General features: G+C 38.4%; 2 protein-coding genes and 2 long non-coding RNA genes across 4 annotated transcripts; 2 read left to right on the forward strand and 2 right to left on the reverse strand.

The window, feature by feature from the left end:
• Positions 1 to 2,595: 2,595 nt before the first annotated feature.
• On the reverse strand, positions 2,596 to 104,357 carry COL12A1 (collagen type XII alpha 1 chain). The gene is made up of 66 exons (XM_062608211.1): positions 103,930 to 104,357; positions 101,238 to 101,345; positions 93,017 to 93,133; positions 92,120 to 92,263; positions 91,186 to 91,242; positions 90,243 to 90,506; positions 89,965 to 90,129; positions 89,305 to 89,478; positions 88,524 to 88,814; positions 87,721 to 88,323; positions 86,082 to 86,354; positions 83,546 to 83,818; positions 82,329 to 82,601; positions 70,230 to 70,499; positions 68,164 to 68,430; positions 65,951 to 66,143; positions 63,177 to 63,298; positions 60,448 to 60,597; positions 60,242 to 60,361; positions 59,536 to 59,700; positions 59,271 to 59,417; positions 58,497 to 58,636; positions 57,200 to 57,329; positions 56,071 to 56,216; positions 55,664 to 55,793; positions 54,746 to 54,885; positions 53,856 to 53,985; positions 52,295 to 52,434; positions 51,880 to 52,012; positions 51,753 to 51,779; positions 51,322 to 51,464; positions 49,563 to 49,692; positions 48,606 to 48,745; positions 47,395 to 47,524; positions 46,554 to 46,696; positions 45,418 to 45,547; positions 44,334 to 44,476; positions 42,674 to 42,803; positions 42,361 to 42,480; positions 41,573 to 41,719; positions 40,673 to 40,789; positions 40,144 to 40,290; positions 39,587 to 39,661; positions 38,885 to 39,024; positions 37,678 to 37,801; positions 37,345 to 37,488; positions 34,973 to 35,137; positions 33,762 to 33,800; positions 33,530 to 33,668; positions 31,253 to 31,395; positions 30,762 to 30,871; positions 25,511 to 25,660; positions 24,216 to 24,293; positions 23,506 to 23,592; positions 22,602 to 22,655; positions 21,977 to 22,072; positions 19,964 to 20,017; positions 18,432 to 18,485; positions 17,110 to 17,163; positions 15,888 to 15,959; positions 10,329 to 10,364; positions 10,157 to 10,223; positions 8,395 to 8,583; positions 7,216 to 7,284; positions 6,036 to 6,206; positions 2,596 to 3,666 (listed from the first exon to the last, which is right to left on the reverse strand). The coding sequence occupies exons 2-66, from the start codon at positions 101,308 to 101,310 to the stop codon at positions 3,485 to 3,487; spliced, it is 9,369 nt and encodes a 3,122-aa protein (XP_062464195.1). The 5' UTR covers positions 101,311 to 101,345; positions 103,930 to 104,357; the 3' UTR covers positions 2,596 to 3,484.
• Positions 101,031 to 107,158, forward strand: LOC134158372 (uncharacterized). Its single transcript, XR_009962740.1, has 3 exons — positions 101,031 to 101,139; positions 101,469 to 101,600; positions 107,115 to 107,158. It is a non-coding gene; the product is annotated as an uncharacterized LOC134158372 (long non-coding RNA).
• Positions 107,159 to 107,493: 335 nt separating this feature from the next.
• Positions 107,494 to 110,138, forward strand: LOC134158371 (uncharacterized). Its single transcript, XR_009962739.1, has 2 exons — positions 107,494 to 107,613; positions 109,131 to 110,138. It is a non-coding gene; the product is annotated as an uncharacterized LOC134158371 (long non-coding RNA).
• Positions 110,139 to 117,440: 7,302 nt separating this feature from the next.
• On the reverse strand, positions 117,441 to 121,466 carry LOC134158373 (cytochrome c oxidase subunit 7A2, mitochondrial). The gene is made up of 4 exons (XM_062608212.1): positions 121,365 to 121,466; positions 120,059 to 120,148; positions 118,537 to 118,621; positions 117,441 to 117,668 (listed from the first exon to the last, which is right to left on the reverse strand). The coding sequence occupies exons 1-4, from the start codon at positions 121,380 to 121,382 to the stop codon at positions 117,610 to 117,612; spliced, it is 252 nt and encodes an 83-aa protein (XP_062464196.1). The 5' UTR covers positions 121,383 to 121,466; the 3' UTR covers positions 117,441 to 117,609.
• Between the last annotated feature and the right edge of the window lie 430 nt (positions 121,467 to 121,896).

Here is a 121,896-nt window from a genome sequence, read left to right on the forward strand (position 1 = left end):
GTGGAGAAGCCTTTGAGAATATTTCCTTTCATTCACACCTCTTTTTCCAGAGCATGACAGTGGTGGCTCTGCATCTTTTAACTAGCTGGTCAAGGCAAAAGTTTGAGGTCTTCTGCAAAATACGGAAAGAAGTAAAGCCTTTGTTAGAAGCTGTGTTTTCTTGATGGCTGTAAGGTGGCCTGATCTTTTTGGCTCTGAAGACCAGAGATACTACCTTCATGTCAGTATGTTCAATGGGGCAGCTAAAGTAAAATCATACAAAAGGTATTCATTCTTATATTTAAAAGCTGACATGGAAATAATTAGTGTTTTCACAATGCAGTATCTTCCAAAAATGTTTTCCCATTTGTAACTTTAGCCTGAGTTGCAGTTAAAAATATTGACACGTTATTTCACTTCTTAAGGGCAGTGGACAACCTCAAGGTCTATGTGACTCCTTTAATGTGTTTTGCAGGGTGGAATTTATTTTGGAAACTTGCTATTATGAATTATTGCCTTCAAGATATATAGATTGATCAAGTTACCACTAATACACCCTTTTTATTTTTCTTTTTATACAAAAAGGGACCTTCATGGGAATAAAGATCAACTGCTTGCGCTGTTGGTTGAAACTCTTCATGTCTGGCAAAATCAGTCACTGTGCCTTTGTCTTCTTTTACAAGTATCTCTGTGCAGTCAGTGCTATGGCATTGAAAAGACTTGCAAAACCATGCCAGAAATAAAACTGAGACATTCTTACATGCTTTCCTCCACTCTATTTCTGCCTATTATTGCACAAAGATCTCAGCCATGGTGCACTACCACAATATTTAGCCTCCATAAACAGTAACGTTGTCTGGGTGTTTGTGCAGTTTTCCTATCCATACTAACAGGAATGCAAAGAACTTGCTCTCTGAGCAAATATTTGTGGGACGCACAAAGACTGTCTTCATTAAGCTCCTCTCTGCAATGCTCCATCCTAATTTTAAACAAGCAGCAGCCGTTTCCCACCTGCTTGTTCATATGCAGAGTTTTTGCCAAAAGGACAGAAAGCATATACAATTAAAACCGAGCTTTTAAACATTTTCCTTTTTAAAACTGCCAGACTATGTAAACTGATCAGTTGTGCATGAGATATTCAGGAACCCAAACTTGTTTGAATTTGCATTTCTCCAGGATTTGCTCAGCTCAGCTTTGCAATAGCTTTCCCAGAAGTGTCATCAGCACCCACACCTCCTCAAGAGTCATTCCTCTGAGAATTCCTGGAAATGAGTTGTTCTTCCTTGTTGGTCTCCATCAGGAAATACTTGTTTATATGCTGTCCAAACATTTTAAGTATCTATTTACTCAATATTTTGGATGAGCCAGTGAAACTTTTTTTGACTTCTAAATGCACCACCAGAAGAAGCCTCACTGTCAAACATTGCGGCACAGGTGAAGGGAGTGTTAACCAGGCTTCGGGATTATGGGAATACTTTTATGAAACACATTTATCTCATGTTCAGAGATGGTCACGACTCATACAGCAGCATCTCTGTTAAGATTGGTACTAATAAAGAACATACAGAAGGTGAGGCATGGTTGGCAGGCATTGGGTGTATTTGGAGAAGAAGTAGAAAAATAATTTGAAATACATGTTTTAAACAAAATAAAAAGGGAAGCTTTTTTAAGAATATATGGGAATCTGATTAAGCTTGCCTTGGGGACACAATGTCAGAAAAAAACAGGTGGGAGATCAATGCAAAACATCACTTTTATACACAATTCAGAAAAAAACCTTTTTAATCACTTCTCCAAATTTTTAGCAGCATCTTTATTTCTGCCAGACACACACTTTTCTTTCTTGCACATGAAGCTGCAGGACATGTTTTTGATACTTAACTCTCTGCAATTAGAAGAACACATAAAGAATAAATGGCTTTGATTCTCTCTTAAATGTTCCTCAGTTTAGAAATTATTCTCTTACAGTCTAAAAGGCATATGGCTATAATCAGAATCACTCTTTGAAATGCCATTTGTTTGGATTTCATTTCACTGATAACCAGTCAGGCAGCATATGGAGTTGTTGTATAATTTCCATTTTTGCACATTAAAATGTGTCATATAGCTTCCAGTATAGGGTAAAATTCAGTGATCAGGAAGCCAGCTTCCCTTCTGTGACAGATGTCTTGCATAATATTAAGAAACGGCATTCCAGCTTTCACAATGAAGTCAAAAGGCTTTGCTCCAGCTTTTGTGGTGAAAGCCATTTCTACTTCTCTGACAGACCTTGGTTAAGATACTATAGCTCCTCAGGTGGAAAGCCTATTTTTCTGCAACAGCCATCCATCCATCAGAAACAAAAAACCAAGAAAGCAACTGCAGCTCAGAGCCCCTCTTTCATTTCCTTCACCAAATGACTTACAGACTGAGTTTGCTGTCTTATTCATACCTCAGACAGAGGAAGCCTTTAGTGCTTTCATCCACCCACCTCTAGACACCAAGCTTAAGTACCTATTTTAAGACTATTCCCATTCTAGTGGCTCTTGCCACCTGACATTTCCAAGTGATTAAGTAATACTGACAGAATACACACACATCGGTCTCACGTGCCTTTCAAAAAAATGAACAGACATATAAATTTTCAGTAGTTTTATTGAAAAATGCCTCTTTCATTTCAGAAATAAATAATATAAGGCAGTGAAATTCACAATTTGCAGTTAAAATATAAAAGCAGCAATTCTATATCCATAGTCTTGCAAACAATTTCCAACTGCTTTTGATAACTAAGAAACATTGTATTCTGAAAAAAAAAAAAAATCCATACTAAATATACAACATAAACATGCAATTCCATCTCTGCAGGATTGACTGCAATTTGGCATAAATGTTACTGTGTCTACAACAAGGAGATTTCAGGCATTATTAAACTGTATCCAGTTGATACAATGATTTCAGCTACTTAATGTTTGTGGTGTTTAAAGGAGATGTATAAAAAAGTATAACTAAGCATAGAAGAAAATGACAATGATATTGGAAGGAGAGAGAATTTTTTGTGTCTTTCTTTTAACTAGATAATGCGGACCTGTGACCTGACTTAACTGCAAACGTGCATTTGAAAAAGAAAAAGAATGTAGAGCTAAAGCAGACAGTCCTTAGAAAATTTGCAGCAGCTCTGTGGTTATTTTTGTTTTGGTTTTTCTGTTTTCTTTTTTTTATTTATTTGTTTTTACATTATTTTAATGAAAAGGCAGCACTGGGATAACTGAATGCATATATTAACCTGTAGGCAGCCACTATAAGCAGAAGTATTTTACAAGCATTTCCAGAGCGATATGAAGTCTCTAGGTACACACGTTGCTATCCCCACATAAGCAAGATACAAAACAGGGGTGCGTCTGATATGAAAGACCAGAAAGCTATATTGCAAGAGAAATTATGCACTCTCCCTGTGTGTATCTGCAAATGCAAGAATAGCAAAACCAAAAACCACCAACCAAAAAAACCGAAACAAGACACATATCTTTTATGGGTTTGTTTGTGCTTTTCTTGACAATGATCTTTTCCAGCGCATGTGTTCAGGGTATTCTGGTGAGTGCATTTCAACTCCATAGTCCTCATACTCGTCCTCTCTCCTGTCTGACTCCATAGGTACTACAAAGGGTTCACCTTCAGGTTGATAGGGTCCACTTTCAGGCACGTATGGCTCTGGTTGAAAATAGTTGTCCGATTGAACATAATAGTTATCACATGTCTTTGAATCCACAAATACAATGAAGGTTAGTTTGCCTACATAATGTTAGTCCAATCTTATTTCCATATAATAAATATATAAATTAATAGTTCACTGGGGTATTTTTCACTTTTGTTCATTAATAGTTTTTGGCAGTAAAAGGATAAAATTTTAAAAGGTTTTATATTTATAATACACAAAACATTGCAGAAAGAGTCTTAAATTATGCGAGGGACCAATTATTGTAGAACTATGAAAAAAACAAACCACAAAGCAAATCAAATTAAAATATTATTTTACAGCTACTTCAGTAAATACAAGCACTGGACTTTATTTTAAACTGTGTAATTAGTAGAAGACATGAAGCAGGTAAAATGAATAGGTGGGTTTGGCATATACTAATTTTCTCTGAGAATGGGAAAGTAAGTGTAGACATAACTATCACCAGCGGCAATATACAGTACATGTCATTTTCTCGTGCTGTTCCTCGTAACAAACCGAGTTACAGCTGGTGCTTCAGGAACACCAAAAACTACAGCAAAACAGAAGAAAAATAATTATAAAACGTTGGTATTTATAACTGCAGTTACAGAATCCAACAAGATTACATACGAAAAAAAGGCACATGCCCCGATTCTGACATGTTGGTAACAAGCAACAGACAGGTAAATTTCATAAGTTGTCAAAGATGTTATTCCAGCACATAGCAAGCAGCAGCAGGCTTTTATGCAAAAGCATCATGTAGAGTTGTTAACAGATTTTAGTGGATACAGTCCCATACAAATCATTTACAAGCCACAATTAGTTTACTATTTACATAAGTCATTTCTCGTTTCCTAGGTTAAGTCTATCTCTCTTTTAATGGCATTACCTTTGCTGGTTAGTAGTTTTATAAGCCTCCTTCACCACTGAGGCTTTTGATGGTCAGGGTCTTTTTTTAAAAAAGAAAGACTATTTTACTATTGAAATGCAACAGGCTTAATGAATTGACATCACTGTCCTTTATCTCATTCACAAGTTGTGTTAGTAAAAAGTATCTCCCCATTTTATGAGGCCAACATGGTTCAAAAACCATATCCGTGGTGAAATATCCATACGGACTCTTTCTAATAAGCACGTGCGCAAACATCTCAGAAACAGGATTTTCATGTATTCAAACTGTAAGCAGCACTGGCGACTTAGAAAATGTGTTAGCCGAAACCTGAAACAGGTCAAAGATGATGTTAGTCTTTTAAAAAGTCCATCTGATGTGCAAAAACATACTTTCATCCAACTAAATACATAACAGTTAAGTCATAGGCATATATTTATATATGTATACATAGCTGTTCACTAGAAAACACTGATGAATCACAGGTAGGATTTTCTTTCTTTCTTTTATTTAAATAAGAATTTTGTGCGAGATCTGCGCAACCACCTGGCTCTTTAACCAGGAGCACTGAGTCTGCAAGTGTGTACATATATAGATATATTTTTTTTTTACTTTTTTTTCTTTTCATGGGTACATGCACAATATGCTACACCAAAACACATCCAATAGTAGTATTACATACGCAAATTTTGAGATGTTGCAATGCATACGTATTAATTTGTTAACAATACTGTGGTCCTGTAGGATCTGCATGTTAAAATATAGTAGCATCTTACCAGCCAGAAATTGACAGCCACTGTGACCCTTTATTTTGATTCTAGAAGCAGCCTACTGTTTTGAGCTACATCACAAAGGGGAAGGCTGATATTAGTCAGGGCTAATCAGAGACTCCATGGTGCTTAACTTGGTAGAAATTGTAGGACAGTGGTGGTTTTCAGTTGTCTACACTGTATAAATGAATGCATTTTATTTGTGGAAAATTTTTATTTCAGGTATTAATTTTGTATAAATAATCCTGACATTGCTCAGAAAGAGACACATGAAAATTGCCAACCACAGCATTCTTTTTATTTTTCAAGAGAACATGGAGAATTCAACCTTGTTCTGAAGACGATTGGAAGGGGTGGGGATGAAGGGGAAAAAAAGAAGAAGAAAATGGTCACTTAAATCCTATGAGCAACCTTATCAACTACTAACCATCTATGTAAAAAAAAAAAAAAAAGACAAAACAACTAAAATATCTAGTTACCACTTCCTAATTAAAGCAAACCACACATAAAATCAAGTAAATCAAAGTCCAAATGACTGCTTATATACCTGCACATTACAATGAGGCAGGCCTGCTCACTGCAACCATTTCCTTCTGATTCAGTTAAGTCCACGCTAGCAGGACTGCTCCATGTAAAGCAGCTTAATATGAACAGCCACATCTATGAAGGCTATTTAAGGCAAGCGAAGTTGCTCATAACTTACCTGGGAATCCTTGGCCATTGTAAGGGATGCTAGCACATTGGGATGAATCACAATATCCTGGTGGTCCTGGGGGACCTCGAATACCCGCATTTCCAGGACGACCTGGTGGCCCCGGTGGTCCTCGTGATCCTGTGGAGCCTGGTGGACCAGTTCTAGATTCTCCTTGTGGACCTAATTTTAGAATTGAAAGGTTGGGAGGTTGTTCTCTTTAAGAGCCAGCTTGACAAAATAGCTAACATTACTGCCGTCTAGACTACACAGACTAGGTTGTCTTTGGTGAGAAAACACTTGCACTTTGCTGCTATATGGGGGTCAACAGAAAGAAAAACAAAAGAAAACTAGAAATATGACTCATCATTAGTTGCTTCCCTGTGTGTGGCTTATTTAAGGATTTATTCACAGAAACGGATTTAGTAAGGTTTGAGCCAAGTAAGAAACATCAATGAATGCTCTGGTTTATTTCCGGTCTGTGTAAGATACAGAGATCTCAAGGGAAACTACTAGATTAGACGAGCACACTGGATTTCAATTAAAATATAGGAGTACATTAATCCTGCTGCCCTGTGGCCCCAGGATAGATGAGGTAATGTTTTTTTTGGAACCAATCTTATTATGGTTAGCAGAAAAAGTAAAGTAACTGGGGCTACAATTTGCTGCAAGCGTCTTATGAGTCCTGTAACGAAAAACCATTTTAGCCTAGTAAACTGCAAGCAGAAACAAATGATGGAGCCGATTTCTGCCAAGGAATCAGTGAACAATATCGCATGATACAAAGAGCAAAACCAGTGTTCAAATCGGCTGAATCTGCCATCTTGTAACTCTGCATGTGGGAATATTTTGTAGTCAGGGGCAATTTGTAGTTCTGTAATCACATATTAACCTATGAAAAATTGAACTAGAGACTTCAAAAGTATCATCTGATAACATTTATGAAAACATCCATCAAATATTTGGACAATGTACTTTCAGGAAATATATTTTCACACAAGGAAGCATGCCAGATGAATAAATTACATGATAAACACCTATTAGCCACATCCAAAAATCCTTTTTTTTTTCCCAGTAAACTCTAATACATGTCAAAAGCATGTATGTTCACCATGTGTAGTCTGGTTCCCTATGAAGAAATTTTGTCTTTTTCTCCTACTTTTCTGTAATCTGACAAAACAAGAATATTTACCAGGTGGCCCCGGCAAACCTCGTGGTCCTTGAGATCCAGTCCCTCTTTCACCTTTCTCTCCAGGAATTCCTACAGAATAAAAAAAAACCCAAAGACAAACAATTAAGAAAAGCACTTAAAAAAAAAAACAAAACAAACCAAAGGAAGGAAGCCACATCAGCAACTACTTCTTGCTCTCTCACTGGTATTAATATTTAGTTCCCATTACTTAATGCAACAAGGCTGGTCAAACCTTATTTTGTACAGATGTCCAAATGTGCATTTGGGAAAATAATTTGGATTTAAATACATTAACTTAAAAATAAAGTAGGATGCAGATGTAATTTAGTGTGAACAAAGTTTCTCAGACCTAGAAAAGTCTTTGAGATACTTAAAAAAACACAGAACATTATTATTTTAAGCTACAAATAGGAAGGTGTTTTCAAGCTTGCATACTTTTGCTACAAAGGATGCTTTATACTTTCCTAGAAACAATTATGATGAAATAAGTTTAAGAAAGCAGAATTCAGAAATTCATTCTTCCTTGATTTTTTTTTCTAGTCTGTTTTAAAGACTATATTAAAATACATGCTAGATAACACAGCACTGATTTCATGCTACAGTAGAGTAGCTGGAATAAGCAAAGGCCACAACATAGCACAGTCCAGACACTGCATGTCATTGCAGTGATCCAAGGTAGCCACAAAATAGGTATACCCTTATGCCAAAATTCAGTTCGGAGTTGCTTCCCTCCTTCAGAGTGCTGTAAAGAGCCAAGGATGTAGACCTAATTCTTTCAACTCCTACTTTTTCTTCTTTGTAATGACTCATTTTCTCTCTTTGTAATGAGTTCTGAAAAGAGTTGTGTTACTCCAAACAGCCTTTCAAGATGCAGCTGGTTAGTGCCAGAAGAGTTCTTGAGAACATTCACTTTCATAGGATATCCTGCTGAAGCAGCCAAAATGCTATAGCACCTTGTGTTTTATGAAACAAGAGCAAGGGAGAGACAGAGGAAAGTACTGATGTAATTAACCTTGTCCTCCAGAACATCAGTGTCCCTCATGCAATCCAACTGACCTAACAGGCTACTGCTAAGTGTGGGCTTCCACATCTGACATGGTAAATGGATGAGACTGCTCCTCTGGCAGCCTCTGCGCTATGTCCACTGTGAAACATACAGCTGCCTTGGAATCTACCCACCTCTTTCACCGGGTGGTCCTTGGACCCCAGGAGGTCCTGGGAATCCTGGTCTTCCTCCAGGTCCAGGCTCTCCTCTAGTCCCAGCAGCTCCTGGGGGACCAGGTGGTCCTGGTGGCCCTGGCTGATTACGGTTTGAATAATAATCGTTCGGGATTTGATTCAGCATTTGATTGAACCTGCTCATTTGACCTTCAAAAGGAAAGCAAAATGGTTCAATAAGCTCTGTGAAATGAGTGAAAGTTTTTTATCATAATGGGAAGAAGTAACAATTTATCTCTCTTCATTAAACTTTATCCTTGTCCCCATTCATTAAATTAGTGGTGAACTAGTAGAGATGAATTAGGTAGACATAATGTGAATGTCTGATAAGAAGTTACAACACAAATGGAGGACAGAGGGAAGAAAGGAAAGGGACATCTGGAAGCCAGTAACATTAATAAAAAACACTTTTAAAGCAATTAAAGTCACAAAATAAGCATTTGTTTACAATACTCTTGCTCTTAGAGCTCTAATTAAAGGTTCTTTTTACTCTGAAGAACAGAAAGGACTTGTTACACTTGTAAAAGTTAAGGATCACATTTCTATGTACTTTCAGAGCTCTGAAGCTACCACAAACACAGTATAAATTATTCAGGTAAGATACAGCCGCGTACAGTCTATAAGGTTGCTTTTTTAAGCATGTAGGATGTATAGGTTTGTACCTATATACCTTATGCATATAGACAAATTTTATTTCCAAAGAAAGGTGTCTGAATAAAAGCAACAGCATTGTGAAATAATGAAGAAAGAAGCCCTTAATGGGTGGCCTTATCTACCCCATTAGTGTAATATGCCATTACACATTAGTATATCCCTGAAAAGCTGAGCTGAATATGAAAAAAATAAGGCTGAGATGTTCAAAAAGGAGATGGTAAAAGATCTCAGATACGTCCTTATTCATAAGTCTAAAACATGCATGAATGTATTTTTCTCCCTCTGTGCTGACATGTTTTAAATAGCAGCCATAACAGACATATAAAAAGAACATACTGTCCTCCTCCCTGTGCACAAGCACTCTTAATGATCAAAAAAGTTTATCTGTTTACCTGAGTCAGAACTTACCCTTATTATGGAAATAATATTAAGAACAAGTTATGGCCACATTTGTCTCTGTCCTTTTTGGAAGATGTACTGATAGCAAAAGCACTACTTCAGGGACAGAGAAAGACTGTAAAGAATACTTCCATGGGCTGCAGAGCTGCACTGTGTGGCAGCAGAGGACTGGAAATCAATCTGGAGTGCTTATCCAAATAAATATCATTTTTACTTGCTTAGCACATCTGATACTGTGCACAGTATTTACCCAACACTCATGTGTCTTTTCCTGTTAGGAGTGAGTATCCCTTTTCTCTCCGATTCGTTCCTTCTGAAGATAAGACATGTTTAATGAGAAAATGTATGTTGATTTTATACAAAGATGAAGTAATTTTGGACCAGACTGACAAAAGGAAGGTCACCTTCCTTGCACAGAACATTAGACTTTCATGTATATTTCCAAAGATCACAGATTAGTTCAGGATCACACTAGACATCTCGATCTGGCAAAGATTTAGTGCTACATTTTTTTCCACCAAATCATTGGCATCGGAGAGCTATCAGATCACTCAGGCTCTTGTTATGCTCTGTGCCCAGTATCCCTCACCTTACATTTAAAACATTGGTTTCTGTTTTTACAAAGTAGTAAATTACTAGATCAAGAAACAAAGCAAACAACACTGTTTACCATTTATCAGTTGTTCACAAACTTGTCTTGCAACTGCTCGCATCATGTTCTGAGAAGCGATGTCACCCTAAATAATCAAAACCAAAGCGTTTTATTAATAAGCATCTATGCTTCTAAAGATACAGTTTTTAAGTAAATAATCTGAAAAAATCGGACTTTAAAGAAGACTTACCCTGTCACCTTTTTCTCCCTTCATTCCAGGTGCACCCTAAAATAAATACAGTAAAAATAAAGCAACTGAAGGATTATATTATTCCACCCCACCTATAAGTTTGAGACATGCAACTCTAGAACACATTTTGGCTTCTTCAGGAAAACAGACCTAGTCCTCCTTGAACTTCACATTTCAAAGATGCCAAAGCAGGTGCCAGAAAAGACTGGACAAGCAGTGATCTTTTGTGTATGAACAAATACACTGACAGATGCGGAAGAAAAATATCTGAAGGAAATATTCAAACTGGGGCCAAAGGAACTGATGTATTCTGATACTGGAACCACACTAGCAATTTAAAAGTTGAATTTTTAGCATTACATTTCTGTAAATGGTAAATGGTCTTGTATGAGTTATATATGACTGTTTAATTTTAAGTCTTAAGCCAACTTATCATTAAAGAAGGTAAGTTAGGAAGAATAACACATGTCTAGGAAGGGTAGCTGTCTCCTTGAGCCCACAGGAAACAGACCCTGTGTTAAGAGATGGCACATAAGATGGAGACGCCATTAAGTACTTATTCTATTTATAACAACAACTTCTCTGCTAGTTTTCAACCATTTCTAGTCTTATAAAAGTCTCATGGAAGTCTTAGCTTAAGCTGCTTTATAATTATTGACAACTGCCCAGCGCTAACTTTTGTCTAACAGCAATTCACATTTGCCCTTGAATGCTCTAGTGGTTGTGAGTTTTGCAGTTTTCAAGAATACTATCTAAGAAATGAAGCAGAAGGACTGATTCTAATTTTTATATATTTATGCATTTATGGATGGAAAAACATCAGGTATACTGAAAAGATGTTTTTAAATGCTGGAGATAGCTCACACAATCTACTCTGCATAAACAAAACAACCAAACAAAACCAAAATACTATATTTATTGCAAAACTTGCTTAGGAAACCATCACAAATAGCACTTCCAATGCTCTTGAACACTGAGACAAATGCCATGTGTGCTAAATTCCAGGACAGTGCAAACAAAACTTTGGCCATAACTATGGCTCCTGAAGTGGCCAGTGTGAGTTTTACAGGTGACCAGTGGACACAGAGTTGGGACACAGCTGAGTCCTAAAAATCTGTTGTAAATTCACCTGCCAGAAATGTGTTTAAAGAGCCTTGCTATTTAACAAAAAGGGGCTAGCATGAGTTCAAAGGGATTTTCACATGTAGCCTAAATTACTATTTGAACTCTAAGGCATATTTCAGAGGTGAAAGACCAGTACGGTCATCTGCTGTTCTGCATTGCTTTCCACATACTAACACATACATCATAAGTATTACTGCTTTTTTACATGGTGGTATTTCTTTAAGGAGGATTTCTCTTTATCACCATTAACAAAGCAAAGGCTAAGTGTGGGCTGCAGCTGTTTTTCATAACATTCCTACAGTACCCACAATTTATTTCAAAAACACAAGACAACAAATCATTCCACTGAGGTCATAAAAGACATAATTTGAATGCAGTTTCATAGACTCCTATCAAGGTCTGGAGCAAACAAATTCCTGTGGAGTACGTTAGGGTGTGAACCTATGCTGAGCTTCTTTCCAGCACTGTTGCATACCCCATGACATGCTACAGAAAATATGAGGCAGCTCATCCATCCCTAAGTAGTTGGCATACAGTACATTTGCCTCACATGTAACAGATCTTTCATGCAAAATTAATTGTACAGAATCAAATGAAAGATTTAGAATGATGATGCTGTAAGTGTGCCACTGGAATAAATTATGCCACCAAACAATTACTAATATATACACAATATATCCATCAAAATTACAAATATTCTTTCCTTTCTGAGTACATATCTATAATACCTGCTCATTGTATTTTCATTTTTTCTAAGGCTTTCATAGTACAACCTCATGTTGTTTTGACAGGAAGCAAATCATACAGTATGTCTTCTTGTTTACGCTAGGTAAGTGCTAGCATTAGAAATCAGATTTCTGGTCTACTATCCTGGCAATATTCTAATAATTACTTAAAATGCCATGTTCCAATGAATTCACTTGCTAGCACATCCACACAGCAGAACTACAGAGAAAAGAGAAAAAATAAGCAAACTTAAAATGTTCAAATCCTATACAGTGTTTCTAGAAATGATTTTGCTGACTAGCCAAGTTCTTCAGACTGTCTTCAGCCACAAGTGATGTTGGTAAGACAAGAAGGTGCTCTGGTAACAAAAGTACAACATTGTTCAAAAGTATTGCCAACAAAGGTCCCCAAACTACAAGAATGCTAAGGCCATTCGTTAATTATAATATGAAAATAACAATATATGATGTACAGTCAATTTTACAATTAATTGAAATCAAATGAGCCTCATTCTTCAATTTATGACCTTGCAAATATGTATTTAGATTTATGACTCGAAATCTACAGGTTATTCCAATCTAATTTTAAAATTTGAAGATTAGAGGCTGATTATTTTAACAACAAAGTTAATTTTCCACCACCTGAGTATTTTAGAAATATGACTTACAAAAAAAAAATTATGACTGCAACTACTGAATTACTATTTGCATCTTCTTCCCACTTGGTTATAATTCTTCTTAAGTTTCAATTTATTTTCTTTTAATAGACAAAAAAGTGTAACTTAGCCAACTGCTTGCCAGCACTTTGAGAAGCAGCAGCTGTTGCTGACATTCTGTTTTGTTGATATCCTGCAATGAGGGAGTCACTTAAGGTCAGTGTGAGGAAAAGCTAGTTTAAGCTGCATGTGGGATTTTTCTGAGCTGTGGGATGAGGGCTGGGGCTGCAGCAAAGTTCTATGGCTGAAGGAGGACAAAACAAAGGAAGTTTTGCTATTTTTACTTTAAAAGATAATGCACTCAATTGTTTTCCCCAAAAGAATGTATGCTCCCCACAAGAACCACCAGTTCGCTGCTCCCAAAGCAGCGTCTTTTTGAAACTTCATCTAGGATATCTGGATGGATGGATGCAAGATCAGTAAACACATGGTAGCAGAGAATGGAAAATGCTCAAAACCCAAGATAACTACCAACAAATAGCTCCCTTATGTGCTCAGGATTACCCTTTAAAGGTTTTTATGTTGAATTTGGTCCTGGAGACATCAGTCTAATAGCACCTTATACCGAAAACATAAATGCCTTGCACTATGTCCTGGGGATTTTCTCAGTCAACAAAGTCAGACCCTGTTATCACAGAATTTGTTCTAGAAACAAGACAGCTGTACCTTAAGATGACTTAGTCTGTCTACTCATCCATTGCCATTTTCACTCTCACACCTATAAAATAGCAGTACTGGAACTTTTCATCTCCAATAGGTTTGTATTTCCCATTACATTCATTCACAGAAAACATACCCACTTCTTCTTGAGCCAATATCCTCTTCTAGCTTAATGACTTTTTCTTACCCTTGCTGGTTGTTACCCTATGAAATGGGTAAGGACTACTACCAAATTCTCACTCTCTGAACAGACAGAGAGAACAGATATTTTAGCCTCCTCTAGAATAGCCAGTGCTCAATTCTCAATAGATTACTGACTCATTTGTATTCTTACTGTTCCTTTTCCAGTCATTTTGTTATTACACTGAAAAAAAATGACCTAAGTTTCTCTTGGAAGTACTTATAAGCAGATTAAAAAAGTCAAATTTCCTATTTCCATGAAAATTCAGCTAGCAATTCAAGTATCAACTTGTTCTAGTCTAAGTACGCATTGAGGTAGAGGAATGTTTGCAGCCACATTTGTGGTGTGGTTTGCCTCAGTTTAGCACATTAGAGGTATTCAACACATCAGGAAAGAGCTCCAGTTGACTGCAGTCAGTGGGAATGTTTTCACAACACCAAGGCTTGTCATAATTTGCATAACTGTTCATCTTTTGCCTGGGGTGTAACATTCCTTGCTTTGCAGGGGTCCTTTACCTGAAATGTTCTGCAATGTACCAGCAATACAGACTGTTCAGGTAGAGGAAAAAATGATAGGATCTGCTCAAAAATTATTTACTCCTTGTATCTATCAGAGGCAAGCAAAACCTTATTATCTTTCTCCGGGACAGGAAGTTACAGATTCGGGCAGGCCTGAACCATGACACTGCAAGTTGCATTTGGCTATCAGGCTGCACCTTTGGCAATTCTAATGCTGGACACAAAGGAAAGTGTTGAAATTCCGTCCACCGGGAATCTGATAAAACATCTGTGCAAGGTGCAAGCCAGAATTCCTGCTGGGATCTGTTCTAGAAACATAAGAAATGGTAAGCATGATGCACAGTGTCCCATTACAAGAAAGTGCAACACCGGGGGGGGTGGGTAGGGTGGGTAGGGTGGGGAGAATGTATTTCTAACTGAAAGGAACTCTTAAGATTAGAGCATAGGAGAACTTACAACTTACACATGGTGCTTGGCCAGGAGTTGACTGCTTTTGCTTTGCAAAAGCACTGAAACTGGGCTTGTAGCCAAATTTCCTTCTATGCACATTATTTACCTACAGAAGATCTTCACTGCTGAACTGGGTCAGCTATCCACTGTCCCAAGTGGAGGAAAACTTGGATATACCTGGTAGTTGGAAGTTCACTTGTGAACAAATTGCAGAACCTTGTGCACCGGCTATCAAGCATCTGACCTGGCAGGAATATCACATTAGCAATGTATGTCTAAAGTCAGGAAAGCTTCAGTGCTTTCTTAAGACTCTGTGTCCTCTACTGCAAAGAGAAATGGGATTTATAGGCTGGCAAATGCAGACTGAATTCAATGTGTGTATGAGAAAATGACCCAGCTTCCAGGTGCTCCTGGGAACTTCCACTTTGTAACCATCAAGCTGCACAGCCTACTACATATTCTTCCAAATTATCCAGCTGTTGTATACACAATGACATTGAAACAGGATGGAAAATTCTGACTGATTGCCAGACATTAAGTAGAAGTAATGAATGACTTCTCATTTCAATTGGTGTCTCCACTCCTGAGTCAAACATAATTTCTCAGAGATCCTATAAATGAATCAGTTAAAATTTCTCAAGAAACTGTTGGTGGGAGGCAACACCTCCTGTTCTTTCTCCCTATTCAGGATGTACTTTAAAAGTTTGAATTGATCTCACAGAAACCACACCCAAATAATTTTGCAATATCATTGTAAAAGGCACAAAAAAATTGCAAACCAGAAATTATTATGTAATATTATCAAAGGTTGTCCGCCTTCAGCAATGTATCCCTCTGTTACTACACATACACATGCACAAGTATAAAGACTTTCCAGTCATTTTGCTGACCTAGTTCTTTGTGCTCATGCAGTGTAGGAATACATGTCTTGGCACATAATAGTGTACGATTTTTTAGTGGAAACCAGAGACCACAATTTCCAGCCCCAACTATTAAACTCAGCAAAATGGCACACTGTGAAAATAAAATTGTTTGAACAAAACAGGCTTGCGGTCTTAGGTCAGCTCCACTGTATTAACCACTGTCATAAGTGCAAGACAAGTATTTAAAGCAAGAAGAAGTCTCATATTCATCAAAAAAGTGTAATTTTAAATTTGATACTGTTAAGTGTATCATTATCTTACTGGTGTCCCACGATCTCCTGGTTTTCCTGGTTTTCCACTTGGGCCACCAACTCCTGGAACTCCTGGGGCACCCTACAGTGGACAACATGTAAAATGAATTGTGTAAATCCACAACTGCCTAAGTGCTAATAAGAAATATGTTACTGTATTGAGTGTAAAGCAATACTGAAAATGGGTCCTATCAGTCTTGGGTTTTTTTTCTGCTAGGTACACATCAGGCTCAAAAACTTTCCTTCATAAAAAAATGTTTTTTTTTAATGGAAATGTGTCCTTTTACATAACACCATAGATTAACAGGTATTTCTGAATCTAAAAATTCAGAGTTTCTACATGTTTTTGGGATCACTATTACTGACAGATTCCTAATGGAGTACAAAACAGTTTGGCCTTCTAACTTCATCTAGCAGATCTGTGATCCATGTAAAAGTCCACAACAAGAAGTGTATAAAATTCATTCTAGTGATACTAGATAAATATGAACAAATGAAAGACTAGTGTTAGGTTATGTGATGGAAGCTTATCTGAACACCCACAAAGGAGCACAAGAAAGACAGTTGTGGGAGAGCAGGGGGCACAAATATAATATCCTGTCCGAGAGACTCCTGTCTATTATTTATATACACACTAGGTATACTTAATACCTGGTATAAATGTGTGCTCTGTGCATTTGCTTACAAGGAACACATCTTCCACCTTGCTACTGGCTGGACCTGACAACATGGAGCTGCAGCAACTTGCCTATCTCAGGCTATCTCATCCAGCATGAGTTTTTCTCATAACAACCAGCATGTTTTCTAACATGGTCCCACAAAACACAATGAAGTAGCTTTTTAAGAAAAAACTAATCCTCAAATATTCTTGTCAAGAAAAACTTGCATGGATAGGGCTTGGTTTTGTTTTTCTTATGAGAATACAAGTAATAAGCTGATTAGTTTTAGCAAATCTAGCTATGCATTTAAAAATCACGGCTGAAGTACCAGGTTAACTGGTCCTTCCCTTATTTACACTGGAAGAAATCAATTTCAAAACCACTCTTACAAATGTTTGTCAATACATGCTTTATGCAGCTGTTTGCTCACCTTTTACTAAGAGTTTCCCAGATCTATTTAGGATATTGAAAAAAGGATCCATTTCATATTTGACAGAAACTGAATGTTAATGTGGTTCTCTCTCTGATCAGTTCTCTTATTACATAGTGTATCAAAGACAAAATTATATTTACCGCTGGTCCTGGTGGGCCTCTGGGACCTGTAGGACCATCTTTTCCTGTGAAACCCTGTTCAAAAACAAAACCATGGTTAGCAATTTATTTAAGACTGTAGCTCAATTAAAATGGCCTTTAAGATTATGTAACTGCAACACTCATGGTTACTACTAGCACATATTTTCAAACCTATCCATAATGTAATTTATAAAAATAACAATCACAACTAAGGCTGTAGAAGGCTATGGAAGAGAGCTTCAGCCAACTCACGAGATGTTCAGCATCTGTTGACTAACTGAATATAGAATGAGTCTCTCTCAACATTTTTAAGAAACGGAATCATTGCTCTGTCCAGAGAAGATCTCTCATTTTGCTGTTCTCAGATTAGCTGGAAAACCTGAGGTTTCCACTTAAAGGAAGAACAACCTCCCTCTCACATACTTCCCCTGCAAGAAGAGATACTGAGAAATCCAATTTCAATAACCTAACATAGTATACATATATTAACATTGGTGGTCCATGGTCCACTAATGACCCACCAATCCAATGGTATGCTTTTTGGCAAGCAGCTACTACAGGTGGTCTGTTTTCATTCCCAGCTACCAACTGTTATGAGAAGATAACTATAAATGTATATAAGCTCGGCTACTAATTTTGACTGTAAAGGTAAGTCATTGCTTCAGTCATCTCAAAGGTGATATGCCATTGTGAAGACAAAAGAGATTTGCATAGTTGACTTGAAATTAGAAGAAAGGGATTGCAACACCTCCACAGTTAAATACCTGTGTGCCTGCCCTTCATTATGAAGGCATTTCAGAATTCCCCATTCAAAAGAAAGTACTTAGCTCCAGACAGCCAAAAGTTAAGAAGCAAAATTCAAATTCACAGTAAGAATGCCACAGCCAGATTCTTCATAGATATATCTCTGAGAAAAGCAGAATTTCAAAGGGATCCTGTGCAGCAGCAACAGTATGTGGAAGACAGCAAGGCTAAGTACCTCAGCAGAGCTCTGCTCAGTGGACATAGTGCTCTGTGGGAGCAGGCATCTAAGAACCCACTCAGGAGAGTAAGCATTGCAATTCTTATAGTACATATCTGGCTAGCCTATGGCTATCTGGGAAGGTTTTCACTCCTAGATTTTTCCAGTCCTTCCGCTTTTACCTCTCAAACTAGATATTGATAAAAGGTCTCCTTTTGAAAAAGCATCTGAAAATAGATATTGCAAAGAAAGAGGGGTGGGGGAGGGCAATGGACCAAAACAAAGGAAAAAAAAAAATACCCAACAAAAAACACCAAAACCATTACTTGGTCTTTTCAGAGTTAAAATGAGGAAATTTTACCCTTTCTCCTGGAGGTCCCATTGGTCCAGGTGGACCAGGTAAACCTGGGGTTCCCTAGAGGGGAAAAGAATGGTAAACTGCATCCATGACAGAACAAACATCACTGTTATGCTAACCATTCCATTATATATGCACATATTTAAATAGTAATTGCCTTTAGTTAAATGCTTTTTTGCATTTACAAGAACAAAACGAACCTTTAGGAGAAACCATTTATTTCATATACATGATACAAGAGTCTTCACCCTCACTATACTTTTTACTTCCATTTCTTTATTAGCCCATAATTCAACTTCAAAAACAATTTTCAGCACTGTTCACATAAAACAGGCATATCTGCTTTACTGCCTTTACAAGCATGACTTACAGATGCCATCTAATACTTTTACACTTGTCACCTATCAGAATGAATCCAAAGAAAGAAAAATTAGACTCTTCCTTTATTATTCTTCCCTCTCCCCCCTCCCATTGTCCTATTTTTTAACATTCTGCTGCTTTACTGTGCATATTTTAAATTCTCTGTTTCTCTTCCTTCTAGCTTCTGGGTAAAGAATAACCCCTAAAATTAAATAGGTAGGGTACACTAGAGAACACCTAGGGATAATTTCATTCAGCACTGTGTAGGATCAGTACCATTACTGTAGGAACTGGATATTGAACAGTCTTGTATCATGTTGTCATATTCTTCCCCCTTTTCTGTCTAATTTCACCATACACTAAAATGTAGCACTGCTTTCTACAGGACATTACTACTCAGGATTATAAGGACTAATAAAACAGGTAAAGAATATAAGGCCCTTGGTCCACAACTGACCTTATCTAATATATAAAACTAAATCCACAAGACCATGTAAGTATCTCCCATGTAGTATTTCTATCCCCAGTAAAATCAAGGATAAAAATGTAACCAAGGAATATTAGTTACATCACCACATGTGCAGATCAATGACCTTAGATTATCCACATCTGACTGGTTATGAAAAAAAAAAAAATCCTTTTTTTTCCCCTTAAAACATAATCCTAGTTTACAACATAGAAACCTGCAAGTAAGTGATATTTAATATTGCTTTCTTCTTTCAGAAAACATATGATTAATATCCCAAGACAATTTGACTTCCTAAAGTGGAAAGCAATTACACAACATTGCTGAAGAGGGGTTCAGGAAAGGTTCTGCAACCTTTATATTAGGAAGACATTCAAATGCAGGTGATCAGAATTTGAGGGACCTTCCTGGGGAGTTATCGGTGTACTTTTCCTAATCCAAAGGCTTGTCCCTGTACATTCACTACTGCCCAGGTGGATATTTGACTTGATTCAGTACAGCTGTTCTTTCACTCTTGCTGTTTTGAACGGTTTACTATTTCTTACATTTCACATTCCTAAGTGTAAGATAATTGTGTTTCCAAAACTATTGCTTAGGAAGGTATGAGAAGAGTCCACAATTTCTAATGATGTCAAAGACAGCTGTCCAGCAGCCAACCTGCATCAGGAATACTGTGAAACGACATTATCTTGTCTAAGCATCTACTTACCGATCGCCCTGGTAGTCCAGGCTGGCCAGCATCACCTTTCATTCCTTGACGACCCTATAATTTTCATAAATTATTGTTAGAGATTCTACAGTAGATCAGCAGAATAATTAATTTGTGTAATGGACACAAAATATTTCTGCAAGATACTTAAATTAAGGAATCCATAAACCAACTCTGTGTTATGGAATAAATCAAGATACATATACCTCTTAAAAGAAGCAATACTGATCTTCCCGCAAATATTTGCAAATGCATTTGATAAGGAAGTGACGTGTCTTCTCAGTAAGAGAAACTGATATCAATGTCTTCACAGGCAGGAAAGCAGGGAAGGGTTACATGTTTTCTCTCAAACTCCTTTACCTTTCTCAGCTGATGAATAGAGCTGTTTACACTCACCGAAGTTAAAGGCTTGGTATTTTTAAAGTATTGCTATTTTCCTCTAGCTCATGGTCTAAAAAGGCATTACACACTTCCAGGAGAGAAGATGAAAGAGCATATAATGAAGCAATGCACTACCTTTCTCAACTAGCTTGTGTTCCACATACCCTAAAGCCCTGTAGTATAAATGTATGGTCTGAAATCACATGAGCTAAATTTCACAATACGATCTTTATTTTTCACAGTGGCTTGCATGTTGATCCAGAATTAATAATTGTTGACAACACAACAATAATCAAATAATTTGTAAACACAGCCTGCCAATTACAATTGATATGAAAAATGAAATTACATGACTCAAAAGCGGTGCTCTAACTTATTGTAAACTAATGAGAAGTTCCACCAATGTTGCTATTTTCATTCTGTAGAGGTATCAAACTGAATATGACAAACACATGTATTTACTATTGTGTTCTGGCATATATTCTCAGTGCTATTGTCAGGCTAAAGTCAAAACCACAGCACTCCAGCTACTAAGAAGGAGAAAAATGACTGCTACAGCTGAATCCAGTACAGTTGTGTTCTACATGCAAAAGGAATTTGATTGGCCTTTTTTGCTGTTTGGCACCTCTAGGTCATCTTGAAGTTTCTCCTCACAGTATATAACAAAAAAATAAAAAGCATCTGCACTGGTTAACAAAATCTGTCTACTTAGTCCTTACAAAACAGAAGGTGTACCTCATCTCTATCTTGAAGCACATTTTGTTTTCCATTTCCCAAATTACTTTACATACTGAGAAGGTAGCCTGGTTTCAAATGCAAAATGAGACAGCATGCAATCAGACACTAATTCTATTTTTTTTCATAAACTTTATATTTTAACAAAAACTTCATTGAAAAAGTTCCTGATTATATTAAATTCCAAGCTAAACAGGAAACATCAAAATATATTCCTGCTTTTGGGATGATTACTTATTAAAATATGGCAAAAGCAGTCAATACATTCAGAATGTATACAAAGGGTTACCTATGCTATCTGCTATAAAAAACAGAATCTGGGGAAACTTCATCAGTGTTAATAAAGTTGCTCTGGCTTTGAAGGAACATACATGAAATCGGAAGTAGCCTCTCACTAAAACATGCATGGTGTTGCCAAGAAAGCCCCCCAGGAACGAAGGCCTGTTTTGTATGTCTAGATCTAGGCACTCATTGCCTCTCTGAACTTTCAGCTACTGATTGGAGGATCGAATATAAAAGTTAGACATGTAAACCTCTGAGAAAATCTTCAGAGTAATACTGTGTGCTTAATTTTCCGGCACTACAGTTTTATAGTTTTGAATCCTAGAATTTGAAGGACTAGCAACTCTACAGAAAAGTTGTAAGACTGAAAATGGAGTAGCACAATGTACATTAGAATGCTTAGAGTCTGTCCCTTCATGGGCATACCATAAGCACATGTAACAATCAGGATAGAAAACACAATTGTATTGAAAGAGACCTGCTTCATAATACTACTGCATTGTAGGGAAAAATAAATGTTAGGGCAAAGTTGCCACTCTCTTCCAAGACTGCCATTCCCCATGGACAGCTCTGACTCCATGCACATTTCCAGCCACATTTAGAATGGCCACTCACCGGTTCACCTGGGATAGATAGCCCATTGGGGCCCTGTGGACCTGGGGGACCTTGAGGGCCAGGAGGACCCGTCTCACCACGAGGACCAGGAGGCCCCTGCAAGCAGAAAATTAAACCAAGATTTTAAATGACAACCCCTGCTTAGATCTGTAAGTGCAAAATCCTTTGGGTTAGACACTTAAGGTAAATCAGAAGCCTGGAGATACATTTAAAACTTCAGAACAACTGTGGAAACACTTATTCAAGTGGCATATCCTTTCGTAAGCTATTCCCTGATTCATGTTGGCAGTCTCAGGCCAAAACACACCTTCTGGCAGCATTTAATTAGAAGTATAGCTGGCCCCTCTGTACAGAAGAAAGGACAACAATCCTGCAGGGTGTTTATTAACAGCCTGATGCATGCACTGTAGTTTCCTGATGTGCAGTCAGTGCTTTCAAGGCTGCATATATGCATAGACTGTGTATATATAGTCTCAACAGGTAGGCTGCACATAAAAAACATACAGACATATTTCCTAATAAATTTTTAATTTCCATTCTTAGCCCAGCATACAGTTAAACATACAAAGTTTTATGCAGGTAAGCATGTCACAACATTATAGATGCATTCCAGAAAGATACTTACAGATGATCCAGTCAAACCCCTTTCACCTCTGGGACCTTTAGCACCTGGGCCACCCTAAATTGAATATTTGGAAAGAAAAATTATTCTGTTCAGGGAAAGCAAGGGTACATCATACCAGGGTGCATTTTGAATCTTCTTTATCAAACACTTATATGAAAGCCTAAAGTTTTGAAGTACATAAATCACACTACTAAAAGAGTACTAGGACAGAAAATGCATCAGAAACTCAGTTAAACCACACCAGCTTCAACCTTGCCAATTTAGCCCATGAAAAATTATTGTCATTTTTGTATCTGCAGACATAAACTTCTCCAATTTATATTCATCAAAATATCTGGACACCTCTCTAGCAGACTGGCAGACAACTTAACTGGACTTCAGATTCCCCATGCAGCATTTTTGACAAAAATACTTCAAAGTAGAAGTGTTACTGGGCTGGGTATAATTCCTTTATATTCATACTGGTAGGAGGATATCCAACCCACAGATTGCTATCTCTCCACATAAAAAAAAAAAAGAGTAACTGATTTATTTCCCTGACTGAGTAAAGAATCTTTCCTTGGAGTGAAATCCTGATTCTATATTTTAGAAATATTTGCACAGTCCATTATAAATATCTTGTACATGAACTGAAGGACAGCTGACATTGGACCAGATTCTTTCAACCTATCAAACAATGAGTAGCTATTCACAGGGATTACATTGGAAATATGGGAAAAGGATTATTATACAAATAAGTAGAGGTGATAGGAGATGTCCAACTGTGGTTTAAACTAAGATGAAAGGTGAACAGATTACCATGATGTTATGGATGCACTGATCCTTCTGACTGACCTTTGTTTCACAAAACAACTTCGATAAATCTAAAAATGAGAAAATCTGTCCATTGCAAATAGTTACTTACAGCTGGTCCAGGGGGTCCTGGAGGTCCCACACTGTCTTGAGTACAGGTACAAGCATTTGGAAGAGCTGGGCATTTTGCTTCATCTCTCTGAAAATATAATCACAACAGTTACTGTCATTTTAAAGAGAAGTACTAGATGGCAGCATACTTTTCTAAAACAGTAACAGCAAGATTTTCTATTGTGTTTTCAAGTAAAATACACAGCTAAACAGTGGTTTCCAGAAGTTTTTACAGGACCTTCCATATTTTTAGCCAATTTTCTTTGTGAGCTATACATGGCACTAACAACATTGACACAGGTAAAATCTAATACATATGCAGATTCCGTAGTTCTTATATTTATATCCATTAAATAATCATCTTGCAATGACAAAGAATAAACTAGTTACTTTTGAATGTTACTCTAAGAACAGATTAAACAAAAAAAATAATACAACTATTCCATTCATAATACCTAGGATTTTAAATATCATTGGAATACAAAATATAACTGACATTTTTTCATCATTCCTAAGTGATTCAGTTCGAGCACATTATAACATTTCCCTCAGACACAAAACTTTGAAATCTGGTGTTATTCACTGGATGCTCCAACAACTGTTGTTTAGATCTGCTGTCTAAAGTATGAGGTATAATACCAGGGTAATATTAATATTAAATTTGCTATTACTAATGATTTTCTGAATAGCTGCTGGTTCATTTATACTTACCATAGAAGGAAGATCACAACATCTGTCTCTGCTAGTCCAAACCGGACTACATACAATGTCAAAATTCTGGATTTCTAACTGTAAAATAAAGTAGGACTCTTGAAAGATATTAAAGACATTATTTATGAAATCTAGTGGCATTATCATTAAAAATTACTCCAAAACTAGTTTATTTTTATGTAGTTTACATTATTCAGACATTCACTTCTTTTTTTGACACTGCCAAAAAAAAAAAGGTTTAAAATTAAATAATTTTATAAATACATAAAAATTTATAAAATAAACTAAATAAAAAAAATAATAATAACCAAGCTTACATAAGGTTCCAGGAACTTCAAGCACTGATGATTGTTCTTGTTCTGGGCTAAATATGTGACTGAAGAAATATTTTGCAATACTGAATGAATATTACCGATGAACTTATGCATCATCTGAGTTCCTGTGCACTTCAAAATGAAATCTGGCTGAAAAACTTTTGGACTAGCTCTAAGAACTGAAGTTCCTGGGTCATGTATTAATTCAGATTCATTTACGGAACTTTCCATTGAGATTACCAAAGAAAAGTTCTGAAAAAGGCTAAATTTGGGACCTAGGCAGACTGTACAGTAAAAATGTTTGCCTTTCTTTTTTTACCCCAAGAGCTACAATACTGTAGTCTGATACATGCAACCAAACATTTGATGGTGAACACCAAGAGTCTTCTTCTGGTGCTCAGGTTTGCACATATGGGTCAGATTGCAGATTTAAATCTTCTAATATGAAGCTCAGGTGATAGCATTGATAATATAGTTAATCCATTAAGATAATTGATGTGCCCTTCATAGAAGCAGCCACTTTTTCATTATAGGCTTATAGATCATAAAGCCAGTGTGGATTACTCTGATCACTTAGAGTAAGACACACCACAGGTCTTGACAGAAATGAAACCTGTTCATTGAAGAATATCTTTTAGGAAAACAAAACAATATTCATTTAAAGATTTCAAATGATAGAGAATCCACAGTAAATGGTTCCAATGACTAAATGCTCTCCATACCAGAAGAAAAACATTTCTGCTCTTGTTTGAATTTACCTGACTGCAACTTTCAGCTATCAGATTTTTATTCTTGCAATTCTGCTAGAATGAGAAGGTATCAAACCCACACTCCTCAGCTGAGTAGATTGGGTCTTGAAGTACAGACACTTAAAAGCTGTAAGTACAATACCAGTTTCTTAGCAATCCTAAATCTTTAATAACTTTCCTCAGAAAATTTCAAGGGCTTGCATTAATGAATGGATTAATATTTATTGCTCACTGTTGCTGATCTCCGGTCGCCTTTTAGAAGTTTCCCAAGTATTTCATAACCATCATTTGTGATGTTCCCAGCCTCCTTAATTGGTTTTTCCAGTATTTCACTGCAGTCAATATAAATCTTAACATTTGATGAAGTTACAACAATATGGACCTGAAAAGAATTTTAATGTAATATTTAGAAAAGGCACATAGGCATATTTGCTTTAATACTTTAATATAATTTCACTGTTTAGGTAATAGTTTTAAATTTTCTTCCTAGCAATCCTGCTATACTTTCAAATGGTGGAAAAAATTGGACACAAGGAAAGGCTATGACATTTGTAACCTCTTTAAAATTTGTTGAAGGTCAATAAGATGTATACAGAAGTACAGCTAAGAAATAATATTTAATCTAATAGTTGAACTACAGTGATCTATTTCCTTGCTTCAAGATGGCATAAAAGTGAAAAATAAAAAGAATTCTTGAGAGGATATGAATATAAGCTCTTCTTGTCCTTTTCTGATGGCTAAGACCACAAAAGAGGTTTATGAGTCTGTGAGTGCCAGTGGGCTAATAGACTGTCTGTAGTTCAGAGGGTAGATTTAGATCCAAGGATCCAGCGTTCAGTTTCCACAGATGACTCAATCAGAGGCATTAGCTGCATTGAGATACAGAAAGTGAACAGAAAAACCTGCTGAGAAAAAGACAAACTCATGGAAGAAGCAAGAGAGAAATTTCCATGAGAAAATTGGCTACAAAAACTATGACAAAATAAGGAGAAACAGGGAAGAAGAGGAAGAGATTAATTATTGGAAAAAAGGGAAACTTAGAAGGGAGAAAAGAATGACTGTAGTAAAGTGAGAGTATGTTTACCAAGAGAATTAAGTGCTTGGGGAAAACACAGTAAACCTTAAACAGAAGAACAAACAAAACTGAAAAAAAGTTTACTATTCCAAAAATTTATAGTACAGATGGCAAATGTTATGCAAGAATTTCCTACATTTCTATGAAAACAAAACACATTCAGGATTCTCCAAGAAAGAAACAAGGATTGGACATTTTAAAAAGTCTAATATGCAGTTGATGGAATAATATCTTAAGATTTTAGTGGCTTTATATACCTTACATACTGCATATACTTTAGGTACAATATGATAATATTGTACATAATAAGATAATATAACATCTATTTAATTGTTAAAATATCAACACAGTAAGATAAGCAGTAAAGAATCCTTGAAGTATGTATTCATGTTTTAAAGCTTCCGTTATCATACTACATAACCCTTCAGAAACATACTGCTATTTGATGACTGCTTAAAAAACTTGGCATGAAATTAGAGATTCCCTTAAATGTCCTGAGTCAACAAGTGCCTCAACAATCTCCTGAGAATTTGTTCTTTTTTCCGTATTAAATATTTTCCCATGCAGAATTGTCTCCAAGGCATCAGCATAGTTTATCTAACACTCTTTAAACATCATGTGCTTTAGGTAATTGGAATTAAGACTTTTGAAAGTGTCCTCACTTTTGTCATCCAAAATCCAGTTGGCATCACAGTTTAATTCTCAGTGCTGTGTATACAAGTGGGTTTTTAATTAGCATTCCCAACAGTGTTTCTAGACCAAATTAAAAAAAAATGAAAATATAACTGTGTCCAAAGTATAGTTTGGTATTACCTACCAATCTTTCCACAAAATAAAATAAGTACCATGCCAGAACTTTAAATTCATTATCATTTATACATCATATACTCAGTCATTTGATTATATGATTAAATTTTATGGATTAACTAATGCATCAAGCTGTTTAAAGTCATCACATACGCAATTTACTAATTCTGCAAGGTATCTAACATGCAAGTCCTTCTACTGGACTGAACTTAAATAAAGTAAATGACATCTGCATAGCAAAGGTATTTTCATTTGCAGACATAACTTAGGAGACATGAATTTACATCCAGTGCTGAATTAGAACACAATTTGAAAATGTTCAAACAGCAGTGACTGTTGAGCATTACATATCCATCCAAAGAAGAAGCAATCCCAGCAACCAAAAATAAGCAGAGCTTCCCTAAGTCACTGACTCCGCCAGCTAACTGCTGATTTAGCAGCAGCTCTGAATTCCAGCTTGAATCTCATAGTCCAGGTACAAATCCAATAGAAGTAGGCATTTAGTTTTTACTGTAGATAAAACATCTCTGTATTCAATTCTGCTACATTTTTGTTGAAAACAAAATCTTAACAGAAACATTCTCTTCAATTCTGAACACACCAATATAAAGTATCAATTCTGACCATTTTCAGCGCCAGAAGGCACTGAAAGGAGATTTTAAGAAAGAAAACATACTTTAATCTTTCTTGCTGGACCCCTTCTAAGATGAAGTTTTATGGTGTTCTGGTCTACTGCAAAATTAACTACATCAATAAGCTAAGCAAACTATTATCCTATATGTACATCAGCAGACATACACTCATTATCAAATTTCCTGTAACTACTATAAAACTGCAATCTAAAAGGAAGTCTAGCACGGTAAGAATAAGAATGTATAAGTCGCCTGTCTCTCCAAAACATTCGGTTATAAATTTAACGACTGTCTCAGGCAGTCAGGATTTTTCCTAGGGGACTTGCCAGATTCAACAGCTTTCACCATAGCTATGCTACACAAAGTGTTCAAGTATGCCAAAGTAAATTTCCCTGCACAGTTAGGTGTAGTTAACTGTGCTTCACTGAACGAGCCAGTAAGTCATCAAATGAAAACCACAAAAATGCATGATATTTTGGAAAACATATTCACACATTCTAAAGATTTGTCATTTCTTTGAAACTGGATGGTAGGAGAAATTGCAAAAGTACCTCTTGAAATGTGTTAATCTTACTTTCCTTCCTTCACCCAGCTGAACCTACTGCTATCCTTTATTTTAGGAGCTAATCAACATGGCTGATACATAGGGCTTTCCCAGTTGTGAGTTGTGGAATCCCATGGTGGTATCATTAACAACCTGACTCATATAGCACCCAGTAATCATCCCAGAGAGAATCCAGAGTCAGCTCAGTTGCATGGTGAAAAATCCCAAATACAGCTCTTTAAATCAAGGCTACTCCTGTTACTTCAGGTGCTATCAACACCTGAACTTTTGATTCCTTCCTGGGAAGAGAAATTAAAAAAATAAAGAAGGGGAATGACACACTGCACTAAATAAAACATATTTTTGCTTAGGAAATAGTCTCACAAGCAAAAATTCATAGTTCCACAGCTTTAAGATAATTTGCAATTGGCTGCTACTGCTGTATATCATTTGCCATTTTAGGACTGCTTTCTGTTCATATGTATTTAACTACTAAAATAATACAAAATTCTGGATTTTATTTCCCAGCTGTTTTCCACCAGCAAGTGTAATTAAACAGTTATACATAACTGGTAGTATCGCTGGGGTTGCAGGTTGTTCCCCATTTGTTTTGATAAATGAGTAGTTGTTCACTGTAAGCACTGTCAGACAATTGTGCTCAGCTCTATTACATTTAGAGGAACTACAAGAAAAAATATAACTTAATGTCTATGAAATTAGCAGCAGATACTTAAACCAGACTGCTGGCAGTACAGCATATAGAAAGCTTCACACCGGTGACTTGAAGAAGGGAAATCTCAACTCACACTGAAATCTAAAATGAGGCATGCTATATGCTGTTCAGTGTCTTCCTTCTTGGTGATGACTCAGCTTTTATACCAAAACAATATCTACGCTAGAGTTTACTGACAGTTTTTCTCATGCAAATAGATTAATACATTTCCTTAAAATTCAGTTTTTCTACTCAGATATAAAAAAAAATAAAGGGGGGGAGGGGCAAAAAGCCAAATGCCATGGACAAAATAGAAGCTGCTTAAAGCAGGTACAATCCAAACCTACTCATAAGTATCAGTTACAAAGTCAATGACATAAACATTTCTTCATATATGCAAAAACAATTAGCCATTAAATAAATTATAAACAAGAATAATTGCATATAACAAAGTAATTTGGGAAATTATCCTCTGTCAAATTCTGAGGAAACCAATAGCTTTTATAGGAGTGTGTGATTTTTGTAGTCATCTGTGTTCTTAACAGATGAAGTCACACTAGCTGGCACCAGCTATCTTTCTCTGCTTTCAGCCTAGCAGAATCAGGTTGACAATGAGGCCTCTAGTTCCAGGAAGCTGACAGCGACAACCTCTTATCAGCATCCTCAAAGGAATGCTCGTAGTGACCAGTCATGAAGGAGAGAGTATCATAAAGAAAACAAATGTTACACTCTAGCCATATTTAGTCATCAGAAGAAAAGTGAACTAAATAAAAGGGAGATAAATGAAAAGAATGTGCATAAATGAAAATGTGCATTTCAGCTGACCAAAAATGTTGCAACTGCAACTCACTTTATCTTAAATATACATACTTAACACAGCAAGAAAATCTTTTTAAATTTTGTTTTAGATATATATGTAGCCTGAGTCTAACACTTCCTGATAACTAGAGGTAAGGAAGCCTGGCAGGATCAAATTTTTATAATTAGGTGCACAAAATGAGAAAAGCAAACACAAAACTATCACAATTGAAGGCAGATGCAGTAACGTGAGGATTTTACTAGCCATTTTGACAATTCAAAAAACATGAGTTTCATTCTAAATCACAAAGAGATTATACAATATTTTATGGGCTCTTTCCCATGATGGTTGTTTCCCCAGTTAATGTTACTTTGTAATATTTTAGGCCCAGTGAATTTAAGCCAGAAATATACCAATACACATTCATACATACAAAACATCCATATACATGTAATCTGTTTCTTAACCATATGAATCTTTTTCAATGTGTTATTCATCTCCAAAAATTGGTTCCCTGCCTTTATAAGTCAACAGCTATGTACTTTCTGTGGCTGTATTTTCCTCTTCTCTTAATGATTTCAAACTATTACACTACCCTCCAGCCTTTTCTCACCACAGCTTCCTTTCCTATTCTTTCTAGTTTATCTTTTACCCTTCCTCTTTCATGTCTCAGGATTCAGGCTATGATGTCTTGTTCTGGTATATCCCCCCACTTTCACAATCGTGACAAACCTCTTAATTGATTCAAAGAAGAGCTGTAACTTCAGAGATCTTGTTTTGCATGATCTGTAAGTCTCTATGTCAATTTACAGTACTGTATAAAGACCGATCACTGACAGTGCCTTCTGCTTGCTTGTCTTTTAGTTCAAAGAACAGCACTTTACAAAGCAAAATTCATAATTTCAATCCTTTACCTTATGGAAACTTCCATAAAAGATTTTCTTTACTTCATCATTATCAAAAGTTACAGTTTGAACCTCTCCACTTGTATCCTTGTTAAAGAATGACAGGACTTTGCTGGCCGCTGCAATGAATGAAAATTAAATAAATTTCATTTCATATGTACTATTGAAACCATCATCCTAAGATACACTTATAGATAAAATGTAGCATACCATCCAATTGGGTAAACAAGGGTTACAGATGGTCTTAATGACCCACAAGAACATAGACGTATTTTCTTAGGTTTTAGAGGTAATATCAAAGTTGAAAGGTAGCTTAAGTGAATTATTCTCAGTCAAAAATAAAAAACATAATTGATGTAGAAAGTAAAAACAAAAATCTCTTAAAAAAAAAAATACTTTTACCATGTAAGAATGCTTTGGGTTTGGAAATATTTTTGAAGAATGCATGCAAAGTAATGTAAAGTATTAATTCTATATGCAATAAACATAATCATCCTTACGATCGAGCACAACTCCAACTTGTGGTTTGTAATCTCTATCGGTAATCTGCCAAATTGCAAAAGGCTCATTAGGGGATTCAGGCAGAAGACGGAATAACAGAATGATAGTGTACGCCGGTGGCAATCCCTCCGGGTGAATCTCCCTGTTAAGACAATATGAAGATATTTTGCCACATGGAAACATAAGGAAAAGAAGATCTTCATAATCTTCTCTTTTTCAAAGAAAAGACATGAGAGTAACAGGGAAACCACAGGGTTTAATGGAACTGAGCATTTTAACTATTCTCTCAAAAGAGAGAGTACTTTGTGATAAAAACCACCACATTATTTCTTAAAATGAACTCACAGGCTGTCTTTAGCTGGTCCAGGCACCATAGTTATGAAGTCAGAATATGACCAAGAACTCTTGGAGATGTATTCTTGTGGCAAGATTCTGTATAAACTACACATATTTAAAATTCCTTGATGATAAGTAAAGAAAAACCTACTGCTGCATTGCTCTGGCCTGTTTTCGACAGGCAACAGAAAACAGCACGTAACTACTGCTGCCCTTGAGGCACAGGCACAGACACTGTGAAGGAGCTATTTACTGTATTCTCTGCAACTGGTGATGTATTTGGATTCTGCATCAGTGGCATACCTTTAGATTTGTGATGTTCAGACTGTTAGACATTAAAAAAGCAGAAAGCCAAAAGTAAATAGAAACATGCATTAAATGGCCTCCAGCATTTTCTGAAGGGGAAGGGAGGGAATGAATGAAGAGACGGTAAGAAAGGAGGTAGTTTATACTTCTCCTTAACTATTATAATGGAACTAAGAAGGTGATTTGGCCTCATGAACATAAACACAGAAACCTCAAAATGGAGAAAGGAACTTCTCTGTATTTTAGGCAAAGCTTATGTACCCATACAGTTATGGACACTGAAGTAATAACCACATTACTAAGTCAACAACACCACACAGCACAGTGCAAGAATAAAAATATTGAAGTAGATATAACAACACTATTTATAAGTTGAATACCAAGTTATTTCAGATATGGAAACAACTATGCCATCAGGATCAGGATGCTTTTATTACTTTGCTGACTCAGTCTAAAGTGAGTTTTACTTTCTAGCATCTGATGAAACATAAGTGCCCAGAATACTCTGGTAAGCCTACTCCACATCTTACAGCGGATGAAAGACTATGTATCACAACATTCTAAAAAGAAATAAGAAATAAATAGGAAGTCTGACTTTATTGTCATTTTATCATCTTTCTTACCCTGCTAAACTCAAGGTTTAGCTTAATGTAAGAGTTGCAAAAATGGGATTATCTTTACTTCTTTAGGTCATAAAAATCCAGGGCATCAGAGGCCTATCACTCTCACAGCTATAATGGCATGGCAGTGAACTCAGAAAGTCCGCAGGTCCTCCACCTTTACAGTTGTGAGCTGAGAAGGCTGGCAAAAAGAATTTATTTCTTCATATACTTCAGCTCCCTTGTCTGTGATCTGATCTTTACCCAGTCTTGCAGAATTGCAGACTTCAAAAGCTTGTATGAAAAGAAGATTAAATTTTCTCAAATTTTATAGGAATAATGAGCTATCTTTAGGCATCTCCTCTGACTCAGATTGACTTTTTTTTAAACTTACTCAAATAGATGGGAAAGGAACATATGTAAAAAGAAAAGGAGAGAATTACTGCTCCCCTCTTAATAAAACTGTGCTTTTTGGGGTTTTGTGAAAAAAAACGTTGGCAAGAATGACCATATATTTATTACCTCTCCATAATCAAGTTCTAAGACCGCGGGCTCTTGAAAACTCCACTTCCTTAGCCAAATATGGCAACTTGAGGACAAACTACCCAAATGACATCAGTGTGCTACCTACTGCAGCATGGTAGTGCTTCTGCAAAAAGTGGTGCTTATCCCTCCATACTGAAACCATTTCCCTCCAGGAGCACTAAGCTCTTTCTTTGTATGATGGAGGCTGGTGTTCAACTGCCTAAGGTCAAACCATGGATTATACACAACTCAAATGGTTGAGAAGCATAATATCAAAAGAGATCAACAGACAACTGGATTAATAGTGAACAGATCACAATGGAAGAAATAGGTTTGCATTTAATGAGAACAATGATAGATGTTCTTTGGAGTATTTTTCTTGGAGCTCAGAAAAAAAGAACATCAAATAAATGCAACTTCCATAACATTGTACTAATGATGTCTTCTATAAACTCTGTTAATCCTTCCTCAACTGCTTGCCTTAAATTTGAGTCTTTCAAGTTTACCTACCGTATTGGCTGGCTGATAAAGGCATTTTTGTGAAGTCTATATGCTACATAGCTTGGGAAAGAGCCCGATTCCAGTGATACGCCTTGTACAGAAGCAAAATGCTTCTCTGTTAGATTATATGATTCCAGCATCTTGAAACCTTTAAATCCAGAGAGAAAATGAAAAATATAAACACTGTAGAGCTGGAAAAGACACAAATGAACCTACATCAAAATATTAGACAGTTACTTACCAGGTGAAGTGTATCCCTCCAAGTAAATGAGAGGACAAGCTAAAAGACATGGAAAAATATATAATTAAAGACTATAAAACCTAACAGGATATGAACGTATATATACTTCATAAAGTTTTATTACCGAAAAGTCTGTGCTATTATGCATTATCAGCCAACTTTTTTTTTATATTTCTCATACTGTGTTCTGCTCTATGTACTCTTAAAATCCTTACTCGTTACTTTTAATATGATATTTCTACTGTAACAAATTCTATGGAATAAATATTTTAAGATCTAATTCATAAGAAGAAAGGAGCACAATGACACAGTCTTTCCATGAATATTTAAAGCATGAGTCAGGCTGTATAATAGATGTCAGATTCACAAGGAAAAATTTCAGATTTATATGGCTCTTCAGGAACCAGCACTTGAGGCAGTACACAGTTGCACATGACAGGCCTGAGAATTTCTCATTTTTGCCATAGAAGGATTTGACTTGAGTAAACAACTGAGCTTTATTTAGATCATTTTAAAACAGCATCACAAACTATAGCTGCACCTCTTTAGCACCCATAGACTGTGTGTGGGACCCACATTGGTGCCTTCTGTTCCAGAAGGACTGCATCCTGTGGAAGGGACCCACGCTGTAGCTGCTCATGAAGAACTGCAGCCAGCAAGAAGAACTCACATTGGAGAAGTTCATGGAGAACTGTCTCACATGTGAGGGACCTCACACTGGAGCAGAGGAAGGGTGTGAGGAGTTTTCCCCTGAAGAGGGAGAAGGGACAGAAACAACATGTGATGAACTGACTACAACCCCAGTTATCCATCCCCATGTGCTGCTCATGGGAGGAGGAAGGGAAATTGGGAGCAAAGATAAGCCAAGGAAAAAAAAAGAGAGGTGGAGGAAGTTGGTTTTAAGGTTTGATTTTATTTCTCATTACCCTACTCTGATTTGATTAGTAATAAATGAAAAACTAAATTCCCCAAGTCAAGTCTCGTTTGTCCATAACAGTAATTGGTGAAAAATCTCTCCCTGCCATTATCTCTACACATGAGCCTTTCGTTATATTTTTCTCCCCTGTCTAATTGAACAGGTTAGCAACAGGGCGGCTTTGGTGGGCATCTGGCACCCAGCCAGGGTAAGCCCACTGCACAACTGTAGCAGTATATAAGGCTAATAGCAATGTATTAATTTGGGAAAAGGGAAAATAGTGTCTTCTACTCACTTGAGGTAGCTGTCTCACACACAAAGGTGACAAGGTTATCTTGAATCTTTTCAAAGGCATCAAAGTCATCGACAATAAATACATGACGCTCACTGGGCTTGCTGGCAATCTTGGCCAGCTCATTGTAATCTACATCGGCCACACCAACCACAAAGATACTGAAGCCTGTAAAAATAACACTTGTTACTTGAAATGTAGTAAATATACATTTTCATTTTTCAGATCAGTATTTCACAGCCCATCTCTATCACTGATTACTCTGCCTACTCTTTTATCTGGCCTTCATTATGAGCATACATTCTGAAGATCCTTTCACCCTATCTAAGACCAAGAGAGATTAAACTCATTTTTTAATCTTTCTTTCAAAATTTTCTCCTCCTTCTTTCATTGATTTTTATTAGGCATTATCCAATCTCACACAGCCTTGGCTACATAGTCCCCTCACTCTTTCATACAAAATGTACAGTCTTTCAATTCTACAGTTTCTTAAATCTGTCCTGTGTGCAAAATCTCTGTGCAGACTATCAGTTATCCAGTTGTCGGTTTGTTGCCATCTCCTGCATGCTTCTCAGTTTCTTTTTTACTTTTTTAGGGTGGTATTTATCTCACAATTTTTTACTTTCCAAGTTAACAACAAGTCTAAGCTGGTTGTCTAGTTTTCCTCTACAATCAACAGACAGAAACGCGCAAATTCAGAATGCAATTCATCTCACCTCCCTAAGACAGTAACTTCAGGATAGAAGAAGCCATGGTCTGCATATGCCTATCTGTTGCTCTCTTCACTAGACACAAAAAGACTCTACATTATGACCTTAGATTAGACAGTTATTAGATGGCTTAAGTCAAATGATAAGAACTCAGGCCCTAGAATTTAGTCATATCACTAGGTGTACGAGCATAATCTCCTTTGTCAGGGTGATTTTCCTTAAATTAGCATCTTCTTGCCTTCTGCATCAAGTTTTTGTTTCCTGCTAGTTTGTAGCTTTCACAGAATTCTGTCACTGACTCATTTCTTCCTTTCCCTTCTCCCATCTAAGTCTCCATGCAATAATTTGACCTTGCTGCCATACCAGAAAGCAAGGAAGAAAAAAAAAAGAAAACCCTCACTGAACAATTCAGCACTATATAGAACAAAGTCTCCTACAAAATTTCACTGACATTGCACAAACATTGGAAATGCTACTTGGAGGCTGAAAGCAGAATTCACATTTATTGCAAATCAGAAAGCTATCTTTATTTCAATTTTTAAACTTTTAGAAGTATCATAATTATTCCTCTGTATCCAATTCTGGTAAAGCTTTGGCTGAAATACTCTGCCCAGCTTTTGCATTTAAGATGCAAAGAAACCAAAGCGAGTAGAAAGGAGAGCAAAAATGATAAGAGGTTGAGAAAACATGATCAACAGCAGGTTGAAGTAAATGGATTTGTTTAGTCTAGAAAAGAGAAGACAGAAAGAGGAAATTACAACATGCTTCAAATATAGTGGAAAGCGATCGGTTGTTTTCCTGGTTAACCAGGTAAATTAAAAGAAGACAATAGCTTCATTAGCCTGAAGAAACACTCAAGTAAAACGAGGCAAAGCTTTCCAACTATTAGGCTAGTGAAGTACTGAAGCAGATTATTCAGGGAGACTGTAGAGATTTTATGGATAGGGTAGCCAAACATCTTTAGAAAACCTCTAGACAGAGCTGATTCTTTCAGATCATAGAGGCAAAGATGATGACCACTAATAGTTTACATGCCTGTAATTTCTGTAAGGAAGTACATAATTTCCTTACTCAGAGAACAGAACTGGATCAGGCACTGTTATGCAGAACCGATGGGTGTAGGGACAGGAATAGATTATTAGACTCGCATAAGCCACATTCAGCAAAACTGAAGAGGAAGTGCAACGTTTCTCAGTTCAAAAGTCAATGAAGGAGTCAGTTCAGACCCAGCTCCACCAAAAACACATACTTTGAATGGAGATTCACTGGTTTATATCAGGTAAAACATAAAGCTCAAAAAGCCAGGCCCATTACATGAAAAGCAGTAAAATGGAGCACAGTTCAAAATGATCCTGGGGGTCCACACAGCAAGGAGAGAACAAAATAACCAAAATTCACATATATGAAACAATATGCATGAGGAATTACTTGAACGTTTTGGGAAGCCACACCCTTCCCAGAAAGAAGGCTAGAGAAAGAAAAAGTAAGCCTGGCCCAGAGATTTTAAATCCTTTAAGTAGTTTTGCACTTTTCCCAAATACTCAGAATATGTTTCTGAGTCCATAAATTATGAGTAAAGGATTCCCAGATAACTGAAGCACCACTTATAATTTCATTCCTAAACACATAAGGAGCTGAAACAGCCAGGTAGTGTGAATTGCTTACCAGAGTGCTGTATGACCGTTGCTGCTTTCCTCACCTCATCCTGAGACCGACCATCTGTGACAACAACAAGTACCTTGGGAACACCTCTCCTCATGCCACTCTCCCAAGTCAAAACCTTTTCTTTGATAAATGTTAGGGCTTTGCCTGCAAAGCACACAGTGAACAAGGAGTCATCCATATTATCCACAAGAAAGAATTATTATGAAAAGGCAAGAGCCACACGACAAAAACAGAACATAAAAACCTGATTGTTCAGCCATGCAATATTAGGATAAAGAGGCAGTTTCTGAAAATATTTTATGTTAAAGAAATATGATTACCACTCAGAATTACCTGTCCTTGTGTTTCCTCCTCTGTACTGAATATTTTGAAGAGCTCCCAGGGCCTGGGCCTTGTCATCAAATGTATTCAGTTTAAATTCAGATTTTGCCTCATCACTGTACTGCACAAATGAAACCTGAAATGGAACATATCACAGTGCTGTCACATACAGCATGTTCAGACCAACAGCCTCAATTTAAATATTTATTGTGGTACATTAGTAAGCATTAAATAATTGATATTTTTTTCATATATGTATGATTATGCATACACAGACTTATCTACATACACTGATATCATCCCAGCAATATGCACACAACACTTCTTTCTTTCTCTTTCAGAGTATGAAATGTGATGTAATCTTAAATACATACAATTGAATTATTCCTATTATTGTGATGCAGTATATTATTATGATGTCTATTCTCTGCTTCTTAGCAGACATACAATATCTACAAACCCTCTTCCAGGTTTGTTTAGGAGATAAAAAAATAATTCAGCAATAGAATGTCAGTAAAGTTGGATATATACTAAATTGTGTATTCTCTTGCCTTGAATACTGAAATACAATCACTGAACATTTATTCTGAAATTATGTGTTTAGTGGACCCATGTTATCTATCTTTAGGATGGGATGAAGAGACTTCTGCAAATGCCTCTCCTGAACGGCTTCTGCCTACTTAGTGGGGTTCTAGGCAGCTCCGTAAGACAAGGCTTATGGCATGCCAGCTGGACTCTATATATACAAGACTTCTTTCTCGCACTGAGAAATTAAAATGTAACCCTCAACTCAATAGTCAGACTGACCCCAAAAGAGATTTCTATTATGAAACAGAGAAAACCTAGTGTATAACAACTAGGCAGTTTTCTAGTTGTTGATGCCCTATAAAAAAAAATATATATATATGTATAAACTTAACCATACGTGGGCCATACATCAACCCATTTTCTCTGCTTGGAGGATTCACATACACTACAACTTTTGTCTTTCAGAATAGTAACCTCTCAGGATAGACTGGATTCCCTTTGCATTTACAAAATGACCAATACATTTCAGAAATAATTATACATGCATACACATACATGTGTCATACAACAATCTAATACAAATTAAAAATGACAGCATTCTGAAAGAAAGGAAAATCACATGCAACTTTAGTAATTCTGCTCCATCTTCAGTCTCTCTCGAAAATGTACCCAATGAAAATAACAAACCTACCTGGATTCCAGCAGGATTAATCAAGTCAAAGGCTCCTACTGTATTAAAAACAAATTTCACTACTTTGTTGAAGTTATCGTCACCAATACTCCAGGAAGCATCAGTCAAGAATACTATGTCTGCTTTGGCACCTCTGCATACTGAAAGACCAAGAAAAAGAACATTTAAAACACATCAATCATATCACTGTGAAATAAAGCACATTGCTTCAAAATTTGAAAATTCAAGAATGCTAAATATTCAGCAAACTTCTCTTACCATGCAGCCAACGTGGCAGATGGTTAATGCTCAATACAAAAACAGTTATTAAAATTTTTCAAAGAAAAATCCAAGAAGTGAGAAAGAGCTCAAGAATCAAACTTCAATGTTTTAAATTACTTTTTTATTTTTTTCCTGAGCAGCTAACATAAAACACAAATTGTCTTCTGAGGGCAGACAGACTCACAGACTTGCTGCAGAGCTATAGGTTATTATGTATTTTTTCCCTAAATGTATACACTTTGGTGTTCTAAACCAGAAAATGTTGAAGTCTAGTAAAGCTCAAGAGCAAACAGATGGCATTAGGAAACTGCTGTCAGACTTCATTTTCCTAAAATGCTGTGCTAGTGTTAAATCTATTTGAATTTATGAAAAATAGAATTAAACTCTTAAGCAGTGGAGCAACTACATAAAAATAATGAGTAATTCTGCAAACAAACATACCATCCCGAGCTGGAGGAATTGTAGGAGGTGGAGGAGGTGTAGGTGGTGGAGTTGGTGCCTCTGTAGGTTTGAGGACTGAAACAAAACAATTTTTTTATTTCACCTAAATTATTTATTTCAAGGAAAAGCTCTAAATTATGTAATATATTGCAATACATAAAGATTCTAATCTTTTCTCACTAATCTAGCCAATGTATCATTGGCAAAGAAAAGGTTTTTCTATTACAAGAATAATGAGAGTATTGCTATTGTTAAAACAAAGGTACATGATTTCATTGTAACAGGAACACTTTTACATAAGCTGAGTAACACTGTCCTATGATAATGCACCTCCATTTTTCATCCAAGTGCTAGGAAACACTTGGTCTGAAGAAGAGGATAGAATTTTTCTTTCCCCCACAAAGTTCAGTTGACATTACATTGACAGAAACAAGAAAGATAACTTAAAAAAAAGGTATTGAAAGCCATTTAGGAGCTAGACAAGTTCTACAGACGAAACAAATTCTACAGTCAAAACAAGTTCTACAGTCAAAACTGAAGGTTCACAGCATATCTACCTGTATGCTCTCTCATAGAGACTGGAGGCCCCTCGAGGTTAGGGGTCTGAACAAAGATGGTAGCATTGTATTCTGTGTCTGGCAAGAGGCCAGTAAAACAATAGCTCGTTTCTGATCCACGTACTGTGATTTCCTGTCCTCTAGAACCTGTCAAAAAAAGCCCAATGGAAAGAAAGTTAGAAACCACTATTTCCCTTTTAATATGTGCACAAATAAGTGCAAAAATTAGAGACCTCATTAGAGGAGGTGAGAGTGGATGAGACAAGTCTTATTCTTGTCCTGTAATAGCCTTTCTAGACCAACATTGCAGTGTACTTGTGAAACCCAGGTAACCAGCAGATACCTTGTAATGAAAGATAACTTGACAATAAGCAGCACTCCCTCTTTGCAGAGCTTTCACCACTCTAGAAAAACAGGTTAGGTTTAGAGATTTAAGGCTCAAGCAGATGTATCATGGCTTCTGGTGGGTGCTTGTCACCATCTCAAAAATATATGTTTCCGTAAAATGCAAAAAATTAAATGCACTTACCATCAGCTGGGTTTAACTTCAGTCTGTAGGAAGTTGCTGAGCGATGTGGTGACCATCGGATACAGAAAGTATCCCAACCCACTTTGTAACTTGTTAGGTCACTGACATTCAAATATACTGTGAACAGAGAAACAGATAAATTGTTTTCTGGGAAACAGTATGTAATGGATGAAGTACATAGAATGAAATGAAAACTATATTAGCAGTCCTGGTCCAGAACTTGATTTTTTTAAAATACTCACAGAAGGAAAGAGCAGTTCTAGCCAAATCTCTTAATTTTCTGTTATGCCCCAGAGGTCACAGCCTCAAGTCTGATACTTTTCCCATACTCGGTAACAACCCATTTTGTGAGTTTTCATATGGAGTAAGTTGAGTTCTTTATAAAATAAGAAACTTCTAAAAATGAGAATCTGACACATATATATGGCAGTATGAAAAGAATGTATCAAGTCAACAAAACTCAGGATGCTTAATTCATCTTAACTGGAGAATTTTTTAGACGTTTCTTAGCTGAGGACATCAACAAAATCATCTCCTTCTAAAAAGCTGAAGTTTCAGTCACTGGAAATTCCTGTGAGATAAAAGCAGAGTGGCAGAAAGCCTAGACCTGCTTAGCATGGTTAGATTTTGCAGTTCCCTGGAGACAGTTAAAGACTGAGTCCAGCTATTGCTGAATAAAATTTTAGAAAGCAGACTAGAAAATTTTATATCATTGAGTCATTACTTAAGATTTTATTTCCACTGCTATTCCCATGTCTACATCATAGACAAATGACATACTCTCCACAAGATGATATTCAGGCTTTCTAACAACCAACCTTAAAAATCCTCTCTTAATCAACATTATCTAAGAGCAATATATGTATCTAGCATGACGACAACAAAATTATTTTTACTTACATGTAGTGCCTTGATCTGTCAAAGGTATACTCATTCCAGAATCATACTGGGCATAAACGTTCACATCATAAGTAGTACTGGGAGACAGATTATGCAAGGTGTAGGAAGTCACTTCTCCCACAAAAACCTCCATGGGCTCATTTGAACCTTGAATTGAAAGGATGCATTAAGGAAGTACAGAGATAGAGAAAGATTCATGATTAGGTGAACTACAGAACTATCTGCTGTCTTTTACATGTCATTAACTCCTAATCTCATTTTTTTTCTGGAACAAAACATACTCATTTCTTAAATTGTAGCACATTAGACTGTTGCAAACAGAACATACACATAGCTTTACAGGATATTGTGCAATGTTTGTGTTTGATTTAACTTACAAGAAGGTATGCATATTGTACTGTCACATAAAAAAGATTCTGGAGGACTTCAGTACCTAAATTTGCAAATGTCCAATGCTCATCTCACATACACCAGTTCATACACTCAGAAGGACAGGAGATATTAAAAAGGTAAAAACCAAGTCTGGTCAGGAACTTTATCTAGTCACTGCATTATATGTTAAACATACAATTTAATCTCTGCAATTGAACGTATGAAACACTGATAGCTTGTGCTTCATATAGAATACTGATAATAAGACTTAAGCTTCCATCAAAATCAGTAAACAGAGAAAAGAAAGAAGTCCTTTAACACAAACATTTCATGATACGTATGATTTCTATTCAGATCACCCATTAGCTACTCACTATTCTGAAAGTGATATGTTTGGAATGAACAGGCTTTCTTACCCACAGGTTTGTATACAATTTTATAGCCAAGAACAGGAGATGGTGAAGGATCCCAGGAAACTCTGAATCGTGTATACCATTCATCAGTTATATACATATTTTGAGGAGGAAGCAGGCCAACTAAAAAGAAAGAAAACCGTTCTACTTAGACTTGTGACTGCTTTTCAACCTCTACAAGCTTACATTGTAACTCTATCAGGTAATAATCACATCAAAGACATAGTTAACATAATGAAACCTTAATAATGTTGAAGTGCTAAAGGAATATGCGTCTCAAATTAGAAAAAAAATGTACAATATTAAAACTAATTACCAGTTCTGCCACTTCCAGTCAGTTGTCCCCCATCTCCATCTTCATACACAGCCACAACAGTAATTTTATATGGTGTATCTGATTGTAGTGGTTGTAGTATCACATTATTTCTTATTCCAGGAACTGTTGTCTAGAACACAAAAGAAAGAGGTAAACAAACTCACAGTCCTGTAACTGATCAGTAATGACAGCATCTAGAACCAAAAATTTGTTTTGACCCTTGGTTCACTTTTTTTTATGTCTACTGTAGATAATGTCATTCAGGATATTTTAAGGGTTATAGCCTATAAACAAGTATGTGTATTACTTTAAATTATAAAACATTGTGGTTAGCAAAAAAGATAAATCAAATTGACTCTTAAGTCCCGACTGAGATGCTGCAGTTCACCACCAAGATTTCCGTATGTTCCCTCATAGAAAAGAAAAAGTCATGATGATGTGCTTGGAGATAGAAAAGACAGAAAAAAATCCTAAAATGAGGATGGCAGTCAAAAGTCTCCCATCCTGCTATTCATGAGCTTCATTTCTACCTTTTCATTACCCTCATCTCAGGATATAATTTTCTTGGCAGACGCAAGTCAGTCTGAAAAGGAACCTGTAAATATTTTTATATGTAAAAACACACCTATTTATGCTTCCTTCAATCGCCCCAGCTTCTTGGTGCAGCCATGCACTAGTGCTCTCTTCTAATAAAAACACAGGCATAAAAGAAAAAGAGATACTGCTCCATAAAGTGGCCATAAAACACTGAAACTATGGAAAGTAACTCAAGATATCTATCTGAAAGCATGTCCCAGTCAACATTTTCCGTTATTAGTTGATAAAAATTATTGAGACTTGCTGTTTTTATGAAGTGCTGAACATTTTCTGAAAAAAGATGTATGTGTTGAAAAATATGTGTGTCCTGATTAACAGATCCAGCAGGGAGTTTTCAAATGATGATTTTTTAGCATTCCTTATGCAATAATATATAAGCAGTAATAGCATTTTAATAGCACTCCATACTTGTTATATTTTGGCTGGTGGCAGTCAGCAGGAAATCCTCCATTGACCTCTATAGGTTCTGAGTTTGGCTTTGCTATAAACACTCAGAGAATTTTATAAGCTTCAGATTTATTTATGCTATCATTAAGCTGCAGGAAATTAAATACACAATTCATACTGAACCTGACAAAAACAAGTTAGATGCTGAATCAACATTGCCATTGCTTTCTTATCAAGCTCCACCCACTTTCTTCAGTTTATAAAAAGCAGGCTTGTGTTTATTCTGTATCTTAGCACACTGACTTCATAATTAATAGAGTACGAATAGATGGCTATTCACTGTAGCACAATATTTGAACTAAATGTCAGAAAGTAAGTTCTGCTCAGAATCTACTGATTGATGTGTGACTTTCATTTCACATTATTTTACACACAAGTTCATACATATTCTGCAACTTTGTGGAAAAACAAATAAACACCCCCCACCCCCCCCCAAATTGATGAATAAACCAACCAGTGTTTCATACAAAGAGCTTCTCAGCATTGACAACAGTGACCAAATAACCTACAGAGCACACAAAGTGTACCACATGTAGAACGGGTAACATTGTTTTTCTGTAGCCTAAAGAATCAACAGAGAACCTCTTGGTGCTCACTAAAGAATTACAGAACTTACATATTCATCGATAGGGTCTCCCACAGTGGGTGAATAAATAATTCTGTACTGCTGGACTGGCCCATCAGCATGGTCCCATTGAACAGAAAGGCTGTTTGTGGTCTCATCGAACACTCTCACATTCCTTGGACCACTGCGAGGCACTAAAGAAATAGAACATGGAAGGCTGTATGAAGTATGATTCTTCCAGTTCAGTGTCACCCTCAGTGATTTAAATGCTGCCTTGAAACCAAAGCTAAGAGCCCTCCCTGAAACCCCAAATAAACACATACAGGTAAATTTAGTCAACGATAATATAGAAGTGCCTGAGGTTTTGAACAGAAATATGACCTTAACTGGAAGAACTGGAGCAGTATGGAAGGGAGACAATATCTGAGGGATGCACAAACTAAGCATCTACATCATCTACATACATTCTGCTTCTCAGACTCATGCAAACACATATAATTATAGCCTGTCACAAGTTTTAGGTGAATGTGGGGATTTAACAGAAAAAGCACAAAAGTAGCAAAAGAGGGGTGACCTATTATTGCCACAGGCAGCTCATTTACATGTTAGTTCTAGAATGAATTTTAAAGATGCTAAGAGTAAGACAACTAAGATCCAACAAGTTAAATCTTAACAAGGAAGTGCTGGTGTTTAGGCATCTCCAGCAAAAAAACAACATCTGGGGAGGCTAATATATACAATTATCATGTAAGACACAGAAAATGAAGTATATTCTTTTCTGTTGACAGCAAATTCGACCCATCCTAACATGCTTTCTTTTTTTTCTTTTTTAGACAAACTGCTATTTGCCTATAATCACATTTCATGTAACAGATTTTACACTCTTAAACATTCAAATTAAGCTTATTTCACAAGTTAAAATTACATTGACAATTATGCAGGTACAATAGCTGCCAGACATAGCAGAAGATCACTTCCATGGAGGCTTACAATAGCTTCAGCCATAACTCAAATGCATGGATCTCAGAGTTGCACTGAACAGCTCACACTGTTTGTGATTTTAACCAATTTTATAAATTCTTCACATGCACATTTCAACATATACTTCACAAAGCAACTACTGACTGCCTCTTACATGTTCTTCCCTGTGCTTGGCTTGGATTTCCTTCTCCATCTGCATATAGAGCTATAACATTTATTGAGTAAGCAGTGTCAGGAGTCAAGCGCTCCAGCATCACATCGCGAGTGTTGCCTGGTACCACAATCTAAAACAGAAACAAAAAGCATCTATATAAAATAGGCTTCAGTTTATACAATGTCTTGTTAGAATTAGCAGTTAGAATGAAATATAGAAAAATTGGGAACATGACCATGCTGCACATTTTCCAAGAAAAATAATACAGGCTTAAAATAACAAATAATATTGATAAAAATTCAAGAGCAGGTGCAAAAAAAAAAAAACCCCAATAAACCAAAAAAAACCACGAATCCATAAGGAACTCTCATTCTGCAAATGGAGCTTTTATTTTTTACATTTTACATTAAAATGGTTCAGAAAAAAAAACATTCAGGAACAGAAAACAAAAAAGTAAATTCTGTCATGATTTACTGACATAAAAATGACATTTTCTAACAGGTACTAATAGATAGGTTCCCACTTATGTGTGAAGTAATATGCAGTTTCACTTTACAGATGCAAATGATTCATTAAAAATTCTTAGACATCCTTACATAAAAGCATATATACCCATCTGTACATGTACAATATGAGTGTACATTTGGTGTGACTACATTCAAAAACTTAGCTCCAAAACTGCACCTATTTCTACACAAATCCAAGACCTCTTACTTCACATCTGGAAGCCAAATTTTTACCCATATCCACTGCTCACCAAGATCTACTTAAACACTAATGATTTGGGCTAAATAGATGGTTTAGTTGTAAAATCACATAAAATTGGTATCTGGAGTCATAATAAACATTTTCTAATAAATATTTGTTGCTTTCTTCTCTCTTCTTAAGGTAAAAAAAAGGAAAAAAAAAAGTTTTATTTTAACTCATCTTTACCTGGTAGTCTTATTTCTTATTTCTTTTATTTCACCAAATTAAACATTTACAATGGACTAACTTCCTGTAGACAAAGCGTTTTCAGCAGGGACAGTCCTGGGAACACAGTTGGCCTGAGATTATTACTATTATTCTACACTCATTGAAGGAAGCAATATCCTCTGCACACTTTTCAGGATTAACATAAAAAACAAATTACTCACAGATTCTGATGGCCTTGGGCCAGACAGTGGAGTGTAATTAATTCTGTACTGCTGTACTGGACCTGGAGCGGGTTCCCATCGGACATTCATGCTGTTTGGTGTGGGATTGTAAACTTGAATGTTTCTTGGTGTTCCTCTCTCCACTAGATCAAGGATAATTTAAATTAAATTTTAGAGATTTGCTTTCTTTAGTTCGAGTTCCACTTGAATTTACAACAGTGCTCAAAGGAGCAAAAAAAGGGCATCAGCCCAAGATAAACATATTACTTTTGTTACCCCAAAACCTACAGATCTTAGAGTCTTGGTGGTTAGTCTTTACAAACACTCCTGCCAGCCAGTAAAGTACGTATGTTTACAATGCAAATTGAAGGTATGATCATAACACTTTGTAACCCTATTGCTGATCAGGCAGCTATGAAAAGTAGCCATAGACTACACATTTTATGTCATGCTGACTTTAGGAGCAGAAGCTCCCTGAAAAATTTTAAGCACATGGTATGGACATTACTATGGATTAGCACCAGTGTTTTCCATTTGATCACCAGTATTGCTACTGGCACTACAATTAAAATTTTACTATTTCACTAAAACTGTTAAGTTTGCTGCACAAGGTAAGAGCTGAGCTTGCCCAAGATAAATGGACTGAAAGCCTCCACCCAAATAAAAGCATAGAAAGTGGAGTAAGTTACAGAGCTGCAACCATACCCAAGCAGGTAAACAGTTTCTTGAATTTATGTTTTAGCTTTGAGAAAAGAGAATTGATTCAAAATCAATTTCTAATTCTCTGAGCTCCTCACACAAAAAATCCTTACATTTTCTTGAAAGCTATGATTTTACTTACAAGTTCTTCCAGTGTCAGAGACACGTCCACCATCCCCCTCTGGGAAAACTGGAACCACAGTTACAGTGTAAGGTGTGTTGGGTTCAAGAGTCCTCAGAATTACATAGTTTGTGTTTCCTGGTACTGTGGTCTACAAATTTAGAAAGAAAGGTAGAGTCATGATATTACATAAATATGCAAAAAGTTTAGGCTTTTTTGTATCTCACTCTTCCACCACATCTCATTTCTAGACTGAATGTGCTAAAAAATTCACAAACCCTGAAACGTAAAGTGATATGGTTCATGGTATCTTCTGGAATTACCTTTCAAGAAAGTTCTGTCTTGGACTTAACAAAAATGATTGCTAAATTGTATGCTCTCCCATACAATCCCTGAAGAGCTATCTTCACTTTTGGGTCTTGATCCTGTTCTACTAATAACAGAATCTGCAGCGATCTCTTTAATGACTACTATTCAGCAGCTTAGAAGCATTAAAAGGTCACTTTCTAAATAAAAAAATAAGCATTACATAAACACTAAAACTAATGATGAGAAGTAATGAGCAGCTCATGTTACAAAGTAAAACTCCACAGCATTTAAGAATATCATTGGTAGCTCTCTAGATGTTACCAAAAGACTGGTAATTCACGTACTCCTCATTTCACAGGCACATGCAATTGGGCAGACATGGAAAAAAACCACAAGTAGGAAGGAATAATATTTTTACAGTCTGAAGCATGGTTTCACATGTTCAAGATTGTTTTAGCTCCCTAGCAATTAGATAATTTTAGGAGATTAGAATAAAATACCTATGTGGATTTTTCTGCTTTCACATGTATCATCCAGGCTGACTGCCTACAGTTACATGTCATCTGAGCAGTGAAAATAGGTATAAATGAGGTCTGCTAACTTTAAAGCCTTTTGTACACCCTGAAGTCAGCTTTACATTCACATGCATTGCCCTAAGAATAAACAAACAAAGAATTTTGTGTGGTATTAAATCCCTGTGCTAAGAACTAATCACTGAAGGTCTACTATAAAATCAAACATCTGTAATACATATGGGAGTAACTGACTTTCATGAAGGTGCTCTCTCTTTTCTCTGAGGTAGCTATGAATAGAAAAAAAGCCAGTGCCTAATCAACAAGACCCACTTCACCCAGCAGCATTTCTCCACTGACACCATGAGCTGCAAATTATCTGAGACACTGAAATCTACACAAAGTCTTTACCATTTCTTCTGCGCCTCCAGCTGTAGGTCCATAAAACACCTTATACTGGCGAGGACTTCCTTCTGCATGATCCCATCGAATGTTCAGAGTACTAGTGGTTGGGTCATAAATTAGCAAGTTCTTCACAGTAGTGAGAGGTTCTGAAATAGATTAATGAGCTGTCAGAAATGTTGACCCACATGCTTAATAGTTCATGTTAAATATTATTTGTCTTCATTAATCAGAACAAACCACGACACCCGTTCAACAGCATAAGGAATGCTAAATATAATAAGAAAAAATTCTTTTTGAACACTATTTTAGAATTACACAATAAGTTCATTAGGAATGTTTGGTTCCTTCCTCACCAAACACATTGCTATGTCTGACTTTGTTTTGCAGGCTCAAAAGTAAACTAAGTACAAATGAACTAATAAATTTATAGTTAATTAAATAATTAATTAAAAACAGTGAATTGGGTTTATGCCTGAAGTGCCTCTGGTAGCAAATCACTCAGTGCTTTCTATAGCATGATCAAAACAACACTATCAATGTAAAATGGTGGAATCTCAAAGTGCATACTGTAAAGCTTCTGAACTGGAGGTGCTGAAAGGAAAATAGTAAACTTATACTTAGCAACACACATATGAGAGTTACCTGCCTTCAGATGCTTTAAAGATGCTTCCTAAATTGTGGCATAAAACAAACAGATTAAGATGAGAAATAAGTTCCATAGTAGCAGTAGGGTTTCTCTCAGCCCTAAAAGCTCGGTGCCCAGTCTAAGGTGGTTGCCCAGGGTTTCTCTACAGCCAGCAGACTTACAGGTCTTCTTACTTTAGACACTTGAAACCCACCAAAGGACAACTGACAGCTACATATGGGATGAATTCCACCACAATATTTTTTGTCAGCCAATTTGAAAAGTAATAAATCAGTATATTTTCACACCTAATAAGAAAATTCAAAGAAGTTACTTACTGGTTCTGCCTCTTCCTGTCATTCGTCCCCCTTCCCCATCTGCATACATTGATGACACAGTAATAGCATACGGTGTGTCAGGCTGCAGCTTCTGTATCACCACACTGTTCTGCCGCCCTCCAACCACAGTCTGGAGTAAAACAAAATAAAAGAATTATAATCCCTTTTATTCTGCCCCTGTTATGCTTAATATTATAGTGAAGAATGTAAACGATGTGGAGTGGAAAACCCTACAATATATCATATGCTGCATCCTCTTGTGACTGACACTGACAGTAGACATTGAACAATAACAATATTTAGTACTTATTCCTCTTAGCAAGTTTAGACAGTCCAGTGACACAAAGCCAGTATTCTTTAAGACCTCCAACCTTGCATATAACCACAATTATGTATCAACTGCTAGATCTGTGCCAATAAAAGACGTTTCTAAATTCTACCATAAATACTTCAGTGGGGACATTGCTACTGCCTTCCTAGCAACTGCAGTTTAATCATATATCACAGTAACAAAAAAAGCAGACATGGAATTATTCTCATATGACCAATAATTATTTGCAGACTGACATTAAAATGTCATGAACAGAGCACGAGTGTTCTGTGTGCTCTCCTTAAAAAGAGGTGTCTTCTCAACTTCCACTTCTGGACTCTATCCCATTGTGAATAAAGTCTATTAATTCTATTCTTTGCACAAAGTTCAACAGAATTATCATAATTCTTTTTTTACTCCAGTACCAGTAATTCATTACAGATACTAGTTAACCTTACTGCAGTTCCTCATTCTTCTAGTGATTTCTCACTAAACTTACATTTAACTATTCAATTCATTCAACAGTTCAACAACCTCAACTGAAATGTATGCTGCTCAGAAGAGAGTAAAAAGGGATGTGAAACTGATTCTAAAGTAAACATTCCTAGATACACTTCTGAACACGTGTGATCTCCAATTACTGGAACAAGCTAAATGAGTGTGGTTCTCATCTGAGACTGCATCTCTGAGTCATTTGGCAGTAACCATAACAGCCACCCACTGCAGAACGGGGCATTTTTAAGTAGCATACATTTCTGATAAACAGGCTGACTGAATTACTGTTCCCAGGCTGTGTTGTGTAGGCCGCCAATAGTCAACACAGCTCTTGCTGACGACACAAGAAAGCTGGCTGATCATAAAGTACTGGCTCTCCCTATCCTGATCAATCAAAAGACACTAAAAATACCTCAAACACTTCCCTAACTTATGTTTTGCATGGATTCATTTTTGCAACTGCTGCTTCTGGGTGGTTATTCTGTCCCTAGTGTGGTCCACAGTATGTTCCACAGCATGTTCCACAGCAAAATCCCTCTGATAGCACATGAACCACACTATGAAAACAGAAAATTCTGGATTATGGAAGTAGTCATGGTAGTTCATATTGTTGTGATAACTATATATCTCTGACTTCTAGCCTCACGTGCTGTTTGACTTGTTCCTCAACACACTTTAACTTTATTCTAGTCATGTCTATAGATCCTATGATTTTCAGGAAAAAAAGCTGTATCCAAAGTTATTATTCCTCCATAAAAAGCATTCTATATTGGATTTGAAAGTGGAGAAAGAAAAAGATGGGAATATATATCTATTCACTATAAATTTTAATCTTCATCTAAAAGGTGATTAATATGTACACCATTGTACTTTGAAAATAAGTTAATTCTAATGGGTTACTTTGCAGAACTATCTTTTCAGGTTGAGTAACTGAAGCTCTCCAAAATTAGTTACCGACTGTTCAGGGCCATCCCCACTGATAGGCTGGTAAAGGATCCTGTATCTCTGCACTCGACCGCTAGCAGGATCCCACTTCACAGTCAAACTGTGTGAAGTTGCATTATACACCTGAAGGTTTCGTGGGCCACTCTTTGGGGCTGAGAAACACAATAAAGAAAAGAACAAATACGTAATTCAAGCAAAAAGCAGGGACAAACCATTCATACTTTTGACTGCATGAATGTCTCAGCAAGAGCAAAATGTATAAAGTACAAGACAACATCAACTGTAATGTTTATAAAGTAATAAACATGTTGTAACCTAGTGTTTAGTATTTGTCCAAAACCACAATAACATTTATTAAATGATCTCAGCTTTTCAATGTCAACATCCATCACAGTTTAGAGAAAGGTAGTAAAACCGTACCTGGAAATTCAGATTCTTACCTTGTGTGGTGGTAGGCACCAAAGGTACTAGAAAAAAATAGAAAGTGTTTTCAGAATTCTTGTATGTGTACGCCTTCTGATTTAATAACTGTGAATAACAATATGCAGAAACACTTCATTTACTTACATGTTCGTTCACTGCCAATGAGGTCATCACTTTCTGATTCATCAGGATAAATGGCGGTAACTGAGATATCATATAATGTATCAGGATTCAGATTTTCAAAGACCAAACTGTTGTCATCTCCATTTAAAATAGTCTTGTGGAGAAATTAAAATAAATAAATAGATAAATAAATAAATAAAACCAGAACAAACCAAGACAAAAACAGAGAGTGGGATATAACTGGGTAATTTTTTTACACAGTAACATCACTACACATGTCTGTAACTATGTGTTCTGCACTTCCTCACTCAATTTCCATTGAGTTCAACAGGAGGGCTTGCAAGTTATAGGCTATTTATTAAATACATTTCCGATTTTAAAAATACACCTTTTGAGAGACTGTCCACAAAATCTCACAATGACTGACTATTCTTACCTCATGTTTTTCCGATCTTCCATAGGGTCCCCAGGTTATTCTATATAGAGAGACATCTGGAGCTCCATGATCCCAAGTTCCTCTGAAACTATTTGTGGTTATATCTGTGATTCTGAGATTGACAGGTGCTGGCACAGGCTCTATTATGAGAAAAGTATTTCAGAAAATGTAACTACAAAATAAACATAGCTGAACCACAGAAATACTCAGACAAAGAATTTAGAAGATTATGCAGAAGATTTATCTCTCAGTTACCATACTTCTAATGACTACAACAAAATCCTGTAGTATAACTCACCCCATCTACAATAAGCAAATTGTCCTTCATAAATTCATATCACTAGGTCATCACCTGATAAAACATGTAACTCTAGTAACCTCAGTAGAGGATAAATGTTTCATGCCTAGTCACAACAATTGCAGTCCTAGCTCTTACATTTTGGAGTCAGAAGGAGTGATTATAAGCTCACACACACAGAGGTCAAGCTCCTACATGAGTTTTTTCCAGATCTTAAAATTCTTTATATATGCCAACTGAGTCACGATTGGATTATATCCCTTATTTAGAAAGAATTCATAGGGGTTAACTGCAGGTTAAGGAAGCTAAATTTTATAGTCAACAGGAAGAAATGAGTAAATAGGTTTAACCAGAGAATTAAACAAAAAATTAATTTCTTTTTCCTTACACACACATTCACACAAACCCACAGCTATAAAAGAAAGGCTAGCATAAAGGCAAGCAAATAAACCCTCACAAACATTTTTTAACACACTAGGCTACAAAATTAAAAACTGGGTAAAAAAAAAAAAAAAGAAAGAGAAAGAGGGGGAGCATCTGCATGTTTTTTCTCTTTTTTTTCCATACCAGAGTGAGAGGCATTGATAAGGTAACATTGCTCATGTCTGCTCTAGCTCTTCTAGTTAGCTGTCTTCCTAAATCATACTCCTAGATCAGGGTGAGGACTTTCCTGATAACAGCTTTCTCCCTTCAGTCTGTCGCTTCCCTTGTAGGGAGATTGGCTCTTACCATTTATGCAACACCATTTTCTTGCCTGATTTGTTGAGATTACTCAAATGCTGTCTTTATCATTCTATAAAAGTACAGACTGGTTTAGCATTCCATGGCACAAAAAAATCCTTTCAATCACAAGCAAGATCATTTTTCTGTCTAATCCTCCAGCATATGCTCCATCTTCCTACTCACTTTCCTAGATTCCTGCATAGACTTGCTAAACCTTTCCTCTGCCTTCATATTTTCTTACTAATTCTACCCCTACACTCCTCCTTCTGCCTCTAAACGGAAGTAATTTTGCTTCAGTTGCTGGTCTGTCACCTCTTTGCAGACTGCAAGCTCAGTGTTTACTGCAGTAAGATAATGAACTCATTTAAGATTCCCCAGAACAGATATATTGCAAATAATGCTACAGATGCAAGTAAACTATTTGTCAGACAGATTAAATTATAGTTCCACCTAAACTCAGTAATATATTACAAACACACACAACTTAAATAGACTGTAAGGCAAAAAATAACCACAAGAAAAATTAATAGGAAAACTTACGAGTGACAGCTTCTGCGTTTATCGGTAGGGATTCCCCTTCATCATACACAGCAACAACTTTTATATTATACAGTGTTTGGGAGGAAAGGTCAGAGAGAGTAGTGCTGGTTTTCAGTCTGTCAATTTCTACCTAAGAATAAAAACAGCAACTTAAGAATTGTAAATTGCTCTATTTCTTACTCTGCATTGTCAGAAATTCCTGTACTGAAAACCAGAAAAGTATTCTGCAACAATTTTTGGCATTAACCCCTAAATTTGCACCTGAATAATGAGTGCTACCAACCTACTCCCTTGCAAAGCATATTGTCTCAAACACTAGTACAACTTGCTGACCTTTCACTGCTTCATTCTTTTGGAAATGAGGATGCAGACTGCATCTCTAGAAAATTCCCATTCCCTTACAAAAGCACATTTAGTCTTCCAAGAGCTAGCAGTGCAATTATGGAAAGCTTGCAGACACTCAAATACATCTCTAACAATGCTCACACATATTCAGACAGTGGGTGAAAGGGGCTAATATACTTTTATTCCCTAATCCTGTCTTCACACTTGTAAACTGTTCTTGGAGCTCGGCAAGATAACACCTAAGGGTTAAGCAAGTGTTAAGCTCTTGCCAAGAGTAGCGATGCCTATTTATCAAAGCACAGAAAAATCCTCCAGTTTGAGGACTTTTCCTCTCTGGAGGAAGGAAAAGAGGGGAGTACCAAACAAAATCTCTCTCGTACTTATTCAGTTACCAATTTAACCTTTACCTGACTGCAATCATCATGAACTGATATTCTTTATTCTCAATGGTAGCTTCTAATACTAATTTTGCTGTTATCTTAGTAACCTAGTTCCTCAAAATAAAATCATCTTCTAGTACTTTCAAAAATATTCTTGCTATTTACCTCCTTCACATCAGCTTCATCAGCTATTTTGTATCTTAGGATGTACTTTCGAACTTTCCCTGGGGCAGGATCCCAAAGGATATTCATACTGCTGTGAGTAACATCCTGAATTGTCAAGCTTCTGGGTCCAGGTAGAGGTACTGTAAAAATAATTAGCAAGTGAAACTGCTATTCAAGGCAGAGGTATAGGTCTTTCACAGAAGGAAATACATTCTTTTCATGCATTTCACTGAAATGGAGGCAATAACTTTCTGGGAAGTTCAATGCTCTGGTCGCTATATGAGCCCACTGTCCCAGCAATAAGCATAATAGCTATAAACTACGGTAGCTTCACCTTTGTAAATTTTAAGCACAATACTTTGAGACGTATCAGTGATTAAGATCATAACTTTTGGTGACAACAGCCACTTTTTATGTATGGGGTTCAGGGTTCAACATTTTTTAAGAACATACGAATAAACAGACTGCATGCATCTAGCCCAGAACTATGCCTCTTACAGTAGAAAATGTGTAAGGAAAAGTACAAAAATAAACCTTGTTTAAATCAATTTTTCTTGATATGAGATGTTTTCTTACAAATTTGTATACTTAAGAGAATGTCTGAATTTGGGAATAAAGCTTTTAAGGCAATGCAAGCAAAATTGAGACCTTTAAAAACACTATAACCTCAAGATTTGAAAGCCAATTCCTTCAATATGAAAGGAGAAAACTCTTTTGTTCCTCTTTTAATAGTTGGTCTCTTTTCATTGAAATTGACATTAAGAACTTTTGGAAATGTATGAGTATTAGAAAAATGCATGAAACACGGAAAAGATGATCTTCTAAACAAAACAGAATATATAAAAACTGTTGTATGAAATAAAATCAAAAGTAAATGTTGCTGAAGCATTAACAAAGCAAAAATCAAGACGCGCATACATGTCACTTCCTGGGTGGTGAGTGGGTCACTGGTCATATCACCAAACAATACATAAGCTGTTAAAGTGTACTCAGTATTGGGGATGAGATCTACCAGCTGCACCTCATTGACTGATGGTCCAACACGCATCTGCACATGAAAAATAACACACCATGTTTAAAAACTGAAGAAAGCAATGTCAGAAATGCAAGCAATGATTTAACTGCATGGAAATTTTGTTTGTGAGATTCACAGTATATTTACAGTTTCCTGACTGATGTCACTGTATACAATGTCCCAGTAAGTTCACAGTGCTTCAAGAAGTACATGCCAGTCTCTCTTGACTACAATGGTAGATCAAGAAAACCTTCAGTTTTTCTTAGTTTATTTTTGGTAGAGTACAGGAAATAATGACAAATTCTCTCACCTCTTTTTCTGTGGTTGGGACTGTGGCATTCGCAGGTTCATATGTTAACAAATAACCAGTAGCCCCATTGAGAGGTTCCCATCTCACTCGCATGGAAGTTGATCCAATATCATAAACATTCAAGTTTCTAACTGAAGAGATTGGCACTGTCAAATAAAACACATATATTAATTTATTTCCTTCAGCTTTTTCACTTTTCATATTTCACATCAAAGATAGCACCACTGAGAATGTTGCACATGGGTATTAGGGTACTTTGTGGGTAATAGAAAGTGATCTGCAAGTAGTGGTATTTTAAGTGGCGCTTAGTTTAAGAATGAGGTAACAGTCATCATATTTTGAATGTGACACAGGTTTGCTATATACACAGTTAAAACTATCTCACAAGACTACACTGGAACACTTGAATATGAATGCTTTAATACGAAACAACATGGCTGTTTTGGGATCTGTACTTCTAAAAGGGTTTTTGTACTTTTTTCTTGTTTTCTGTATTTCTCAAATTATTACACATAAAAATGCCACAGAATTCATAAAAATCATGTACATACTTTAAGGGTTTATGACAAGCCTAGTACAAAACAATCAAAGAAGTGAAATGAACACCTAACATTTAATATTCTTAGAGGCAGAACAGTCACCCTATGTTGCATTCAGCATAAATATACCTAAATTCATTCATGCAGACAGCTAACAGAAATATGACAAAGGTCTGTCTTGTAGAAAAGATAAAATTCTGTTTAACTGCCTTTTTGTTAATTTTATAAAATTAGAATGATTTTTTTTATAGTATTTTGGCTCCTAGTAGCAGGAATTAATTATCTAGCATAAAAATTAAAGAGTACACCTTTGTATATGGTCAGATTTCATGTCTGCTGCTCTAACCATGTACAGTAGTGCTTTATGAGTCTGGAAAGAAGCTGGGACAAATGTGTTTTATTACACTGCAGTTTCACTTTGCTAAAGTTTTCCAGCCAAGATCTGAACAACCAGTGTAACACAACACAATTTGGTCATTCAAATTAGAAATTTTGTTTCCTCTATGAAGAAAGCTCACAGTTCTACTGGACAGTTCCCCAGATGCCAAACTGGCTGTTAACATGTTATACAAGTTCTATTTTTAACTTACAAGTTGTTTCACTGCCGATCAGAGGTTCACTGCTTTCATCTTCTACCACAGAAAACACGTTAACCACATATTCTGTTTCAGGTTTCAGATCTTTCAGAACTGTCGTGGTTTCCATCCTACTTACATAAAACTACATCAAAGAGAAGCAATGTTAACCACTGTACAACAAATGAACTTGTAATCTTATCTCTAAGATAAAAGAAAAAAAAATTATTTGTGAAACTCTTCAGAAATCATTGGTATGGAACTAAAAATAAGTATGGTCTTAATCTTCTATGTATTTTGGCAGACAAACACTTGTCTCAACAGAGCTGGATATAGCTAACAGCACTCACTGTGCATCCTGCTTTTACACATGGTTCACACTTTTATATTACCCAGCAACATAAATGAAGTGCCAGGGGTACATGTTACATCTTTGGAAAGAAGTTTTAAACCTCCAGGATAATCTAGATGGTTACAGCACATGGCACTAGCAACACTTTGCAGAACATAAAAGCCAGCAAACAAGCTGTGAAGTCATTGTGCAGTGGAATGGCTGTTCTAACCTTAATCAAACCCCAAATCCTGAGATCATAATTTACTAAGACTAAATTCTCCCTGTGTCAAATCTGAGTTAAGATTTAAAAGCCGCATTCAGAGACTGGAAATTCAGAGTTAGGTACACAGAGGCACCTAACTTCAGTCTTCTAAACACTGTTCTGTCTGGTTAAAGTGAGTGATGAGCAGTTCAGATTGCCTGAACCAGGGCTGCTGATTACTGGCTTTCTGCATGGAGAAGTAATGACCACAGGATGAGTTTGACCCTGTGCATTATGCAGTTTGGAGGATATGCTTAGGCACAGATTCCAAGTGCCATCATATAATATTAATCAAAGCACTAGCTTATTGTATCATTCACTGTTTTGGGTTTTTTTTTTACTAACAGAAAATGTACTAAAAGGATGGTAAGCCTACACATGAGTATGCTCAGAAAATTTCTGCTACAGGCTTATTTAAACCATTATATGACAGTTGAATATGAACAGAAAGGAATTGCTAGAAATACCAGTCAACTATTTTTTAAGAAATACAACTTTCTCCTGCATTCACAATTTTAAAACAATCAAAGTAATCTATATGCTCCTACTTTTTGTAATTTTGAGTATCATTTATGAGTCTCGATATTCTTGATCTTGGGAGCCTTCTTTCATTCACTGTTACACTATACACAGCACAAACTTCAGAATGACATTACTGTATTGCGAAGGTCTGAGGTTATCATGGGCAATGTCAGAGATGAACATATAGTACTAACCTGCTGAGGGCTACCTCCAGAGGTAGGGTAATATTCAACTCTGTATCTATCAACACTCTCAGGAGGTGGAGTCCATCTCAGTCTGAAAGAACGAGGTGTCACTTCTGAAATAACTAGGTTAGAGGGAGGTGGCAAATCACCTACAAGTGGAAGTAAATTTCAAAATTATTAATTTATCTTAAATCATCAGGAATAAAAACACTAGACAAAAAATGCTTAGGGAAAAAAATTCTTTAGGTACTTGCTTATGTTTCTGTTTCCTCAGGAATTCTTAAAACAACTGTGTGAAGATAGCTCACATCACACTCAAGACCAAATAAGCTCCCTGTCATTCCTACTCCATCTTCAACACCAGTGTTTCACTGGACAACCATCAGCTAGCATTACCGTTTTTCTATGCTCAGATTTGATTTTGGGCTGTCAGACATTAATACTGCAAAAGAGCAGGGCTGCTGAAATTTTCCTTACTGGAGAAGTATCAAAGAATCTGCAACAATGAGTAAAAAAGTGACACACTGAGCAACATACTTCCTGACTTTGGGAGAAAAGAAGGCACATCAATCCATGTCATGCTGTGTTAGGTATAATACAGTCATTGTTGAAAAGAAAGAAAGAACCCCTGCAGGGTAGTCCAGGTGGTCTGCCTAACTTCCTCACACCAGCAGCTGAAAAAACAGCCCAAGGCTACAGTGTTCCCAGTAAGTAATAAAAAGGAATTTGCAGCGCAAGCACATAAATGGAAAAAGGATGAATTAGACTGAAAAAGCGATGTACCTGGACCTTTCACACTATTACACAGATTCGTGGTTACATCATCAACAATGTTAGCCAGGAAGGAGAAATCTGCAACATTGTAAGCATGGATGTCATCTGGATCCGTTGCAATCTGCTTCAGTTCATTTTCATCTGCATTTTTAATACCTTACAGAGAAGACATGAAAAGAAAACTTGTTATAAATTGTGGCCATGAAGCATAACGCTACGAATGTATTTAGCAGATGGGCAGGAGGGAGCTGGTGCACGCTACCTCTTCACTTACCAATTGCATAAAGTTCCACCCCTTCATCTCTGAGTCTTCTTGAAGGGGTAACTACATCATCTTGTGATTTGCCATCAGTGATGAGAACACCAATTTTGCGAGCTCTGGGCCTTAAACCTGCATCTTGTTTGAAGTTGTTTTTTAAGATGAAATCCAAGGCCATTCCTAGCATGATACAAAGAAGGTAACCATCACTATAAATTATTTCCATATGCTACCCATGGTAAAGGAGAGTATTTCATCCTGGTGATTTCACTCCAACATCATCATTCCACAATTTACTTCCTTCTAGAACCACTTGGAATCTAATTGCAGCCTATCATCTAGATTTACCAGCAACTGATACTATTTCAGCCATATCAGAGTCTCTAATCTCTGACTTTTTATGTATCACCCTCCTATCTGATCTCCTCTAGCCTCCCTTCTAGGACCTCACCTTGTCTTCATTCCAGCCCTGACATGGAACTTAGTTTTCTTGTTCTCATATGCAGAGAGATAACTGGACATCACCCAAGCTGTCCTCCATCACATTTCTCCAGACTTTCACTGAGTTTATATGTCTATGCTATGCCTGTTCTTTTCCAAACATACTGAACTGTAAGGCCATTTCATCATGGACAAATTTGAACTCACTGAACAAAACTGGGGTCATCTATTAGAATTATTTTTATTGGAGCTTAAAGAAAATCCTGGCAGTATGACATACCTGTTAGAGTATTGCCTCCTTTGTACGGTAAGTTGGCTACAGCCTCTAACAAAGCCTGTTTGGTTCGGTAAGCATTGAGATTCCATTCTGTTCTGGGATCTCCACTATACTGTGCAAGACCTGGTAAAAAAAGCCATCATCACTCAGTTATTATGCGGCTGTGCAGCCATTACACCTCATTTTCCCTCCAACATATGAGGACTTACCAATCTGTACTTTGTCAGGACCAATATCAAAAACTTCAACAATACGAGCAATGAAGTTCCTGATAGTTTTAAAATTTGGCCGCCCGATACTCCATGAGCCATCCACCAGCAGCACAATATCAGCTTCTGCTCTGGTTCTACATTCTAAACCTGCCAGGTCAACCAGAAAAATATATGATAAGCTTTCAACCAGAAAAATATATCCTTAGCAAGATAACTTTCTTTTTTCATCCTTTTATATGACATATGTCATGAGTTAGCTTCCAAAGTAGCTCTAGTTTATTCACTGGCACTCTGTCAAGTATGACCTATTTGTGAACATTATTCACACTAGTCACTGGTTCCATGGCAAAAGCTGTATAAATTTCTTCATGTATGTTTCCTTTTATAAATAAGCCTTTGCAAATTGTAAGACCAGTCTTCTCTTTTGTCCTGTCATTATCTGTTTTGGTCTTTAAAGATGGTTGATAACTTGATTTAAGAAGTTTTGTAAAAGATTACTAAAGTGACTACTGCTATGGCAGTGGCCATTATCAAATTATCAAATTTACAGTACTTCAGTCTGTCATGAATAGCTAAACTTTTAACTATGTAATACAGGATTTAATAGCATATATTACAACCACTTTCGAATAAATAACATTTCTGAATTTTCAGGGGAAAAAGACATGGTAATACAAGTGGTATAGAAGTTTGCACATACCAGAAAGAAAGATACACAAATATAAACACAGGTCAAGAGATAAAGAGGGGAAAAGAACAAACATTTATATAAAGCTGCAATGTTCTGAAAAGGTAGGAAGTTGTTCCAGATACCTTCAGTTTACAACTTACAGAATAAAATACACATCATATTGTTTTCATCACAAGGAAAATCACAAAAAAATTATACAAAACAGAAAGACAGAGTAATTTTATCCACAGTCATTTGCAAAAATAAAAAATAAATCCTTGCTCTCTCTCTTTTCCTGTAGATTGTGTTACCAGCTGCAAATTTTCTGGTTTCCTGCCATCAGAGCTTCTGGTCTTTATATGGAAGAAATCCCATTGAGAAAAATCAGCCACACTCATCACAGTTGAAAGATATTGTGATTTCATATATGTTCCACATAATTGATCCAACACTGTAGACTCATGAATATAACTATTCCATGTACCTGGGGGTTAAAAATATGATCCTCTTCTGCATAGAAAATATAGATCTAGTCTTTAGTCAGGACAATAAAATCAGTTGGGAGTACGGTTTAAGTCAAATCATGTTAGTACAAAAACTTGCATGCATAACTTTAATAACACAGTTACACTTAGCTTCATGTACAATATAAAGTTAAACTATTTTGACTTTTATTTTTCTTCCAACTACCATAGTTCCCCACACGGAAAATTCTAGCAAAGGCACCAGACCTAGGGTGATTTTTTTCCTCTATCAATAAATAATGTGCTATTACATTTACAGACCCAGATATAAAATTCATTTTTCACATTAAACATGACTCAAATCCATGCATTAGTAAACCTAATTAGCTTAAAGACTATATCAGTGAAGACAGATATAACAGTTGTCATAATAAAAACTAACAAACCACTCCAGATATAATTATTTTTCTGCCAGACTTGTTACAACTTTACTCTAATGTCACTGATGGCCTGTTATGTAGTTTTTCTCAATTTTACCCTCTTGTTTTAGACAGAAAGAGACAGTAATTAAATAAAAAGTTTCTAAAAATTTTGCGGATAACATTACATGAGGTATTTTTTACACAGTGGAAAAAAGGCATCAGAGAGGTTAAGTGAAAAGAATAGAGGAAACTATCAGAAACTTTTTTATTTAACTCTGAAAGGCCTTTATAGTTAGGTTATGTCTCCACACCAAATTCTCTCTGATGGTTATGCAAACCTTGAAAGGGCAGAAAAGTCTTTATTTCTGCATGTATACTTGGCTATTAAAAAGCAAAGATCTGATTCTTTATGCTTTTCATGAAGGACAACTGAACCCTGAAATTCTCCTTATCCAGTATCAACCAAGAGTATGGTGAACACAACTATTAGTATGCAGAGGTCCATTAACCACTCCAAGAAAGCTGCTATCAGAACTATAACTGGAAGGTTTAGCTATGCAGGGAGAAGCTCCCAAACAGATAGAGGAGAACACTCAGCAATTGCATTTCTGACCTAAACCTCCTCTTGCTATAGTAAGAAAAATAAAAAAAAACCAACCAAAATCACAAATTACTCACTGACAGTTATGTTGAATATAAACTTAAACAATACACAATAATACCAGGACATTCCCAACTATCACAGATCTTTGTTCATGACACCTTAGTCTTAAAAGGAAGAGTCACCATATAAGGACAAGCAAACACTAAAGATCTTAAAATTCCTTCTTCTACTCCTCTGAAAACCCTGTAGGTGAGCCATGCTCTCTGTTCAAGAATTTGACCTTATGTGGTTTAGCACAGATGTGTATGGCTTGAAAATGCAATGCAGATGCTTTGAGTAATCAGCAAAGCATTTGTTGTCTGAGTTATCATCCAAAGGGTGCAAAGGACTAGAATCATGAACTGAGACATACTTAATGGTTATTTTAGACCAGGGGTTATATCATCAGGGTAGCGAGTACACTGAATCCTGTAAATAAATGTTTATGTACATTAGAAATATGATAAGAAAATGCTGGTCTTTTTTTATTCAAAAGCCAAGATTGTGCTTTCTTCAATCATGTTTACCTCTAGATAAAAATGGCTCCGAAGTAGTATCTGAAAGGGTGGTCATCTCTTGTCCAACCAGGGGGCTGCTCTCTCCTCCTTCAAACATTCCAAATACATTTACCTTATAGGTAGTTCCTGCCCTGCAACAGTTAAACAAATGTACTGTAACTAAAATGACTTGGCTAGCTAAACACTGACACTTCATTTCTGAAATTCTCACAGAAAAAAATCCCCCATGGAAAAGAAGGTGCTAAAATGTGAAGCCCAAAGACTAACTTTTCCACAAAACAATGAAGTTTTGACAATATACAAGCTGATTCTAGATTCTACACTTAAATTTATAGCCTTCTTCTTTCAAGTAATTGAGCAATGCATCCCGACACAGGAAAAACCACCTGGAGCATGGATAAACAAGGAGCTCCTGAACAAACTCAAATACAAAAAGGATGCCTACAGAGGGTGAAAAGGGTAGCCTGGGAGGAATACAGAGAAATTTTCTGAGTAACCAAAAGATCAGGTTAGGAAAGCTGAAGTTTGGCCAGAGACATCAAAGGCAACAACACAAGCTTCTACAGAAGACAAAAAAGCTAGGGAAAATGTGGGTGCTCTCTGGAAGGAAATGGGAGATCTAGTTACCCAGGATACGGAGAAGGCTGAGGTACTCAACAAAATTTTTCCTCCGTCTTCACCAGCAAGTGCTCCAGCAACACTGCCCAAGTAACAGAAGGCAAAGGCAAGGACAAGGAATAAAGAACCATCTGCTGTAGGAGAAAATCAGGTTTGAGACCATCTAAGGAGCTTAAAGGTGGAGAAGTCCATGGGACCTGATAAGATGTATCTGCAAATCCTGAGGGAATAAGCAGATGAAGTGGCCAAGCCACTATTTATCACATTTAAGAAGTCATGGCAGGCCAGTAAAATTTCCAGTGATTGATAAAGGGGAAAAATAACCCCCATTTTAAAAAAAGTAAGACACAGAGAACTACCGGCCAGTCAGTCTTATCTCAGTGCCCAGCAAAATCACAGAGCAGATCCTCCTGGAAACAATGCTCAGGCACATGGAAAATAAGGGGGTGAATGGTGACAGCCAGCATGGTTTCACTAAGGGCAAATCATGACTGACAAATATGGTGGCCTTCTATTACCGGGTTGCAGCATTGACGGATAAGGGAAAAGCAACTGCCATCATCTACCTGGACTTGTGCAAAGCCTCTGACACTGTCCATACAACACACTTGTCTCTAAACTGGAGAGGAACGGATTTGATGGATAGACCACTCAGTGGATAAGAAATTAGCTGGAAGGTTTCATGCAGAGAGTTGAAGTAAATTGCTCAATATCCAAGTGTAAACCGCTGATGAGTGGTACTCCTCAAAGGTCAGTATGTGGACTGCCACTGTTTAACATCTTTGTCAGCAAAATGAACAGTGGGAGTGAGTGTACCCTCAGTAAGTTTTCTGACAACACCAAGCTGCATGATGCAATTGATACACTGGAGGAAAAGGATGACATCCTGGGGGACCTTGACAGGCTTGAGAGGTGTGCCTGTGTAAGCCTCATAAAGTTCAACCAGGCCAAGTGCAAGGTCCTGTGTCTGGGTCATGGCAATCCCAAGCACACATACAGGCTGGGCAGAGAGGACTGCTAGCAGCCCTGAAGAGAAAGACTTGGTAATGTTGGTTGATCGGTTCAACATGAGCCGGCAGTGTGTGCTCACAGCCCAGAAAGCTGACTATTCTGGGCTGCATCAAAAGAAACATGACCATCAGGTCAAAGGTGATTCTCCCCCTCTACTGTGTTCTCACGAGACCCCACTTGGAGTACTGCGTTCAGCTGTGGGGCTTCTAGCACAAGGAGGACATGGACTTGTAGCAAGTCCATAGGAGGGACACAAAGATAATCAAAGGGCTGGAGCACCTCTCTTTTGAAGACAGGCTTAAAGAGTTGGTGTTGCTCAGCCTGAAGAAGTCTCTAAGGAGACCTTATAGCAGCCTTCCAGTACCTAAATGGGGGTTATAAGAAAGCTGGAGAAGGAGTTTTTACAAGGGCATGTAGTGACAGGACAAGGGGGAATCGCTTTAAACTGAAAGAGGGTAGATTTTGATAAGGAAGAAATTATTCCCTGTGAGGGTGGTGAGGCACTAGCATAGGTTGCCCAGAAAAGCTTTGGCTGCTCCATCCCTGGCAGTGCTCAAGGCCAGGCTGGATGGTGCTTTGAGCAGCCTGGTCTAGTGGAAGGTATCCCTGCCTATGTCAGGTAGCTTGGAACTACGATGACCTTTAAGGTCCCTTCCAACCCAAACCATCCTATAATACTAAGACTTTTAATGAACCAATTTCTAATTTATTTAGTATATTTGCATAACGGATTTGGGCATGGTCTGAAGCCTACCTTATAAATCCAGGCCTGATTTATCTGAGAAAATGGATCAAGAACTAAACTAAGGTGGTTTTTTTAACAAATATGAGGTAAGGAACTTTTGGGAGGAAACTTTAGAAATCCCAACTTTTTCCAGTATCTCATTAGCTTTCTCATATGCAAAATGCAGAATACAGGTTCTGCCCCTTCAGTTCCTGTCAGAACACCACAAGTGATGTGAACAAATAATCTCAGAAAGAGCCCTGCCAGGTGCTTTTCAGAGACCGCGTAACAAGATCCTCATAGCTTACTGACAAAATTACTTTCCTTCTTACTTTTGCCAGGTGTTTCAATACCAGATCATGATTAAACAAAACTAAGATAAAGTTATGAACGAAAAAAGAAAAAAAAAGACATTGATTATTATCCATACCTAAGCTCCTCCAATACGACTGTACTGTCATATGGCCCCACTATTAATTCTCCAAGACTCCCGTTGTCTTCTGTAGGGTGGAAAGTTACTTTGTACCCCTTCACTCGTCCGGGAGCTGGCTCCCATGTTACTCGGAAGCTTGACATAGTAGAATCAGAAGTTCTCAGATTTCGAGGTGGCTTAAAGGGTGAGGCTGCAAGGATGGGGAATAAAGGTTTAAATCAGGTCTGCTTACAGAAAAAAAAAAACAATAAAAAAATCAACAAGTATGCTTTTATGCAAAAATCCATAGGAAAATCCAGTATTAATGGCAGTCCTAAACTCTTTGTACCTTTCCTTTGACATAAAGTCAAGCATCAAGAGGTAAAAGGTAAGATTTACTTCATTTAATTTTATCTATCTAACCAATAGGTATGCAAGCTAGGTTTGTTATTAAGGCTCCCTCCACAGTCAGCAGACTGAGGGATAGATAGCAATTCATCTCACCTACCTTAAACATCCATCTGATCTTCAGTAAGTGTTGAGAGCAGGTGGACTAACCACTGTCAGTCTTTCTCTCTTAATTATGGAGCAACTAGATGAGCAGCTTAACTTAGCCCTCTCTCTTTTATATGGTAGCAAATAGATGAGGCATATAGACCAAAAGAGAGAAATGGAAGCAGCTTCCCCTCAAACTAACACTGGAAAAATGAGAATTCACTGCAGGCAAAAATCACACCCAGACAGTACTCAGTTGCCAATATCACTTTTCAAGCTGCTGCTTCTTCAGAGCTCTGGGTCCCAGAGGTCAGAGTATGGAGAGAGTGGAAACAAGGACTCCTTCATAGAAAAGGTCTTGCCAACAGTCCTCTCCCTTTACAGGCTCAGAGCCTAGCACCTCAAGCAACTTCACCAACCACAGGTATGGCAGTATGTCAAAAAATAATTCTTCAAAGGAGTGCAGCCAAACCACTTGAGTTTTTTAGGTCAAGAGCAGCTTCCTCTGAAGACTAACAGCTATCCAGTGCAGGTCAGTCCCCATAGACAAAGTGGTTAATAAGCCTGCTGTGAGCTTCTGTGTCACTTTTGCTTTGTATAAATCTAAAGTGCAGTTGTAGAAAATGCTGCAGCAGTATAATCTTTATAAGTTGCAAAAAATGGGAATTAGAGTAAACAGAAAGTCACCACTACCACTTTGGAGTGAAAAGGTGGAGGGAAAAACAAAAAAAAAACAGGTTTTTGTACCTTTTTGCCGATGTAATTGTCTAGCTATGGCTGAAAGATCATAAATGTCCACAGACTGTGAATTCCCCTGAGAAACCATGGATACACTCCCACTCACAAGGAAAAGTACAGCCTCTCTGTCTCACCTCCCATGATACTCCTCCCTGAATTATCGTGACAGCTTGAACTAACAAGATCACTCAGGCTCCACTCTCTTCCAAAGTGTGATTACCACAACTATTTACACTGAAAGCACAGAGGCATATCCCATATCAAGATGAACAAAAAATCAAAAGCAGCTGGATGATCTGAGATTTATCTGGTTGATTTGATCTGGATACCAAGAGAACATTTCCTTACAAAAATAAAGACCAGCATTAGACACATACTAAAGGCAGAGCAGAAAATTAGTTTTGCTTTTACCGCAAAAATTCCCTCAACAGGACTTAATAAATATTTTAGAGCTTCAGCTTCTGGGAGAAAAGAGCTTGTCCAGTAGACCACAGTCTCTGAGGTCAAGCTTCTAATTACGACTCTTCAAAATCACCTATTCCCCCTTTTTATTAATTCAGCTTTTCCACAAAAAATAAGGTGACCAAAGAAGACAAATCTAAGTAATAAGATGCTGGGTAGCTATTTAATCAATGCCCACAACCAAAAGGCAAATTGTGAAGCAACTAACACTTCATTTAGTCTATATAAGGTCTTCCTCTCAAAACACCTTGTTTTGACTTCTGATGACAGTTTTTCAAAACAAGTCCAGTATTTTACACCATATTTACATTTTTACCATATTTACCCAGTATCAACATCAAGACCCTGTGCTCAGGCTATGACATAGTGGAGTTCTGAACAAATCAAACTGTCTTCTTAACATCTAACATTTTTTTTAATTTGTCCATTCATTCATGATCTTGGCAGACTCCACCATACATTTCTAAGTATCATGATAATCAATTTTAGGCACAAAACTTTATTTATAAAATCCTGTACACACTTGTGATACATACCTGTTGTTCCTTCTGCTTTTCTTGATTTTCCTTGTCCAAAATCATAAATTGGGACAACACTGAGGTCATACGTAGTCCGCGGCTTAAGTCGCTTTAACACTATGCTTGTAGCAGGAGCATTTACTCTTCCAAACATTTGTCTTCCTCCACTGCGTGGTCGGTAGTACACACGATATGACAAGACTTTCCCAGGTGAAGGCTGCCATCTAACTCTCATTGTGTTTTCTGTTTCGTTGTCTACTGTCACAGTCCTGGCATTTTGTGACACTTTTCAGTGTAAAAATATGGATAAATGTTTACTTTGTCACATAAAGATGTATTTAAATGCATGCCTACAACATTCATTCTGCTGTATTAAAAAAAAAAATAAAATTGCCCTTTTCAAAATTACAGTATTTGACTGTGGGGAATCTCACAGGCCACTGTCAAATTATTTTTTTCAATTGGAATAGACTAAACAAACACAAGTCTACTTTCCACTATGACACAGCATAATTGGAAGTTTTATTTAGTCATACTCTTCAATAATCTATTAAATAATGGATTCAGCACTCTCAAATGAAAGTGATAAACTATAAGCCACTGTTTTTTTATGAATACACTGTCCTGTAGAGTTAAGATTGTCTAACTTTCGCATTTACAGATCTTATAAGGCACTGGTAAATACCTAAACTGCTGGGTGTTGGGCTCCATAAAAATTATCCTCCAAACAGTGGTGAGTGACTTTCCAAACACTTGGAAAATCACTCACCACTATGCACATGGACTAATAAAGCATTTTCTCTATAAATTGCAGCATTCAACTTCTAAGAGATATTTTCCAGACTGCAAAAATGCTACAAATGCTCTGAAATGAAATGACAGGTATGTAATGCTGGCTGCCAGCCGGAATAAGCCACCTAGGTTTTGGCAAAACAGAACCTTCTTGGCATGCAAGAATCAGTCAATATTTCGTCACATGGTAAGGAAGACTTTGCAGGCTACAGTATTGTCTCCCAGTCTTAGGAAGTGACAGTTTCTGTGTTTATACCAGAAAGATGCGCTGTTAGTCTCAGGTCTGGGTCTATTGACATGCCTCACAGCAGGTTCCCTGGACACTGAGAGAAGTAACAAATGATCTGGCTAAGCTGCCTACTTAACCAGAAGAAGGCAGGACAGCTAATGCTGCTGTTCATGAAGAAAGAAGGAAGTTCTGCTGGGACAGCAGTCTGCTTTGACTCTGGGGAGTCGGCTCTTACCAGTGGCAGCAAACACTACTCTTGTGAGAGCTTAAGAACAACTGGGCCAGGGACAAAGGTTAAAGTAGTTCAGTAGTCTGTCTCCAACAGTAGTCAAAACAGATGCTTAAGAAAGAGTACAAGAACATGTAAACACACAATGCTTCCCAAGAGCACTTCCTCAGGCTTTATATTCATATGGCCCCTTTAGAAGACTGATCCAGGGCATCCCTTCAACTGGCTCTTCTGCTTGCCAGTTCTTGCTATAAAGCAACAAGCTATGCGTGGCCTCTCAGTGTTTTTTACTTTGCCTACACTGCAGGAGAGGCTTGAGCCTGCTTTGACTAACACTACATGATGTTTAGCAAATAAGAAAAATTATCTCGGGACAGGTAAATAACAAACATTAAAATCACCCAGTAAGTGATCACTCAGTTTAAGGACTGTGAAGGTTGGAAAGGGCAATAATTTGGAACAGAAATTCACTGATTTTGTGGGATTTACCCATCTTTTCTTTCTCGATCCGTAACATTTCTTCCACCTGACTCCCAGCAGTTATACAAAATCTGTGAAAGTCTGGCTTTAGCGTAATTTGCAGACAAAATCACATCTTAAGGTGGAAGTAACTCTTGTTGAATCCAAATCTACATGACATAGGACAGATTTTTCCTTTTATTTAATGGTAAAACAAAAAAGCCAGAATTGACTGATCTGATGTGGCATTTTGGTTTGTGGGGAAATTTCAGGAAAAACGAAAGGTGAAGAAAAATAAGTTCCATTTGCTTTAAAATATCATAATTTCATCAAAAACAGAATGTTACAATGGTGGCAATGGTGCACTACACTCACCATCAGTAAAAGCCTCTCCTTCTACTGGGTCTCCTTCTCCACTGCTGTAGGTTGCATATACTGAAATCCTGTATTTAGTCTCTGGTTCCAAGCCTTCTAGCACGGCATCCACAGTATTTCCAGGCACTTTTTTCTCTCCCATTGTATCATCATAAAGTGATTTCCACACTATCCTATAATCGTTAACTGCTCCTGGAGCTGGTGTCCATGATAACCCAACTGTAGTGTCAGTTATGTCTGTGGTAATCAAATTACGTGGTGAACCACGCTCTACAAGAAAGAAAACAGCAAATTGTCTCTAAAATACAAACAGCAAAAGTTAGCAAAGTACAAATGGAAAAGTAAAAATCATCATAACAGTAAAAGCAAACATTTTCCATCAATATTAGCTTCAACCACATTTGTAGTTCCAAGAGAAAATTGGTAGCTTTTCCAACAAAATGCTTAAAGCTAACTTTAAACTACGAACAATCCTGTCTCTTACCATGCAAGACACTTGGCAGTTATGCTTTAGCATATGCAAAATAAAAATGGCATTAGCCAAATACTTGAAATTAAGCAAGTGCTTAGATGTGCTTATTTAGGTAGGTTTTGACTCTTAAGTAAAGAAAATCATTTCATACATCCCTCTTCATCTTCATGTGCGTAACTTTTTTTCGGGGTGGGAAGGTGGTAAATAAAGGAGACTTTTACCTGAGTCAGTCTTTTCTCTGATGACTTTATTTTCTTATTTAATAGTACTAGTCTTATCTTCCAGACTATCACCAGATCTATCAGCTATTTCATTTTATGTTTATAACTTATTTGTAGTGTGTTTACTTCATGCTGCACTTACAGTACTGTCCTGAGATCAGCAATAGCAGTCATTTTTCTCCTTCTTAGTAGCTGGTGCAGTGCTGTGGTTTTGACTTTCAGCCAGGGAACAACACTGATAACACCAATGTTTTAAGTTGTTGCTCAGTAATGTTTACCAAGGACTTTCTGAGTCTCATGCTCTGCCAGGGAGGAGGGGAAGTCAAGAAGAAGCAGAGACAGGATACCTGACCTAAACTAGCCAAAGAGGTATTCCATACCACAGCACGTCATGCCCACTATATAAACTGGGGGCAGTTACCCGGAAGGGCTAGATCACTGCTCGGGTCAGGCTGGGTATCGGTCAGCGGGTAGTGAGGGGTTGTATTCTCCTCCCTTGTTCTTTCCCTTATCATTATTATCATTGGTGGTAGCAGCAGTGATTTGTGTTATACCTTAGCTACTGGACTGTTCTTAGCCCATGGGAGTTACATTCTTCTCATTCTCCTCCCCATCCCTCTGGGAGCAGGGGGGAGGAAGGGGATAGTGAGCGAGTGGTTGCGTGGTTCGGGTTGCCAGCTGGGCTTAAACCCCACAACAAGTACAAAACACTCTCCATCTTTCCACTCATAAGACTTGTACCTCTTTCCTCCCTGTAGTTTGTTCCAGACAGCTTGGAACAAAGGAGACAACTCATTAGTCTGTGAAATCCAGCTGACAGCTGTATGCATGAGTCTCACCTAACATATCAGAGTAATTCCACTGCTTAAAAATGGATCTCATTGGTCTGAAGAGGCACAGTGAAAGGAGTGCTTCTGTTTAATGTTTAACATACATTTATAACATATGTTCAATTTTCCTATTGCAGTGGCTGGCTTTGATGGCAGGAAAGGAGCGCTGACTGGTGGGTTTATTGCAATGGCCTCACTGCAGCAAAATCTGCAAAAGGGATCTATGAAACCACATCCACATATACACAGAAGTACTTGGTTCCTTGGTGTTTATTCTCAGTGGTCTTTCTCCCCATACAGACATTCTTGAGAGGCTGCGTAGCAAGAGGTCTTAAACACGTGAGGTGGCCTCATGGCATCACAATTAAGCTTCAGTGCACTGATAAAAATGTCCTATAACCCTATATTATACCACAGAAGCCATGGGACTAGATTCAAAATCTCTGAATACAGAGAAATTCACTACCTATCCAATTTCCACTGCTTAGACTTACTGCAAGAACAGACCTCACTGTTTTGAGAAGCCTGAAGCAGTTTCAGCCCAAGACTGAACAACAGGTTGCTCTTAGTCATATACGGTGTTGTTACTTTTCATACTCATTTGTCTTTCACTTCCACTGCAAATATGCAACATTTCCAAACATAATCCCACTGGAGCAAACAGGACTACCTGTAGAAAGCTTGATTTTGCAATTATTTCATTGCCAGCACAACTTCATTAAAACTGAGCCAATGAATGCCACTTGGTTTAATGGCAAATGGAAATTAATATCAACCTATCTGAAAACAGTGCTTACCATATAATAAAAATTCAATACCTATAGAGATTACAGAATCAGAAGGTACCTCTCCAATCACAAAGCTGATTCTTAAATATAGCTAATAGGGCATGTAATATAATTCATAGAATCATAGAATCATAGAATGGTTAGGGTTAGAAAGGACCTTAAGATCATCTAGTTCCAGCCCCCCTGCCATGGGCAGGGACACCTCACGCTAAATCGTATCACACAAGGCCTCGTCCAACCTGGTCTTGAACACTGCCACCTGGTCTTGAACATTGCCATTAATTCCTTTGAGCATGTAATATAATTCCTTTGTGTTGTGGGTTTTTTCCAATTTTAATTCACAGTCTTGGGACATCCCATCATGTTTTTCTGCAGACAATTTTTTTTTTCATCCTAACTCAGCATCAGTTCTTACAATTTTACTCTTCAAACCAGTTTTTAGCTTCACAATATAAATCACCACAAATTATGTCATTCTCTCTTCAAAAAAAGTTTAAGATACAGAGGTTTTGGTAAAGTTTACTTAGTTTTCATTTCACAATAGTCATTGCATATAGTGAAAAAGTTATAGTAAAAAAGCTTGATTCAACTCATGCTTCATGAAGTCTCACTGAATTCAGTGACTGCACTAAATGAAAGTCAAGGCAGAATCTAAACTCCAAAGACTGATTTTCCTGGAAGCCTGAAAAAAAGATTTGCCTTCAGAAGTAAATTACACCAATTTTTCTGTCTGCTCTTAAGCTTCTACTCCAAAACCTTGGCTTTTTCATACAATTAAAAAAAAAAAAAAAAAAAAGAAGAAGGCAATCCAAATGGAAAAAATATGGAAAACCTAACTTGATAGAATGCACAGATGTCTCACAATAAAAACCTTTCTTTCCATATTTTAATGTAATATAAATACACAAGTCACTTTATTTTGGCTACTTTAAAACATGGCTCTGCCACAACATGATTTCAGCATTAAAGTATCTGCTACCACAGCACAATTTTTGCAAGTCTACTTTTGGATGTTACAGCTAATGATATATGTTGGAAACACTGCAAAAATAATTGCACATTTAAAACCATTATTGATTAAGTCATTATTGAGGTCATTAAATAACAGAGGAAAATAGTTTGTTTGAAATGGACTATAATGAATATCATTTACTGTTGGTTCTGAAAGAAATAATCCTTGGAACTAAATGTCTTTTTTATAAGGCAAGGTAAGAGAGGGAAAAGGGACTGGGATTCCTATCAAACCACTAGAACTAAACAGAAAATTTTTACTTCAAATAGTTGGAAACTGCTGACAAGACAACTTACCTAGTAAGGGAAATCAGACTTTTTATATGGTACACTGCAACTAAGAACATTTCTTTAACATAACACACTAACTTGATTTGCACCTCGTGTGTGAAGTGGAAGTTCACTGACAGCTTTTTTCTGCTTCACTGAATCTCCCACAACTGCTTTGGTATTAGGAGAACACCTGTGTTTAAGATGCAGTACAACTGTAAGTCTTAATTTCTTAGGATTCCATTAAAAATTATCTAAGCTGCTACACTCAAAGTCAAGGAACATACTTGTGCTCTCTAGCAAACATACAATTAGACCTATGAGATATTTTCCCTTGGACTGAAAACAAAATACCTACTTACCTTGCTTACATTTCACAAAAAAAAAAAAAGAAAAGAAAAGAAAAGAAAAGAAAAGAAAAGAAAAGAAAAGAAAAGAAAAGAAAAGAAAAGAAAAGAAAAGAAAAGAAAAGAAAAGAAAAGAAAAGAAAAGAAAAGAAAAGAAAAGAAAAAATCCACAACTGTGACCCCTAAGCAGTCATTCTGTTCTTTGGTGTTCACAAATGCTTGCTGTACATCTGCTTTTTTCCTACTTGTTTAAACAGAATGGATAAGGAGCATAGAAGGACAATGCACACTGTAAGAAAGAAAAGTGCTGACTGGCTGGCTCACAAGTGGTTATCAAAAGACTCCTGTATTTGCTGACTTGAAATGGAAGCTAAAGTAAGCTCATTATTTCATACTGCCCCTAAGCCATCAGCAAGTGAGGAAGCAGTTGTTTTTCGAAAATTATCCCCTAACAGGCATTAGGTCCTATGGTGCTCTGGAGCACCAAACCAGCTGGTGTAAACACAGCTGTAAGCCATGGTGAGTACATACACAGTAAAACAAAGTGGACGGGTCAAACCCTTGCCTAGACAAGCATGCCAGCCACCAGTTTCAGGCTATCAGATCTCTAAGCAGTCTTTAGCTCACTGCTGGTCTGCCCACAGTTCCCTGAACCTCTACTATCACTCAGTGCAGATGCATTCTCAAAAATTAACTTGGTAACTTTTAGTCAGATGATTTTACACCCAGCTCTGGACTTCTGCAATGCCCAATTTCCATGTTAGGTTTTTTCACTATAGTATGCCAGAGACACAATATAATATTAGTTTCCTTGTGTCCACTTGGCTTACTTCCCATAGCTCTCCAGCAATCACTGTTGTTACTGAACACAAGACTGTGAATCAGCTAAAATTAAAATGTTAACATGCATAAAAATGAAATGGCGTTATTCAAATGGCCTTTCCCCTCAGAAACATTTACACAACTCCAGATGATTTCAGTGGGAGTTGTACATGCCATTTGGACCCAAAGGTTAAACAGTTTCCTATATGTGTTCCTAAAACCAGCTTTCAAAAATAACCTGAAGCAGTAAATTTCACACAGAGCCATGCTGCATTTCAGTTAAACATTGGATTGATATAAGCCAGCACCTGAAAAGGTCAGAATCAACTATATAAGTGAGCCTTCTCTTGCAGAGGCATATACTTGATTCCTGCCTTGTTTACATCAGGAATATCCCATTAAGTAGGCAGGCTAGGTCGCTGCAACCAATGATCCAAGTGTGCCCACCAGATGAGATGGTCGCAGGATTGCTTTACAGTTTTACTCTAATGATCAAACTCTCCTCAGCATTGCAGAAGGCAGTCACTTTGGTCAGCTGATACCCTTCCCTCTGAAGCACAAAGTAGAGGGTTATTCCTGGAGTACCAGCCCTCAGGCACATTGAGAGGGGACGGTGCAGGGAAGAGCAAGGTCTTGCTACACAAAGGGAACGCTCACTTGACTATTTTAGAAAAAGCTTCTTGCTCTTCTGCTACTAGGAATGCAGAAAGGTGAGAAGACACACACCAGGAAAAGTTCTGACCCAAAACAAAGGTACTTTGGACAGAACACTTCTGAGTCCCTGCTCTAGGATAAAGCCAACAGGAATTCATACTCAGTCCTTTTAATATTTTATGTCTTTTCCAACTGCTAATTAGGTAACACTAATCTCAGCTGTCTAGAAATATCTTTTTATTATTCATTCAAACTTCCCCTGTGGTTTGTTTATTGGGTTGGTTGTTTGGGTTTTTTTTCCTGATATATATTTCATTTCCTGTATTAAAGTAAGAAAATTTTCCACATATTAACAGAAGACAATTTCAAATGTCAGACTCAAAAATCTTGGAATGCATAATATTAGAAATGCACGAAACAGCATTAAATATCCTGAGGACACACTGAGTCCTTGTTTCTGTCAGGACGGACGCAGGACTATGTAGTCTGAACATTATGTAAAGTCCCTGTGATATGCTAAAAACATCATTGTAACAAAATGTCACTTGAATTTGTACTATGCTGTCTGTAGGAGGTCATTCATTTCTAAAGCATTCTTATGGTACCATAGAAACAGCAAAACGAAATAATTTCTTTTCCAAATAACTGCTATTTTGTGACAAAAAGGAGGGGCTCCCCCAAATATAAGCTCTAAGAAATGTATGCAATAGGAAATAACTTGAAACTGAAAAGTGACCTAGTGATGACAAGTTTTTGTACTATATTGATTTAGTACAGCCCAGTTCTCACAGCACAAACAGGTACCTATCAAACAGGATGGCAGGACTAGGCCCTATATCACTGGAAGATAAAAGATTCTCTTTCTAAAGGGAAAGCTACTGTGATGAAACTAGGTCTCAAACTTATCTCCTGAACTTAATACACCACATCTCTTGTTGCTTAGTCTAAAGCTTACAAAGATAAGAGTAAAATGGGTTGATACGTCTGATAATCTAGACTAGCAGTCTCATTTATTTCAAAAGAACTACATCCATTTACACCTACAGCATTTCTAGCTTAGGAACTTCACTGATGTAAGTGGAAATGCTTTGAAATTTCTCAGTGAAAGCAAGCCATGAATCTGAACACAATTCTTTCCAGAAAAAAAGACTTTTTTTCTAAATTCCTATGAAACTTGTATTACAAATGTAACGACTCCCCTGCTCAGAGTCAGCAACCGAAATATTGTCTGTTCTGAGAAATATATAACTGCCAGCAAAAAGACACTCATAAAATAGATCTGCAGCTTTTAAACTTTTCAAACATTCATTAGGATTAAATGTTTGTGTAGATTGCTTAATCTAGCAATGATTTTTTTTTTTTTAAACAACTGCAGATTATGAAAGTTAATCTATTTAGCAGCTAATGTACAGTATGTTCTTTTCATCTGACAGCATGCCTTTGGGCAGAAAACCAAATTCTTGCCAGATTTAAAACCACCTCTCTTATTAAAAAATAGATTAGAAAAACAGTAGCTCTCGCAAACCACTTGTCTGTTGCATTTACATTCACTGCCCTTACCATGTTTGTCATTGTTAGCTCTAGTGTACAATGACTTGGGTAAAATCATATGATCTCCCCCCCCCCCCAAAATAAAAGCAAAATTGGGGGGTTGGGATATTTGGGAATAAGAGGAAGACTTTTTCCTAAGGCATTCCTGTGGACATTTCTTGCTTATTCTTCAATTTGTATTATTATGTATCATCAAATAAAACTCAGTGCTAATTTGTTTAGTTCCCCCAGTTGTCACAAGCCTTTCTCCAACACATGGCAAATGGCAGTCTGCACCGACTTATTTTAGTTTAGCAGTTTCAGTGACACTGAGTGAGCTGACACAGCCAACAAAATATGTCTGAGGAAAATTTTTCCATGGCACTTCATAGAAGGGCTCCAACCAAAGCTGCCTGGTGATGGATCACCATGCACTTTTGAAAGTGAGAGGATAAAGTGGAGAGTTTTCTACAGCACATATTTTGTATGTGCAGTTGTATTTAATGCACTATGAAATATAAAGCTCCAGAACTTTCACCTTCAGATGGTACTTCATAACTGCAGATAAAATCAGCCAGTGACTGAAAAAGGCTGCATAAAAGATCAGAGCACTATAAATTTCCTAAAATATGGATTACTGAAAAAGGAAAGCATACTCCTGCATCAAAGGGGCAAAAGCATTGTTTCCCTTTTTCTACCTCAAAAACACAGAAAAGAAATAACCCACTCTCGGAATAACAATTACCAGTATGGTATGGAAAAATCCTGATTACTCATTTGCTAAACTCTCTATACTGAGTTGTCTGTGAACAGTTCCTAAAATTCTGATCCTATGGCATGTGTTTTATCTTTGAGCTGGGCCAGATACCTATGCAAACAATTTATAGAAGAGATTATGCAGTTACTTGGGGGAATGTTTGCTCTCTCTATTTTATGCAGTGAATCAATAAGGGCATGCATATACTTAGCAAAAAGAAAAACAAACGAAGAAGCAGAGATTAGCCAGCTGGTAAATGATACCAGGTACACAGAATGATTGCTGGTTGGGTTTGTGTGGATTAATCTTCCCAAGTATCCTGAAACAAACAAGCCACTTCAAAACACTGAAAAAAACGCCTTGCAGAGCAAAGCAGAGGAAGAGAAGGAACTTCCAAGAGAAATCTGTAACTACCAAAAACTGAAGGACCTTCAATCCATGCCTGGGCAGACATCTTCTTGCAAGTCATGTTTGAGCAGTCTAAAAAATTATCAGTTTTTCTCTCTCTGCTGAAGGCTACCCTTGCAACTGAAAACAGTATCAGCCCATATGAGTTCTACTACATATACAGCAAAATCATTACGGAAGGCAGTAAGAATGTTTGTCTACACCCTTAGTCTCAGGGGACCATTTAGTGATTCAGTAAAATTCCATTAACATCTGAGATCTTGGATTTTTCATTTCCTGCCACTTGACTATACAATAGCTGGAGAAGCTACTGTATCCAGTTCCTCTTTTCTCACTTTCCTACTGGTGCTGAAATGTTCACTGCACCCAAACTGACTTTCCTTAGATGATGTTATCAATACCATAAACCAACAACTGTCACAGTTTGAAAGGCAATCTCAAGCCTAGCTCTTGATAATGATGATGAACTGAAGTGGCCAGCAACTATGGCATCACTGACTGAGTAGGTTTGATGAGAAATCATATGGTGAAGACATCAAGTAAGCCCCACTGGGATTCCTAATAGAGGAAAATACTTAAGTAGTCAGTACTTCAGTGTTGTTGGCAATGAAAAACACACACTGCACTATTTTGTTTCTCAGACACCATGGCTCATGGAAAAACTAACTGAAATACTTAACACTTCTTTATGCTTCCTTTTACAGCTTTTTTGTCATTACTGTTGATAAGTTTATTTCTCCAGGAGTTAAGATCTGTCCCATTCCCAGCCTCAGTCGGACAAGCTATGTCAGTCAAGCATTCACTTCACTGGCCTGTGTAAATTTTCAGGCAAGACCAACTGTATTTATTTTAGCTTCACAGGCAGCATGACTTCTCTTTTCAAGTAAACTCTATACTAAGCTTTGAAGTTTGAATGTTGTCTTTCAGTTCCAAAATTGCAACACTTTTACTCTTAATTGTCCGGTTTTCCTCAAAGGTTTTGTCTTTTTATCCTTCAATGAGGTAAGAGAGTACCATACAGTGAAATGTCTTATACATACTTTAACAGATATTCTGAGAACCCTTCATACCATTAGTCAGAGAGTCTTTTAAAATATGCATGGACTATGTTCAAAGAGTTTCAGTCTAATTTAAGTATTTTTATTATGCCATGAAACAGTTATATGCTGATTACTAAAATACACAGTAGATGTTCCATGAGAAAACATCGTGATTTATGTCCCTGCTGTCATGCAAACAGAACTTTGTATTCTAGTCTTTACCTTTGAACACCCAGTAATGACTGACATCTGTATATACTCTTACTAACATTTTATCTAACCAAGAAAAATTTAATAGACAGCTTCAATACAAAGAGTAATGTTTTCTGGAGTGTACCCTGACAGGATTTTCAAATCCAGCTGAATCTTCAAAGTGTATGCATTTGAGTCAAAAAGCTGTACCTGCCAAAATGTTAAAAGTAATTTTTAATTTGATTTTCTCCTGTATAGGAGAAAACTGTATAAAAAATAATTCAGTTAAGTGACAGGATGTTTATTTATTCATATTGATCCCAAGACAAAATCTGTCACAGAATTTTTTACATAAGGTTTTAATTCAGTTGCTTAGAGTAAAACCTCCTACAGGAATGCTTCTGTGTCCTTTTAAGTGCAACATCCATTTTAAACTCCATCTGGTTGCATATAAACCAATTCCTGAGCTATAGTCAACTATCCTTTTAAATTCTTTGACTCTTAAACCAATTTTCCACTGCAGAAAGACCAAATCAGAATCAGAGCCCTCTTAGGGAGGGGGAGGGGGAGTATGGAAAGGACAAGACAGTCTCTATCTGAGACTGAATTCCGGTTTTCTGATGACTCTGTATTCTCGATTCCACTGTATTTCATTCACTGCTCTCTCCATTTAGAATGTGTATTAACTGAAGCTCTAGGCAACACCTTAGAAGACTAAGTTTTATGATAGGCTAAAAAGCTGAGCTTATTTTATGAATTTGAAACACACTTGATCACTCCAGAGCTCCATATTAGTAAAGGTTCTCTCAGGTTTACTATGAAGATACTCAGTGAAAACCTTTCCACCAAATGTAAACAGTTAACTTAGTCAACCCTTCAGTAAAATTTGAGGCATCTCCCTAAGGAAGTGGACAACTCAGTCTGTTGAACAGAGAGACAGACGCCTTTCAAGATTTGCAAAGGAAGACCAAGGCATTCGTCTCTCCGCTGACAGAGAAAAAAAGAGGGGTGTCAGGCTCCTCTGCCTCCTTGGCATCTATTCTGTTCTTGTCTGAGAGTGAAATTTGTATTTCTGGATGTACAGATTTAACAGAAAGAGTAAGGAGACTCTTACCCAGCATACACTACAGCTTTGTGAATCAACTGCAGTGTGGAGATGTGAATTCAAACTCTCCCAGACAATAAGGTCTACAGCTCCACCCCCCTTCTTCCCTTCAAAAAAGTATTAGACTCAGTTAGAATACCACACAAAAGGAAGTGGCAGCACTCCCACCAACAGAGAAGTTCATTAAGTCATGATTACCTCTGGCCTTTCTAGAGGATATGGGGAGAATTCAGCTATTTGTTCTCCTTTACCTGGATTTCAGTAGTGTTATGGGCAGGTGACAGGTTCTTTTATAAAAGAGGCACTTTGGATCTTGCATGGGTAGTGAAAGTGAGGGAGTTAGGGACCTTTCAACATAAATCACAAGATGCCTGATTCTCTGATGGCTACACTTTGTCTCAGTGCAAGTCGGTAAATTGGATAGTCATCTGAAACTTGGGTAGTGGGCCAGGCAGGAGGTTGGTGCCTAGATCTCAGGTGGTCCTTCTATAGTCAGTGAACAGAGAAATGTTCCTTTGAAGGAAAAATGAGACCTCAGGTGGAGTACCTGCCTTCCAGAAGTATCTGTCTTCCTTCATCAATCACTGAAGAACCCTAGAGAGTCCATGCTGCAAACTGCAGTGTTCAAATAAGTGCCTAAATTTTAGTGGGATGAATTCAGCGTATTGGTGAATCATCGGAACTAATTGTTTGTTTGATTGTTTTTCCAGGTTCCTATTTAAAATAGATTTGCTGGTTTGTTTTCTAACCTATGTAATAAACAAAAAGTTAAACTGATGGAGAAACTGAGGGCTAAGTATACCCCTATTTTAACTCCATTAGTGTCAATGAACGAGATTTAATTCCATGCAATTAATCTGAAAGATGTTTTCAAGTGCCTTGCCCACACAGCTGCAGTGCCAGACTTTAGCAGTACATACCTGGCCAGCACAGACCACAGTCACACTTCCTTTCAAGGCCTAGAAGGCAGCTTTCCCTATCCTCTGACATTTAACAGAGGACACTGAGAAGGCTCACAGAGAAGTCTGGGAAATTCTCTGCTTGAAGGCAAAGGGAGAGCAGCCTCCCCTCTTTATAAGAGAGTCTTTGGCTCCAACTTACGCTTTTGCTAGCATTCTGTTAACGCTCACCTCCAGGTTATTACTCCTATTAATTAAAAGCAGGATATGATTCATTATTCCTATGACTAGACTACATGTTGCTTCTCTAACGAAAATATGGTCCCTGAACACCGTCCAGTTTCAGTTCAGTACAAACCCTGCAAATTTTCAAATGGATGAGATACTTTAACCCCACTAATTAATCCTGTTACATTAAGAACAATCTGCCACTAAAATTGAGCAAGGTTGAGAGGTATAAGACAAAGATATTTCACTAAGGCTGGTATGGAAGCACAGTCAGTTTTTTGGTACTTCTGACAATACCCTTTTCAAGACACCCAGAGTCCCCTCCACAACCAGTGATTTGACACCACTGTTTTCTCTAATGGACAGTAAGTTTGGAAAATCCCTGTAAAGCAGAAGAACGTCTGTATGCCTATTTTTCATTCACATATTTACTTCTACAGAAAACTCAGGAAGACAGTACCCTTTAAGAAACCTTAAATATTAGTCAAACACATGAATGACTGTACAGAAATAATAAATGATTACCTTCAAGTGTTTCTCCCTCTCCAGAAAGGGCCTCTCCTGCTCCAGATGCATACAAGGCAGACACAGTCAATGCATACCTAGTGGCTTCATCTAAGCCTTTCAGCACTTTAGAGGTAGTGTCACCTTTCACAGTCACTTCCTTAGTTTCACCTCCTGAGACTGGAGTGTATGTTATAAAGTACTGCTGCACTTTGCCAGGAGCGGCACCCCAAGACAGCTTCATTGTTGATGTTGTAGCATCAGAAACTCGCAAATTTCTTGGATTTCCTCGGACTGCACATGTCAAAAGATGTTGAAAACAAGTTGAAGTAAGCTTCACCTAGTGGTTTATTTTTTAGGTTAACATAGGACTTAGTGCTGAAAAAAATTGTTCCTGAATAGCCTGCACTAACACTGCTACTCTAATCAGGATTTTATAATTCTATAATTCTATCCCCACAATCCTCAGGCAAAAATGCCCAGTAAAGTCTTTTTTTCTCCTATTTTTTTCTGTTAAGACAGGCTCAGTTCTGGAACACTTATACATACTAGCACCTGAATATATATTCAACTTCAGCACACCAAGATCCATGCTGAAGTCACTGTCTGCCAAATGAAGCCACAGATCACCAGTGAAATGTGAAATTAACACATTCAAGTTTCCGACAGAGTTCTTTTTGATGATAATTTTTCTGTTTTCTAATATTCAAAATCTTATTGAAGTTTCACCAGTGATCAGGACATTTCTACCGTTTCTGTACTTTTCGTATTTTGTTTAATAAAGCATAATACCTGTTAAAGGATCATACATTTTCATACAAGTTAAGGACACAGTGATAACTTTATTACATTAAATGTTTCATTTATTCCTTGTTAGCCATTCAGAACAAGTGCAAACAAGGTCTTTTGCTGAAAAGAAGTGTAATTTATATAATTGATATGAAGAATCACAAGGACAATTAATTAAACATACAGGTAGATTCTTCACCCATTACCTTCCTGCCCTGTTAGGTGCTGCAGGTTCAATAGACTATATTTTAAAATTAAATATTGCAATTTTGGCAAATTATATTGTCTTAAATTACATCTCAACTAGGCTTGAGTAATTTATAATTCCCTGTTATTATCCCTGGGATAATACATATGGCCAATGTGGGTTATTCTCTTCTCAGTATGAATATGTCAACATGCAGGGAGTTCTTCTCAAGCTTACTACATTCACAGCATTGATTATGTACCTTCATCAGTTTTTGCATATCCATTCAGAGAATTCCCAGGCCCAGACTGATATTCAGGAATAACAGATACTTCATATCTTGTATCCTGGATCAAGTTCTGCAGAATAGTTGATCGTTCATTTGCTGAGACAGTCACTTGTCTCCTTTCTCCTCCCGTAAGCGGTCTATACACAAGCCTGTACCGTAGGACATTTCCTGGCGCTGGAGTCCAGCCAACTACAAAGCTATCAGTAGTTTCATCTGTTATCCTTAAGTTTCGAGGAGCACCTTTAACTACAAAAAATATAAACATATAATTTGCAAATATTTGCTTTTAATCAAGTAGTATCTGAAATTAAATCATTCCAATCATTCTGTTAGCTTATCCACTTTATCAAAACAACAGTTTATATTGCCATCCCATTGTTTTAGTCATTTCTGAAAATTTATGGGCCAGAGTTACAACGAGCAGTGTAACAAAGCTGTCCCCAAAAGTACATTAATCTCAGTTTATACAGGCACTTCTGAAACTTAAGATAGTCTGGCTGTGTTTAGTGGTAACAGTCAAACTGAACTGTGTGGGACACTTGGAAATAACTAGTAGGGAAATATATTAACACAACAAAATATACAGGTTTCTCTGCTGTGGCCATTTGCTTCTGCATGACCTTTGTTTGCAGATAGCTGACTACACACAGACAGCTCTCTGATTTTAAAGAGATGACCAAGGGAAATGCAGCAGAGAAAAAAAAAAATCTAAACACAACAGCAATTCTATTGCTTTAAATTAAATTTTCACAATAAAAAATATATTCATTGCAATATAAATTGCATCTAGTGTTTAAAAAAGGCTTCTGATACTAATTACAAACTCAAAGACAAAAAATAGCTTGTTATCTGAGAAATTAAGGAAAAAGAGTAGTGAATCATTTAATCTAGTCTGCTCCTTGACAAAAGATACAGCAGCTCAGGTCATTTCATATGAACTCAGCGAGCACACCAAAGAATAACTTGACCCTTCCAACATCCATTAAGACCTAATGCACTGCAAGCTGCCTATCAGTATGTTGCATTGTCATTTAGGTTTTGGGGTTTTCTTGTTTACTATCTAAATTATAATTCAACTAAGACATTATATGCCAAAAGGATTGTTCTATGTTGAATTACATGCCTGTTACGAAAGGAGCAATTAATAATCATAGTTTTAAATAATCAAACTTGTTTTCTACTCAGGAGAAACACAATACCTAATTTCAAATTCTTTAAAAGCGTGAAACCAAAATTAGTTACAAAGAAAACTGTCTGGCCCAAATTGTTAGCTAGATCTGCACAGACCGCTGCTAATGTTTACATGACTGCAAAAGAACTCTTCTCAGGCATATTGGAACATCATCAGATCAAGATGCTGACAATTATTTAAGGCATAATCAGTTATAACATGGGAACACTGATTATTTTTATTAAAGCTATTCCTTCTCCTGTCCTTTAGACTCAAAAGCTACATTTTCTATCAGCCAAGATTTTGTTTTCCTAAGGGAAAGTTATGTGTGGCCAAAACATTTTGACTTGCACAGTCATGGAAACGTGCACACCAACAGTGAAACCTTTATCTTCTAAATTTAACATCCAAACTAAGCTATTTTATAAGTATGTATTTTTATCAGTCCTAAAATTAAAGAGCAATTAACAAATTTCTCTGCTCCCTTGGAACTATTTACATCACCAAAGGTCACAAATGACAGCATGGAATAATGAAAAAGAGTGGATCAATATTTTAAAAAGCACAATTTAGCCTAGACTGAGTATATAACTACTGGAATAGAAAATCAAATTTATTGTCATTGTTCTTCTTTCTTTCTTTGTTCATCATGGCAACTCTACCAAGAAGAGGTACTGCTACCATTAAATTTACAGCCTACCACTTATATTTACAGCCATTAATCACATAAACTCTCAGTGACTTCCCAATGGAAGTCTTGAATCAGTAAGAGTTATTGGATCAGACCCATGAAGTTCTGATGAAAAACAGCTGACCAAAAACTCAGCCCCCTTTAATCTTATGGTATGTAAAACAGAATTTCTATTAATATAAGTTGAATGGAGACACGGCAAATTTCATAGGTACATGCTTGACTTTAAATGTATTAAAGTCAGAGTACATTCCTGCATCAGAATCATAATTATTAAATGAAACATAATAAAGTTGGAAAGGACCTACAATCATTTAGTCCAATTTGAGTGTATATTAAGATTGATACATGTCCATGAATATATTCTTGACAACACACCATTTGAAAATAGGCCACTACAGAGAAACACAGGATCCATCCAACTTTCAGGGAAAATAAAATCTAATCTTAAAAAATTAAAGTGGGCCTATTATTGGAATTTAATATCTTTACTAAATGCATTGAGAGACAATTATGTTTATTCTCATCCCACATCCCACAGCTCCTCAGGCTTAGCTGGCTGTTCCACATACACCCGTTCTCTCAAATAAGCAAATTCTCATTTGAACATATGACTCTTCCATGTCTGAGAATAACGGGAAGCCTACCTTCTAAGGTGGTTTCCTCTCCATCCAAGGGAGGGCCGTCACCATCTTCATATTCAGAAATCACACTGACTGCATAAGTAGTTTCAGGTAGCAAGTTTGTGAGAACTGAGCTAGTACTTGAAGCTGGTACTGAAACAATAAATTCTTCTCCACCAACTGCTACTTTATATTTAATGAGATAGGACAAAACCTCAGATCCAGCTGGAGACCAACTCACTTTGAAACTGTCAGATGTTACATCAGAAAAGACCATATTCTTTGCAGGTACATAAGCTGTATGGAAATAAAATGCACAGATGAGGCATACTTGCTAGAATATTTTTAACACAAAATCTTTAAAATAAATTTAAAATTTCCCTCAATAATATGATTTATTCTAATTGAACAGATAATTTGTTGCACATGCAACTGTATTTGTTTTCTATACTTGCTTATATCCATCAAATATTATTAGGATCCTTTTTAGGTTGTCTCGCATCATACAACAATGACTAAAGGCACCAACTCAGTGATTTCTTGATAAAATTAGAAGAGTTCATCTAAAAAAAGGTACTTATGAAAACTTAAGTTAGAATCTGATTATCAAGTTGGGTTCCCCTGTGTCCCATGAACAGCAGTAACATTATACCCTCAACAGGAACTAAGACTCCTTGTTTTTTTTTTCAGATCTAGATTAGAAATAGGACAAAATAAATCCCGGTATTTTCTTCAGGAACAGAGTCAAAGGGGAAATAAGGAACTTGACATGAGGCACAAACACAAACCTGACATCCTGGGCTTGTTTTGCTTGGCCTAGTCAGACTAACAGTGGGGATGTTAAGACTGCTTGAGCCCTCTAAAACAAAGACTGCTTTGCTGGTTTGTTCCTCAAAGCTATCCTGAAACAAAAGGCTTACTTTTAAAGAGAGTGGGGTTTATCAATAGTGAGGACTATTCAGTGTTAGTGTTCTACTAAACATAAGTAGGGACACTGAGGGTGCAAGTAATCATAAGTAACTTAAGCTGACCAAAAGCTGGTCATTTACAAATCTCGTAAATATTAAACACTACACAAACTTGTCAAATTTGGATGTATGTGATGACCTTCATTTCAGTCTTTACAGTTAGATTGAGATTAACATCACCTAGCATCTGTTGTCTCAAATTGTCTTGTCTACACCCATTTCAGAGGACATACCCAAAAATTTATCAAATCACCTCTGGCGGTGTTGGTATTGCTCCACTGCCTTTGAAATTCTAAAAGACAAGCTTATACTAGCTACCTCATTTTGGACAGCTTATGAAGAGTGGCCCTAGTGAGTAACAGTTTTACTCAAGACCCTGAATGTAAAAGCATAGCACATCCACTAAGGTCATTCCAGATAGATGCACACTTTAATAGTTTTCTAAGTACCCAGGAGGAGAGGTGGAAAAAAGGTATTTCTCCAATACTTTTTTCGTCTCTCCTTTTCAATTAATTTCCTCCATTGCTTTTAACATATTGAAAATGAGAACCAAATCCCCAGTTATTAAAACTATCATTTGTATATAGAGAATTTAATCAATGGCAATACTTTAGGTAACTATAAGCACAAAACATTGGTTCAGATCTTTTTTCACTGCATTTTCTAGATTTCTCTAAGTAAGACTAGTTACTTACATTTTTTCCTTATAGCAGCCAGCTCCTGCTCAATCCGTAGGCAAACAGACTGCGTAAGTTCAAATGATATTCTTTGAAAAGCATCAAAATCTTCCACTGTGTAAACATGGGTTTCAGCAGGAGGCGATGCAATTGCTTCTAACTCTGTACGTACTGCATCCTTCACACCAACTGCAAATATTTCTACATCTGCGTCCCTCAGCTTTATTGCAGGTTCTTTAAAAGCATCTGACGATTTTCCATCAGTAATAAGAATCATGACTCTTGGCACATTTGGTCTTGATCCTTTGCTGGTAACAAATACTTTCTCCCTCACATATGTCATCGCTTTGCCTGTGTTCGTAGATCCACCTCTGTAGGGGAAGTTGTTAATAGCCTGAATTATGTCTTCCACTCTGTTGTATCTGTTCAAAGAAAACTCCATATGGGGATCTCTGCTGTACTGGACAAGACTTATCTGTACTTTTCGAGGTGATATCTCAAAGCTTTTAACTAACACTTCCAAAAAGGCTCTTACTTTAACAAAATTGGCGATACCAATGCTGTAGGAACCATCCACTAAAAACACAACATCAGCTTTTACATCCACACCACGTGAGCATTCTGCAAAGAAAAAGAATCACCACTATAAACACATATTCAATAGCCACAGCATTACATACCTGGCTGCTTATAAGGAAAATAAACCATGCTAAGTAAAGCTGGTTTTCATAAATAATAAAGGTATGACATTAAAACAAGCATCAGAGGTACAACAACCAAAAGGTTACTGTGTGAAAATAACTTAGTAGCTCCTTACTTACCCACTTGAACTTTTACTTGCTGTGTTTTTTCCATTATCGTTATTGGCTCACTGGGGGTCAGTCCTTTCATTGCATAAACATTAATTTGATATTCTGTGTCTGGAGAGAGATCTTTAACATTCAGAGCAGTAGTCTGAGGACCCACACTCAGTACATGTTGTTTTCCACCAGATATCATTGGAATGAACTGCAGCCGATAGCCAGTTATCTGGCTTGTCGATGGATCCCAAGTGATCCTAACAGATTTTGAGGAGATCTGAGTGGCCACCAGATTTGAAGGAGGCTCCACCACTGAAAGCAATCAAAATCAAACCCAAAATATTAATTACAATTATAAAAATATTTTCTTCCACATTTTTAGTTCTGGAATAAATGTAGTTATTTTTGCTTAATCTTTACTAAAAATCCCTTTCTTTTCTATTTTAAATCATAACTAAACACAACTGAATTGCAGGGAAGTCCAAATAAAAGATTTTTCCCCTTTAGTACATTTTTCCATAGAAGTGATGCCTGTGTTCAAATGGGCTGCATGAGACTTCTGATAACAGCACATCACTGCGTTGCCCTTGAAACTATGGAATATCGGAGTTATTCCAAATCTACTACATCATATTCTTCTCTCCTGTATTTAAATGCATAAAGCTGAGACCTGTTTCCCGCACTTTCTAAATGAGGCAACAGATCAAATTCCAGAAATAAAGCAAAGGAAGCAGAGATAGGCCTTTGAACGTGCATTAGAATAAACTGAGATTAATAAATACACTTGTATAAAATATCTCACCTTCTTCTCCACTAACCAGTTCACCTAGTTGCTCATCAACACCAGAGCACACTTGCAAGATAATTTCATTCTGTATATCCACAATTCCATCAAAATTAGCCACATTGAACACATGCTTCAGCGAAGGCTGAGATGCAATTAGCTTGAGTTCCTTTGCATCTGCTGCTTTGATTCCTAGAAGTTGCAATAGACAGGACCATGTTAAGTGGCCATAAAATACAGACACCTATGAATGTATTCATAAAGTAACAGAACATGATGGGGTAAAGCTGAGTTCAGTTCAGTTATCTTCTGTCATTAATAATCAAACTACAAAATAATGATTAATGCAATGAGGTGACATAATCTGCTTTTAACCTGAGAAAATAAAGTGGCATCTTCAATAAGGCTAAGGTTGAAACTATGCTTGTCAGTCATCTTATCTCCATATAGGAGCTACAGAATTACTATAAAATTAACACAACTATTCTTGTGCGTGTCTTGAGGGCACGAACGAACCGTTTCAAGGCATACATGTGGAAAGAGTGGCAGAGTGAACTTCTTGAAACAAAGAATCTGTAAAACATATAACTTATTCTTCAGAAATGTTAATCTCTCAATCAGATCTCAATCAGATCTCAATCAGGAATGCTAATTTCTCAATAGGAAAACCCAACATACCCAAAGAAAAAATTTCAACTCCTATGTTGCGAAGCTCTCTTGCAGGAATTTCAACTTCATCTTGAGCTTTTCCATCCGTAATGACAATTGCTACTTTGGGAAAGCCTTTTCTTGCTCCAGCAGACTCAGTGAAGGTGTTTTGAACCAGGTAATCAATAGCCTCACCTAAAAACACCACCATAGGTTGTGTTTTACTAGGCTTGAATGAAGCAGGATTTAAAGCAAATTTGGATTATAAAATGAAATGCTGAATAAATGTGTATGTGGGAAATCTGTACCTGTCATTGTGTTGCCACCTTTGTAAGGTATCCTTTTAATTGCATCAATAAGATCACTTCTTCTGAAATACTGATTTAAATTGAACTCTGTTCTTGTATCTGAACTGTACTGAACAACTCCAACTCTCGTCTTTTCTTCCCCAATGTCAAAAGCTGATACAAGGGCAACCATGAAGTCCAGAATATATCTGAAGTTATTTCTCCCTACACTCCATGAACCATCTACCAGGAAAACTAAATCTGTCATTGCACTTATGGAGCATTCTGGAACACACAAAAAAAAAAATCTCTTAGCAAATTAGCAATTGCATTCTTACAAATCAGTGAGAAATGTATGACAGAAACTTAGTAGGTAAAAGACAAACCAAACAGATTAACAGACTGACATTCTTATCTGGAGTATTTTACTTGGGGAAGCATTAGTAACATAAGTGAACACCCATACAAACCTTCTACCTGCCATCACCAAAAGGGAACTGTCACCTAGATATTCAGTTTTGAGACACTTCTCAGGCTATTTCACAAGATCTGTTATTCCATGCCAGATGAAAACTCACATACAAAAATTTTTGCAACACTTTGATGTTACAGGAACATTTCCTTTTGTACCACTTCTGTTTTGTATCTTTTTCTCCCCATAAAAGCTGCACAGGTTCCTCTGCAATGTCTTTTATCCACAACACAATGTCTTCTGTTAGTAGGACTAAGACATTCATAGACTTCCTCAGGTTAGTTGCATAAAATTCCTAGTTTCATTATCAACTGCACCTTAGGCAGCTATAAATCCCTTCCGCCCTAGTCCCTTCCCAAGTTTTCTTAGTTCTGGACAATTTACATGTTAATTTCATTGCTAGGTAACAGAGGAACACAGTTTAACTTTATAGTGCCCTAGAGCTAGACCTTATCTCTGAAGTTAGATAAGTTGAAAGACAAAACACCTTACTTTGTAATTGAGCCTCAACCTTCTTTTCCTCTGGTAGCCCTGGACCACCTGTTTGAACTGCACAAAGCATAACATAAAGAGAATCAATGGAGGAAGTCAGGTTAAACTTGTAAACATCAAAGAAAAGCGTGTAGGGAAATAGAGACACAAATCTGACAAGCCTCAGAACATGAAAATATACATGCAAGTCATGTATACATCACCTGTACTTACAGGTTTGACAACATAGCATTCAGGTCAACGAAAAGTACAGAAAATGCAAAAAGAATCCTCTGAATTTGTACATCTCGTAATTTCCTGAAAACTAACTGCAACATCCCTGGATGAAATACCACTATTACCTCTCTCTAACACATAGAGGAACTCATCATAAGTAGTTCTCCCATGGTTGTTTGGGAAGCCTGGCGTATGTGACAAATGTGTCACAGATGATAGTCCGATGTGCTTAATGTTTTTTTTATTTAATTGGATTTATTTTATTCTTTATTTATTAAATATAAATTATAAAAAATTGAGTTCCATATTTTACCACCATATAAATCTACTGAGTCACATTTTATTGTTTGATGAAAGTTTTTTTTTCCTCACACACAGGAAGCCAGTCGGATACATTTGTTACTGAGCTCAATAACAGCCTTCCCCTTGACTTCAGCACATGCAGTTTATAGGAAGTAGGTTTACCTCAAAAGAGCCAGTGGCCTCCTGCAAAGAATTCTGTCAGGTGGTCAGACATGATATACCCATGTTAGTCTCCTCTTATCACTTGCAAATTACCTCTGCTTCTACTGGGAATTATTCTTAAATGAAAAAGGCTGTTCAGACAGCTACATCTGATCAGAGTTTAGGTATGTGGCAATTTTGTTGAGGAACTGAAACAAAGCCATATTTTGTCCATGATCACTCCTTTATATTCCTTGGTATTGCATGTACTTACTTGTCAGTTGGCCAAAAACAGGTAGACTCTCCTCTCTTTCATCATATGAAGCTATTGATACAACATATTCTATATCAGGTATAAGATCTGATAAGACAGTTTGGGTAGTGCTAGGTGAAAGAGTAAATTCTTTAGTAGGCCCATCTGCAATAAATATAAAAAACAGTTAATGCAGCCTTTAAATCTATTAATATCAATGACAGTTAATCATTAGGAAAAAAAAAATATGCAACAGAGAATAATCTCTCTAAAATCCAATGATAATTTCAGAATGACATACTTTCTTTTTTCCTGAATTATGAATTTTGAAACATGAAACTTCAAACTAATCTATTCTCAATAGTGATCAAAATTACTGAAGTGTTTAATGAATTGCAGGAAATTTTAAACTTAAAAAGCACATACAAAATGTACTATATCTAACGAGTCATGGTTCAGTTCTGATTCAATATCACATTTACACTGATTATTTCTCAAAGAGAAATAGAATAATGGATGTCTTACACAGAATTATCAGGAAGTTATATGACATCACTGGATAGTTACCTGACACATGCAATATCTCTCAGGAGAAGGATTTGAATGAAGTACAATGCAATTCCCTAGCTAAGGTAAAAGCATAGAAGAGTAGCAGAATGATAACTCTACCTTCTTTTTTGCTCCTCACAAAGGAAAGGTATCCAAAACTTACTACCTGCAGTCTCAAAGGGTAAATGCTATGATAAGAAAAAATCTAACTTGGAATAATCACTGCTTCTTCCTGTATGCCCTTTGTTGTTACCCAGACTTGATCAGAAACTTCACAAAGACATTAATAGCCACTAAGTTAGATATAAGTGAAAATAAGCCCAAGTTTTCAAAAAATGTAATGACATAATGAAATTTTACAGAACTCACCATTTGTTGGAACCACAGTTATCCTGTAACCCACTATTGCATCTGGTGGCCTTTTCCATGACATTTGAACATTACGTTCATCTATAATTGTAAAATTCAAGTCTGATGGTGGATTAACTGCAAAAGATTTACACCAGGTGGATGTTTAACAGTTTGAACAAGCTTTGGAAAATGAATAAATAAAATAATTTTAGCAAAGCTTACTAAAATTGTCTTTGCATAAATTTGTTTCCAACAAATATAAAGATATGTTGTTGGAAAAAGAGTAAAATTAAAAGCTCACAAGATATGACAAAACATCGAAGAGTATACGCATTACAGAGGACAGCACAGAACTTATGTTTCTTGAGTTGCCAAGACATTCAAGAATGGCCAGCAAAATCAAGCACAATAGAAAACACATTTGGATACATGTACAATGAGTTCACAGATAATCACCACATATGCAAACATTTCACATAACAATTAAAGGAAATTTTTTTACATGCTGGGTGCAATCCGTATAAGCATGCCAAATCATAACCTGCTTACAATATCATGAGATCATTTAGGACATTGAGAACACAGTACTCTTCTTAATGAGACATCAAAGAATTGATCAGCTTTTTAATATACTCTCTGCATTGTTGTATTTCTTATCAATTTCATTGAATCTAGGAACTTGGCAGAGAAAAAAGTATTTTTAAGAATACAGGAAAATATTACGCATTTAATATTCAGTAAAACAATTTATCTTAGGGTCTAGCTCAAATAAACATCTAAAATGTATATCAGTAATAATGATATACTGATGTGTCATTTTATTCCAAATATGGAGAGCTCCACCCCTGTGTTCCTACAAGCCATGATACTTTGCATATGGCTGCGAAGGATTCAGGAACTAAGGGGATAATGAATGGGACTTGTATTGTTTGCAATTTGCTGAAATATTTGAGCTGATGTAAAAGTTCACAAAAATGAGGTTCTACCTGTTTACACCAGATTGATGTACAATTTCAAAGGTGTAAACTGTTGTTTTCATGTTCCCTTTGAAGCAGGTGTACCCATACTAGTAGTGGCATTTTAACACAAAATGCCAGTATGGTTCCAAACAACATAATGGTTAATTATGAAAAGACAACATCAAAGTATATTTATGGACATTTATTTTACAGAATTTATAGAAAACAGCAAAGAGGGCACCAATGATCTGAACAAATGACTGCAAATAAAACTTGAAGGAGCTGATGACAGAAGTAACTGAACAGTAACAGAAAGAAATAGTTTTCATACGCTATATTGCAGCACCATGCATATGTAAATGAAATGTTGATTATTATTTTTTTTAGCTTCCCACAATGGACAAAAGCCTCCATGTACAAGGTTCATTACACAAAGACGTTTCATAAATATTTTATAATGATATTCTCTTTGTAAATTTGGCATGCTTATTCATGCAGTATTTTACTGACTCACTGTCAGTGCATGGCAGGTGTACTACATATTATTGTTTAAATAGGTCTACAAAGTAAGATTAGATTCAGCCATACTTTCCTTAACTACTTGTAAGACAATTTTGCAGGCGTTTTTAATAGACAGATCTTCTCTGTTTCATGGAAGACCTCCATCATGTGCCAGATTTTGTTTCAGGTTTTAATATAAAGAGCATATAAAGAAATAAATGCTAGAACGTATACTTAGGAAAAGACACTGTCCAATTGCAAAAAACCTGGCAACCAATTGTGTAGGCATCTTTTTTTCCTTTTAATTTCCTGTCATTTCCAACCATAGGATAATATGGCTTTGTAATACTGATACTATAGATAAGCTAGTACTGAAGTAAATGTTATTTTTCCTATTGTCCATACACAGGCAGTGAGATTAGACCATTAACCTGCATGCATAGTTTACTCATCATTCTGTTTGAGTATCACAATGCTAGAGACAGCACGATAGTTACTTAGTATGAAAATCATGCAACACATGTTAATAGTAAAACACACTTAGGTGATAAGAATATCATTATAAAATATTGTTTCAGTAGCAATGGCTCAGGACAAATTTAATGCAAAGGCAGAGACAACTGACCTGAGCATGCTTTTAAAAAAAAATTCAGTACATGGAAAAAATAGCACCACCAACCTTGCAAGTAAATTGGCATGTTGCAGCAGAGACTTTAGGCTTTAACTGCTGAAGGACAGCAGCAGCCCAACTTGTTGATATCCAAATGACCGGATTCCAGATAAACTGAAAAAATTGACTGTGAGGAAAAGTCTTTAATATCTGATAGGAATTTAATCCATTTTATGAAAATTCAGATGTGGATCTTGGAAGGCAACCGGAGTAGTACACTGATACAGAAGCGATGCATCCATTCATCCAGGCGTTCACAGCCTTTTAGAACAATGGCATTGCAGGGGACCTCAGAAAGTCCCCTCATCCATCCCACAGCCAAGATATGATCAGCCACCTCATGTCACCGACATGTTTGCTCAGATCATTCTTAAAGAAATTACTCCACAGAAATTACTCCAATGCCTCACTGTCTTTCTCATCATAAAGTTATTCCCAAAACCTAACCCCGGTCTTCTTTGCTGCAGTTTAAATGTATTCATTCTCAACCTGTGGCTGACTTATGAAACTCAGTCACTGAACACTTCTCCCTTTGAAATCCAGAAAGGAACTTTGCCTAGGTTAAAAAATAAATAAAAAACAGTTTGGATCCAATGTTGTCAAAATATCTTCCAGATGGCCTGTAAGGGTTTGATACTCAAACAACCTCCAGAACATCACATAGGTCAGATTTCACCCATATGAAACCAGCTGCGGGGTGAACACCAAACCAGGGTCATATGATTTAAAGCAGTAAGTTGATCTGAAGTACAACAAAACATTTAGATGATAAGAAAACTTATTGCAACAATCAAACAGAGCAACTGTTACTTCACTGTGTTAAAATTCTTCTTCCAGAATGGAATTCAACAGTGGAAAAATAATAAATCTGTAATACAGAATCAGACCAGACTTCTAGGAAGAAAATGCCCCTGGCTGTGGTGGGAGTTTGTCCCATTACAGGGACAAATCTTAAAACTGCACCCTAAAAAGGCTTATGTGTGAGCACAGCTTTACTCAAGCAAGCAGTCTTGATGTCATGCTGTTTGCATAAGTGAAGTTGCACCTGTGTTTACAGTGTATTGACACCACTGATCAACCTGATCCTGTGTCCATCAAAATCCATGCCAAGCCTCTCACTGACTTGTCAAGGTAGAGGACCATGATCGTAACATGTAATGGTGTTACAGTATTGCCTTCATACAGTGATTCCACTGCTGATGCAGAGAAATGTAGGGCTCCCCTACAGGTTTTTAGCATATTAAAAAAGTATCTTGCTGTATGACAGTAATGTTTACAGTGTCAATTTCCAACACTCTTAGAACTATGATAACTTCCTCAATTGGATATCCTATCTTATACACCACAACAGTAAAGAAAATAAACAAACAAAAAAATATCAAACATAACATACTTAATTCATTGCCGCTCCTGGTATTATATACATGTATAATAACAGTATCTTTTCTCAAACTGAAAATATAGAGCAAGGCATCTTCCTCATGCTATGTATGTCTTATACTAGCTTGTATACAATACAAACCTAATCTACAGATTTTTACAGTTAGTATAATGTGACTGCCAGAGGATCCTAATTAATATCTTCGTAAGAGAAAGTAAAATATAATCAGAAGATCAAGCAATTTAAATATACAAGTCTATAAACAGACTTCAAAGTGGTGTAACTGGGAGGAGCTACCATCAACAATCCCTATGTGAAAAAAAGTCTGTAATTCCATCACTGGAAAAGACTCCTTAAAATTAGCATGTGAAATAATATGTTAGCCCATGTTAACATAACATACAGGCCACGGAAGCTACACAACAATCTCAGCCTTGCTCTCACTAAGATAAGCCCTGCTGAGGCTGGAAGAAGCCAAAGACCTTATATATTATTTAATAAATATTATTTAATAAATAGCATGGATTTGACACAAGTAACTAGATCAAACCCTCAGCAAGCTGCTTTAAAGCCAATGCTGCCAAACTGATTAGGAAAAAGAATGAGCTATTGCCTAGGTACTTAGTCAAGGACAGACTCTCAGCCTTGTTAGATATTCATTGCAATCACAACACAGCAGCACTGTCACCTCTATGTTTGCATTTTTTAATTTTATACATGTATATGAAATTTTGTCATATAGCTCATAAGTGTATTTTGAAAAAAATCATTTAAATATATGTGTTTCTAACTATATTTACATAACTAAACATAACTGCATTCATACACACAAACCGCATGCAAAAATATATACCAACTTTTATGCACACTGTGCATATGTAGGTATGTGCGTGTGTGTGCATGTGTGTGTCTAAACATACACACATGTAAACTTTTCTTCTAACTAGCAGTAGGAAAAACAAGGACCTATAGTCACCCTTATGTATATACAGATTTCAATTTCACACATCAATCTATGTGATTCTCTCCTTGGGAACTTGGAAATCAACAACTACTTTCTCAAAAGATAGAAATCAGACATCAAAAGGTAACAAAATAATGGTGCCACCAACCAGTCCCAAAGCAAATAGGTAGTTAACTTCAAAAGTTTCAGCTATCCTGGATCATCTCTAAACCATTCAGTCAATGAAAATTAATGTACTCAACACAAGCTTTGTTACATGAGAAACTTTTTCTCATTTAACAATGGGAACCTTTGTTACATTGAAAAGTCAGCACCTTCACAGCCTCAGTGGGGTTACACAGAACCAACGATTTCCTCATTCCTTGCCTTTTAAAATCCCATTAATGGGAAATGCAAGGTACTACACAAGCCACAACATCATCACAGCATTACCTTGAGATTATAACGAACAGGCTATTCACATACTAATCTACCTGGCTTAACTATGACTAAAATAATGAAAAGAAATCTTATCTAGTGAAAGGACATAGATTTTCCCCTGGCTTTTGTGAACACAGATGGAAAAAATAATGCGACAGAAAGAAAATTTGACATGAGGACATACAGGGAATGCACTGGAGCATTATGGTGTAGGACTAAAAAGGCAAAAAACACTTTAAACACAGCATAAAATATAGCATCATACACAAGAAGTTTAAGCTCAGAGATGTCAAGGATTGCAAAATAAAACAAGAAGAATTTCACTGTAAAAGAGCAAAAATGCTGAGCATGAAAACAGATTTGCTTCCCTGTGGGCAGGGTAAACAAACAGCTTCCCCAGTGAAATGCCATGAATGCATTTAGGCTGTATGTTGTTTTTACATCCTCTACTGCTACAGTGATTGTCCAGCTAGAAACCCCTGTGTTGCTGTGTAAAAAGCTCTGACACCATTACTGTAGCTCATTGCCTTGCCAACAGCAACAGAGCACAGCTCTCATGAAGTACTCACAGAGCAGCTGTGATGCTGATGAAGAAACAGTTTCATCCTGGAAGATTTAGGAATCTATGAACAGCAGTATCAGATAAACACCAGATCTACCCCAGGATAGACCGAAAAATGAAAGCTGAAGGAAGACAGAAAAATAGAACTAACATTTTCCTTCCCTCTGCTTTCACTCCTTCTTCCCACCCTATATCAACAATCTTTACCACATCAAAAGGCCCTCTGCCTTATCTCCTCTCACTTTTTCATCCTACCAAATGTCTGCCCACACCCTAGGGAAAGAAAATTCAAACTGCATCTCTTGTGAACACCATAGGGAAAGTCAAAGGAACAAAATGAGAGAGAAGTGGAGGGGACAGCAAGACGGAGAGGGGGAGAGAGGGAGAGAAAACTTACTGGTGGGATAGAGATTTGCTATAATGTAATCTGAACATTGGCAATACAGACTAAAGGACAAATGTCCGCAGAAGAACGTCAGTTCAGCAGACAGCATTTAAGCTGTAATGATACCAGAACTAAACTAAATAATATATAACATGCAGTTTACAAGTTGATGTAAAATTGAAGTACAAAATTAAAACTCTGCAGGAGAACGACCAGTATGATGCAAACAAAAAACACACTGCAAAAAACTCTTTACAAAAGCAATTTCCACCAGAGTAAGTCCTAAGCTACTCCTAGCTTTGAATTTCCATTTTCAGCACCACTATTTCTCACTGCACTTCCTGATCAAGACATTTTTCTGTTCTTACTTCAAGATTCTGAAGCTGGAAGAAGTTTCTCATAAAAAAAACGATCACTGTGAACTAGATATTTTACTTAATAGACAGTTCTGAACGCAGAGTAATGCAGGCCCTATCCAGGAGCGCTCTACAACTCACAAGACCAGTTGTATTTACTAATGGCACATCCTTCAACCTCAGAGCTAAAGCTTGGCCATCTTGTCTGGAAATGCATCTATTTTTGACATTATTAAATAACAGTGTGCTTCTCCAAATACATTTTTGTAGCTTCATTAACAGTACTCAAGCTATGACTGGTTTAGTCAACACTATAGCTAAATAAAACACCTTCACTTACATTTTGAAATAACCTACCCCACACACCTGCACCCCCTGGTGCAGAACAACAGCAAAATTACTCCAGTTCAGAGTGAGCTCCCTCCTAACATGGGGAAATACATACAAATACATCCACTCCCTTCCTCCATCAAAACTGTCCATTGCTTTCTCTGGCATGGCAGTCCTGCAAATGCAACTCTGAGATGAATTCAAATGACCTTTTTTGGTTCCTCAGCCAACAATAATGCAGCTCAAGAGGGAGGCAGCAAGCTGATTCTCTCCTAGGGTGACCAGATGCTGCACTGCTGGCAGAAATGTCATCTTTTTCCAGAAAGCCACTGTACTTTACATCTGCATGCCCCAAGCAAGTACCACTGTTGGGGGAGCAAATGCCCCAGAGACATCTCTGACACACCATGCTTTTAGAAGCCATCAGCCAAAGTGACCAAATCCAGACACAGAAGCTTAACACAGGCCACAATCAGAGAATTTGTTCTGGTTCAATACAGAAAGAGAAGGAAGGGGGAAAAATTATCAGCTGGCTGGATTCTGTTTTTTTTCCCAGTAAATCCCAGGGAGTTCACAGCCAGTGATTCTGTTCACCCTATGATGGTCACATCCCGAAGGTCAAGCAAGTCATTTCAGCACAGGATGTTCAGCATCTCTATTTCTCCTGGCAGCCACTGCCGGCAGAAACACTGTTACTATGACCAAATACAGGCAGCTCACACAAATGGTGACTGGGGAGGTTGTCAGCACACATGCTGTTAATCCACTGGGAAGGCAAACGCACCAGGGCCAGGCCATTTTGAGCCATGCTGTAGTGAGTGTAGTGTCCCTGATGGGTCTCCCCAGACCCATGGTGGGTCTCTGCAGCCAGAGGCAGGACTCTGCCATGGGCTGACAAAGACCTCAACCTCCAGAGACTGAAAAGAGGAGAAGGAGGAGGAGAAGGAGAAAGAGAAGAGGAAAGGCCTCGTTGTGGGTGATGGCACCACATACATGCCAAAGCCTTGAGGCCCTGACTGCTACAGCAAGGCCTGGCCCAGGCACAGGCACAGCCACCCTGCAGTGGTGCCCAGGCCATATGCCATGGTGGTGGCAGTCCCCCTAATCAAAACCAACATGGAGGCCAAACCACCCCAAGGGAGGGTCCAGCTACCCCAGGGCTCAGCAGGGGGTCGCCCTGCCAAGCTGGGGAGGCTGGTGAGCCAGCAGGCCAGCAGGGCAGGGGTTCCAACCAGGACAAAACACACAGGCGCAGAGAGCCAGACTCTGTTGGAGTATTTTATTTCAAAGCTGTGGGTTGTTGGGTGGTGAGTTTTCCGTTTCCTCTCTCAACATAACTAAATGAGACTACAGCACAGAGCCTGGCCATTCTCTATCCGTCATAGGGGCAGCACCAGAGGCCCCGGCGGTGCCAAGCTGTCCACTGGCAGTGGGCTCCTCGGGCAAGGCACCGAGGTGGCCCATATCCTGTCTGTGAGGTGGTGTGGACAGCACACCAGAGAGACAGAGAGGGAGCTACCATCCGGCTGACTAGCCGGGAGAAACAGAGCACAGAAGGAGCTGGGCAAGGAAGAAGAGGCATTTCTCTGAAGGAGAGAAAGAGAGAATGCAAGGTAGTTACACTCAAAAACAGAGAGAGAGCCCGTAGCTCAAAGGCTGGGTGGGAGGTTTGCTGGTCAGCAGGGCACTGGGGGCAAGGGGGGGAGGTTACCTTCAGCCTCGATGGAGGAGAGGAGGGCGGCTGCACACAGAGCAGCGACTGCTGAGCAGAGCGCTGTCTTCATTTCTGCCCTTTCAGATCACAACAACATGAATGAATCTGCAGCGATAGGGGGGAGAAAGGAGAAGGAAATGATACGCGTGGATTAGAGGATTGTGTGGGTGTATTCATGAGACATAAAAAAGACAAACCACGGATTTTACTTTGTTCCCTTATCCCCAGCCCCACCCACAGGACCAGGTTGAAACCTCTAGACTTGAAAGCTCTCCAAGACGATGACAGATCTGCATGACTAACTGGAGAGTCTCGTCTCGCAATAATGTGCCTTTTGTTGCTGAACCCTTTCCAGTCTTAGTGAGCACACACGGCTTTAACCTAGTTGGGGTTAATTTGATCAGGGAAGCGCAATGAAGATCCATGCCTCTGCACAGGCAGGAGCCAGGAGGGAGCTCCATGACTTCATCGCTGAGTGAGATGATAGCTAATTCAGAGGTCATTCCTGCCTTGGATCAACTAAATGCCTCTTTCAGCTGGAGATTTTATTCGGCTCCTTTTTCATAACTGTTGAAGCACTTACTTAGCTGTGTTTTAGTGCCCTCAAGGCAGTTTGGAAACTAATAAAACTTTTTTTGAGGGGTTCTGCTCACAAATATGCTATTCATTTCTTGGTCTGAAATAGATTATACAGAAGTGTGTGCAATACACAACTGAAACCTGACAACTGTCTAGCCACAATGTTTCAACATCTGATAATTCATTTACATGTCCTGAGAGAAAATAGATTTAAAATACACTATAAAAAGCAGACAGGTGAAAGAGTCTTGCCATCACTATGGGTTGTCTAGCAAAAATGGTGGGATTAGGCCAAATTAGTGGTTCCCAATTGTAAGCATCTCTACCTGCATAACTGTACGCTCTAGGTCACCTCAAATTACTCCCATATTACCCCAGTAAAACTTCCAGATTATTTCCTTGTCTAAGTAAAGGTTAATAAAAACAGTCCTCATCACATATGCATATAAGTGTTTATGAAGTTTGGGTTTTTCTGTTGTGGAAAGTAGGGGAGGGGTAATTTATTTGAATAAGGTCCATAAATGCATCACATATCATAATTAGGCTGGAGGAAAGAGAATTCCAAAAGCAATTAGGCAACAGATTTTATCAGGAAGGTGCCAAGAGCGAAACAAGAGCAACATACATAAATCATTAGTCTGCAGAAACAGCTGAAGGGGGAAATAATATCCTTCTGCCATCTAGAGAACTAACCAGCAAGGCACATTTAGTGAGGAGATGCTATGGAGATCTAAGAATTTCTCAGTTACTGACACTGAACTTTCTGCCAGGCAGCTGCATGTACTTGCCTAAGCCAAATGCCTGTGCTGCAGATAAAAACACCAAGAGCCTGAAGAAAAACTAAGCAATGGTTTCAGTCCAATGATACTTCCAGTGGCTAAACAGAAGAGTAATATTAATGTTAACAATTCCCTGACACTAACACAAGAAATACCACGGTTAGCATTAAATTATACCGAAAGCTCCAAAATCGTATCGCTGTCCTGTGTGGGAAAAAGGCGTCCCTGAGCACACCTACTGTGCTCTACAGCGAGTTTAAGGATTGCCTAAACTCAACGTAAACTGACTTTTGTCATGGAAATGTCGTGTGGGCTTGGAGTGCCATCTTTTGATCCTTTTGAAGAGCAACAGAAATTAATCAGCTCATAAAGGCATCTAAAAGTTGACTGTTGCTGCAGGTCTGCCATTTCCGATACGTATTTTTCTGTCAAAATATAAAACATCTCAGCCAAAGCATTAATTTGCCCACCTAGGAACACTCTGTTTTCATCTCACAAACTTAGGAGTGCAGAAGCCTGGATGCGGCGGAGGGAAGGTCCTCTCTCTGGCTCATCAGGGACACAAGCAGACTGTGTCAGGACTAAAGGTTTTCTCAATGATCTTTAGAAACCACTTCTAAACAAAAAATAATCATAACAACAACAACAAAAAAAAAAAAAAAAACATGGTCTTTCACCAATGCCAGACCAACCTCACACTAATTCGACCTACAAAAGCATAGCCAAAGCATTTCCAAACCGCACAGCGCACAACGCTTACCTCTTTCAAGAAGAAAAAGTAACGTAAACGAAAACGACACAGGAAAAACAAAAACAATACAATAACTAAAAAACACTACCTATCAAAGGCATTAAAAAAACACCTTGGAAAGAGGAGAAAGCATCACCGGCAGCTGTAAACACAAGGGACGGAAGCGAGAGCTCCTGCCAAAGCCGCAGTAGTAGCTTGCCTGCAGGCTCGCCGGGAGCTGACACCAGGCTCCGCCTGGAGCTTCCTACCGGAGGGAGCCACCGCGGCCGGGACACCGCCACCGCAGGGCTCCCCAGTGCCCTGCCGGGGCCTTGATAGCCAGCAGCCCCTCGGGGCGCTCCTCTCTGCGCTTCTCCTCCACCTCGCCGGCCACACGCCCGCAAGCCGGCGCTGGCATGCCCAGCCCGCACACGCAGAGACACAGAGACGCTCTTTCCACCTTTCTGTGCCAGCCTTCAGCCCGCACTGCCAACCTCAGCCATAAAGCTTATAAGGAGCTGTGTGCGTGGTGGGTACGTGCAGGCAGAGGGGGATGGCCGAGGGGAGGGCAGGGGGTCCCCGCTCCTGCGCGGGCACAGACCTTCTGGGGCGGCTGCAGGGGGCCGGAGCCGGTGGCAGGGCAGCTCCTCTGGCGGTGCCTGCAGCAGCAGCAGCCGTCGGGCCTGGATAAAGGGAGAAGAAAGGATGAAGCGCCGGAGGCACCTTGTGGAGGGAGCAGCACGTAGCAGCGACGGCGAAGGAGGAGGAGAAGCAGCGGCAATAGCTGAGCACAGAGGAGGCGCCTGGATTGCTGTAGCTCCCGTTGCGAGGGGTCTGTCTGGGAAGACTTGCCTTCTCCAAGTGGGAAGAACCTCTTCTCAATCTGCTACTTAATAGAGGGCTGTTCCCAACTCTCAATTTACCCTCGTAAGCGGTTACGAAACTGCAGGGAAGGTGGACTGCTGCCACCGGGTGATATATGCGCTGCTCTGCTCCAGCAAGGAAGGGGATCCACTTCTGGAAACTGGCGCATACCTCCGCGCATTCCTGCGGCATGAGGCGGGCGGCCGCAGCGGCAACGCGCCCGGAGGCAGGGGCCCGGCCCGCTGCCCCCTCCCTTCTTCTCTCCCGCCTCGGCTTCCCAAAGGCGGGGGACACGGGAGGGCGTTGGAAAAACTGAGTCTCTGGGTATGGCTTCGAGGGACGGCGGCGCAGAAGGTGTACCCGAGCGGGGGTTTCCACGTAGTCCCCGTGTTTCCCCCCTCGCTGACTCCCTCCCCGGGGCCGTTCCCCCGGACAGCCGTGCAGCTAAGCGCGGGTAGCGCCGGTGCTGCGGCAGGCAGCCTTGGGGCAAAAAGAACGTAGTCATTTTGACACAGTTCAGGTGCGTCTGGCCTTTATCCTGTGCCTCCTACCTAAGTTAAACCACCCCCCTCAGCGTATAGGTGTGTCGCTTTAGCACCGCCGGTAGCGGAGCAGTTGCGGCTCCCCGGGCCAGAGGAGACGGGGTGTAAGGCCCCCACAGCCTTCTCCTTTGCACCCTGCGGACAAACCCACGCCCGTGCCCCCTGCCTGAAACTGTATGCTTCCAAAAGAAACTGCACCCTCCAAATCCGGGCAGCCTGTTTGGCGAGAGGCTCCCCGAGGGTTTCCCCTCGCTTGTTCCCGGGAGCCTGCCCGCGGCGTCCGGCGCGGTCTGGCATCTGCAGCGCGCCGTGCCCGACGATGACACGGCAGGACACACGGTCCCCTGACGGTCGCTCCGCCGGAGCCAGACAGGGCTTCCAGGGAGCTCCGAGCCCTAAGGGTCTGCTCCCGCACCCGTGAGGAACGGCATCCCCCGTAACGCTCTCAGAATAGGCTCCTCCGGGACCCCTTCGCGCTAAAGCACGGAGTGTCACCGTCCCCGCGGAGCGGGTCGGCACAGTCGGGATGGGGAGAAGAGTTAGTCTTGGAGCGGATTGCAGGGGGAGCCGCTGCGGTACCTCACGGCTCCGCCGCCGGGCCATTCGCGGTGCAGGGCCGCCCTCCGGCGGCGACGAAGGGCACTAGCTGCGTCCCGCCCTTCCCGGGCAGAGGCTTCCCCGGGTCACTGGCGTTAGAAAACAGTTTACGAGAGGAAGGGGCGGCAAGGAAAACAAAACCGGGAAGGCCGGGGAGGGGGCAACACCGGACAAACTCCCAGCCCCTGTTTGGAGAGGTCGATAAGATTTCAGGGTCGTGTTGGTCCCGTGTCAGCTTCAAGCACAGACGTGAGTTGCAGAGCAAGTAGGGCAAGTTTCAGCCTGGGTGGAAGGGCTAGACAGTGGGGATTGATAGTTTATCGGGACAGTTTTTCACAGGATTGGGAGATTAAGGACATGTCAAGGGGAGGACTTGTCTCCCCTGAGCTGAATAAGGTGGTCCTTTTCTGTACCAAGCCAGTCATCTGCATGAGAACCCAAAAGCTGGAAAGTATCCGCCAGAAGCCATGCACTGGCATTTCCAGACACTTTGGAAGCGAGTCAGCTACTCTCGGGGACATGCCACAGCTTCAGCTGTCTGGTATTGATAAAATGCACTTTCCAGAAGCAGCATCTCATTCGCTGATAAACTTTCAAATACTCTTGACCTATTAACATCCTTGCCCAGCTGTTGAGTTGGAATTTCTCTTTTGGCATTTCGGCATGAGGAATTTAATTTCTTCCTATCCAAATTTCATACATAAAAGCATTATTTCTAAGAAAGAATACTATTTTAATTTTCAATTTAATTTCCTGAATGAAACCACCAAGAACACCAATATAAATGTGGCGTGAACAATAATTTCCGAAGAATGGACGTAAAGGGTTACAATGAAATATCCTTCCATATATCCTAACTTAACTAATACAAGTTAGGTATTTTTTTACAATGTACTGTGGAGTTTTTCATTGTAGGATATCTGAGATTCTATGTCAATAGTTAACATCAATGCAAATAACGAGTAAAAGAAAATATGTAGTATTATATTTAAAAGATAAATCACACAGAACAATTATTTTAAAATCTTTAAATAATTTGCTACAAATCTACAACTGTATTTATATGAGCAGAGACTTTGAAACCAATGGGTCTGTCAGAGGTGTGATAATCTCATACAGCCTCCCTCACAGACTGAGAGCTGCTGAGGGGACCATCTCCCATTCCTCTCAGCTGCCCAGCTATGTTTAATGTCCCTGTGTGAATTAAGACTTAGAGCTGGCAAGAACAAATAATGCATTGGCTCCAAGGGCAGCAGGATTTCATTCTTGTCTTTAACTCTTTGTTCTAACTATTCTAACTATATTTATCCTAAGGTCTTTTCCATGTAAAATACATCAGTGAATTGCATTTAGAGTGTGTCCTTCCATACGTCAACATAATTAAATGGGTTGTTTTCAATCAGCTCTGTTGCTATGTACATTCATAGTCTGAGTACATAGTATGTGATGCAGAAGGCATTTCTGAAATGCATAAACATTTACTAACACTCTCCTGTCTGCTTGTTTCTTAGACAAGTGTTAAACACATTAAGACCGTGCACTCCGACTCTGCAATTTTCTTTGCTATCTAAGCTGAATAAATTGAAACAGTGACAAATTTAACTACAAAAATCAAGATTTGAATTAATAGTTATGCTTGTAATAATACTGGCCATTTCCGGTATAGGTATGTGATATTAGTATTGCAGGTAACCTGGAATGTCTTAGAAATTTTGAGCTGGTTTGGGGTCTAGAGTAATTCAAGCTACTTTGTGTTTCTGGCATCTTTTTTTTGTTTCCTCAGGCTGCATTGCCAGGACAGAATAAAATAGGACATTCCGCATTTCAGCACGCTAAACCTTGAATATCATTTCCATTATCTTAGCACAGTCATTTAGGAGGCCCATTCATTCCTTACAACACAAAGGACAGCTTTCCAATGTATTTTATATATTCCCTATTAAATCAGTCATAGAGTTAATGTTGCACAGTATTGTATCTGCATCCATAAAATGGAGGACAAAATACAGCAAACGGCTTCCTTCAGGCCCTGCCCTTCTCCAAGAGGTTTCCAGTCAATGGCATGAGAGGAACTCAGTCTGGTGTTTGTTTGTTTGGATAATTTCATTTCAGAGCTGGTATTCAGAGAGCAGTACTAGTCTGACCTCTCATAATGAGGAATGGCTTCTTATATTAGCAGTGAGGACTAGTCCTATCTGAAACCTACTCATTTAGTGGAACAACTATGGAAGCAGCGTCCCTGGAGAGTATTACAGCCATGAAATAATTATCTGCCTCACCAGGTATGTTTTTCTTAGCAACTGTTTATTTCTTTAATTTCTCTAACTGATTTTTCCCATCATGTAATGCTCTGAAAGTAAGAAATTATTGTGGCTCCAAATAAATAGAACTAGAAAAGCAAATAAATCATTAAAAAGCAGAAGTATAAATAGAAAGGAACTGGCCCTTTAAAATGATTTGGTCTTACAAAAGCCAGTTAATTTGTAGGCCTTCATTTTTTAAAGATATCAGATTTTTAATACTAAAATTGAAAAAAAAATAGATGCAATGATTTTATAGTCCTTTCCATATATACACACAAACATAGTTTATATCAAAACATTCCTAAATTAAGTTGCTTTGTTTCAAAGAAGCTGGTTCTTTATTTCACAACAGAATCTTGATCTATTTAGTAAGCATTCCCTAACGAAGCCGGTACAGATCTTGCTTGATTAAAGAGGGCAAGAAAATAAATTGAGGACAGTGACCCTGGATATTTATCAGGTATCATATTATGTCTTAACACAACTGCTCCCATCAGAGCTATGGACTAGCCACAGAGACTTGCAGATGCTGGTCTAAGCATTCTTCTTCTCCATGTGGCTGAGGGGTCTGCAGTGAAAGAACATACACTGAGGAAACACATCATTTTTAAAAATCAAAACACTTTTAAAAGTCACTATCTGCTACTTGCATAACTCTATAACACCATGTTCTCTGAGTACTTAATTGGATTCCACATATGATGAAAGGTTAATAGCCATGGGTTCCCCTACAGTTGGTAACCCTTCAACTATTTCAATGTAATTATTCCCTACAAAGTAGCACACGATATTAATCAGCAGCAAAGTCTGAAATGGTGGCGTGCCAAGCTCTGAATAGGAACATTTTGCTAACTTTTGTTTGTACTTCTATGTCATAAAATATAAATATATATTATGACAGCAGGGTCTGTTTAGGTGGTAAGTAGGCTTATGGTGAATATAAGCTTGTACCTGAATCCAGAAGTGTTAAAGGTTCAAGTTGTATTAGCTAATGAGTGACCTGGTCCCATTGTGGCAGACAGTGGAATAATAAATGAAATGGGAGAATCTTAATCAGGCCAACCCCTGATGCTCTCCTTCTCTCCCCCACTGGCACAAAAGGCACTGAGTATAGAGCATGCTGTGATTCCCTGACTGAGGAGCAGGTCAGAGGGAAGCTATGAAGGGGGAATAATCAGCTGCTGCTTCGCTTTCTCCCCATATACATCTTTCCAAGAAGGCTTAGAGGACGTAAAGGTCAGCCGCAAACTTCCTGTCAGTTCAGCAAGACAAACATTCAAAAGCTTAAACACTCTGACAAGTGAATCCAATACAAATGCACAGAACCATCGTAAATGAGGATGGAAAAGATCCTGAGAGGCCATTTAGTTCATCCCCCATTATTTAAAGTACACCAGGGCTTCAAAGAGAAACCCTCAAAATCATACTGAAGTACTAACAGCACACTTTGGGGAACTGTTTCCTAGTGGCTGACAACAGATAATAACTTGTTCTAGGTGAGTTGCATGTTGTCCATAGCTGGACTATGAGCACAGCTGTCAGAAATAAGTTAGATCGACAGAGTAAAAGTCTATTCTGAAATGAAAGAAAAAATTATTTAGGAAGAAAAACGTACACCAGAGAAGCCTTTATGTTTGGATAATTCCACAAAAATAGTTTCAGTTTAGCAAGGAAAATTAATTGTCTGCTTTACTGGCATCTCTGCAAACTTTCTCCCTGGGAACAAAGAACCAGGACTGGGAGATTCCCTCCTACATGTGACTTCCAGACATACAGCCCCCACCAGCCTTGCTAAACACATACTGCTGTTACAGTATGTCTGCACTTGACACTCATGTAATTCTTTGACCATTTCTAAACTTCAGGAGAGATGGACTCCATGATCATCATCATTCCTGCTTCCCCGTTCCCCCACCCTTCCAATCTCAGTGCCTTGATACCCAGATTGGCAGGCTGTGGCATTCACCACAGCTCTTACCTCTCCAAAAGAAAGGACACAAGAGGCAAGCTTTGGGCCAGGACATGGCCAGCAAATAGACAGGACCCAAGCAGATACTTCCATGCATGTCATCTATCACAGGTATTGATGGACACATGGAAAGTTTGAGGTCTTGTAAAAAAAAAAGTCAGGCAAGAGTTTAGTTTGCGGGCATTAAGAGCACTGCCTAGGGATTACCTGTCAGGACACTTACGAACTCCACATGAGCTACTTTAAAAAAAGAAATTTGTTTCTTTTGCACAAGTCATGATTGGATAATGACTGAAGAGGAAAACACACAGAGCAAAACAATGCAGATTAAAACAGCATTACAGCATTTCTTAATGAAGCCTTGTGGCTGCTGCTTTCCAGTATGTTGAATGCTGATAGTTCCAAATACCAGAACATAAGATTTATTTGGATTATAAATAGATGTTGCCCTGTGCGTCAGTATCAGAAGCATTCTGTTGTGTAAACAGAAAACTACTGGGGGCTTTTTCTACTCTTAAAAATTACTTGAAAGCTCCTGCCCACTCTTCGCTGACAGGCTTTTTCACCTGTTGGAGTTCAGTGTCTCTCTTGTGTATCATCACCTCTACAGCCTGCAGAGAGGCTTCACAAGAAGCTGTTAAAATGTCATTTTTCATATGCCCTTTTCTCTGCTCCCTTGGTTGCTTTCCAGCTGGCCACACTACTCTGTTAGTTTTTAGCCATCCAGTTTATTGAACTTGTCTTGGTTTTGGCATTGTCCTGATTTCCATTATAATATATTTGCCTCTGGGGAAACATGGTTGCTACTAACTCCAGTGCCTCTTATTTGTTTTGCAAAAAAAAAAAAAAATATATATATATAAACTGCCTAGAATTTTTAAAGAATTGTTTTTAAAGCACAAAATTACACTCTCAGACACCACCCAGGTTCTTTCCATCCTTTGTTATTCCATTTTCTAAAGTGCAAATGTTCAACTGGTAAATCTGACCTGCTGCTCCTTTACCCTCTGCCCACTGCTCTTTGAAATGTATTTAGGTGATAACAAGCTGCTTAAGGCCCATTACAACATGGGGCTTTACTACACCATGATCTTCTTTCCCAGTTAAAACCAGCAGCAGCTGCAAGATGAGGCCCCTTTCTTTATGCTAGGAGTAGTTGTTAGGACCTTATTTGCTAATAAAAACTACAGAATCTGCTTCTCTAACCTCCAGAGAAGCCGAGAAGTCAGGCAGGGGTTGTGCTTCTTGACACATGCCCCACCATCACAGCTTTACTGCTTGAGATCATCAGCTGCACCCATTACTCTGTCCTGCATGGTCACCTCAGGTGGCATTTGGCTCTGAGTTAAGACACATTTAGGTGCCTGCATGTGAGCCCAGCATCTAAACTTCTGCATTGGCTGATGAAGATCTAGTTAATGAACTCATCAGTGCCTGAGCAGTTTAGCTACCCACCATCCACAGGGCTTGGCTCAGCTGCTTTCACACTGGGCTCTAGAGACGTTTAAGCACCTTGTAGCACCTGAGACCTCTTGTGAAGCTGCCAGCTACCACTGAGGACCCACATACACACATCTTGAACTGTACTAGACCACTTAGGAAGCAGAAGTGGACCCAAAAGGACACACTTAGGACCCAAAGCCCGGTGCTGTTTTCGGTGCTGTTTTGGGTGCCACAGGCTCCCAGGTGCTATTACACAAGTGTGCAAGTCTCCTGAAGCTCCTCTGTTGTATTTGCCAGCCCCAAGCAAGTGCCTCAAATATAGCCTGAGATGGTGCTATGGTGCCTAAACCTAAGTTTAGGTAACTGGATTGAGTGCTTTTACTTTTCAACTTCATATTTTTGTCAGCTAAGTCTCCTGCTGCTCTGTAGCCTGCTCATGTAAATACCTGTTTACTGGGAACCAGAATGAGCCCAGCAAATGGTCCTGATGGTGACCAACAGATGTTTAAATAGTAGTGATTTCCACTCTCCACCCATCTGCTTTTGGATCTGAGACCTGAATGGAGAGATTAAGATTGTGACAGAGGTTCCTGCCCAACTCTGTAAAATACACCATATGCAGCTTTTACTGCCTAGCCATATAGTTGATGTCTCTCCTGTACCACTCCCAAGTTTTGTGACTTCCTTTCAGAAACTGTATTTACACCCCATAACTAATTAAGCAGGAGTAAACAAAAGTTGTGTCTCCCCTCTTCTTTTCCCATTAATCTGGCCATATATTTGAGTATTATTTCCAGAAATAATAAAATCCTTTCTTCTTGTTGTTGTAAGATTTTTTCCTATTTTATGATTTTAGTAGAAGAGAATTTCTTGGTATTGCTCTTCTGAAAAAAATCAGGCTATTTGTGTGAATGTCTGGGTATGGATTTTAGGAGTCTAAGTTTAGGCTCTTATTTCTGAAAGTCCCAGCCAAAGGGAGAAGGTGTACTAACCTCCTGGTGCACTGCGCTCCAGCTCTGTGGCACAGTGGTCCCAGTGCAATGCTCCACACATGGCACATATTAGCAAATGAACTATATTTAGCAAAATGTGCCCTACTGCTCCTAAGAGATGACTGAATAAACCTTGATAACAAATTTGGCCTGGCTCCTTTGGGACTTGTAACTTCCCACTGAGCAATAGAGATCATTAAAATGTTTTAATTATATAATTGCCTTTTGCATAGTGTTATGGTAGATAAGATTGCATGTGTGTGACAGCCTTTCCATTATGAACTTCAAGTCCCAGGGCATTAGTCATCCAGAGTAAGTGCTCATGCGGAGATGAAACAATGTGGAACCAGTTAGATATTAAATAAACATACATAATTCAATTAAAGAACACATTTGTAGCTTAAAGGTCCCGATGAAATAACAAGTTCCTCATAGCACACCTGTAGGAACAGGAGCTGCTCTTGGGAACAAACTGCCTCAACATGTGAGACAAGCTCTGCCAGCACCAAATCTACCTCTTTCTCTTTTCTTCCCCAAAGCATTTCTGAGTATCTATGCATAATGTTATCATCACATTGATGAGAGTGATTCCAGGGGATTTGCATAGAAGTTCTTAGAGGAATATTAATTTGGGAGTAGGAACCTCCTGTGGTCTTTTCCATTGCAGTTCCTTCCCATGTTCTGGTATGTGTAAAGCATAAATACTACCGGATCTTAGGACAGCATCCCTTTCCAGTTTATTTCAGGACATGCATCTTACTTTTCTGCAGCCAGCAAAGACACAACAAGACAAGAGACAGACGTTTTCACTAATGAAAATACCAAAGCTAGTAACATAACAATAAAACAGTGAGGGAGAGAAAAGATAGTAACATACACCACATAAACCAGACATAGGAAACATCCTTATGTTTCAGAAAGTTCAGATTGTGGATTAGAACTCAAAGAAAGGAACACATTACCAAAGGAGAAATTCATTCCTCTTTGGCAGCGTTCTGTAGGACACAACAGGCTGTATGCCATGGGAGTATTTTGTGAACTGACTACAGATAATGGTATTCCCCAAGGAGCTAAAACTAGGACTGCCTGACTGGGAACTCAGTGGGATAACACACTTCTCTCAAGTACCTCCCAGCCCCCAAGAGTGAATCTGGCTTGCCACAACATTTATAAACAGGAATCAGGGCCATTTACTTTTTTTTTGTTGTGAGGACGTCTCTTTCTGAGAAAATAGATACCAACGTGCTTTAGCTTCGCGTGTGTTTCAGGGAAGCCTGTGATCAGTTAGTCTGATAGAAAACCTGTGAATAATAAGAGCAGCTCTTGAGAAATACTGAGACAAGACCAAAATGTATCACATTCTGTGTGTGCTGCCCACCAACTTTGAAGACTAGTATATTCACATTCAGTAAAAGTACAGTGCAGCCAAGGGATTCTCCTCAGATTGCACTTCTGGACAAACCATTACTTTTACAGCAGAATTGACCGAATGCTGAAAAAATAAGTGGAAAGTCTCAGACAAGTCAGACCGGAGAAGGTGCTGATATTGTTAAAAGGAACTTCTTAAAAAAATAATTGCACAAGCATGCACATGAAAAGATACGTTTGTTTTGACTTACTCATCCCCTGACTACCTTATTTAGGGTCAAGTCAGGTTGATCAGATTGATTTTGTCTTTGGAAGTCTGATTCACCCTAGTAGCTATGATGAAGGTCAGCCTCCAGCATTTTGATGCATAACTGGATTGGGAAACCCTGGGTGATTAAGGAAGGGCTGCTTAATATGAAAGATGCAGAAACACCCTATCATCACACTTCCTCATAGCTCAGAGCACTGACAGCAAAGGTGAGAGAAGTGGTGTTTTTACTCTGAGATCTCCAAAAAGAAAGAAAGGGAAGTACAGGTAACATTGTGCTCTTTGAGACCTCTCTGGTGTTTTCTTTTTATTTCTGAGGGTTTCTGAACTTTTCTCATGGTGTCTTTTAGGAAGCCAGTGCTATGATACTGTTAGTCCTCAGAGTTTTACTGGGGAAATGCTTATGAGCATCAGGCTAATTGGAGTTACACTTATATTCAGCAGCCAAGAAAACGTAGCCCAGGGCACAGTTCTAAGAGCAGATAGTTCTGAGCTAGCTTCCAAAGTGACAAAGTAAACCGTGTACATCTGGAGTTTCAGAAAGGATTGTGTAACCTAGAACTGCAATACTGAGGATTTAATCTTTATCTGTTTAATCTGATTATTGTTTGAATTGTTATTTCTCTTACAGTAGCAAAAACAAGTTGCTGGGTTTTTTCCATTCTGCCAAAGCTGGCACATTACTAACCTTTGTTAACCTTCAAGCCATATAACTTTAAAAGCTTAAATAATGCAAAATAGGGGGAAATGGAAGAGATGGAGTACTCATTGCCTATCTAGCAGAAAATTCCCCCCATGTTTTTGGAGTGACAATTAAAACAACCCAGCTCAGGAAGCCAGGACAGCATTCCTGTGTCCTCAGCTCCAGGAGGTTTTCCCATCCTTTAAAGCAAAATATAGAAAAACCTCATAGCTATCATTTCTAATAAAAGTAACTGAAAAATAAATTTTACATGAATCTGAAAGTAAAGTTTACAGGAAATGTCTTTTGCGGAAGATACCACATGTATTGCCTAAAGACAAATCAGAAGTAGGACAGCAGTAAGGGAGCAATATTGTATATCAGTATAATACCTAACTCCAGAAAATACTGATTTAAGGATGGTAATTGAGCACTACAGTAGTAGAATCAGACAAGAAGAGCTCACAGTTTGGGTGTGTTAACTGCTACCAGTCTATGACTTCATAACACCAACCATTTCAATTTTTTTTTAATGGATCATTTCTTCACATTAGCAAGGAGTAATAGATGTTGCTTGTTTTATTTTCTGCTTCTCATAAAATGTCAGGAGGAAGATTGAAGATCTTCAGATACTTCCAAACACTTTATGGTAATTTTTAGCCCTACAGAAGATGCATAGCCCTATTTTTGCATTTTCCCAAAGACAGTACAGGCAATATGGACGCTTAGTTTACACCTTCTGGCAGACTGGGATGCGGGCATGCCTGCAACAAATTACACATACAGAGGGAACCGTTAGCTGGGAATTTCCCCGCTAGCTTTGTAATGCAGTCCCAGAAAATGGTGTTGAGCAGCTGACTGTGGGTCTTGTTTGGTTTTGTCCTCCTACTGTTCCTGCAGCAGAAAAGATCCAGACATGCTGGCAGACCCATGGCTTGCGTACGCCACCCCGTGAGCCCTCGGAGGCAGCACAGCAGTTTTTTGTCTTTCATTTAAATGCTTGCATTTACCCGACGTGCCCTCCCGCGAGGGCTGCTGCCTACAGCATAGCTTGCGAGCCAACACATTCCTGAGACAGCAGATTCTGAGATGCGGTTGATTGCAAGAACAGCGGCTGCACGTTCTGCTTCAGTTGCACACAGAAATGCACGTTTACCACCCAGCTCATCGCAGGGTTTCTGTTATTCAAACAATTGTTCTTCTTTCAAGATTCATCACAATTCCTGCGGGTGGGAAATGATGTAGGCTTTTAAAGATTCTGATCTTTCCTTACGCTGCCTTCCAGATGCCCACCACTTGATCCACATCTTGGTAGTAACCCTGGGCACATGGTAGGAGCTGAAGCTTTACCAGCGTCACAAGAGAGCAGACTGATTATTTTGCATGTTGTGAAGTACAGCTCACTGTGCTGTGAGGTTTCTCATCCTTTTAGGCACTAATGCTCCTTCCCAGATAAACTGTACCCCATGTCCCAGACCTTCTTCTGGGACATCCATCCAGGCAGTTCCTACTCTTTTGGTCATGAAGCTGGCCAAACCCACCTATGCAGACAGTTTACCATCAGGGGTATTCCCCCACTCTTCTTTTTTAAGATTCTTGATTCTCCTATAGAGTTCTGAGTACACTGGCCCTTCTTTTCCAGTTTGCCTCAAGTTTAACAAGCATAATCTGGTTCTCCAGGATAGCAACTGAAAGCTCTAAACAAACGTAACCCATAAAAGGCTTAAAATAGTGCTGTAGTGGGAAACCAGATTTTCGTGCTAATTTTCACATTTTGGAAAACCCACTGTTTCCTTGAGAAGAGAAACAAAAGAATTATTTTGATGTTCTCGGATTTAGAAGCTCTATTTGTTGCAGAGTAAACACCAGACTTTCAGTGCAATAACCCATAAGTAGCAACTTGTGGAAGAAAGGCTACAAAAAGCACAATGGTGTTAGGAACATAAAACCTAACTAGGGATGCACAGCTAACACTGGTTCCCAGAGATGTCCTTCCACATAATTGCAATAGTCAAACTAGTAAGAGATATCCAGGTATACTTCCTAGAAGCAGTTATCATAGAGCAGGCACTTTCACTGACAGCATTAGCTGCTTCAGATATAAGGCTTGTTCCTAAGTACATGACAGCAGCTAATAGTCATTACTGGGTATCCCTGCCTAATTCTAGACCACAATTTTTTCTCCTCCGAAGACAATGATGGCTCTCCAGTTTTATTTGTGGCTGTCAGTCTCATAGCAAGCTAATACACACCCCCTCGCCACCGAAAGAAGACAACTTTGGAAAGGATCATGATCAAACCGTTAGCGTTATCAGCCATTTGTTGTGTCTTTGCATACAGAGAGCTGTCACAGTTCTGCTCGTGAACACTCCTCAACCAAGTTATTGTTAAGGTACATAACCTAACTTAAGGCACACAGTTAAAATTGCTGCCAAAAAGCTTGGAATGACGCAGCAGTAATGACACTGGAGCAGAACTGACAGCAATCCCAGAAACCATAGTGTTTACTGAGCTTAGAAATCTTCATTCTTTTCAGGAAATATGACATTCCATTAAGCTGTAGCAGAGAAAAGCCTCTAGACAAAAATGTATAAAATGAAGGTGCTGAACCCAACTGAGACTACTTACAGATGCAGAGGACAGTGTTACCTCTACACAGTAAAAACTAACCTTGTTTCCCCTGCCTGTCCTTCCTAATGAGCATGGCTGCACTTTTCCATTGTAACGCCCATCACAGGAGCCATCCCAGCCTGTCTCTGTGGTGCCAACAGGATCATAGCCCTGCAGGCATGTGCACATCTCTAAAGCCTCTCACTTGCTCTCCATGCTATGTGCATTTGCACAGAGGCATTTAAGCTGGTCCCTGATGAAGCTGACTTACTGGCCAGAGTGACTGGAATTCCTTTGTACTGTACTTCAGGTGCTCTCCTGCTGACCTGTGATCCCACTCCAGGCTCTGGGCATCTGCTGGCACTGGCATCAAACTGGCAGGAGTGGGATGGTGGGTTGCCTTCCCTAGCAACTTGAGTGTAAAGCCCTCTCCACCAGCTTGGCAAGCCTATGATCAAAGATGTTTACACACAATACAGTCCAAACCACCACACCACCATGTAAAACTGCTTTATTGATTGCAGTTAACATGTTACAGTTAAATTATGATCCCAAGCTTTAAGCCAGCTGCTTATAAGCTCCCATCATAGTCACATGGAATTGGACGAAGAGATGCTAGCCACTGAGGCATCTTGAACTGGAATCATTTCTGCTTCTTGGGCATTGAAGCGACAGTCAGAACATAAAAAACATAGACTGTTCCTGAAAAAAAGACAAAGAAAAGTTATCTTCAGAGAGGTAAAAGAATTCCTTTCAAGTCAGCTTTCTTTTCCCAGTTTCTTCCAAAAAGAAATGCTGACAATAAACAGCTGGAATTCAGACATAACAAATTTCCATAGCCAGGTCTCCATGATTTTTACTTTGGGGGAGGGGGCGGGGGAGCAGGGGGAACAATTTATGTTTTAGGGAAAAAAAAAAATCCTTAAATACTTCTCCATAGACTGCATAAAGGACAGGAAAATAAAAAAGGGGGAGAGGCATATTTGTGGAACCTACACAGACAATCATGAAGTAATGGTTACTCATTCTTAAAGCAACTGAAATGAAAATCTATCAGATCAACATATTTAAGTTAGAGGGTACCACAAAATTATCTATCAAGCAACATAAAGGTTAAATATATGCAGTATCATGCAGCTTGGATATATTCCACAAGCTTTCACAGCACATGAAATCTCAGCATAACAAGTATTGCCCAGCACTGAAAGAAGTTAGGCTAGTGAGAAACCTGGCGTATGTGTGTGCTGTAATTACATTTTACTCCTTTCAGAATAAGCTTTGCAAGTAGTTCTAGTTTTCCGTAATACCACACATGAATTCTGAAGGAGTATTCAGCCCATAGGACTATCAGTCGGGGAAAAAAAGCCATCTGAAAAGCTGAACTTGAGAAAGCACAGATATATATATTTAGGATAATCACATAGTTTGTTTTTTCCCCCCTCTACATGCATTTTGCATATTCTGAAGAACAGACTGAAAGACTTGCATAACTATTTACAGAGGGCACACCAGTCATGTTGGAGATTGTACCAAAGAAAAAGTAGCATAAATATTTTAGTATTAGCCTTACCAACAACTGTGAGACCCATGGTGATTTTATACAACACATTATCCATTACACCACCTTTGAGATGCACTGGGAGGCCATTATCCTCCTAATGGAAACAAGGGGCAAAAAGAAACTATTTAAATACAGTTCTTGCAATATCACATTCATGTAACAAGAATTACCCAACACAGGAATTACTTCCCCAAATTATCTGTCCAACAACCAAAAGACACTGCACCTTATTTAGATTCGGCTTTGTCTTCCAAACTTTCGCTCTGGTACCAGATGATCACTCACTAGGGAAGTAGAGTTGATGTGTACATTTATCTCTAAAGCAGTGACTGACAGATGCCTAAACACTTCTGACGCCAGGATACAACTACCATCCCTAAAATCTTCCCACCTCCAGCTTAGTCAATCCCTGCTACAGGGAGCAACAAGGGTAGGAGCTTCTACTGTCACCTGCTGTCATTTCTCTGTCATACAGCAAAATGTTTTTCTCCACATGAAGTAAAATGCCTAAACACTGGATCTATGTGATCTTTACCCTTCTCAAGCAAGTTTGCACTGCTCTGTAACTGCAGCCGGCCTTCAAGGCTGGTGACTTGCAAGCCAGCCCAGCTCACCTTGCTGTCCAAGAAAGGAATGTGAGGAGGAAGAGACCTCCAGCAGAAACAGAACCTCTGACCTCACCCATCATCAACATCCCACTACCTCTTGGCTTGCAATGAACATTGTGCTCCTTAGGCAGTGTCCCAACATGATTGGCTTTCTCCTTCATTTGGAAGGAAAGCAACAAGACACAAAAACTATTACACTGAGGCTTCTAGCCCTTTCACATCGCTGAAGCCCAGTCTAGTCTATCCTCAGTACAAAGCTACTGCTCCAGGTTATGGCTCACAGCTGGGAGTATGCTTTTGAGTATCCCCTCCTTTGGCATTTGAAGAACCACTGGTTCTCACTAGGTGGCCCTATCAATCAGGAAAAGAGTAACTCAGAAGTTACATTTAAAGATTCAATATTTTTTTTTAAGTGAATCCAATCCCTTAAGACCTTTACTGCTTTTACAACAGAGAAATACAATAATATGACATCCTCATTAAGAATTCTGGGGTTCACCTATGAGCTGTGGATATAGCTGCAAGACTGCAGGCTTAACTTTTCATTGTACTTCTGTCCTCTCGCTGTTTTTCACTACTTGTTCCTAGGACATACTCCCCCATCTCATCTCATTTTAGAGTACTTTGTCTTTATTTATGTACAGCATTTACTGCCCATAAGAAACTTAGGTACAAATCATTTCACAGAGTAAAATAACCTAAAGAGTCAGAAGTCAAGTATGGATTTACAAATACTCTTCATCTCTGTAGGAAATAACTGCCATATTCAAGCACTGTAGTCACACTACAGATTTCAAAACCTCACCTCTCAGATGTAAAGAGGACTCTCAACAGTTCTTTTGAAACAAAACACACACAATGATGATCTACTAAAGCAGTGTTATTCTTTTAACATTATCCTACTATTAGTGCTCATTCCCTACCTGAAAAAGCTTCTGCTTCTCAGGAACTCTATTTATAAGCTGCCTGCGCGAAGCAGTACTTATGGTCCTCTGGGAAATCTGGCGAAGACCCTGAAATAAAAGATAAATAGTTTTCTAAAAACAGTGTCATTTTTCACCTACATTCAAACTGGGTAGAAACAGTTTCTTTAAAGGTGAGATAGAAATCGAAGAGAGAGGAAGAAGGTCTCAAACAAACAAGCAAGCAAAACTTCACCACCCCACCCCCAGTTCCGTATTCAGTCAGTTTTTCAACAGACTATGTAAAGGACTGATTACCTAAAAACGGAGAACTCAGGGAAATTACTTTCAATAAGATACAGCAGATTTATGGATCTACAGCATAACCTTCATAATTAGTATCCTCTTTCAGAAAATCTCGACCTCTGCCGCTTAGATCTGAGTTTTAGGCACCATTTACTGTGTCTGACTCTAGCGATGGGGACAGTATTTAAGACACGTCTCCGCAGACAAGGATCTCCTGTCGCAGCTGCAGTTCACCTGCTGGCCGCCAGCACAGGAGCTCACCTTCACAGAGCTGAAGAAGACACTTCTCCCCTTATTCCCCCCCTCTCCCAGTTTAAAGGCACCCTGCGGTGTCCTCAGCCAGGAACTGTTTCCATAGGCAGACCATACAAGTGCTAGTAAGCACGGGTCAGGCCACCAAACCGAATGATCTGTAATCCTCCCGGTGGCTCAAAGTCTGCTTTCGCAACAGGTCACGTCTCAAAGGCAAGAGCCAGCTGTACCTCTTAAGCTGCTCGCAGCCCAGTCTCCTTCAGCCTACACTGGTAACGCCGATCCTCCTCCACAGAATTACCACCACCACCAAAGCGGCCATAGCGCAAACATCCGGGCGATGCCAGTTGCCACTAAGGGAAAAATGCACCTCCCCCCGTCACCCACCCTAATACCAGCTTACCTCATTAGAGACGGGCTTAGGGTGCCCCAGACTCAACTTTCACCCCTTCAAGGACGCAAAGCTCGGCACTAGGTGGAGCGAGCGGGCCAGGATCCGAAATGTAACACTTCCTCCCCTCGTGCTCCCCATTCCCCCCACTCCTCTCTCCCGAAAGGCTCCTCCAGCAGCACCCGGAGGCAGCGCCCGGCAGGGAGGTCACCGGGCAGCCGAGTCCCGCTGCCCGGGCGGGCGCCGACAGCCCCTGATGGAGCCGTGTCCCCACATAACCCTCCCTACCCGCCCTGCCGCGCCAGGCTGCGCTGCGCTGCGCTGCTATCCCCTCCCTTCCCCTCTGCCGTTCGGCCTGCGCCGGCCCGGCACCCTCACCAGCAGGTTCCGCCACATCGCGGCTCCTGGTCCCGTCACCTCCCGGTCCCGTCACCTCCCGCCGGCAGCAAGGGCAGCGGAAGCGGAAGCAGTCCCTACACACACACACGCACACCGATGGTACAATAGAGGCCGCCGCGGCGCGCCCAGAGCGCCGCCGCGGAGCCTGCAGCGCCGCCCCACTCAGCCAGCCGAGTCAGTCCTCCGACGGGGAGGAGGGTGGTAGGCGAAGATGGAGCGGGGGGTATGGGTGCCGCTCAGGTGCTTGGCGAGAGCCCTCCCCAGGCTGGTCTAAGAAAGGCTGCTCCGCTCGCACTCCCGTGACAGCCTTCCCCCAGTAAGACAACGGCGGAGGGCGGCAGCGCAGGACAGCGCAAACCGCTGCCGCAGGATCCTGTGGCCACTTCTTGCCTTCAAAGGGCACATTGGCACATCCGTGACCTGTTTCAGACCCGCAGAGGGCTGGATGCGTGCCCCAGAAGAGTACCGCCAGGGGCTCCCACGCCACCCATCCCCTTTGGCCATCATGGAG

The sequence above is a fragment of the Pezoporus occidentalis genome, unplaced genomic scaffold (assembly GCF_034315485.1).
Source record: "Pezoporus occidentalis ecotype Australia unplaced genomic scaffold, CSIRO_AGI_Poc_V1 ctg13, whole genome shotgun sequence".
NCBI lineage: Eukaryota > Metazoa > Chordata > Aves > Psittaciformes > Psittacidae > Pezoporus > Pezoporus occidentalis.

Coding starts and splice junctions, on each gene's coding strand:
- COL12A1 (XM_062608211.1), bottom strand. CDS start 101,310: ATGAAGACAGCGCTCTGCTCAGCAGTCGCTGCTCTGTGTGCAGCCGCC. Junction 91,243..92,119: donor TGTTTTTGGCCAACTGACAA/GTAAGTACATGC, acceptor TGCTTTGTGCAG/TTCAAACAGGTGGTCCAGGG. Junction 57,330..58,496: donor CTGGAGGTAGCCCTCAGCAG/GTTAGTACTATA, acceptor TCTTTGATGTAG/TTTTATGTAAGTAGGATGGA.
- LOC134158373 (XM_062608212.1), bottom strand. Junction 118,622..120,058: donor AGAAGCAGAAGCTTTTTCAG/GTAGGGAATGAG, acceptor TGTTTCCATTAG/GAGGATAATGGCCTCCCAGT. Junction 117,669..118,536: donor CATGGGTCTCACAGTTGTTG/GTAAGGCTAATA, acceptor TCTTTTTTTCAG/GAACAGTCTATGTTTTTTAT.